The sequence below is a fragment of the Camelus bactrianus genome, chromosome 34, assembly GCF_048773025.1.
Source record: "Camelus bactrianus isolate YW-2024 breed Bactrian camel chromosome 34, ASM4877302v1, whole genome shotgun sequence".
Taxonomy (NCBI): Eukaryota; Metazoa; Chordata; class Mammalia; order Artiodactyla; family Camelidae; genus Camelus; species Camelus bactrianus.
The window spans coordinates 17799236-17943414 of record NC_133572.1 but is presented as its reverse complement, the minus strand read 5'-3'; the positions used below and the strand labels follow the sequence as shown (position 1 = coordinate 17943414).

The following is a 144179-nucleotide window of genomic DNA, read 5'->3' as shown; positions in this document are numbered from 1 at the left end:
TGACATCTCACCACAAGTGATTTTATTCTTTGGTCTTTGTTCTCAATGAACAAATATTTACTGAGCACCTTGCTAAGTTATATGCTTAGCTGGGTGGCACATGCCCTGCCAGGTATAGGAGACCCTAAGACGCTGGCTGCCATCACGGAGAAACATTCAAGCTGGTTTCAGAATCCAAAGTAAATGTCACCATGTTGGTCTGTATGATCACTAGGTAGGTCTGTCAGAAGAGAAAGGATACCACAGAATACGGAGGACTGGGGAGCGAGGGGTGTAGAGAGCAATGTAAGGGGTGCTGAAACAAACATCCCTTGCAGGTTAATTCTGCCTCAGGCCAGAACTGCCACTGACCACAGCAGCCCAGCAAGCAGGTGATTCACCTGGGAGGGTCAAATCTCAACACACAGGTTTCTCTTTATTGAGAGATGTGCTGCTCATGTCTCGCTGACCTGCGATCTTTTTCCTACCTTCCACTCCCCTTCACTCCCTGCACCTCCAAGTATACACACTTCTAGAAGTTGGGGGCAGTGGGTAGAATTCAGGTAAGATAGGCCCTGGGAGAAAGAAGCAAGCGTTCAGGTGGTCTCAAAGCACCCAGGGACAGAGCCGATTGGTAGGAAAGTCTTGTATGGCTCCAAAGATTCAATTTCTTTTAGGATTTCCTGAGCTACCCCAGGATCAAACAAGGTACCCTGGACCTACTCTCTTCTCATGTACTTCCTGGAAGTACAGAGGAAATATATTTCATTGCAACAAAAAAGGGAAAGAAGAAGAAAGGCTGCATGGGATGGGGGTAGGAGGGGATGCAGAGTAAGTCAGATGACAGTTGATCAGATCCTCTCAACCTCAGCTCAACACAATGGCCACCTGTGTTCTATGCATACACAGGGAAGGCTGCTGTCTGAGACGGCTCCCAAGTCTTTGTAACTAGAGCTCCGACCTGGACTCTTAACATAGTGTGAAAATAAATAAAAGAACAGCCTAGTCTGTAGAAATTTAATACTGCATTGTATTCAAAGATAATATAATGAAAAAGAATATGAAAAAGGATACATGTATGTATCCGTATGACTGAAACGTTACACTGTACACCAGAAACCGACACATTGTAACTGACTCTACTTCAACTAAAAAAAAAGATAATATTTAAAAAAAAAAACCCACAATCCTTGTTGTGGGTTCACTTCTTCTCTTTTTAATAATATGGACTTAAATAGAGAAAGTGCTGCAAAATATGAAATGGGGGTAGTCAGAGAATCCTGTAAATATATTTTAAGCTGTGTTTCTAAAACAAGTTCTTGGTTTATGGGTTTATGTCACCAACCTTCAGCTTGCTGACTTACAGATCACCTTTCAGCAAACCCCAGAACAAGCTTCAAACTTGGCTCTGCTTTCCCAAGGGAAGGGGCCCCAACTGCAGGTGCTCACGGGTGGGGGGTGACAAGGGGTGCGAGTGAAAACTCATTAGGGGAGCTGACAGGGGGTGCAGATTGATGTAGAAGTAGATTCCCCAATGAGACTTTTGAAAACCCAAATTACGGCTTCAAAGAAGGCTGATAAATGTATTCATTCATCTCCTTTGGCCTGCCAGACATAGGAGACTTTATGGTCCACATGTCAGAGAGATTATGAACCCTGGCTTCTGTCTCTCCCATGGAATCAGTCAATATCTTCATTGTGATACCTTCTTTGTAGATTGCATCTACATCATCTCTTCCTCCATCTATGTAGGACCAAGAGAGTGACAGTCTTGTCCATGAGACAGTGACTGTCTTCCACTCGAAGTCAGGATTGAGAAAACTGCAGAAAGGGTCAGTGATTTGTACACTCTCCACGTCCCCCCATCTCCCCCAGGGGAAATACACATCTCCCACCTCCTGAAGAGGACCCACAATGAGTTTCCCCATGGCCTTCATCCTCTCCCAGTTTGAAATATCCTCCCTTCCCTCTGCTCAAGTCTGTTCTCTTCCCCCTGCTCATAGCCTCACCCAGCCACCCAGCCCGAAGTCAATGCTTCCTCCTCTGAACCTTCATTCAGGACCACCCCATCCCTACTTCACATCCACTGTAGAGTGCTGAGTATTGACAGAGATGGGTTATTTTAAATGGATTTCTGGGCCTCCGAATCTTCAGTTTGTAAATGACTCACCTACGGAGCATAGTACAGATGGAGACTTCTACAGATTTGGTATGGTGGAATCTAGGAATGCACATTTTTAATCAGTTTCCCTGGTGATTCTGGTATAGTTTGCCTAAGAATCAAGAATCATATTTTCAGAGACACTATCCTAGACACACACACACACACAAACACACAAACACACACACACACACACCCCCCAGGAAAACTGCCTTTGGAATTTTCTCACACCATTAGTAAACAAATAAGAATAAAACATATTTATAACATTCACTTAAAAAGAAGGGAAAAGAAAATCCAATACGGAGTCCAATTTTTTTTAAAACATTTCCCTGTTTCCTAATCACTGGTGTAATAAACAGCTCTAACAAAGAAGGCTTTGGGGTCTTCATCTACTTACCTCAGTCAAGTCAAGCTCTATTCACTCAACCTTGTCATTCTCTAATCTAACCCAGAACAATAAATATTAAAAGGAAATCTTTTGCCTCTAGAAGGATAAACCAGAAGCTTCTCACTGTCTAAAGGAAAGAAAGCTTTTCCCCATGCCCTAAGGATAGAAACAAAATTGGAAGAATAATATTCTGATTACAGACTCTTTTCCCACGCTTCAAAAATCATTATAGAATTATAAGAAAGATCGGGGAATTTAGTAAAAGACCACTTCCATCTTGATGGACCTACAAGATGCCAGAATAGAAAGGCTTGGTCCTCTGATTAAAACGTGAGCCAATCTAGCCTAAAACAAAAGTTATGAGACCCGCTGGGAGAGAGGCTCACTTTGCCCTCCGTGTGACTCCAGGTGGAGGGAAACCCCTGGACACCACTCCTGACAGCTTTCTGCTGCTCACTCACCCTGCTCCTTTGGAAAAGACCTTGAGCACTTCTGTTGGGTCTGCCAGCTCCCAGGGGGTCAGTTCCGCTCTCCGTGTGCCAGGGACTGAGTGGGGCAGGTCCTCTTATTCGGCAGCCTGCCAGGCTCCCAGCTGCCCCACAGGGCCTGGGACCAGGCAGCGGGGGCTTCGGTCAGGAGTGGTGTGGGGGCCAGCCCACTCGGCCACGCTCTGAGGCCACTTCTCCCATCGGCTTATCACTATTACGGCCACATTGTTTTTTTTTTTTCTCTCTCTCTCTCTCTGCTGTGTCAGATTTCTCAACCAGGGAAGGAAATAAAGGAGTGAGAAAGAAAAGACAGCTAAGAGAAGTCATTCCCTTATTGCATTTACTACAAATAATAATTACTAAGCATTTCCTGAAGCCCCAGGCTGAGTGGCATTTTCTCTGTCTGCAGCCTTATCTTACCTGGTAAGTAAGAGAAATGTCCTGGTTACCTGTCTACTCCCCTGACCAGACTGTAGGTCCTAAAGGACATGAGCTGGGTGTATTATTCATAGTTGCACCCCCAGACATTTGATACAGTCAAGACCGGCTTCCTGGGCCTGAGATCTGTGCTGTCACACAGGGCCCCGAGTTTGGTTTAAGGCTCTGTGGCACCATCTTGACATTTTTATATTTTTAAACTAAGGGCCCCACATTTTTACTTTGCAACAGGCCCTACCAATTATGTATACTGTCCTGGTTGTAGTAGGCATTCAATGTTCTTGTTAAAATTAAAGACAAAAACAGGGGGAGGGTGTAGCACAGTGGTAGAGTGTGTGCTTAGCATGCACGAGGTCCTGGGTTCAATCCCCAATACCTTCATTAAAAAAATTAGTAGATAAATAAACAGACCTAATGACCTTCCCCCTTCAAAAAATAAATAAAATTAAGATAAAAGACAAAAAATAGCCACTTGCTGTTTATGCGACTTTGGCAAAGTTCTTTCACCTCCCTAAGCCTCAGTCTCTTCATCTGTAAAATGGAAATAATAATTATAACAACAACAATCGTTATAATGAATACTAAATTCATTACTCCAGGTTACGGGCTTGCTACCAATAATAAATGGTACCATAATAAAACTCAATAAATATTCACTTCCTACGCCTTCCTCCTTTCTCCTAACTCCACTTACGCCTGCGACGACCACTGCTAATATGACTGCTGCTACAACTACCACAAAAATCAGCTGGATCCCAAGGAGAGGATGTTGACACGGGCACAGAGCGAACATCTTCAGGAACGTTCTCTGCTGGCACAAGTTCTAGCTCCCAAGCTTTCCTCTGCTCACTTTTAAGAAACCTCTGCAAGAATTGAAATTACTATTTCACCTTTGAAGAAACAGGAGACGGCCAGAAGCACCTGCAGTTCCCACCACACTGCAGTGATCGCCCGCCGAGATCTCCTCGAAGATTTCTGACCGGGGAAGTAAGGAGAGCGCCTGTCTATTGTTCTGCATTCCTCAGCCCCATCGCACAAGTGAAACATTGCATTCTCTCATCCTCTATCTCATCTCCGGAAAAAGGGAAAACAGTGTTTAACAAGGCCCTGGTGGTCGGGGTGGGGGCGGGGAGAACTGGCTTCCTTGGGGAGGTGGTGGAAAGAAGAAAGCCAGCCCTGGAGGCAAGGCCCAGCCCCATTATCCAGGGACGGAGCTTTTCTTGGTATTTCAATCTCTCTTTTTCTAGCTCTTTAAGAGTTGTCAATATATTTAACCCCCAGATGAGTCACGTGATTTGAAGTAGGTTCTCGCAGAAGGGTCTCAATCTGTCACTTGCCAGCTAATTCCCTTGTACGTTTCTGAGCTTGTTGGAAAGTTTGGAATCTATTTCTTCTTGACTGGCTGGGTCAGGTACACTTCCAGGATGAGTCGAATCAAGGGTTTTTTTGGAAGCGGTGGGCTCAAGATCTTTTCTCTGGAACCAGTGAACTCTCAGTTATTTCTCTCTTTTAGTTTTGGAAAAGGAGAGGATTTCCAAAGAATATGAAGTTAAGTCTCTTGGGGACTAACGTTTAAGTAACTTTAGAGTTTGTGTGTGACCTCATCAAATCTTGGTTCTTAAATATATTCTATCCTGAATCTAGACTTAGTTTACCTGCATTCCTCCTCAGCCCCATACCTCCAACCACCTACGATGATTACACAGGGCATGGATTTTACACAGACAGGCAGGCGCTCACCCACACCCTCTGAATTCAGGCCCATTGAGCTCTGGTTCCTTCCCTATGAGAAATCTATGACCGAATCCTCATCTTCATACAGCTTAGGTTTCCTCCCCTTCTCTCTCCAATAATTACTAAAATCAGGTACCAAGAGTAACAGGGCACACTGCAGCCCTATAGAAGGATAACACGGTTCATGGCCAGCACGAATCTGGAGCAGCAGTGACAATTATTAATTTCACCAAGCCTGTATTTCTCAGCATCCTCTATATTTTCATTTCTCCCCTTTCCTGACTACATGCAGAGACATCTGTCTTTCCATTTTCAGATGCTCTGAATCTCCTAACACTTAGTTAATTATACTTAATTATAATGCACAAGTGAAAACATTTAGAGGTTTTTTATGTGTGTGACTTTAAGGCCTTCTTGCATAAAAACATTTAAGGGTGAGAGGAGACTACATTCTAAATACTGTTAAAAATACACAGCCAGTTACTAGGAGTCCAGAATGTCCTTTGATCCGGTCATGGATCTCAGTCCACGAAATCAGCTCTGTGAGAGACGTAGCTTCCTGTATTTCTCGTAACGGAACTTCATTTTAATTATGTCTTCATATTTTGGTAAGAGAAACTGAAGCCCGGTCAGTTCAAGCTTGTCAGTCTCTCCACGGAGAGAGTCTAATTTCCAGGGAGTCGTATGTGGTACCCAAGCCTGAGGAGGTGTCGTTTTATCAGAGTCACCACCTGTGCATGCTGACATCTGTCCAGCTGTCCTGTTTCTCTCCGATCTGTGATTCCATGTCCACATAGGTCACTGCTCAGTTGTCCTCCCTGCCTATCCCCAAGGCTCCTCCGGGTCTGTGTGTTTCATCTGCCTGCCCGTCTGTATCTGTTTGTATTTGTTTGTCTGTTGATGTCTCTCTCTGCTAATATTCATGCTTCTCTCCTTCTGGGGCACAGGATCCTTCTGCCTCTCCTACAAAACAATGAGCTACAGGAAACCCAACAGGGCTGTTAACCAGCTGGCATTGTGGCTGAGCTACACTTGCGTGCGTGGTGCTAATTACAAAACCCCCAGGGCCCGTGGGAATTCTGTGAGTCCATCTCAAGGCCACCAGCCTGGACACACTACAGAGCAGCCTTTCTACGTGCCATCTCCCGTCTTCCATCTCTTCTTGGAAAAAGGAACCCAGACCTCCACTGCTCCCATGGCCCCAAACCAACTTGAGTTTCAGTTGTCCTCTTCCTCTAAACCTGAGAGAGAGAGAAAGAGAGCAAGGTGTGAGCCTTTCCTTCTCAAGAACACTCACTGTCTGTTTTCTTTCTCCTGCTCCTTCAGCTTTCCCCCACTGCTTGGCGTGGGGACCCTGCTCACCTTGGACTTGTGGGAGGTGTGGGAAGCCTCCTTTTCACATCATAAACTTTCTCTCAAATCTATTTCATTTCCTCTGCATGAAGCTATCCGTTCCCCACAGTGACCTAGACTTTTGAAACTCCAAAGCCAGGATAAAAAGTTCACCCTGGCTTTCTGGGTCTTCACACTGCCTTGAAGCTATTGTTACAGAGCACACAGCAACTTCCAGAATGGAAGCAGTAGAAATCTCTAGAACGCCACTGTCCAATATGGCAGCTGCAAGCCACATGAGGCTTCTGAGCACTTGGGATGTGCCTAGTCCAGACTGAGATGTGGAAAAAACACATCCTGGATTTCAAAGACTTTTTCAAAAATGTAAACTATCTCATTAATCATTTTTATGTTATACCATGTTAAAATGATAATATTTTGCACCTACTTGGTTAAATACAAACACTATTAAAATTAATTTTACCTGTTTCTTTTTCTAATGTGGCTACAGGAAAATTTTAAATTATATATGTGGCTTGCATCTGTGGCTTACATTCTATTTATATTGGACATCACTGCCTTAGCAGAATAAGTAACAGGAACCAAAAATAAATAAGTCAATATTTTAACACTATTATCACACGTCTGCAGCATATCCTGCCCAAATTTGCTGTTCAGCAAACACTCTGCAATTCACCAATTATTGAATGTGTGTTATGCACCACATCCACACAAGGAACTGGGAGAATAAAGATAAATAATATATCATCTTTTCCATCAAGAAGTTCACGGTGTGGTAGGACAGACACGTACCTACCTACCAAAAATGCCACATGGCAAGTTCAGAGCAGGGGCGTTGCTTCTACTTTGAGGGCAAAATGGACAGATCTCAGTTGCTGTCGGGGATGTGTAGACCCTGACAGGGTAAGAGCATTCTGGGTAAGGAGAACCACACGGGTGAGTCAGTGGGGTCAGGAGACAGTGAAAAGCTTCGTATGGCTGAGGACAAGCTGGGTCAAGAGAGAAGAGTCTAGAAACTTTGACAGGGACCAGATTATGAAACACCTCTAGTGCCTACACGACGTGATTGGACTTTATTTTCTAAGGGAACAGGAATCCATCAAAGATTTTAGGCAGAAAAATAACATGGTTAGACTGGAAGTTTGGAAAAGAGGACTCTGACAGAAAAGTGGAGAATAAACTGAAAAGTGAGGGACAGGAGGCTGGCAAGTGGGAGTAGGGGGGTGCAGGGGCCAATACAGCTAGAGGAGAAAAGAGAGCCTGGAACTGATATTTAATGATCTTGACTTGCATCTTTGCCTTCGTTGGTGGATCATTTTATCAGTTTGTAGATGAATCTGGGAGAATACACCAAGTCTTTGGGAAAAAAAAATAGAGTCCTCTCTGAATACGGTGATTTGTTGGCTGGGTAGGTATATATTCATTCTCTGGAGTACTAACAGCCATAGAATAAATCTGTCTGAAATAATGTTTAGAAATCGGCAAAAAAAAAAAAAGATTTTGATTCTTCCAATGTGAGACTCCCCTTAGCATTCCTGAAGCTAAATAATCTTCCGTCAGCCCTATATCTTATCACCCTGCCACTGTGAACAGCATGATGGTTTCTAAATGTACAATTTAAATAATGGAGAGATCATGTGTTAGCTGGCTCAGAGTCTAGATTTTTTTTTCCCCCAGTAAATATTTCTGAAAAACTTATAGCATGAGTCAAGAGATTCTTGAGGTTAACCCTTGGATCCAGGTAAGTCTGAGAATTACAGCTGATGTGCTCAAACCTGTATTTAAAGGTGCATTTCCACCTAATTGCCTGCGTTTAACTGAGCAGAGGAGTGGAAGGCTTTGGACTCCTGGCTCTTTCTTAGTCTCACAAAACAAAGAAAATAATTGAGAACAAAACTGAGAAGATGATATTAGCAAACAAGAAGTGACCAGAAGAGTTCAAGTTTTTAAATTGGTGCGACCCAAATCCAAAAAGCTGGTCCTAGATTTCCAGGCCGATGTGCAATCATACCCATGCTTACCTCACCGCTCCTTTGCAAACGGAGATACAGGCTATTCTGAAAGCGAATAAATACCTGGACATATTTTTGGAAGTAGCACATAAATCAAGAACAAACTTGCTCAAGCTGACCTAGACATAAGAACTTGTGCAATTACGTGATGTGACAAGAGCCTGAGAAATGCCTAATTTTTACACAGCCCCATAAAGAATCTCACTCGGAGCAGGGTAACTGTAGTCATTCGAAAATGGGCAGGTTTGTCCACAACATCACAGGCCTCTGTGTGAATCAGAAAAGAACAGCCTGGGATCAGCAAACCCAACATCTTTTCAAACAGACATCTTGGCTGATTTAACTCTGAGCAAACAGTTTTGCTTTCCTCTTTATTTTAAAGGGAAGCTAATTTCTTAATCAAAAGAAATTTACTTAATCATTCCCACTTATTCCAAATATCAGTATTTGATATATTTTAAGTAGCCAAAAAGATTTTAGAGATTTTTTTTTTTAGTAAATATTGGTATCTTTAATACTTTGTTCAAATTCTGGGAAAAGTTAGGGAAGTCCCACATTGGACCACTGACAAAACAGATCCTGAATGCAAGGCAATAAAGAACCTTCCTTTCTTTTCTTCTTCAGCCATATTTGATACAACCACAGATTGTCTTACTATATTCAAACAACATAGAATTGATGTGCATAAAACAAAACCGTAAATGTCAACCAAAATTCTAGTTCTTGATGGTACACATTTGGAAATCATTTCATACTTTTGTTGTGGAATCTCCCACCCCTCTTGCAGGCATAGGATTTGCATATCTTCAGAATTAAAACCACTTCAAGCTTTGTAATCTGTAGATCATTGTTTTGCTAGGACATACCATGCTGGTTTCATCAACTCGATCAAATCTCTGCCTTCAGGCAGACATCTGCAGTTGTTGGCCTCCAGGTGTTTGAGAGTCCCTGTACTTCAAGACACTCCCCTTAAAGAAAAAACAAAAAACAAAAAACAGAAGAACCTCCAGGAAGTCTGCAGGTGCAAGTGTGTTTTAGGGGAAATTAATGACGGATTGCCCTTTTATGTTGTCTATTCAAATATGTCTGCACTGGTGTAGACCTGACCTTAAGTACACAGAACATGAACTCAGAGCCTTTTCTTGGTACTTGAAATGGAGTTCCCCTCTCTCTTGGCCAAAACATGTATCTTTAAGAGTTCTCACTGAAATATTGAGGAAATGAGTTTTCTGGGGGGAAAAAAAACATTTAAAGAAACTCAATAAAGGACCATTTATATTAGAGGGAATAAATTCACAGATAACATCCCCCCCCCCAACCCCATCGCTTTGCACACTATCTATGACTGAGTCAAGTTTGCAGGGCTGTTCTGGTCCAGAAGAAGAAGACAATGAGAAATAGATGGTTTATGCCCGAGACCCCAGGTGCCCAAAGCCACTAATTGCCACATGCTTCTTTGCAAGTTTTTAGTTCTTTATCTTTTTGGTTATTTCCTTCCTTCTTTGCTGGTTCAAGGACCTAACTTACGGGTAGACACTCTTAGCCTTTATTCATAGTACTCCCAACATCCTCACTCCCAACGCTTACTAGATTCATCCTCCAGACATGGACAATGTGGAACCACCAGCATTATATCAAAGGAAAAGGGCACTTGGTTATCAAAAGATTTAAGTAGCTTAAAGGATACATGGATCATGTTTCATTTAAGTAATTTCTTGTCTCAGGGTTTCTGTGTTGTAGCCACTAAGTGTGCATAATTCCAGAGCCACTTTCTCTCCAGAAGTTTCCACAAATAATTATCCAACAAAAAGATTCAGAAGGCCTGTCTCTTGAGATAGGAGATACTACTACAATCCATTGGACAGTGGTATGAATCTGGATTCATCATTTCCCTGAAAGATAATGACCTTCCCTTCCTCTTAGACTGAAGAATGAGTAATGGATGAAAAATGGCCCTGCTGGCAGCTAGCTGGTGAGGAGACTAGAAATCAAAACATAAATCAGCACCTGCAAAACTGGGCAACTCACAAAACAGATAACACGACGTGAAGACAGACTAAGCTCGAACTCTCAACTCCAGCCCTTTCAGACCGAATTGCTCTAACAGTAATTCCGCATAGCCTCATGTGTTCTGAAGATAAGGTCACTGAGTGTTCTGGTAACTCGTCTAGTACACAAATCCTTGAGCTATCTCTGCCAAGACCTTCCTAGGACTCACTCTAGCTCCCCAAACCCTCACTTGGTTTCCCCTTTTGAGGTTCCTCACTCTTCCCCTGATGTGTGTCCCTTCCTGCAGTAACTAACGAAGCCCAACTTTGACTGAGTTACGTTCCTTTAGTCAGCGAACTGTAACCTAAGTACCCGTGCAAGGGAGTGCGGTATATTATTGCGGTTAAGAACATGGACTTTAGAACCAATTGCCTGGCTTTGAATCCCACTCTACTACTCACTAGCTGAGTGACCTTGTGGGCAAGTTACTTAACTTCTCTGTTAACCCAGTTTCCTCATCTGTTAACTGAGGATACTAACTGGATCTACTACATAAGTTTTTCATGAAGACTAAATGAGTTAATATATAGAAAACGCTTATAAATAATGCCCGAAACATGTAAGTTGTTGTTGTTACCACCAGGGGTAAATCAAGAATTTGGTAATCATCAGGAAGTGCAAATCAAAACCATAATGAGCTACCTTACACCTGTTAGAATGGCTGTAATCAAAGAGGCAAGAAATAGCCAATGCTAGCAAGGATGTGGGGAAAGAGGACCCTCGTGCACTGCTGGTAGCATTGTAAACTGAAGCAGCCACTGTGGAAAACAGTATGGAGGTGCCTCAAAAAATTAAAAAGAGAACTATTGTATGATCCAGGAGTTTCACTTCTGGGTGTTTACCTGAAGGAAACAAAAGCCCTAACTTAAAAAGATATATGCACCCCCACATTCACTGCAGCATTATTTACAATAGCCAAGACCCAGAAGCAACCTAAGTGTCCATCAATAGATGAATGTATAAAGATAGATGAATGGATAGACAAAATATAATACAGATATGGATGGATGGATAGATAACGGAATACTATTCAGCCATAAAAAGAAGGAACTCTTGCCATTTGCAACAACACGGATGAAATTAGAGGACATTATGCTAAGTGAAATAAGTCAGGCAGAGAAAGACTTACTTGTGGAATCTAAAAAAAAAAGCAAACAAAAAAGTGAACTCATAGATACAGACAACAGACTCGTGGTTGACAGAGGCAGTGGGGGGGGGGTGAGCAAATGAGTGAAGGTGGTCAAAAGGTACAAACTTCCAGTTATACAATAAATAAGTCCTGGGGATGTAATGTACAGCATGGGGACTATAGTTAATAATACTGTATTATATAGTTGAAAGCTGCTAAGAGAGTAGATTCTAAACGTTCTCATCACAAGAAAAAAAAATTGTGACTATGTGAGGTGATAGAGATGTTAATTAGACTAACTGTAGTGATCATTTCTTAATATGTACAAATATCAAGTCATTATGTTGCATACCTGAAACTAATATAATGTTATATGTCAATTACATCTCAATTTAAAAAAAAAAAAAAAAGACTTTGGAAGTGAAAATCAGTCGCTTGGTAAAAATTCTCTAGGCGAAGAAAAAGATAATCCTAGAACAGCATGTATTGAATGGAGCCGGGAGAGGGAGGGAGTGTCCGTTTCGCGCACCACCTTGGCCTGAACAGTGTTCCCACAAAAGGCACGGGTGCAGGTGCTGTTCCTTGGCCACTTGAAAGCCATCCCCCTTCCCCTCCTCGCTGGCCACCTCCCTCCCACTATGGTCTGGAAAGCTGTTCTGCTCACACCCCAGACTTCCTTGCAGCGAGGGTAGAAAGCCAAGTTCTGGCCAAAGGAAAACACGACGTCTTCTGAGGGAGCTCCTGGGAGAGATTTTTCTAGATAAAAAGATGAGCCCTTCACTCTTCATTTTACCTTGAACACGAACATGATGCCTGAAGCTGTGTGCGCTTTATGCAAACAAAGTTACAAGCCTGCGGAAGAAAGTAAGCATATGAAGATGGCGGGAGAGAAAGGCAGAAACATCTGAATCCTTGACGGCACTGCAGAGCTGCTGAATCAATGCCAGGAAACATCTAACTTCAGATTTCCTGTTATGAAAGAGGAAAAAAAGCACCCATTGTTTAATCTACTGTTGATCAGAATTTTTTTGTCGTTGCTTGCCCCAAAAGCATTTCTATCAGATACAGCATGCTATTCACAAGCCTTATGTATATGCATGTGAAGAATTAACATCAGTCCTTGCTTCATGTCCCGTCAGTTCTAATAATGGGTCCCTCCCCTCACACTCCAGTGCTGCACAAAACTCAGTACTTTTCAGAATCACCTGGAGATCCTCTAAGACCTAAAAATGACTGGAACTGATACCCAGAAGTATTGCTTCAGTAGATCAGAGGTGTGGTCTGATGAGGTCCTCAGGGTTTGGGAGCCACATCAAATCTACCCTAGCTCATAAGCCAAGAGAGATAGATCCTATTTTTATGATATAGTGCCTTTCTAAAAGAAGTTAAAAATTCTAATAGCCATGGCTATTATCCAAGGAAATTCAGTCAGTCAGTAAAGGACACACTCTTGAGGACTTTGTTTCTCAACCTAGGGTCTTTGGAATCCATCCTCAAACTGCTGAAACAGATATTCTAAGGTTGGGACCCAGGAACTGGTATTGTAAACAAACACACAACAGATGATTTTACAGATTACCATTCATTTTTTCGACAGTATTTATTGACCAATCATCATTTATCAGACATTGTTCCAGGCACTAGGCGAGCTGTGAACAAGGTAGATCAGGCCTTCGCCCTTGTGTGGACTCCACGGTGGTGGGGGCGGATCGGGGCGATAGACAAATTTAAAAGGAAAGGGATCACTCAACAAGAATTTCAGATAGTCGGTTCCTGCAAAGGAAACAAAGCAAAGTGATGTAATAGAGAATGTATGTTTGGGGTGGGATGGAGGAAGGTAGTCAGGGAAGTTGCTGCTAAAGAGACAATACTGAAGCTTAATCCTGAAAAGAACAGAGAGGGCCAACCTTGCAATCAAGTGCGAGAAGAGCCTTCCAGGAAACCGCTGCGCAAAGGTCTTGAGTAGGCATGAGCTACTATATGAGAGGAACAGAAAGAAGGCAGGTTTAGAGGGAGAGGTAAGAAAAGAGGTCAAATCAGAGATGCAGGGTTTGTTGGCCAGTGTAAGAAGTTTGGAAGAAATGCTATTTTATGGGAAGCTGGAGAAAGTATTCTTTGGAACAGAGTTTTCGCTATACCATCAATTCGTTAATATGGAATTAGGTTTGGTCGTGTATAATCACGCAGGAGATTGTGCCAGTGAAGAATGGGCCAATTCAACAATTAAATGTCTTTTTCTCTAAGCTCTTGCTACTCAGATTGTGGTCCATGGACCAGCAGTTTCTGCATCAGCTCGGAGTTTATTGGAAACGCAGAATTTAAGACCTTACTCCAGACTTCCTGAATCAGAATCACATTTTAATAAAATCCTCAGGTGGTTCATGTGCACATTGAAGCTTGAAAAGGACTGCTGTAACCCAGCCGTCATCAACTGGGGCTGCAAACTGGACTCACCTTGGAGGTTTAAAAACTCTGATGCCTGGGTCCCAATATCAGAGGTCTGATTTGCTCGGGGGCATGGGGTGCAGGGGAACACATCAGGATGTTTTTAAGTTCAGTGAGCATTAAGGCATGATTGTTAACTATCAAAGTTCAAAAAATCACCTGGGAAGCTCCTTGCACAAATGTGGATTCTTGGGCTCTCCAAAGATTCTGGTTCAGAAAGCCTGGATTGGGTTTCAGGAATCTGCATTGGTCAGAATCATTGGAGTCAGGTGTAGGTGGCCCACAGACCACACTTTGAGAAACAATGCATTAGGAAACTGTTGATGGAAAAAGAAAGAAACACTATGAAACGAGGATGGCAATTAATTTGCTTGCTGATTGATGTGTATCTCTGGGTGATCCTATTTAGTAACTGTACATCCTCTGAGAGCATAATAAAACAGTGTAAATTTCTGATGACTATCTTCAAGATCAGAGATATCCTCCCATCAGAAATGATGCTGGCCGTGAAGATTCTACAAAAACATTCTGCAATCTAAGAAGGGCCAAGGTCATGCACAAGCCTGTACCAAGGAAACCCGACACGTAGGGAGAAATTTCTTTCCAGGCTAGAGAAGGAATTCTGCTTTTAAACCACACACTGTCTAATGACTGACAACTGAATCAAGAAGGCTCTTACAGTTTTGAAGACCCTAAAAAGCAAGACAGTACCAACAGAGTGGCCATTGCAATTGTAACAGCCTCTCTCCCCTTGGTTGGACAGCTCTTCCTAATTCTCTGAGGTCTCACCTTTTCCAAGAAGACGTTACATAGCACCCCACCTCCAGGGTCTTCCTGAACTTCAGCTGGGCTCTGAGACTGCTCATTACTTGATTCATTACCATATCCTTCCTTGCTAATTTTCTTGCATGTGAGCACTTCATTTTCCCAACTAGATCATTAAACTGTTTAAAGACAAGGATGATGTCCACCTAATACTTTTATTTCCCACCGTGCCTAGAACATTGCTGAATACACAATAGAAGCTTAGCAAATAGTTGTTTGGTTGAATAATGGCAATTAACACTTTATAGTGTCTTCCTGGATGATTTCATTGGTCATGATGAGTGATCCTTCAAACGGCAAAGGCACAGTTATTACTGGGAGAGTCTAAAATATATAAGCCATCCATCGGTATTAAACATTATTAGCACAGCAGTAAGAATAGCAATGGAGTCGTTTTACTGAACTGTATAGTTTTTAAAGAGTCCATGGGAATTCTGTCATTGGATCCCCATGACAACATTACAATTGGAAAGAATTTTGGCTTTTTTTTTTTCTTCTTTTTTTTTTTTCATTATTGTGGTAAGAACACTTAACATGAGATCCATTTTCTGCACAGCAAAGGAAACCATAAGTAAAACAAAACGACAACCTATGGAATGGGAGAAAATTTTTGCAAAAGATGAAAGTAACAAAGGCTTGATCTCCAGAATATATAAGCAGCTCATATGACTTAATAAGAAAAAAACAAACAACCCAATCCAAAAATGGGCAGAAGACCTAAACAAGCAATTCTCCAAGGAAGAAATACAAATGATCAATAGGCACATGAAAAAATGCTCAGTATCACTAATTATCAGAGAAATGCAAATCAAAACTACAATGAGGTATCACCTCACACCAGCCAGAATGGCCATCATTCAAAAGTCCACAAATGACAAATGCTGGAGAGGCTGTGGAGAAAAGGGAACCCACCTTCATGACAAATTTTTAAGTGCATAATACAGTATTATTAACTATAGACACCAAGTTGTACAACAGATCTCCAGAATGTATTCATCTTGCATAAATGAAATTATGTACCTTTGAATAGCAACTTCCCATGACCCTTACCACTGACCCCTGGCAATTACCATTCTACTTTCTGTTTCTATAAGTTTGACTATTTCAGATGCCTTGTATGGATGGAATCATGCAGTATTTGTTCTTCTGTGACCTGCTTGTTTCATGTAACACAATGTCTTCTAGCTTCATCCATGTTGTTGCGTATGGCAGGATTTCCTTCTTTTTTAAGGCTGAATAATATTCCATTTTATGTATATACCACATTTTCTTTTATCCACTCATCTGTAGATAGAAATTTAGGTTGTTTACATATGTTGGCTATTGTGAATAGTGCTACAATGAACAATGGAAGTGAAGATATTTCTTTAAGATACTGATTTCTATTATTCTGGATATTTATCAAAATATAGATTTTAGTATTGTGGGATTGCTGGATTATATGCTAATTCTATTTCTATTTTTTAAAGGAAACTCTATACTGTTTTGCATACTGTCTGCACTCCACTTTACATTCTCATCAACAGTATACGAAAGTTTCAATTTCTCCACATCCTCGCCAACACTTTGTTAGCTTTTGTTTTTTTTGATAATAACTATCCTGACAGGTGCGAGGTGATATCTACTTGTGGTTTTGATTTGCATTTCCCTGATGATTAGTGATGTTTAACATCTAATCATATATCTGTTGGCCATTTGTATGTGTTCTTTGAAAAAATATCTTCTCAAGTTCTTTGCCCATTTTTATTTATTTACTTATGTACTAACTTTTTTATTTATTTATTTATTTAGACACTGTGTTTTGGAGATTCCTGTATAATTTGGATATTAACCCTTTGTCAGACACTGGGTTTGCTAATATTTTCTTCCTTTCTAGAGAGCACCTTTTTACTCTATTGATTGTCTCCTTGCTGTGCAGAAGTTTTTAGTTTGATGTAGTCTTGTCTGTTTTTGCTTTTGTAGCCTGTACTTTTGGTGTTATATCCAAATATTCACTACCAAGACTTGTGTCTTGAAGCTTTTCCCTTATGTTTTCACCTAGGAGTTTCATAGTTTCAGGCCTTATGTTTAAATCTTTAGTTCATTTGAGTTGATTTGGGGGTATGGTGTAAGATGAGGGTCCAATTTCACTTTTTGCATGTGGATGTCCAGTTTTCTCAGTAACACTTGTTGAAGAAATTATCCTTCCCCTATTGTGTATTCTTATCACCCTTGTCAAAGGTCAGTTGGCTGTATTTGCTTGGGTTTATTTCTGGGATCTCTGTTCTGCTCCATTGGTCTATATTTCTGTCTTAATGCCAATACCACACTATTTTAATTACTGTAGTTTTGTAATATATTTTGAAATCAGGAAGTGTGATGCCTCCAGCTTTGTTCTTATTTCTCAAGATTACTTTGGCTATTAAGCATCTTTTGTGGTTCCATATGAACTTTAGGGTTGTTTTTCTGTGGAAAAAAAAAGTCATTGGGATTTTGATAAGGGATTGCAGTGACTCTGTAGATCACTTTGGGTGGTATGAACATTTTAACAATATGAAGTCTCTCAATCTATGAACACACAAAATCTTTCTACTTATTGGTGTCTTCTTTATCAGTGTTTTGTAGTTTTCAGTATACAAGTCTTTCACCTCGTTGGTTAAGTTTGTTTATTCCTAAGTATTTTATTCTCCTTGATCCAATGGGATTGTTTTCTTAGTTTCCTTTTCAGATAGTTTGCTGTAAGTATATAGTAATTATTTTTGCATGTTTATTTCATACCCTGCCACTTTCCTGAAATCATTTATTAGTTCTAACAGTTTTGTTTGCAAAGTTTTTAGGGATTTCTACCTGTAAGATCATATAATCTTCAAGCAAAGATTATTTTACTTCTTCTTTTCCAGTTTGGATGAGTTTTATCTCTTCTTCTTGCCTACTTCCTCTAGCTAGGTCTTCCACCACTATGCTGAAAAGAAGTGGTGAGTGTGGGTATCCTTGTCTTGTTCCTGATCTTAGAGGAAAAGCTTTCAACTTCACACCATTGAGTATGATGTTAGCTGTGGCTTTTTCATATATGCCTTGTGTTATGTCGAGGTAAATTCCTTCTATATATAGCTTGTTGATGGTTTTTATCATAAAATGGTGTTGAATTGAGAGTTTCCTCTCTGCTTAATTTGGAGTTGATGAAATTGAGACTCCAAGAGCTTTTCATCAGGATGCCACTGGCCTGTATGGTACCCATGTATGAATTAGAAAAAGACGACCCTTCCTCTGCAAAGAAGCAGCAGGAATGGCGCTCTTTTGAGTGGCGTGCCCACTCCACCTCAACTAGGGGACCTTGTACAGAGCATAACTTCTAAAACTGTAGCAGAGGCTTTACTTACAAGAACTCTCCCATTGCCTTGACACATCAAAATGAAGCCAGTCTTAGTGCTCCTTCCACTACCTACACTGGCTGGGTCAGGGTGTACTTATTTGAGTGTTTAAGGAGAAGGTCAGAGAGCAAAATTTCCCACCTATAACTAGAGCTAATCAGCCATAAGCAAAGTGAATAGGGGGACAATTTGTAGAGCATGGATTTTGCCACTAGAAGACTATAAGGGAAGATATACCAGCTAGTCGCTCTATCTTGAGAGAAAGTGAGTGTGATGGACTGCAAAAAGTGGCCACAGCACTTTGTAGCTCCTCCATCAGGAGGTGAAATCTATTTCCCCATCCCTAGAATTTGGGCTGTCCTTGGGACTTACCATGATTGACAGAACGTGGAGGAAGCTAGGCCATGAGCGTTTTGCATGTGGGCCTCTGTGGGCCCAGCAGCTTTCAGACTGTTGGATGGTGAGGGATATGCAGCCTAGTCATCCCCATCCTCATCTTCCTCACTAGTCGTGAGACAAACACCAGATACATGAGTGAGGCCATCTTCCCTCACACATGGTCCTCAGCCAAGTCACCAGGTGACCGCAGACATGAGTGAGCCGAGCTACTCACAGATCAGCAGAAGCACCCAAACGACTTGTGGCTCCTGAGCAACAATAAGTGATTATTTTTTTAAGCCACTAGATTTTAGGTGCTTTGTCTCTAGCAAAAGCTGATTGATTTAACGAGTGACCCCGGAAACAAAAGAACCAGGCTGATCATGAAGCTAAGATGCCATCTGCAAATAGCAACAGCCATTGCAGGTAGCAGCAAAACTAAAGAACAGAAGGACCCTGCATGGCATAGAGGTAGCTAATGACACCAGTTTTCTACGTCACAATCTCAGAGTTGGTAGTTGCCAATAGCGGTGTTTTTTAAAAAAAAAAAAAAAGAAGAAGAAAATGCACATAATAAATTTTATGCATAGTGGCTTGTTTTTGAAAGTACCAACAGAAAAATCACAAATAGGTATTGGGCATCAACCACTTGATTTACTGATAACAAAAACCTGTGATTCACTACCTCCCCCAGCGCATCCTTCACAGAGAGCTAAGCTGGTAATGAGAATGCATGAGGCAACTCTTCTTGAAATGACTGGATTCAGCTCTTTCAAGTTTGGATCTAACCCTTTACCTGTATCTATCTCCCATTAAAATGGAACTTCACTTACAGTTTTTATAGCCTGAAATAAGAATTATGCTTTGAATGCCAAGAGAAGAAAAAAAAAAAACAAAGAGAAAAGGACGAAAATGTTATGTCAACACTCGTTCAATATTGAAGACTGGCATGCTGGTTCATGTGCCTTTCAATCTTTCTTCCAAACCTGAAACCATTTCAAATTCTCTTGCTCAAGGGAGGAAGAGGGCTAGGGGAATGCACAAAGGAGAGAACCCATATCCGCACCAAATCCCACAATGACTGTTTTAGAAAATAATCACATAATCTGAGCATTCCATAAAGAAAGTTGCCCGGGAGCTGGGGTAGGTAATTAAGTATTATGCTTTTTAGTACCTTAGAAAATCTACTTGCAAAGAAGAATTAAGTTTGAATGCAGATCACGTCTAAATTCCCAGAAGTACCCTTGAACCAGTCCTGTCCTTCTGGGAGTATGCTGGAGCCCATGGATTATTTAAGACTGAACCACAACATCTTCCACTTCCCCACGCTAATAGTTCCATCTGGCCCCTGAAATACACAGTAACTCCTAAGCCCGGAAACCCAAGACCTTCCACTATCTAGCTCCCATGTACCTTTCTTACAATCTCCATACCTTTCCCTTTTACCCAGACATAGGCAATGCTTCCCTACCTCCATACTAATTTTTCTGCTAAAATGATCTTCCCCACCCATCCCTACTTATTACAAAACAGCACCTAACCTTTGAAGTCCATCTCAAGAGCCTTTTCGTTATTGAAGCACAACTACTTTTTTACAACTTGGGACATATTCTCGTGTCCTGAGTCTCATCTTCCCACCTCAGAAATTAGAAATCATATCCCCAGATTCCTTTATGGGCAGGAAGAGGTCATGTGACTGGGTCTAGCCAATCGGGAGTACCCACTTGATGCATTGATTCAAAAAAGAGCAACATGAGAAGAGACTGTGCTCCGAGTAAGGAACCGTCTACAAACGTAGCAGAAGAAACATCTGGTTCTTCAGTGACAGTGCGATCTGACCATCCAGTAACCGTTTTCATTGAATCTGCCGTTATCAACTAAATTCATTACTATTTCACACACCTCTAAAACAATGTTTAATACTGTCAATACAGCTAGGATACAATGTGTTCTTATAACTTAGAATTTTTATTTTATATTTATTGGAAAATGTGTTAGAGATATAGGCATATAGAGACATGGGGTTTCTATGTTAAAAAAAATAAATAAATGCTATTTCCCTCCTCAAAAATAAACAGAATAAAATAAAAAATAAAAAGTCACTGCCATAAAAAAAAAAAGAGAGAGAGACATGGGGTTTCTTGAAAAATACATTGGTTAAGTTATTGACTTTCGGAGTCTGACTTTTCTGAGGGACTTTCAGACTCAGAGGCAACCACGTCCACGTTTTGGCACACAATAGCATCCTTTGTGCCATCAGGACTGTTCGTGATGCAGCATTTCTTAAAACAGTGCTCTGCTATTGTCTTTAGGAATTGCTTCTAAGCTACCAGAGCCAATTCTGAGTGTTGATGCCTGTGAACAGGCAATGACAAGCTACATCATGACTGCCACTTGGCCAACAGCAATTGCGAAACGCAGTCCAATTTCAGAGAGGTAAACTTGCTAGGGAAAAAAAAAACTGTCTTAAAAAAATAAAATATGTTCTATCTCTACCAGTGAGTCCAGGTTTGTGTGTCACTCTCTATTGCTATAACGCATTATAATCCATCCAATGAAAAACCGGTTAGTAGAGACAAAGAGCCCAAAAAGAAAAGCAAAAAAAATTTTAAGTAATTCTATTTTTTTCTTCTCATATGGCTCTGGATTTTGTATCATACTTTCAAAAGCCTTTCTCACTTCAAGATAATGAAGAATATTGTCTTATAATATATTTATTGCTTCTTTTAATATATTTAAGTCTTTATCTGGAGTTTATTTAGGTATGCAGTATGAAATTGGGATAAAACTTTCTTTCTTTCCTGATGATTAAGTGTCATGCCAATACCGCTTCCTGAATATGTCATCTTTCCCCTATAAATTTGGAATCATCTTTTATCAAATAATACATTTATACATATGTGTCTATACGTGTGTGTGTGTATATGTGTGTGTGTGTGTGTGTGTGTGTGTGTGTGTATATATATATATTCCCTAATATATCACACTAAGGAAGGCACTTTAAAACTTAGATTCCCATGGCTGCCATGCTTCTCAGTCTCCCAGACCACCCAATGCCAACTTCTCTTTCAGGGAAACTTCACTACTTCCACAGGATAAAATCTGATATTTGGTTGTTTTCTGAGTTCTCCATCTCCAAGCTGTGTCCTGGACTTCAATTAGATCAACACTGACATTCACTCCTGCTCAATCTCATGGTGTGAAAGATGGGCTTTGGCTGTGGGCAAGGGCGAAGGTGGTTCTCCCAGACCGCAGAACACCGTGAGAGCTCTGGTTCCCTCAGACAGTAACTGTATCTGTTAGAAATTTCCCGGCTGCACATCACAGAAAACTCAACTCCAGTTGACTTGCTATTTTGACATTTATCATCTCTCTGGCACAAATTCCATAGATAGGTCAATCTCGAGGTGTCACAGAAGTGATATGGACTCTGCTTCTCCAAGCCCCTCCTGGGTCTGCCTTCCTCTATAGGGTAGAGGAATAAGAACCAAAGGGCACAAATCAGTATATTCAGCAAGTGTACTGTGCTACAAGAAAAGGGGGGAAAAATCCAAACTTTTTAACTAGGAAGATTAAATAAGGAAACTGGATGGTAGACTGCATGCAAGATGGCGGACACAGATCCAGGCACCATATCCAGATGCAACAGTGTCAACAGAAGGTAGAGATGACTCTCCCTGTTTCTCTTGGAAACAAAGAAACTCTTCCTAGAATTTCCCAATGCTCCTCGACTCAGGACTTTATTGAACAGAACTGGACCACATGCTTACCCCTAACCAATCATACGCAAAGGGGAAGGGCCACTGTGACTGGATTAGACCCACCAGGACACAGCCCTGCAGCTAGGGTCACGGCTGGGGCCTGCCCACTCCAAAGTATGTGGTCACAGAGAGTGGTACATGCCTGAACAGAATCAGGACCCTATCAAAAAGGAGGAAGGATGTGTGAGAAAAAAAATTTAGATAATCAACTATATCTACTAAATAAGTAATCTCTCTGTAATATTAATTTTTCTTACAAATGGTACACAGTAATCGTCACTGATGCATAAACACTCACAGTGACAGGACTCTGTCCTCCTCTTTGGGAATAAGCATTATTGGGCTGAAGTACTTTGGGGTCTTTTCTGCTCCATTGGAAGCCTCCTGCCATTGAAAGGAGGTAGAGGGTTTGTGTGTCCTTTCCTATTGGAGAAATGACACTGCCTACAACTGAATTGTTTTTATTTAAGTTATTCCTCTGACAGAGAAGGAGTAGGAATGGAGGGCTTCATTATTTCATGTCGGCCTAATCCCCACACAGACAAGTCTGCAAACCCCTCGGGGGACTAGATGGTGTCTTTTTCATATTTACATGTCCTATGGAGCTAGGAACTCAACTCAATAAATGAATGATGAATTGAATTGTCAATCTCATTCATTCTTTCCAGGCTTAACATAAACCTTTAGGACAGCCGGAGTCAAGGCTCCAAGCCAGGTGTGGTCCATACCCAACCTGTGTGCATTTAGCAAAGATCTTTTGGCTTTAGGGCACTTTCCTCTCTGTGATTCCAACCATAAATATCACCCAGAAGCAGGGACTTTCAGGCTGAAATTCTAATGCTCCTGATGGTCAAGGTATAGTCTTAAGTGGGGAAACAAAAAAAAAGAAATTGCAGTTCCTAAATCAAATAAGCACTATCTGGAAAAATTCAGACTTCGCTCAGACCTTACCAATCCTTTTCCTTTCAGCTTTGCCCATCAGCTGGGTCCTCAGTCCTAAGAATTAGTGGGTTGAAAATCTCCTAGGAAGGGATATCAGAACTTCACCATGTTCAGCCTGATGTACATTACACACAAATAATCAATTTAAATGAAATTCTCTATATGATTTGAGATTTTTCTTTTTTTTCCCCTTACTATCCAGTTTCCTTATTTAATCTTCCTACTTAAAAAGCTTGGGTTTTACCCCCCTTTTCTTGTAGCACAGTACATTTGCTGAATATACTGATTTGTGCCCTTTGGTTCTTATTCCTTGACTTTCAATTCTTATCTCTCTATTCTGACCCCAACCTCGAAGTCTGTTGTTATGTCTGAGAAGTCCTTAGATGCCATGGTTACCCAAAGGGTCAAACTGACTCTCCCCCAAAACTGAAAGTTGCTGACTCATGGGGTGCCACAGGGACTGTAACAGCCACAGCTGAAACAGCTACCCAGACAAAGATGCTTAGATAATAAAAGCTCTTGAAAGAGATCAACCCCTGTTACGAATCAATTAGCTACCCCTTATTTAAAAGATATCCAGTATGGTGTTCATGCTGGGAATCGGAGAGAGTGGTATTTCCTGAATACCGATTTATACAGTGCTAATATTTATCAGGTAAAGAAAGGAAAATATTGAGAGAGTAAAAAGCCAAACAATAATTCTCAATCTTAAAGTCATTTTCATTGTCTGATTGTCCCAGTGTGTTATCAAAACCTCATCTGAACGCCTAAGGAAGGAATAATTCAGATTAAGATCTATGTATGTCTATATAGAATAATGGTCACATGTAATAGATGCATTTAATTAAATAGCTCAGTCAAGATTTACAGCTTATAAAGTAACTTTACCTGTATTATTTCATTTGATCATCATGACAGCCCTATGAAACACTTGGTGATGCTAGCCACGTTTCATAGGTGAATACACTTTAACTCTGAGAGGTTCTGTGCCTTTTTTTTAAAGTTTACAAAGTGAGCTGGTAAAAGGAAGAGCCAGGACTGAATTCTAGATCTTTGATTCACTTTTTCCACTGCCCACATTGCCAATATACATTCATGACAAAATATAGATGAATATATTCTTCATTAACTAAACAAATGTAGCAAAACTTGGAAGCCAACAGATTGCAGTTCTGGAGCTAACTTCCTTTACATGGAGCCCGTGGCTCTGCCTTCCTGTCTGTTTCTCTTTGGTTCAGTGTAAGATACCAGTGATGTGTCTTTGAGGAGCATTTGGGAGAACTTAATGAATGAGCAGTATTCCCAAGGAGACTTGGAACGTTCAATGTGCTGAAGGCTGGCTGAGTGACACCAAGCAATTTCCTCCCATTGAAACCGTTATAGCCCTCAGCTTCCCCCCTGATGTTCACTGCTGATACGCCACTGAGGCTTTAATTATTTGAGCTTCATCCTTTAAATCAAGAATATGATACATGATTAAACATAGGGTTGTCTGACGTCTCTTTTTAAAAAAGTGATGCTTGAGGTCAGTCTGCTCTATTATCTCCAGTTTATAATATGAAAGTAGTTTCCACTACCCTTGGATCTCTGCCCAAAATGCTGCCAACTTTTATTCTTTCAACATCTTCTGTTGGCGCTTGAGATCAGCCCCATTCAAACACTGTTCCTGCCAAGAACTCTAGGCCAAGATCTATGATGGCTGAGCAAGACAGCACCTATGATTTTCAAGTCCTATCCAATGATGTGTTTCTAACAGGCAATGTTGTTTGCATTTTACGTTTTAACCTATTCGGCTATGCAATAGCCTTTCTTGACAGGGTTGAAAAAGAACTCAATCATAAGGTTTCATGCATTCACAGATGTCTGAAACGCCCGTGAAAGGTAATACATAGGATTCTAAGAGATAGGATTTGTAGATCAGATTTATTTTAGGTTTTGAATATAATTCTTCATTCTACTGAATTAACACAGCAAACTTATCAAGCTCAAAATTCCATGGTGAAGCGGACGGCTATGGCTCAGAGCTATTGTAAGGAAAATGTAACACTTAAACCACAGAAACAACAGGTCACTTGAGGGGAAAGTGTGGTTTTTAAAAATGACTGAAAGACGCGTTCATAGGCATTATGCTACAGTTGGATGTGGCGATCAGAGCAAGGCGTGGGGAACTGACTCAGGTAGGATTCTATTCTGCCCAGCTCATCTGCCATGACAATCCGATATATTTAATTACCGTAGGAAAAAAAGACAAATTCAACATCCTTAAGGCTTTGGTTGATTAATGATTCAGCTCTGATGGAACCACCTAAAAGACAACAGGCAGCCTTTCTCATTAGCAGGAATTCCTCCTGAGCTGTGGTGAAATAGCATTCTTCACTTTGCCTGCATGATCGGATAAGAGAGACTATTCTAAATGTGTTATAGTTTGGGAGGTAAAATAAATGCACACAGGAATGAAAATAGGACCTGTCTTTGATTTTAAAATAATTCATTTCTGGGCAAGTCTAACTTATTATTACATAGGATATTTTAAAAGATGATTGGGTCTAAACTGACATTATTTTCATTTATTATTAATCCTTTAGTTTATTGATATAATATATATGTGACACTCATGAAGAAAATTGCCAACTCAGGGAAGAAATCTGTTTTATCAAAGAAATGTGCATATACATATATGTACCAGGATGCATATTTAAAGGAAAAGTATTTGCATCTTTCCATCTTCATTTATTCTTTCATTCATTGAAATATTTATTGACTTCCTACCATGTGAAAGCACTGCTCTGGGTTCTGGAGATACAACAAAAACAAAGATCTGGTCTTCACAGAGTTTGCATTTATTCCAGTAGAAGGAGACAGACAATAAACAATGTGAGTAAAATATTTCCTATGTCAAAATTCAAAGATTTATAATAAAAATGTCAGTCAAATATTTAGTAAACAAGAGATTCACAGTTCTGAAGAGACTGCGGACTCCATGTCATCAAGGTAACTCCAGCACCTGGCATGGTGCCTGACCTAGTAGGCATTCAAGAAATATTTGTTGAATGACTGAATGAACAAATGAACAGGCTTCATATTCTCTGAAAATAGCTCTGACACTGTATCTCAGCCTTGTACTAGATTTTCTTTTTTTACCTGCTGACTTCCAAAAATGATTTGAAGTAACTTACAACAGAAAGGAAACGAATGTAGCCCAAGCAATAAAGAAAGAAATGTAGTCATGGTGTACGGCTTTTTTAAAAAATACAGGGCTTGGACATAACTTAATAACTTAATATAACTTAAATGAAAGTATATTTGATAGCAATTTCCAAAAAAATACATACATATTTGTCACATGACTTTTTTAAAAATATATACTATGTTTCTTAACAAAAACTGAGATGGGCATGTCCAAATGTGATACTGAAAGAAAAGGGAAAGGAATTGTCCTGATAAGTCACCTCTATAGGCACTAAAGCAATAATCCAATGTCTGTGGCTTTCTTTAGAGTTCCAAGCATAGAACTTAGCGTAACATAGAATCTCAATAAATGTTGACGTAAGACCACCAGATAAGGCTGATTCTTAAACTGTTTCTCTAGTGCATCATAAGATCATGAAATCATCAGTAGGGAAAAAAAAGATGCTCTTCTTTTCATTTTGGTCTGAAGCGTTAGAGCATCCAATGGCTTGCTTTCCAGTGAAGATGCTCAGCATGTCAGAAGCCCTGGATGGAAGGATAATTCTTCTCAAACTCTTCAATTACGTGCACAGCTCTCAGGAATCCACATGGGCGGTTGAGAGAAGACAGTAGTTGCTTGACCAGGCACATCAGCCACATCAACCCTAACAGATCAGTGGATACGAGATACGGCAGCCAGATCCTGCGTCATACGAGAGACGCAATGTGGAGTCAGATAAAACCGAATTCAAGTCTCAGTTCTAGTGATTATTTACCCTAGTTGGGAAAGGTAATGCAGCAATCTATTGTGAATGAAATAGTGCTATTTGAAGTCATCACATTCTTAGGTACAGGAGCTCAGTAATATTTGTAATCACCATTACTGAACGTGGACAGCATCTGGGATTTTGAGGGGACTCGACTTCTGGGATATCGACAGGAAAGAAATTTAGGAAAATGCAGGAAATGACAAAGTGGAAAGAACAGGCATCATGAGACTTTGGAGTATGAACTAGATAAAATCTTTAGATAAAATGCTAGTCTCCAAAGGGGGCCAGGTTGCTTACACAGAGGAGCACCAGTAGGAGGTTTTAGATGGTGAAAAGTAGATGTTAGACAGGACGACTTACAAACGAGAGTCAGACTGGCCTATTCAAGTTTTGATCAGCAGGAACTAAGGGTCTTATGACATCCTGTCCCTCCCTCCCTATGTGTGTGGAAGGAGTTCAAGAAATTGTTTTCAACCAGTATCCAGCACAGTTTATCAATTTCTTTGAAAAACATCTGAAAATTAACACAGTAAGAAAGAAAAATACTTCTCATGTCTTATGGGCAATGAGTAGGCGTGGGGGTTCTTACTGATTAAAAAAATATAATAAGCCCTTCTTCTAATTTCTACTTTCTTCCATTCTCCCCCTCCCTTCTTTTCCTTCCGTCTTCACTTCCTCCTGCTTCCTTCCATTTTCTTTTTTCTTTCCTATCTGATTCTACAAGGGTCTAAGACAGAGTAATTCCCTCATTGTTATTTGCCACTGGATTCTGGACAAGTCAGGTGCTAAGAGATGCCGTTCGGCTTTCAGGTTGCTTGAATTAGACCTGATGTGTTTTTCATTCTCCCTTCCCACATTTCCTAAAGTAAAAAAAAAAAAAAAAAAAAAAAAAAGTGCAGCCTTCAGATGAAAAATACATGGGTCATCAAGACAAGTTCTCCCATTGGAGAACAGGAAGCTAAACCTGTGATGACTGTGAATGGACTCTCAGAACCCAATGCAACTCACAGAAATAGAAACCAGATGTAAGCAATCATGAATCCAGGGCACTACACTGCCTCCAGTTTATTTTTAGCAGAAATGTTATTAAAGTCTTTTCAGTACCGTAATTAATTTTCAAGGATTGCCATTACCCTTATAGTGTAAAGTAGAACAAGAAAATTTTTGCATATAAGGTTTAGTGGAAAATACTGATTTTTTTAAAGTAGTTTGCTGTGTGTTTGGGGTGGGGGGGCGTGTTTCATGATTTTTAGTTTTCTCAGTTTGACCTAGGAGTAATAACTCTCTAACCAGAATGTAATTCATCTTTAGATAATAATGTCTGTTTATACATTTAGGATGTATCAACCTCCTCAAGGCTGGGAAGTATCATAGCCTAATATAATATTTGGCTTTCAAGTTTTGGGTGTGCAACAGGAGGACCAACAGTCTTGTTAGCTAAAATCAACCCAAAGTATTAGAGTTTGGACATGAACTTGGCCCGCCCACGCCAGAGGGAATACAAGTACCTTCTTTCAGTCTCCAAATGAAATCATTAATTATGTCAGCAGCTCCAGCGATAGACTTGGAGACACTTTGCCCTACTTAGAAACAAGCTACCTTCTCAACTGTTTAGAAGTCTGGGGAAGATCTTAAAGATTTGTACTCACTGTACTTACACAGCCCTTTCCCTGCAAATCCTCAGGCGCTCCTTGATCCGGAGTCTCTCTGGTTTCACCACACCGGGGCTGGAATGAGATGAGGGAAATATGTGGTTGTGATGCCCAGATCGTGTATTATAGACCTAAAAGTACATCCTGGTGCACCTCGACAATGAAACTTTTTTTAAAACGAAGAGTTTTGGGAACGATATTAACCACACTTGGGTAGCTGCTCCATTTAAGGCTATCCTGGGTCTTTTAAAGAGTAATTGTAACTGCTAGAGACATGTACATTTTTGCCTTTTAAAAACAGCTTTACAAAGAATGTGACCTGTGTTTATTGGACAAAAAAAAAAATTACCCTTTTCCAAAAAAAGCAGCTTCCTCTTTTTTAACTACTAGAAGTAACTTGGCAGGTCTATGTACAATTAACAGCTTAGCAGGATGAGAAGGAAAAGTGAAAACTGCAACTAAATCCTGCGAAGGTCATTTTAAATTTTCTTAGCATAGGTCCTCCCACATAATAATTGTCCTCAATATACTGTGATGTATCAAGAGTCTACGTTTTCCCCCTCACTTACCAGTCTCTGGGAAGTGAAGCACAAATGAAATGAAGAGGGAAGTATCTTCAGGACTGCATGTAACACCATATACCAAGCATTAGGGAAAGACTTTTGAGACTGAATGGCACACAGGATGTTCCCCAAACCCACTGTGATTTGTAAAAGAACATGCTTTACATGAAGTTCCCAGCAGTAGGGAAATGAGTTTTACAGATGAACTTTGGGAAGCAGATCTAAAATAATTAAAAATATGCTTTCATTTCTCAAAAGGGCTGGTAGAAAGAATTGCAATTCAATTTGATTCCACAGATATCTTAAGAAGACCTCTCCTGGGCTCACAGCAGTGCTGGGCACATTGAGAAGGTAAGCAAAACAGAAACAAGAGATCAATGGATTTTTTTTTTTTTTTTGGTCTTTTTTTTTAGCTCATTGACAGTTGTGCTAATTGAATGCTCTCCTCTTGAAAGCAGAAAAAAAAAAGAAGTCTGGCAGTTTTAAGAGATCTGCTGGTGGGAAGGATTAATAATACCGTCTCTAATAAATGGATAAAAGAATGAGATCTTTAAAATCTAACAAGTTGTTGGAGAAAACTAATTTAAAAAAAAAAAATGAAGGAAACCAAAGGAATTTGGATGAACTTTAAAGGGGAAACTCCCAACTGGTATCAACATGGGACAGAGGAAAATGCTAAGCTACCAACAAGGGGTGTGGGTGGTGGTGAGGAAGGTGGCTTCCTAAGTTATATGAGCAGATAAAGGATAAAAGAAAGAAATCTATTTATATCATTTTTTTCTCCTTGCTATGAAAGGAGAGTAAAGAGATACGTACAGAAAGACTAGCTACCAAAGAATTCATAGGACAAAACTAAATTCTAAATTGCAAAATAATAATAATAAAATATTATCATGCCTCTTTATTTCATACTTTTCAAGGAACTAGGTACACATTCAAGCCTTACTTCATTAATTTTATAAATAAAGAAAAGGAAAGTCAAATGTTTATATCAATTTTATTGACTTGGGAAAATATTTAGAAGAATATATAGAAATTTTATTCCCCCCCCAACTAATTATCTTTATTTCATAAATGCAGAAACTGGGAGAGAGAAAAACTATGAAAAATTATCGAATCATAATACTTTCTATTTTACATCAGGCAGTCTCGAAGTTGTAAATACGCACACACATTCTTTGTTTTATTAAGTACCACATCATGATTAGAAAGAAAGGTAAAAGCAGCAAGCAATAATGTGTCTTTTTCAGAAAAATAAAATGTTCTGTTACAGTCTGGATGTTAATATCCCCATAAATAAAGGAACAAAACTCAAGCAAAAGTTATGAATGTTTACAGTTTTTGTAATTTTTCATGATATTTAAGGAAATTTGTTATTCAGATGAAGATGGGATCTCTAATAGAGGTAAGTAGAGGGGAAAGTGCCAAGAGAAATGAAAAGACAGAAAGGTAAAATGTGGTAAGACATTCTCTGCCTTAAACATGTATAAGAGCTTAATTAAGTTCATAAGCATTTCTTCCTAAGAACGTGTCTCAGGAACCAGGCAGAACTGTACTTCACAGAGAATAGACCTGCAACATTGCAATATTACATGGCAATTTCTCTGTTTCGCCCCTCGCTGAGAGTGGCAGTCAGACAGCTGCTCAGGGCTCTGATAAATAATGAAGAACTCGCTTCTCTCAACAATAATATTCCACAAAGGACGCCAACCACCCCTCTGGTAGGAACTGTCCGAAATCCCTGAGGCTCCTGACAATCTCCCAGCAGCATTTTCCCGACTCAGTAGAAGCAGATGCATCACCATAGCGATACCACACGGTACAAAAGCGACGGTCAGTTCGTAGAAGCTTTTAACAAACAAGGGAAGCAGAACAAGATCGGCGGCTTGCTTCTCGCTTTTTTCAGACTAGGACCTGACAGTGGACAAGGGAGGTAGGCTACTGGCTGGACCGGCGCTTCTTAAAGCGCGAGGCATGTCGCCTGAGGGCGAAAGACACCGTCAAGAAGGAGCTAAAAGGAAATCCACAATTTGGACTCGAGAGTTTTTTTCCGTCTATCTCTGGAATTCTGCCCCTGCGAGAGCGCGTCCCGGACTTGTGCAAATGAACACGTCCAGCCCGTGCCCGGCGCACACCGGCTGGGTGGCCGGCAAGCTCCGGCCCGAGGTGTGGCGGCCCCCGGCGCGGGGGTCTGCGCGTCGCCCAGACGGCCCGCAACGCACGTCAAGGACTCTTAACCACCATGGACAGCTCACTGGCTTCCCCAGCCAGCGCCGCGCTGCTCGCGAACTCGGCAGGAGCCACCGGCTAGGTTGATTTTTACGCGCTGGAGCGATGCCATGTGTTCCACGGTCTACACCCCCCGCGATCGCCAACTGCAACTACTGAGCAGCTATATATAGATAGAGCGGGCTTCAAGAATTAATAACCGTCTCCTCGCCCTCACATCAGGACTTCAAGGTGCCACTGGATTCTTAAGAATCCGACGGAGAGACTTGGCAGAGAGAACTTCGCTCCACGTCCCTTCATTTCCTCCCCGGGGCCCGCGCCGCCTCTCACCCCGCCTTGGCTTTCCCGATCGTGTTAAATGAAATAAAACAGACGGGCTCCCGGACTCTGGCCGTGCCGAACCCGACGGGTGCGCGGGAGGCGGCCCAGGGACAGCGAGTCCCAGGGCTCCGGGAGGAGCACGCCCCTGGGGACCGGACCTGGACCCGGACAGGGCCGGGGGTGGGGTACAGCCGCCCCACCCTCTTCTCCCCACCCCCACTGGGAAATTATCGTCACTGTCTGCCAGGGGCTGATGTCAAGTTTGAGTCATAGATTGCCCAGGAGGGAGAAGGGAGGGGAGAACCCCTCTCGGAGGAAATTTGCTAGGGCCCTCGGACCCTGTCCTAGGGTCACGTTGTTCCCGAAGCTTCCTTTCCCCTGCAGCCAGAAGCAGGGCCCTCCTGGGAGGAGGGAGCGGGCTGGGCCGGCGTCTCTGTACCGGGTGCGAAGCCACGCAGCAAACCCAGCGGGATGGGGCGGAGCGCGAAGGCCTCAATTCTACCGCTGTGGACAGGATTCTGTGCCGAAACCGGAGTCCAGATGCTCAGGGAGAGACGCCCGAGAACCCGGGGAACGTAGCTAGACCCGCCCCCGGGGGCTCCCAGGCCTCAGAACTTTCCATCAAGTCTAAGGTCCCCGGGAGCCAAGCCCGCATCTTCCACGGGTATCATATCCGCAAGGGCATCCTAGTCTGCAGTGGGAGGTGGAGGTGGGGGTAGGGGACGGTGGTGAGGCTGATAAAGATCGTCCTGTCATCCTCACGCCTCTTCCAAGACCGGGACTCCTGCCATAAGGAGACACACGCCCCCACTTCCTGCGCCCAGCGTGTGACTACCGGGCAGGGAGACCCCAGAGAGGGAGAACATGGCCTTTATGTTGGCTTTCCTGAGGCCTTAGTTCTGACAGGAATCCCAGTAAGGGCCAGCAGGGCCCGAAGACACAAGCCCAAGCAAAATACACACAAGGCACCGTCTAAGTGTGGGTGGTCCAGAGGCCTTTCAGCCTGAGAGGGTGTGCATCCTAGCCCGGTGCTGCCTTGAGGAGAGACTGAGAGCTGGTCCGTATTGCAGAGGTGGGGGATGGTGTGAGGGATGTAAGCTGCTTCTGAGGTCCCAGCGACTCCCGGGGACAGCACCTTTCAGACGACAGGGCTCAATTTTTAAGAAAGGACGACTCTGCTCACAGGAGAGCTGGATCCTGGCCAGGAAGGCTGTGTGGCACTCCTGAGATCAGTTTCAGGTGGAAAGGTTGTCATCTGAGCCAGGTGGGACTTGGAACTCTCCCTGTGGTCTCACACAAGTCCAGAGCTGCCTGCTTCAGGGAGCCAAGAACTCAGCCCAGCCAAGGGCATCAGGTAGGCATCAGTCCAGGAGATCAGGACTCTGCACCACAGGACCATTCTCTGCCTCTCTCTCTCCCTCTCTCTCTCTCTCTCTCTCTCTCACACACACACACACACACACACACACACACACATACAGAAGGCACTGTCCCTGGCCAGAAGACTCCTCCTCAAACATGTTTTGACAGTCATGGGTTTGGGAGGTGCACAAGTACTTGACCTTGGAGAATTTGTCCCAGAGAACCCTGTTTCTTAAAGACCTTCTCATCTCACATTGGCTTGGGACCCCCAGGGAAACTGCCCCACTGCTGGGCTCTCTGGTCCTGATTGTGGAAGGCTGAACATTGCCTAGAAAGTAGGGAGAGGCCAGGAGGGTGTGAGACCCACTTTTCTAGTAAAAGAATCCCTTCAGCTTGATGTGTGTCTGGGCACTGCTCCCTGAGGCAGTGCCTCCAGTCCTCAGCAGCCAGTCCTGTTCCTGGACAGCCCCAGTTTTGAGTCCTGGTTTCATCTAAGTACAAAGAGAGTTAATAATAATAATGATGATAATGATAATAATAACAACACCTTTTCCTGCCCCTATTTGGGATTTAAAGGCATCATGTCCCCTTTTTTGCTACTTGAGGTCAGCTCTCAAGTCCCAGTTCAGGCAATGGTTCCAAGTGACTTGAACCATGTTCTCATGTAATCAAATGATAACTTTACTTGAACTAATTATGCAAACTTCTCTACATAAACAAAAGTTTTGGAGAAGAGAAGGGATGAGTTTGTTGTTTGGTTTCATGGGATTTTAGAGCCACAGATTGGCAAATGTTAAATCTAGATGCTTGTTGGTAATAAGATAAGGGAATTTCTGGGCCCAGGCGCACTGTTTAAAGAGCTATAGGTACTTTTCTTCATTTGTATGTTTATTTGTTGGCTTGTTGTTTGAGTTGAAGAGGGGAAAAGAGAGAACAATGAGAGAGTTAAACATAAATGCTAGGGGTTTTTCTTTTTCTTTTTCTTTTTCTTAAGTGGCAAAAGGAGATATCCCTGGAGATAGGTATCAGCTGGTTATGCAAACATTTAAGAGTAAAAGTACACTTAAAAATTTAGAACATCTCTTACTAAAATTGGGAAAAAATGCTGCCATTGGGGTTGGGAAGATGGAAATGTGGGGCTTGCTCATGGGCTAGGCATCCATGTAGGTGTGGACCTCACAATGCTAAACTGTCATCACATGGAAAGACTTCAGATTAAAGGAAGGCGTTCAGTCTTCCTATTTGCTAAGGTGCCTTTATGTGATAGCAAGGCCTAAGCAAACATTCAGGCTCTGTTGGCACTTTTTCTATTCTTAAGCTTTAAAAAAAAAAAAAAACCCTCCTAGTGTGGAGTCATCTCATTTGTAGTCATGTGTTCTCAGCATCATCACGGAGGTTGCTCAGTTAATTGGGAGCTAACATATGATGTCAGAAAACAGCCTTTTCAGAAAGGTATATATTGAGGGTATATTTGAGGAGAATTTCTACTGAAAGTAACAAGCAGGGCAGCTTAAAAGAGGTACCTGCTTTCTAATAATTGCCTTGGGTGGAAACAGAAAGGCTCCTTACAGGAAATTTTTAATTCATTTAAGACTTAATTTTACTTTTTTTTGAAGAGCAACAACCAAAAAAATTATTTCTGGAAGAGGCTGCTGAGAAGATCTCCCTCCTTTGGCCAGAAGAGCAGAGAAGATTATAAATCAAGGAAAAGGTGAAGTAATAAATTAGGAGGAAAGCTTAGGTATTCCAAGTATATAAAGACTATTTATTTTTCCTGTGTCTATATTTTCTCTTTTTGTGGAGGAGAGGAAATTCTAAAAATATCTGATAGATGTTTTGCCATTAACACCAGAAAAGTGTGTGGGGGAAAAAGAACGGGTGGGGGGGTATAGAAAGGGGTTGATTTTGTTTAATTAGTAGAAAAAGCAACATAAATCAAAGCAGTCTATTGAGGCCAGTCTTTAATTTGTTCTGAGAGTATAATGAATTTATTTACAGTGTAAGTGATTTAATATTTTCAATCTGATTTTTGTTTCAACCTTTTATTGGGGGAGGGTTGACTTTTTAAAGCCTGGGTAGCTTGAAACTTGGCTAAGTACCTTCGGGTTTTTTATTGTGGAAGCAAATATTATCATTTTAATGTTAAACAACTTGCAAGTATTAAATGGCCCGTTTGTGATTTACTTTTTTTACAGATTTCCCCTGCAGATCTAACGATTGCATTAAGGCTTCTGTGTCTTTTTGGAAAGAATTTATTATAAACCAGAAAGTGTTAGCGGTTCAAAGATTAACATTTCTGAGTGCTGATACTTTGTCTTTTCATGCCATGCAAACAGGTCTAACATTTAGAAATCCTTAAACGTTCAAGGGAAGTTGTGGAAATTCCCAGATTTTTTTTAAGTAGGAGGAAGCCAAGTTTTTTTTTTTTAAATAAGTGTGAAGTTTAAAGTAATCAAATGGGAAAGATAGGAGTTTCTGAGAAGAGCTGACACCCTTCCAGACTAAGCAGCAAAACGTTAGTTGAAGCTAGTTAGCTAGCAGTTAACGACGGGGAAAGGGAGCCGAGATGAGCGAGGGTCGGTGAGAGGGCGCTATTTCACCCAACCTTGGTATGAAATCTGCGGAACATCAGCCAGAAAGCCAGGCTTGATAAAGGTCAGGCTCCCTTAATCATCTCACATCTCGTAATCACACTAGCCTTCTACAGAGTATTGAAACCTTGCAGGCGGATTGTCTGTCTAGAAGACAAACATGGCTTGAATGCTTCCCAACCACCCGCGTTCATTTCAGAAAGATAGAGGAGCCCGCTGGGCGGGCGTTCACATCCGCTGCAAGCCCTCCCTAGACGACACTGCCCAGTAATTCGGAGCAGCCTTTCTTCCCCGCCCAACAGTTTGGGAAGAACCCCTGCTTTCCCTTCGCTTCTCCGAAGCAGAGAGATAGATCCGCGGTATATGCAGGCTGAAGCGACACGGCTAGAGTCATCCCAGAATATGTAACAGGGGAATTGGGGGCCGGGTGGGGCGGGCGACAGAGAAGGTTGTCGGGGGAAAGGGTGGGTTAGACTCCTGTCGGTGGGCAAAAGGGCCGCGTGCGCTCCCCAGGAGTGTGGCTCCCCCTTCGCAATTCACAAGGGGGTCTCCATCCTGTGCGCGGGTTTTCTTGGACGAGTTCCAGATGTCCTCAGCTGTTCTGAGACAGCAAGAAATGCCATCTCGACCTAAAGTCTGAAACCGTTTTTACTCTTCTAAACTAAGGGTTCCCCCCTCCCCCAGCCGACGCTCCCCGCTCATCCTGTCCCAGGAAGGGGCTAGGGAGGAGGGTTGCCATCACGCTCCCCGAGCTCCCAAGAGGGCTTAGGGCTCCTAAAAGGCACTGGCAAGTGGCCCACGACCTCCCCGCCGAAGATGCCGGGCGCCCGGCTCTCCGCCCCGGCTCCTCGGCCTCTTCCTTGCTAACCGCCCCCGGCGGCCTGGGCGCCCGCGCGTCCCGAGGGACTGGGCTGCAGCGGCGCGCCGGGGGTCGTGGCTCCCGGGCCGGTCCGCACGCCCTCTGGGACTCGGCTCGCAGATCCGCCGCGCGGTCCGGGACCGGAGGGGCCCGGCGGGAACTCGCGGATCCGCCCACGCCCCCGGCCGGGGGATAGCTCGGCGGGGCCGCAGCTCTGGGGTGGGGCTCGGCGGAGCTCCGGGCAGCGCCGGGGGCGGCGGAGCTGGGGGGGGGTGGGGATGGGGGGGTGGCTCCCCGCCGCTCGCCGGACGTTCCCAGCTCGGGGCTCCCCTCCGCTGGCTGCGGCCGCGCGGGGCCCGCTCGGGCCGCCCGTCGCCGCCCCCGCCCCCCGCGCGCCCGCGCCCTCACTCGCCCCGCGCGCGTTCCTAGGGCGCCACCTCTTTGCGACTCGCTCACTTCTCCGGCAGGTTTGCCTGCGAGCGTGTGAACATTCCTCTGCTCGACTTTCCACTCGCCTCCAACCTGCGCCGCCCGGCCGGCATGCCTCCCCGGCCGTGAAGCGGGGCCGCCGCCGCCCCTCCGCGCCGCTCTTAACCCGCCCTCGCTGCCACCTGGCCCTCCTGATCGACGACACACGCACTTGAAACTTGTTCTCAGGGTGTGTGGAATCAGCTTTCCGGAAGCAACCAGCCCACCAGAGGAGGCAGACAGACAGCTTAGGTATATATATGTGGGTCTCGCTGCAAGTGGCTCGGAAACAAGAGGGCCCAGTCCGCAAAGAGGCTGACTTCAGAGGGAGAAACTTTCTACTTTTTTAGGAGGAGGTTAGCCCTGCTCCCCGAACCCAGGAGAACTGCCGGCCAGATTGATCATATATTGCTATGCGAGACGTGTAAACACGCTGCTCATCACTGGTGCCTGTATAAAGCCATTTCATTTAGGTTATTATTTCAGAGGAAGCACCTCTGATTCTTTTTTTTTTTTCTTCTCTTCTCCTTTTCGGTCCCTTTTTGCCTGTGGGTTGGAAAAAAAAGCACAGTCGGAGTAGTTGGTTCCTAAATAAGTAAGTGCTCAGCGGCTGCAGACAAAGTTTTTTCTTCTTCTTCTTTGCAACTTGGGAGATGCCCTTGAAGCTGAAGGGGCTATTTGAGAGCCGGCTGGAGGGGGAGGCAGGGGAGTGCGGGGAGATGGAGATGCAGCACTGACGCTTTGGGCCCCTTTCCTTTCCGTCGCAGGTCCCCAGAGCTAGAGGATACGATGCTGTGGAGGCTGGTTCAGCAGTGGAGCGTCGCGGTGTTCCTATTGAGCTACTCGGTGCCCTCCTGCGGGCGCTCGGTGGAGGAGCTCGGCCGCCGACTGTAAGTACCCGGTCCTCCCCCAGGGCGCGGGGTGAGGGATCGGGAGGCCAGTGGGAGAGGGCACCAGGCTGGGGCGCTGCCGAGGGCTCGCCGCGGTCACTGATGCGCCTCGCCCGGGTTAGCGAGCGGAGAGATCCGCTACCTGCCCGGGGCTGAGTCCGGGTCCTCGATCCCGGCGGGAGAACTGGTTGAACGTCAAGGGAAGACAGGCACATTATATGTGTTTCCAAGCGAGGGAGCATTTTCCAGAATCTCTTCTAGGCAAAGATCCTCTGCCTCTAGGGAAAGAAAAAGGTACTTTCAGGACCTGGGAAGATTTTGAAACCGTGAGGATTCCAAGGGGCTTAGATCTAACGCACAGGGAGCTGAGGGATCCCGGCGTCAGACGCCTGGGTGCACTTGCATACGTGCATACTGAATGTGGGTGGCAGATTCTGTGTGAAAAGCAAAAACTTTGCGTCTAATTTTATTATGAATGACATAACTTTAAGCATATAAAACGGACCACATTACATAATGTAGGCATATTATATAATGAAGTAGTAACAACGTTGCCATGGCACCGCTCCAACGTTGGTATTGATACAGTTCAAGAACGTCTGATTCCAAAGTGAGTATTGGGTGTGGAAACTTTTTTCCGCTTGGAATGATTGCTAACAGTTCTTGAATCTGGAGTCAAATATTTGCATTGTAGACTGAATACTTGTATCTTGGCATTTCCATTTTGGTGATACTTTAAGGAAAATTTTGACTTTAAAAATAATCATACATCAGAGCACGTCGGAGAAATAACACCATGCTGTAAGACTGAAAAGTTGTAAGAGTGGTGGTGTAACACTGCCTTAAGAATCTGTTGGACCTAGCAGTTTATGCATGTGTGTAATCCCGTCCTTGGGTCATCTTGAAGCTGCAGTCCCTGTGTTCAGGATGGGAAAATCATAAAGTTTGGGTACTGAGAGGAGTTTGCCTCTGGAGAAGGAAGCAAGGAGAACTTTTACACTAACAGTAAAAACAGCAGTATCTAATATTTACAATCAAGTTCCTGGTGTTTCCCTGTAAATTTCTGAGGGTGTACAAAGAGGCAATTTCTTATATGGGCCTTTGGTCTATTATTATTAAAGCAGAAAATCCTTAAGTGAAATTACTTTAGACATGTCTGAACCTTGGCACCAACGTGAAAATCTATTATGAATCTCCTAAGGCAAATTGTGTAGAACATTGTACTGAAGATAAAGGTGCTCTGTACTCTTCAAATCAACATTTTGCTGATGTATTTCTGGAGATTGTCTTCAGATTTTTCCGTTCATTTTGAGACTTGTATTTAATTCAATTATGTAAAATCTATATGTAAATATAGATGAAGTCTAAATTTTTTAAAGCACACCTTAATACTGCATTTATGTGGCCAAGAAATACTGTCTTGGAACAGCGCCAATTTTTTTTCTTCGGAGTTACTTAGAAATATCTGTTTTCTCTTTTGAGAAACTGTAAATGGACCATGATTAAATCTACAGTTATGACATTAGAATAGTGCTAAGTTAGTCCTAAAGGCTATTTTTAACTCTTTCTTTGTGGCACCTTGCAAAATACACATCAGAAACCATTTAGCGGCCAGAGACTCTGTTATAGTTTTGTTTGTGGGTGAAATATAATATTGCAGTTAAACACTCACACTCAGCAGATGGTTATAAAACTACCACAAAACATTCTTATAGCTAATGGCTAATAGATCATTACATTACAGCCATGGTTTTTCAGAGAGGCTGAAATCATCAGTAGATAAAGATGTTTCATCAAATTATTACAGCCAACTGGAGTTTAAAATAGCAAGTCATTATTTTTGCATTATCGCCAAATAACAGTAAATGTTATGTGCTAGACAGAATATTCGTCTACTATTACAATAAATCAACCTAGTTTCTTGAAAGAAATTTTAACATATAATCAAATCATATGACTCTCCAATTACTTTTCACACCAAATATGAGGGAAACTGCTTTAGATGTTTTTTCTGACTAGGGGCTAACTTTTAAGGGAGAGGAAACTGTTACAACAAGAACACTTCCCAGGCTACGCAAAGGAGACAATACAGGTTGTAAATCTCCTGACCTGCGAATCCAAAAGACTTTAACAAATGAGGCTAGAGCTTGAGTAAAAGTTGGAAGCCTACGGACGTTCTTGTCCAGATGAACATGGCTGTTGGCAGGTGGCAATCTTTGTGCTTTAAGTTAAAGAAAGAACCCCAGCAGATTCGGAAACCTAAACCATCACTGACTGATTTGCTTGGGAGCCAGACTGGGTCTATTCCACTTAATGAAAAGCATAACTTTTAGCTGAGTCATTTGGGTTGGAAAGGACTTCTGGTGAGTCATCTTAACTCTAACACCCTAACCCTGACTCTTCCATGTACCACAGAACTTTTCTTAAACCCAGACTCCTTCCTTGGGAGGCTAGCATCAGCGCGAGTGCGGGCTGCCTCTTCCTGTGCCGAAAAAGGAATTCCCATCACTCCGGCTATTCCCTGTGTTCCTTGAGAGCTCCTTAGAAATTTAATCTTCTTCCCTGAAAACTCCCTTGAGAGTGATTTCTTTTTTAAGGCAAAAGAGCTGTATTTTGACCGAATTTAGAGTTATCTGTGTTAAGCATCTCCTCCATATTTTTGCATTTTTTTTTACAATAATCCAAGGAGACCATGAACATAGTGTACTTGTTTTTTCATGTTGGGTCTGTCATAAATGCCATGTGGACCATTGTGCTATGTAACGTTTGCAGGCATATAAAGTCATGGACTATCATTGAGGCCATATTTGCAACTTAAATACTTCAGAATTATCTAACTGAAAGGCTCCCTAATTAGAATTTATTGCCCACCGCCTGTGTATCTCTCATTTGTACATGCTAGTCATTTATCCTTATCTCAGCTAATGTCTTATTTTGAAAATAGATAGAACACTCTGTGCACCTTCTTGCTTGTTGACAATAAAGATACTATCATATTCCTGATCCTCTAATGCAGTTGCTCAATCAGAAATTCATTCTTCACAATATTTTACATGCAGAAGTCTTCAAAGTAGTAAGTAAATTATGTAATGGCATTTCAGATTTAGCATTTAAGAAAACTTATGTTTTGGGGGGAAGGGTACAGCTCAAGTGGTAGAGCACATGCTTAGCATGCACGAGGTCCTGGGTTCAATCCCCAGTACCTCCTGTAAAAATAAATAAACTTAATTACCTACCCCCATCAAAAAAAAAAATACAAAAAGAAAACTTATGTTTCCAAATATATTAATAATTACCCCCTAAAGGCATCACCTCACGAGAGATGTACTGCCCTAAACTGGACACAGTGTGCCGGAGTGTAGGCTTTTTAATAAAACAGAAGGATGGAATGATCACTCCATTTCCCATGAGAACTACCCCGGGAAATTGCCGTGCTTGAGTTAGGAAGGCTCTGTGACTCACAGTTGACAGGCTCGCCAAGATGACAGGCACATACGCCAGTCAGAGGGGACATGAGCAATGGTGGCTTGATTGGAACAGACCAGCTATTAAAAGTTTTGGCTTTGAGTTAAGCTAGAATGGGCTGTATTATACATCTGTAGAGCAACACAGATGCATGGGTATCTGCCAGGGATTGAGAAAATAGAAAAAGCTCCAAATCATACAAAGGATCACTGCTTAAGAACTTCTTTTTTAATGTGACATATTTTGCTAGGAGATTATTAAACTGCACTACTTATGAAATATGCACGTATACCCATCCTGTTCTTTTAAAATGTTATTAGCTGGTATAATATATTGTAGCAAAGCCTCAAATTTGTACCTTATTAGAAGTTCCCAGGATACTAACTATGGCCACAAATTAAGTGAATACTAATCTTGTCACATGTGGCACCTTCAAAAAGGAAGAGAGACTCCTTCATGCCTCATTTAAACCAGGCTCCTGTTAAATTCCTTTCCATTAAGTCATGTCTTTCTTGAACCAGCTACATGGCTTAAAGTCAATGCACACACTGAGATGCTGAAAGGAAGCTGGTAGTCAGGCCATAAGGTTCAGAGAAAGAATGCTGGTGTTTTCGTGTCTTACCCTTTTTTGACTCACAATATAACTAGACCATCTCTCATTCCCCCGGTGCTAATCCGATCTCTGCAAATCCTGGTTCTTGATTTTGGTGATCAAAGTGTACTTCCTGGGGCAATAAGATTGGTCTTCAAGGAAACCAGGCAGTTGCTGTCCATTCGCCCATTGCCATGGTTCGCACCGCAGGCTCTTTACTCCCTGCCCTTCCCTTCTTGTTTTCTCAACATACAATTCAGCTTCAGCAAGAGAAAAGGTCGAGGAAGTTGAAAAACAATCTTGGTTTTTAGAATCAGAAGCCTTTGTTTTTGGAGCCCTGGTTTTGCCTGTTTCCATCTTGTACGTAAGTCTGAGGGCTTTAACCTCTCTGAACCTCACTTCCGCCATCTTTGAAATGTATTATTGTCACATTTCTCGGGGGAGTTAAAGAAGTTGTATTAATGAAGGTAAGAAGAGGCCAGATAAACCCATCACGGTGTCAGGGAAGTGAGACTTCGTGACATGTAGCTCTGGGAAGTACCTTCAGATTCTTTTGAAAGTGAGCCACTTGGAGGGTTATTTCGGGGGTAGAAATTGGATTTAGGTGAAGCATAGTTGAAGCAGGCATAATATGACTAATGAATGTATGTAATCCTTAAATGTGGTTAATAAGGACACACAGAATAATAAAAGCATACACGAATGGACATTTAAGCAAGAGTCAGGGTGTCATCTAAAAGGATTGGCAGAGAATTCGTTTATTCTTTTTCACTACATTTTCATTAGAGTGTTGTTGTTTAAATAGAAAAATCAGTTCATATTTGTTCCTAGAGGTATTTTTAAGCCAAAGAGTAAGCAGAAAAGTGAATTTCTCAATTCAGAACCAGGGATAATAAATACCTTCTGAAATTTTAAATTTAAAAAGAAAGATGCACAGATAAAATAGAACGATCTCACTTAATTTAAACACCCAAAGAAAGCCGTTTTAAAGAGACCACCCACCACTTTATAGAAAAATATTCATGCTCTGACAGTTAGCCTTCAAATACAGGTTCTCGGTAGCCCATAGTCTAATATCAATCATGTTCAAGTTCAGTCTGTTTGTCAGGTGGTTTCCTAGACAGGAATCACTGTTCACTTCATCCTTCAGTCTTTGTTTGCTTTTACTCAGGCTTGCTGTTCTTTGAGATTCAGTATTATTATTACTGAGGGTGGGGGGGTGGGGGGGCACAGTACGTCTGCGTGCACACGGGCTCCTGCACAGGTGTGCTTGGGGCGAGTCCTCAGGTGAAATCAGCCACCTTTTTATTTCCAGACTAAGACTTCTGGATTTATTTCCCCAGCACAACTCTGAAAAACACAAAAAGAAGCCCAGGGGTTCCTGTCCGTTTCTTTGAATAACTGAATCATAATATTTTAAATCGAGAACAGAGCATAGAAATCACTGAATCTGATCCTTTCCTTTTAAACAGATGAGGTCCTTGAGGCCCAAGAATGTCCTTGTTCTCACCAAGGTGACAGACCCAGAGAGAGGCAGAACTGGGACTCAAGGCTGGAGCCTCCGAAAGGCCGGCTCTTCCCTTCCCGCTCTCCCCTTCCCTGCTCAGCCAGCCTGCTGCCCCTTCCCCTTGTGCCCCATACCGGCCCAACTAGACAACTAAAGGGCTTTCCTCAAGTCTTTGTGGTCTCTACCAGCTACTAAAATGTCATTGTTTCCTTCTTCTGCTCTTTTTCCCTTAAAGCAAAAGAGCGGTGTCTGAACACCAGCTCCTCCATGACAAGGGGAAATCCATCCAAGATTTACGGCGACGATTCTTCCTTCACCACCTGATCGCAGAAATCCACACAGCTGAAATCAGAGCTACCTCTGAGGTTTCCCCCAACTCCAAGCCTGCTCCCAACACGAAGAACCACCCCGTCCGATTTGGGTCTGACGATGAGGGCAGATACCTAACTCAGGAAACCAACAAGGTGGAGACGTACAAAGAGCAGCCACTGAAGACACCCGGCAAGAAAAAGAAAGGCAAGCCTGGAAAACGCAAGGAGCAGGAGAAGAAGAAGCGGAGAACTCGCTCGGCCTGGCTGACCTCGGGCGTGGCTGGGAGCAGGCTGGAGGGGGACCACGTGTCTGACATCTCCGGGACATCGCTGGAGCTCGATTCACGGTAACCGGCTTCCAGGGCCCGTAGGTGAGGACACCCTCTTTCGTGTCCTCAGATGGGATGTGTAGCCTCCATTCTGCCCTGGTTGGGACAAACCCAGCATTTCTTCTCTTTCTGTCTCTCTATCAGTCACTCCATCATTTACAAGCTTACAAAGCCAAGATGGCTCAGAATATTGCCTGCCTTAAAGCAGGGTGCTCCTAACTCCTTAACACACAGGGGTTAATCACCCGCTTCCTTCTCCACCATTACACCCCAACACCGATCCTTTAATACCTACTAAATCATTTTAAATTTCACTCAAGCTTTAGGAGCTAGTGACCACTTCATCATTTGTTAGAGAAGTATATTTATTCCCCAACTCTCACACCATGTCAAACTTTAGTTTTTCTTTTCTTTTTCTTTTTTTTTTTCATCTCAAGAGAGAACACAGAAGACTTTGCTACAATCTACAAACACTACAGAAAAATATCTTTACCAAAAACAATTCTGAGCCATTCAGATTTTTTATTTAATTAAGTTTATTGAATTCAATTTTACATTTATTTTCATTTAAATAAATTAAAATGGTTAAGCACATGCTTTCCATTTATTTAATTAAATTGAACTCTGGTTTCTACCAGTTCAAGAAAGAAAATCATGATTTCTAAAAAATGTTAAGTATAGATTTGGGAAGGATATAAGTTTTTCTCACGTATCTATCTGTCCACTGGCAAGTTGAAATACTTTTTCTAGGGTATTGTAGGGGGAACAATAAAACCACATCCATGTGGCTTGTTTATCCTTACCTCACGGATGCTCACATTCACGGACTTTGGGGCTATATACCTCAAGTTCAAGTCCTGGGACTAAACTTATTAAAATTCACAATCTTGAGCAAGTTACTTGGTCTTTCTAAGACTGACTTTCCTTTCCTGTGAAATGAAGATATTGCTTATACCAACCTCATTGGGTTGAGTGAAGATTAAATGATATTACACAGGTTAAATGCCTGTCATAGCGAAGACACTCAGTAAATTGCAACTTATTATCATTTTGGTGCTTTTAGATCCCATTCTGGTTGTACCATCCATCCATCCATCCATCCATCTCTCAGTTTAGGTATGTGTGTTTCTGTGAGGCAAAAAAAGAGGCAAACATCAATCTCACTTTGTAACACAGAAAACCAAGACCTCCCACAGTTAAAGGAACTGAGCAGACCCGGGACCTGGGGTAGGCAGTCCTCAGCACTGGGTTTCTTTGGCTTCTTGACACTCAGGCCCGCCCTATGTCAGTGCCGCTCTGCGCACGTGCATTTCCACTGGTAGGATCTGTTTTGTTTCTTACTTTTCAGTGCAGCACTTCTGTGGGGGTTTGAGAGAAAGAGGAAAACAACACAAGGATGCATAACACGCAGCTAATGAGCTCATTATCAATCCTTCCTCTGACTGGTAGAGAGAGGATTACAGCGTGGTGTTTCAAAGGGGATTTTGATCCCATTTATCATCACCACATCTCTCTTTGAATTTAGTTGACAAAACCCGTCAGGAGATAGCATATAAACTGACAATTATACTGGCTAGGTGGTACAGCTTCAGTATTCAGTGAGCACTAGAGAAATCTTTAGCACAGTGAATGGCTCATTGTCTGAATACCTAAAGGATCTATAAGGGGTAACAAGCCCTGTAAATCTTGGCTGAATGCACATATTCAGCATATTTTAAAATACAATCCTAATTGTACATAGTTATAACTAATGCAAGGGCTTTGCTTCATTACCAAAGCCTGCTTTTATCAACTTTATATATGTAGTATATATATTATGTGTAAGTTATAAAAACAGAAGTAGAAATATGTTTTAATGAATTCTATTCATTTAAAATTTGCAGTGCTCTTCAGTATCAGGAGAAATGAAAGCCAGCACTCATCAATTCTTACCCCAGAGCCATCTCTAAGTTAAAGTAGATTGAGCGAAACTGAGGCAGCGCCCTCATCAGATCCAGACCTAGGACTGAGAGAAGCGGCGAATTCTGCTTCTGTTTGCTCATCCCTGGTTCTAAGGGACGTTCATGGAAAGCGCTGTTTGGCAGCCAGATGCTGGCATTTCCCCAGTACAGCCCAACCAGAGGTGCAGGGAGGAGTGGGGAAATTCAGGAGTGTATTGATGAGAATACATGGAGCATGCCAATTTCGTAAGCCAAATAGGACCTTTTCAGAATAACTCTTCTGAAGTTGTATACACAACCAGCCTCTTATTAATGTCCTCCGTTTGGTCTCTGTGCATCATGATCCGACAACCTGAGAGGTCTGATGATGTGGCAAGCATGAACTTTATGGTAATACAGGTAGTATTTCTTAAAAGACACTGTTGTCCTGATACTAACTGGCTCCTCTCACATGAACCCTTCAGGGGGAAATACGTGGCTTTACATTTTTTTTTTGGAAATTAACATTTTGGAATTTTTGGTGTTGCAAATGGGATGTCCAGATACAGGAGGACTCACTTAATTGAGACGATGTATTTTTGCCTTGGTAAACACTGACTTAGAAATAATATAACAGCTTTTCAGTACTCAAAAGAGCCCAGACTCTGAAGCATTGTCATACTCACATGGATGATAAACATATGCATTTGTTTTGGGTCATGGTGTATGTTTTACCTGGCTGTTCCATACATGCCTCTGTTAAAGGGAAACCAGGGGGAAGAGTAACAAGCAAACTGGCTGGGCAGGGCGACATATAATTAGAAGACCTCTTCCTGGGTCCTTTAATTTATTTCCTTTGCCTCTCCTACTGAGGAAATAACTGTTCAAAAGACTCTGCATCCCCTCCTTGCTTGTGTCTTTCATAGACTCGATTCATTAAATACCATTTCATACAAAAACATCTTAAAATCGGTACTGAGTTTGACATTTACCTCTTGGGCTGTATTCAAAACATCCATCCATAGCCACTCATCGTTTAAAATTTTAATCTTAAACTTTTTTTTTCCTTCGCAACTAGGAACTATTTTATAATCCAAACCATAACTATTGGTCAGTTCCTTAAGACATGAAAACACCCTGAATGCCCAGCTTGCTTTTCATTCTTCAAGCTGCCTATAAAATCCCTGAATGGTCGAGGGTTTGCTTTTTGGTAGGTCTCACGGCCATGTAAAACTTTGCCCCTAACTCTGGCTGTTAATGCAATGACACAGCCAATCAGACTCCTTTCCGTAGCTGTTTCCTGGACACCGGTGTGTATTCCCTGAAAGAGGCCACACAGAGGGACGAGAACAGGAGGAAGAAAACATCTCCACCCTTAAATCCTGTCATTACAGTGCCTAGAAGACAAGGTGTCAATCCCCAGCGGTAAATTCTGGATAATAAACACGGTGATGTGAAATGTTGCTATTTTGTACTTTTTAATTAATTGATTCTTATTCTTCAATTTAAAATAGGCTTTCCCAATTTCGAATGCAAGATCCATTCAAAATTGTATCTTAGTTTTGGCTTCAAAAGCTAAAATCCAATAATAGCTTCATTCATTCCTGTTTAAGGGTGGCTAAAGAAGGGCAGATGTCCTCCAATCATCAACCAAACATACTTTGTTTAGTTACACATCTTCCCAACATTTACTCCAAGTCACACACTCTACCTTCACAACAACCCATTGTCTTAGTGAGACATTGGCCAAACAAGAACCTGAAAAAAGCAACCTCTGCATCACCTGCGTAGGGCATGACTGGGGATAAACTTCTAAGCAAAGTGCCTTTAATGATGGATTGCACAGCCTTATTTCTGAATTCTCAGATTTGTGTGTCCCTTCTCATCCCAAACTTGCCAATTAGCAGCTTTGGAAAGTTCTCCAAGGGTCTCATTTTTCTGACATAGAATAATCAGAAATGCAGGCCCTTTTTTTTTTTTCTGCACTACATTGACTGTTTGATGGATTAAAGACTCTGCCTTTAGCCAAACTCTAGAGAGACAGGTGGATCCCACCGGCACCTCCTGCAGGAGATACTTACAAGAAGTGCCCTGAATCTCTTTCCACTGTGACTCTATGTTCCTTAACTTATAATCCTTTATTTTACGTCTCTTCCTTTGTAAGGAGAATTAACCTGTTTTCTCCTCTTCTTTCCCTTCTTTCTTTTGCAGGAGGCATTGAAATTTACAGCAGAGACCTTCAGAGGACGTATTGCAGGATTCTGTAATAGTGAACATATGGAAAGTATTAGAAATATTTATTGTCTGTAAATACTGTAAATGCATTGGAATAAAACTGTCTCCCCCATTGCTCTATGAAACTGCACATTGGTCATTGTGAATATTTTTTTTTTTTGCCAAGGCTAATCCAATTATTATTATCACATTTACCATAATTTATTTTGTCAACTGATGTATTTATTTTGTAAATGTATCTTGGTGCTGCTGAATTTCTATATTTTTTGTAACATAATGCACTTTAGATATACATATCAAGTATGTTGATAAATGACACAATAAAGTGTCTCTATTTTGTGGTTGATTTTAATGAATGCCTAAATATAATTACCCAAACTGATTTTCCTCTGTGCATGTAAAAATAGCAGTATTTTAAATTTGTAAAGAATGTCTAATAAAATATAATCTAAATTACATCATGATTCAGAAGGTGAATTATATACATATATACATATATCCTTTAAGATTTCTAGTAGAAGGAATATGATGTAATTTTTTAACTGTATTCGAATATGGTCTTAAGTTTAATATGTTTATATTGGTACAAATTCCAAAATGTTCATATTAGCTTTCAGTTTCAAAACCACTTAAAATATATTTTGTCCGAACTTTAAGTTCAGTTCGGTAGAATGGCTGAAATATCTAGACACCGTTTTATAAAGTACATCCAACTTGAAGCGAAGAGTGGAGAGGGCAGAAAAAAAGCAGAGAGAAATCAGGCGGAGAAATTTAAAGAAACTTATTCTAGAGAGTCGGCCAGAGCTTGAAAAATCGGGAGAGAGGCAGATCAGGAATTTTAAGGCCAGGGGTGATTTGAAGCAATGTAAAGTTTCATTTGAGAGGGTCTGCCCTTACATACTAGGCAGAAAAGAGCTACTGGAGCATTCTTCCTGTTAACATTTCCTGCCAGAGAAGGGAGAGAGACTCGGGCTTGGGACATGCGCAGCGACTCAAAACACCTTCACTGGTGAAGACCGCTTTCCCGTGGCATCCGGGTTGCAGGTTAGTTGCAGACGGCATGGGTGTGATGCCACGTGCAACCCTCTCCCCATTTTATGTATCATCCTAGTTTCTTGCTTCTATGCTAAGATGAAAACACAAACGTCTCCCTTCTCCAGAATCTTCTTCTTTGCAGCTTAGAACTCACCAGTAAAAACCCAACACAACAAAACAAAAAGCCTATGAATCAAGCAAGCACATATTTAGGAAGTACTTTGTTTGTGCTCAGTATAGTGTTAGGTATCTGTTAGATATTTGGGGCAGGCACAGGAAGCCAAATGCTGAATCCAAGACTCTCTCGTTACGGCAGGTAAATTATGCACACATCTACATGAAACAACTGAACGCTGTACGCAAGAAACTGAAATGATCCAAGATTCTAAGAAAATTTTAAAAGGGGTGGAAACACATAAGGAGAGACTAGGCTGAGTGCTTGTGAGGAGAATGATGTTTCTGGGAAGGCGGATCTAAGGCTGAACTTCTTCATATTTTCACTTGAGTCCCTTAGCCTTCAAAACAGGGCCCATCCTGCTATTTTGGGTAAGAATTTTGAACCTGTGTTCTTAAGCAAATACGAGAATTTGTGCTTAGCTTCACTTATGAATTTGTTGGATATGGTTTGTATGTCTAAGGAATATTCAGAAGTTAAGGCCAATACACTAAAACCCGTATAAAGCAACCAGCTTGGAGAGCCTTAAAACCAGATCTAACCACATTTTGCAAAACTCCATTCAAAACTCTAAATCTTAAGATTGCACCAAATCGTTATGCGTTGTTCACATGAAAAGTGTTTTTAAAACACTAGCTTGGTAAATACTTGGACACTGGAGCAAGGAAGCATCAGATTCAAGTCATCTTTAAGCTTTCATTCACAACTAGCCCATTCCTGAAAAGAAAAGGGGGAAGTGATACCAATTTTGACCAAAACATTATTAATGCAATTATTGCCTTTAGTCAAATCCTTGGTCTTCAAGCTGGGACAAAGAGTAAAATCATAGGATAAGGGATGGAATAGGAAGATGAAGGAAGCAAAAAAAAAAAATCTTTGGAAAAAAATGTCATTTTTTATGACATTGTTATTTCTATGAAAATAACTGAAATATACAATTTAAGATAATAAGTGGATGTAAATCAACTCTTAGCCAATTACAGTCTAAGTGACTATGGCTCATCCTTGACTTAAGTAATGTTTATAAAGCAGTAACAATTTAAATAAAGGCAGGATGGACTAAGTATTCTGGAATTAAGAAAATAAAACCTAATCTCTCTATTGCTTTCCTGAAGTTTTAACCAGACGGCAATCTGGTATTTAATTAGGTTCCTAATGCATGTTTTTGGCCACTGTGGCGTCCAGCCACAAAAGACAAGGAGTGGTACTTACATGTGAAAACCCTGTTCTTTTCCTCTGTATTGTCTTAGCCATCATTGCAAAACAGTGATGAACACTAAGTGGTGAACCCAAATCAGTGTCGACATTACTGGTCCTGGAAATATCTAAAATCAATATTGGCATCTCCCTTCCTCGTGACAAAAATTAGTCGGGAATGCAGGCAGCCTCAGTCTGAGAAATATGGAGAAACTGAAGCTTTTCTTAGAAGAAAGCATGGTCCCCCACCTGGCTGGTTAAGAAGTTTGTTTTAATTTTCCATTACGTAACCTTCATACCTGTTGAGCGAGGCAGCTATTTAACTTTCTGTATCTACCCTACAAGGACAAAGGAATGTTTTAAAATTCAAAAAGTTCTTTAATATACTCTATATAATGGACCCAACAAGAAGAACAAAGTCAAGTGTTACTTTAGTTTTATCTTATCGTCAGTTCATTAAATACATCCTGAAATGTGATTTAATAGAGGCCCCAAACTGCTTAAAGAACACAAGTCAATGCCTTTTGTAAGAGATTCTGAGATGCTTAAACCATCACAGGGCATTAACGTTAGGATCATCTAGAGTTTAATTCTAGAGTATCTTACAGCTTAACTGTTATTTTTCCCTTTGGCCACAAAAATCCATGGAAAAACCGAACAAGCTGTGGACAGAAACAGTATGTTGAATTTCAGAGGGTTCCTCATCTGCAAACGGCGGGCACTTTTATTGAGAGTTCTAAGTGTTCCCAGGAAGTGTTCTCCATACAGCCATCATTAAACAAAGGGTAAAAGACATCCCAAGCACGAATGTTTGCCACGTCCCTTTATTTAATAACCCAGAAGGTGTTAAGAGTAAGGCTACTCTCAAAGATTCTATTACACAGTTAGCAAAACATGGACATATGGTAAGCTGCTCCTAAGACTCAATTGAACATTTCAGGGGGGATAGTAAACACTGGTAGCTATGAAGATTCCAAAGGCTAAAGGTATTACTTCAATGAATTATATTACAATGTGTTCTGGGTTAACTCCCTAAGGGAAATACCACTCCTTCCAAGTTGTCAGTGTTACTTCCCTAATTATTTTATGAACTTCTTCAGGACAGGAACCTCGTCTTATTCAATATACACCATCCAACACTCAACAACAGCATTAGTACATAGCAGGTGCTCAATAAATATTCACTGAACAGAATTTAAAAGGTCTTTCGGTTTCTAGATGAATGGACTGAAAAGCAGAGTTCAGCGAAAAGTCTGCCGGAGGTGGGAGATGGATCAGAGTTGTATTTCAGACTCCCACGTCACGCCATTCTTTAATTTGGATAACAAGGAGCTCAAAGAATAATTAACTGCTCCAAGGTATCAACTGTTCACCAGAGTGCCTTTTGTTTTTCATCTTCTGGTTTAATAGGAACTTTTCCAGCCCTAAAAGTACAAGAAGCAAGCATTTGTGTTGAGTATACAGCAACCTCCCAGAGGAAGGGAGGAGAATTTAAAATACCAGGTTTTCTTCCTATGAATACACTGCACAGAAGTTACCTACAGGGCTCAGCCGTGCAAGAAAGAGGCACACCGCTATTTTGTCAGAAGATTAATGTACACAGTTCCCAGCCAGAGCCACCCAGCATCAGGATGAGAACATTCACATCTCTGTGCAAGCTCCGGATACACTCGTATTTACCCACGCAAAGCACAAGGGATATGTTTTCAAACCGCATTTTAATTAAACTTCAAAACATCCCCCAGAGAATTTCCTTACATTTTCCTCCCAATGGGAAGACATTTACAAATTACAAAATGGGTCACCCCTGAAAAAATGGATTGTTTTAATGGTGACTCCTACTCCTGGCCAAGTCTACATTGCTTTGGGGTCTGAAAAGCAAATCATTTGGGTTGTCATTGAAGAACTGTTGGGAAGTGGCTCCAGGGAGCCACTCCATGGACTACAAAATAAAAGCAGAAACAATAACAAGCTACGCCATGTTGGATTTGGTAATTCCATGTACTCATTACTCTTTCTTTCCCCCATCATGAGTTTCAGTAGACCCCTTGAGTCAATGCAGAATACAAACAATACAGGGCAGCATTGTTTCATAACTGTCTGTAGGTGAAAATTTTTGAAAGCAGACATGTTTTCTTAAGATTTTTTCTCTTCAGACGGCACAGTGAGAGATTCTTCCTTGCCCTCTTCCTCAAGAATCAGAAATTGTATTCCATTGCAATATTTCATGACATTGTAACAACTAGTATGCCATAAAGCATAAGTTTGTTACCGTATAGCCTAATACAATCGGGCTAATATTTGTTTTCTATGAGTCATGATGTACCGGTTGCAGTAACCTAATTTACACTCTCATTTAACTTTTCCAAGCATCTCGTGAGCGAGGTGTCAGTTGCCTCATTTCACAGGTGATGCAGTTTGGCCGTAGACAGATTAGACAACTTGCCCGGGAGCACGCAGCTGGTCACGGGGCAGAGAAGGGGGACTCAAAGCCGGTGGCGTCTGACTGACTCCTGCATCTGGAATCCCTGTGCCATTGCTACAGCGTTGCAGTAAAGCTCCATTCAGAATAGACCTCTCTGAGACAAAACTATTTGGGTCTTGCTTTCGGTAAGTTCAGTGAACTCATAGGTCTGTTCTGCTCCATTCTCTTCCCTCTGTGAGGGCGTCATTTACCAGCTGCCCTTGTCCATAGCATCTTCTAAGGCTGACTACAGCCTTATATTCCACGAAGCTCATAAAGTGTGCTCTCTCTCTCTCTCTCTCTCTCACACACACACACACACACACACAGAAACACACACACACACCACACACACACACAGCCAAGAAGCCCAGGTGTTTGCACAGCCCCATGAATGAGCAGCTGTTGCTTTAAAAGGAGGGCGGCAGAGCAGGCGAGGGAGCGCTGGCTGGCAGGCGGGTGTGTAAACGTATACAGAGAGCCACTTTCTGTAAGAAGCCTAAAACATATTTAAAACGGGACCACCTCAGAGATGAAATCTTCCCCCTCCTGTTACCTCTCAACCTGCTCCAAAACTGCAATATTCCGTTTTTCCAAGTCTCCCCCGCTCCCCCCTCCCCCTCGCGCTGCCCCTCCCTGGGGTTTGCTGGTCTCTCTGTGAGCACTTGGCACGCCGCGGAGCAGCTGCGTTCAGCAGGCAGAAGCGGCCTCTGCATTTCATTCCTTCCCCTGCAAACAGACGCGCGTGCCCAGTCTGCGCGCGCGTCCAGCCCCTGCCCACACCGGGGCACGAGGAGCGAGCCAGCATCCTTTCTTTCCGACGGGTTTTCCTCTCTGGGTTGGCTGTGGGCTACTTGATGTACTTTTTTTTTTTTTTGCATTGACTGAAAAAGAGGAAAGAAAAGCTTTCCACTGAGATCCCCTTGGTTGAGGGCAGAAGAATGCCGTTGGTCACGGGAGGGCGCTGTGGAGGGGCCGAGCCCGGCCTGATTTGGGTTTCAGCTTCTGTCTGTTGGAAGTCACCCTGGGGGGGTGAAGGTGACAGTCACAGGCCAGCTCCTGGAGGCGCCGACTTGACTTGGGTTTGCGAGCCCCGGCCGCTTGAAACCTCCAAGAGTCTGAATTTCCCTACCTTTTGAAGTCAGTTACAGCCTTCTGCTTCTGCAGCTCTCGACCGAATCGCGAAGCATCCTGCCCAGCCCAGAGCTGCCTTTCTATTTTACAATAGGTGAATCTTCTAAAGAGATGCAACTCAAATACATATTTTATTACCCAGAGGAGCACACAGGTCTTAGGGAAATGGCTGCACATACTTTTATTAATTCACTGATTAGGGGTAAAAAACCGAATCTTTAGCTTTTACTGTGCTAGACTATTAAACCATGTTTCTCCAATTGGCTATAGCATTTGTTATCGATCTCCGATCTCCGTGTCCTGCATTTTCCAAGAATCACATAGAGTCATACGCCTGAGCAGTGACTGATGGCTGCAGCATGACGCTAAAGGCAGATTCAACTCTATCCTTCCCCGTGGATAACTGGTTGTCCTGATAACCACCTGCTCTTACGGTATCACAATCAAGAGGCAATTACCTGGAAAAAGAAATATCAAAACAGACTAGAGGAAACTGATTTGGTTGTTGAGCTCACAGTTCATATACTTCTTGGTCTTTCCGGATGCCATGTTGAACCTACAGTTGCTTATTTTAGCTCTTCTGATTCCAAATATGATCTAGCCACTCATTTCCTATTGAGTTTATGTTTTTCTTTGAGGGTTGGCCCAGCAGCAGTCTACTGCCTAGTAAATACATATCTTGTTAGTTGGGAGTGACTGGGTCCCCTGGAAACACCTTATTCATTGGAGTTGGAATTGCATCTTCTTGTATTCAACACAGACCATAGCTGAATACAAATCCCAGACAGTGTCAGTCACTTTTTACTGTAGTTGTAACGGCAACAATAATGCTAACCTCTCATGATTGTGTACTCAACCACTTCGTAATAGTGTCTTCGCAGAACCAAGTCAACCTTCGGTAATCCATAATAAAAATTCAAACTTTGAGTGTCTAAGGACATGCAATGTATTCTGTGGTAGTAAAATTGCAGGGCTTTTCTCATAGCTGAGAAGTTCCAGAGAGGTTCCACAGAAACGTAGGGTGCTTTCCTGTTGTTCCAGAGAAGTCCACATGGCAGGCGCCCTCTTCAACATGGATTCCACACACTTAATAAACATTTCTCATGAGTCAGGCCCAGAGGACACAAAGATGACTGAGGCATAGTCCCTATTTCAATAAACCAATAGATTACTTACTGCAATTGAAGGCTTTGGTAAGCTTTCTGCTGGTACCACCTGGAATTAGGAGGAGAAATATTTCTGCTTCAAATACTGCGTCCCTTGTTTCGTGAACACATGTTGTTTGTCTTCCCAGTGAAGGGAAAATATTTGTGCTTCCACTTGAAAACTATGCAACTAGATTCTAGAGGAAACTCTTCTGGGTTATCAGATTCTGATTCTGTGGGAGTTATTTCATAATTCTGTGAATTGTGGGTAACTGGTTAGAACAAAACAATTCTTGTCTATAATTTTGGCCTGTCGAGGTTCAATTAACTTCTTCTCAACTCCCCTCCCCTTGGGGAAAAAAATAGTTTTGCTTCCATTTGCACATTCACTTCAATCTTTTTTGAATGTGTTGTAACATCTGTCTTGTCCCCTCATTGATTAGTATGGGGAACAAATCTTTAACGCACGTTCATTTATATATCTATATACTTTTGATTTTTAAAAATCATCTTGTAATACCAGTGTCTTCCACTTGAGAGGTCCACTCTTTCTCCATTCCATGTGTTTTGGGGGACAAGAGGGTTAATGCAAAATTCTAGTCCATGGAATGGGTAGATGACCCAAACTTGGTCGAACAGAGAACTGCATTATCCCTGATTGGTTTAGGGATGGGCACACAATCAAAAACAGCCAATCAGAGTTTAGAGTTCTCCCCGGGCTCTTCTGCTGAGCATGATGGGAACGATGTTCTTGCTTCCCTGGCATTCTTGGGTTGTAAGAAAAACATCTGCGTTTTTCTCATGTTCGTCGTCTTCCCCAGATGCGTAAAGGAAGCTGCCCAGTACAGGAAGGAAAGAAGGCAACTCAGAAAGAAAATCAGAGACAAGAGATGAAAAAAGATAATCCTGACACCACGGTTTGTGATTTGGATCCACCTGTTCCTAGAGTTCTTAGTCACATGGCAAGGAGTAGTGGGGGCGGATGGGAGGGGAGGAGGAACAACCTCCTTCTTCTTAAATCAGTCTGGTTAGGTTCTGTCCCTTAGGTCTAAAGCATTCTGAAAAACAAGCCTGACTTCTGACTTTTCCTGATTTTTCCTTTTTTTTCCAACAACAATCTCTCTACTGCAGAGAATGTCTGTGAGAAGTTAAGCTGCAACAGCAGATCATTTGAAGACCACAGAGATAAAGGAGTAACACACTGCTCACTTTTATGAGGACAGGCTTAAAGCAGCAGGCAGCCTCTTCTGGGGTTTCTCGTTACCACACACTTTCCAAGGCAGCAGTAACTTCTTCTGTTACCCCTGAGTTCACAGTTCTTTTTTTTATCATCCCAAGCAGACTACTACATCTTCAAGCACTGTCCACCCCTCTCCCCAGCCCAACAATACGGGCTACCTGTAGTTGAGTTCTCCAGAGAAATAGAACCAACAGGAGAGGGAGAGAGACATTGACTCGCTATAAGGAATAGGCTTGTGTCATCGCGGAGGTAAGTCCAAGATCTGCAGTCAGCAATCTAGGGACCCAAGACAGCTGATGGTGTAGATCCAGTCTGTGATCAAAGGCCTAAGAACCAGGAGAGCCAAGGGCGTCAGTTCCAGTACGAGTCCAAAAGCAAGAAAAGATTGATACCCCAGGTTGAAGGCAGTGAGGCAGAATTCTTTCTTGTCAGCCTTTTATTCTATTCAGGCCTCCAGCAGGTTGGATAAGGCCCCCCAAAGGGAGGATAGTCTGCTTTGCCCAGCCTACTGATTCAAATGTTAATCTCATCTGGAAACATCCTCACAGACACACTCAGAAATAATGTTGAACCACACATGGGCACCCAATAGCCCAGTCAAGTTGACACATAAAATTAACTGCCACAGTGGCCTTTGTCTTCTCCTATAGCACCCTACAAAACAGAATCAAGACCAAGAAAAATGAGGCAACAAAGGGTGACTCCACAAATCAATAAATATTTAAAACAGTTACATAAAGGAGAAGCCATGTGCTATGTGATGAAACAGTAGGGAAGGGAAAACTCTTGGGGTAGCCAGCAATTAGCTTCTCTTCTGTTGCCTGTGAACAGTTTCCCTATAGCATCAGATTCACAGTTCCTAGTTTAGCAGAAGGAAAGCCCCAAAGATAAGCAGCCTCAGCCTCCAGAGAGGGCAATGTAGCAATCCATCATTGTCCCGGGGCTGTCTCACTCACCCCACTGCGAGATGCTTATCAAAGTAGTCCTTCAACCACAATCATAGTCCCCCAAGTTTCAGAAACACAATTTGCTCCATCCTGTACACCGGCAGTGATGTTTTAACACCCTGCACAACTACCCACCCCTTCGGTCTTGCTCTGGCACTCTGTATCTTTCCTACAGACGTTCTTTTCACACTGTATTTTAAGTGCCCAGCTACTTCTCTGTATCCTAGTAGACTGTAAATTCCATGATGACTGTATCTTTTGCTCCATCACCAACATAGAGCATAGCTTGGCCAATATTAGGTGTTCAGTAAGAGTTTGTTGAACAGGTAAGAATATGTTACCTCTAGATTTTAAGCTCCCTAAAGGCAAGAATCTTATCTACCTCACCTCTTTTATTGTAGGTTCATCAAAGCAGTGCCTGAAACACAAATATATGTGTGTATTACATTATTATGTATTATTATTATTATTATTAATTACTATTACTACTACTACTTCTCTTGATTTTTCCCACAGGAAGGCTCTGACAAACCACCCTCCTGATTATGGGCACTTAACCTAAATACTTGGGTACTGTAACCTGAATTGCCCCCAGTAGCATAAACATTTGTCTACTCATCATTCAACAAAAATGGTTTACTTGCTTTCAAATACACCATATTATAAATATTTACAGTTACATAAATTATGCTCATAGGGCTATAGTTTCTAAAGTCATTTCTTTTCTCTTTTTGTTTCCCGTGTTCATTGTTTTGACCATATCCTCTGGGAGCCTTACGTTGAAATCCTATTACACTTTAAGTCAAACACAAATTCCCTCATATTTCTTTCAAAGGCTTCTCCCAGCATGACCCATCCTCTAGCTGTTTTCATCCCCTGCTCTAACCTAGTCTTCACCTTCCAGACCAACTAAATTTATTGTCATGTGGTTCCTTCCACTGTTTCTTCCTCTCCTGGCTGTGAGCCTCTCTTCCATTTTTTCCATATCTATGGAACAACAACCAAACCACAAGTTTCTCCTCTTTAAATCACAGCTCAAGGACCAACTGCTCCAAGGAGTTTTTTTCCCACCCATCTTCCAATCCATCAGATCATCGCTGACCCTGACTCCTACCACAACCTAACCTTGAAATGACTGAATTTATAAGTATGGTGTGGCTGTAGTCCAACTTCTGGATTGCGTCAATACTCGTGGCTTGATCTCAGTATTAATCAACGTTAAATTTGGAAAGAACCAAAAGAAATATTCAATAGTCATTAAATCACCATTATAAAATTTTGCCTTTCATAGTGAAGACAATTAGGTATATTTCATCTGATTTTAACGACTCTCTTCCCTGCCTTGCTCCACAAGGGTTTTGAGATTTCAACAACACATGGCAAACAATGACAATTAAAAATAAATATCAAGACCAGGGGAAATGTGGATAGAACAAAACACCAAGATTTCAGAGAAAACTGGAACATAAGTAACCAGGTCATAGAGTCCTCCATGGTTATTAAAGCCGAACTGCCCATTAAGCTCTGATCTTGGCGCTCAGATTATTCATCATTAAGCCCTATTTTTTTACTTAATATTTAAAATGAATCCACCCTTTCAATGATGTGAAAATGATCAGGTTACTAGTACTTTTTGGAGTCGAGGTTGCAGTATAACTTAGTGTTTTCAAAAATGTTTTGTGTGAAGCAAAGTTCCAAAGACGTGGCATAAAAAGGGGGGTCTGTGTTCAGTTAGGGAAGCTTTGAGTAGCCCTGCAGAAAATAACCCTATTTTAGTTTGTAAAAACCCAGGACTCCCCAAATGAATTCGAACCCGAGCCCCCAACTTCCTCCCCACATAACATTCCACGGAAGTAGCTTGCAAGTGGCCCACTTGGGAAAAGCCGGTGTAGCCCGGCAACAAGGAAAGCAGAACCAAAACACCTTAAGATGCTTCAGTTGCATTTGTAATGTTTTAGTCCACAAGTGGGTGTACAGGTATTCATGATTTAATTCTATATACTTTTTGACATGCTTGATTTATTTCCTAATTACAAAAACAAAAGCAAACATTAAAAATATCATCTCCCTCCTGGAAGTTTAGCTTCCCCCAAAGCAGGGAGCAGAGAGAAATGGGTGCTGACTTCAGCCGTGGGGTAACCTCCACGGCATGTCTCGACTGTTATTTGGAACAACAATCATTGTAACAGTAACCGTAACAGCAGCAAACCTTCAACTCCTATCAATTCATTTCGCCTTTACAGCAGCCCTCTGCCTCAGTACTGTCCCTGTTCACATCTTACATATGAGGCTCAGTAACTCGCTGCAGGGAAGGGGCAGAGCTGGGATGCCAGTCCCAGCATCCTGACTCCAGAATCTATATCCTTTACAGGGCCCTGTATTCCACAAACCCCTATGTGACACAGGGAGGTCAAGGAAGACCTCCTCAATATGGAGACTTTTGAGCAAAAGCTTGAAGGGGGCAAAGGAAAGAGGAATGAGGGTGTCTGGAAGAACAGCATTGCGGGCAGAAGGAACATCAAGCCATTGCCCACGAGACAGGCTAAAGAACTCTATAATACACTCAAAGCCCTTCCCATCGCCCTGGACTCCATTTAACCTTCATTTATCCATTTCTTTAGTCCCCCCATGCTTTTTACTCTCTCACCTCTGGAATTCCTCTCTACAACTACTCCTCTCTAACTCCTCAAGTCCCTACTTTTATCAGTTTAACTTCTTTGGGCCTTGCTTTATGCCCCGTCTTCTGTTATTTCTTTGACTGCCTCATACTTGGACTGTTTCCCATATATCCCAGACCTCTGCTTTTCTTCCTCCCAATAGCTAGCATTTAATAGGTGCTCCCCCTGGGCCGGGATTATGCTAAGAACTCTGCTGGCGTCATATCACATAAATCCCATAACCATCCAAATGCAATAGGTTTTGTTAGTGCCTCCGTTTGTATGGATGAGGAACCTGAGGCTCAGAAAGACCAAGCGACCCAGCCAAGGTTACACAGCAAGACCTGGGTCCAGATGATGCCCAAACCCTTGCTCTAAGCGTTCCGCTCTTTTGCTGATCAAGCACTTATCACGCTGTTCTGTTACTGAAAGTTCGCATAGCTGTCACCCACCAAGCTTTCTGAGGCGAGGACTACGTCATGTCCCTTAGTGTGTGGCATGGTTTCTGCTACACAAGCTAAATAAACACATGTCCACTAGATGAGTGAGACATAGCAGTTGTCTCCGTAAGCAGGCATCCTTGGCTGCTGGAGCCCCGAGGCTGGGACAGAACCCTTGGACGAGACTTAATTTGATGTTTAACAGAGGCACCATCCAGGTACCCATTTTTCCTTCAGCCAAACCGCAGCATGTGTATTTCAGATTCTGCCTTTCTGCCCACTCCACCTCCCCTGCCTGGGTACCTTGACTCCGAACGCCCCTTCCCTGTTTTGCAGGCTCCAGTGGAGACATCTTCTTCTTTTGTCTATCAAGCTTACTCTGAACAGCCTGACCCTTGGTCACAGTCTTAGTTCATGACAGTCCATGACAATCTCTCCAACAATCCAGAACTTCGCCAACAAACTGCCTTGCCGAACATTCCATAGGTGACTTCCTCGCTCTCCTTCTGACTCTGAGCTCTTCTCTGCACCCCTCTGATTTTTGTACTTAATGTACCAGACGTATTTGTATTTCTGGTCCATCACATCATAAAAGATTCTTCAGTTGTTCTGCTTCCCCAAAAATTAATGCTTTAAGAAAACTTCAGTGGCATTTAGGAGACATTTGTTAAAATAAATTTTAAGTGTTAACTAAAAAATGCTTCATTCAAGTGTTATTAAAACTTTACTTAACAACCATGAATGTACAAAAAGAAGTAGTTTTAAATATTTTGGTGTGGGAATAAATCTATGTAATATTTGAATTACTCTTCTCTCCTTTAAAACTTTATAACATATCTTACTCTGAGTCAAGTACATTTTCTTGTGTCTATTCTGAACATTTTGTGTAGGATCAATATTTAAGGAAAAACAGACTCTGATATCCATATGTGATCATTTCTTCAACATAACAACTCCTAAATAAATAAACAACTCCCAAAAAGCAACTCCTAAATAAAATAAAACGTATCAATCATTCAACACACACGCAAGTTTTTTAAAACTCACACCACGGATCTGATAGGAGATACTTGAGTAATGATGTTTTGATAATTACAGATCTATTTCATTAGCATTAGATTATCTTCATTCGTAATAATGTTAGCTAAGATTGTCTGAGCATTTCTGAGGAACCAGGCACTGTAAGTGCCTTGCATGCATTATTTTGTTTGATCCTTCAAAGCCCCTGTGAGTTGGTAGGGTTTTTATCCCATTTTTCAGAAGAGGACCTTTAGAGTCATTGGTCCAAGGAACACGTACCTAGAAAGGTCATGGTCAGAATTAGAAGCAGGCAATGAGTCCAAAGCCTTTCTCTGTTTTTCATAAAAATACGGATTCATCCGTAAGTTGAGATATCATTTGAGAATTTAAAAATCAGAGTAGATCGTGAATTGTCTTTACAATTGATAAACTGGAAAAAGAAAGGAGAAAACTCAAACGCATAAGGTAAGATTTTGAAATATCCTACATTGATTTGATGTCTATTTTTTTTTCTGAAAAAAATTAACACTTCCCATTAATTACAAAATAGTTTAAAGTTATGGGATAAAATCCTTATTTTATACTGTGTCTATTTTAAAATGTTTAATTAACAAGCACCACAGATTTTCTTATATTAAAACATTATGGGCATTTTTGAGTCTCAAAATATACCACCTTTGGCCCCTGAGGATTATCTGATCATCTACTTTAGGAAGTTGCTTATTGCAAAATAACAAATTGGCAAAGAAAATAGTCAAATTTGCCAACTTAAAAAATTTAGCTATGGTGTCTATGTCTAAAGATCATCACTCTTTTATAAAACCTCTAGATTTTTTCATCATTATTAAATATTGACATTTAAAAAACCCAAACCAACAGAATTTCTTACTGTGAATTATACCATGTTAATGTAAAATGTCCAGAGTTTCAAAAAAAAATTTTTTTTCCAATTTAAACCACATAAAAGAGAGCTGGAAGAGATTTGAAGAGGTCACAAGGTTCATTCTCCAACCACTTGCAATCAAGACTAGCATCGAGAGGACATATTTTAAGGTTATTTACTAGAATAATTTCAACCATATTGCTAGATTTTGCTTTGATTATTTGACGTGAAGCAAAACGTTATTGGCATCATCTTCAATTCTGTTGACATCCTGGGAGTTACCACTAGGTGGCGGCACAGGAGACACTCAGCCTTTGAACGGAACTTTAATTGGCATCACAGGCGGGTAGGACAGGCTAGAGGAAGGTATGGAAGGGGATTAGACAGGCCACTCCTTCTGTTGATTTCAAAATCGTGGGGCTTTTCTGGCCACCCCCTTTATGAGTTCGGGAAGACAAGAACAAGAATTTTCTTTTCATGGTGGAAAAACAGTCACCCATTAGCTTATTCCCTTTGTTTTTTCCGTCGTGTGCTTGTTTTTGCACGGTTGGAGTGACCAGTTTTCTATTCACCGAATCCATTTTCCACACTGCAGTCAGATCGATATTTTCAAAATTTAAACAGAATAGTTCTGTATGCCTGCTTTAAATTTTTCAGTGGTTCAGTGGCTTCTTTTTCCTCCTTCCAAATGGCCCTGGATGGTCCATCTGGCCTTTACCTCTCAAAGTCTTCTCCGCTCAGCCTGCAGCACCAGCACAGAGACGAGCACTCAATCCATTTTTATTATTCTCAAAAAAAATTTTTTAATTGTTGTAAAAAAAAAAACCCGCATCGCATATAATTTACCATCATCACTAATTTTAAGTGCACAGTTCAGCAGAGTGTATTCACATGGTTGTGCAACGGATCTCCAAGACTCTGTCGTCTTGCAGAACTGAAACTCGTTATCCATTAAACATCTCCCCATTTCTCCCTTCTCCCAGCCCCTGGTGACCCCCATTTTCCTGTCTGTCTCTAGGAATTGGGCTATTTATGGTTAATAAGATAGGTTCAGAGATTGTATTTGTTGCCCCAAATCACACAGCTCTTGCGACAGAATAATTTGATGTTCATCACTCCAAAACCAGGAGTGATATTTTCATGACACTACATTGTGTTTGAGAATATCCCCCTTTCACCTTTTCTTCACACCATCTTTCAGAATTACAATGTTTGCTAATTTAATAGAGGGAGAAAGGGTAATTATTATTTTTAAGTACACATCTTTGATTACATGCATGGATGAATACTTCTCCACATTTTAATTACACTACCCACTCCTTACTATTTCTCCCCTCCAAACTGAACAGACATTTCCTTTCTCTGCAGACCACAGCACAAACCTTTTTACAACAAAAGTTATTCCACAACTTTTATCCTGCCTTGTGTTGTATGACTTACTCTTTTGTGAGTTATCTGTTTGTATCCTCAGCCCTGCTTTTTTATTTTTATATTTTATCAAACTATTTAATTTTTCTGAAATAAAGATATTAACCTTTGTCAGTCATACCTTTGCAATACGTTCTTGGCCAATCTATTTTCCTTTTTATTAGTGTTTTAAAACTTATATAGTTCTTACTTTTTACGTATTTATTTTTAATGTGGCCATTCATGTTGAGCTTTTAATTTGTGGTTTCTTCTATGGTTTCTAGCATAGAAATTTATTTTAGCTCCATATATAAATCTCTGATAAATATTTATTTCTACCTTCTTGTTTTGTTTTTTTCTGTGATTCAATTTTAATATTTAAATTTTTAATCCCACTGAAATTTACTTTGAAACACTAGGGTACATGTAAATTTACTACTTTTTCAAAACAGTAGATAATCTTAATACCATTTATTGAATCATCTTTCCTTTCCTTTCAGTTTTGTAATGACTCAACTCTATATTAAAATCACTTATATGAACTAGTTAATTTTAATAACAAATTTATTGGGACATAATTCACACTAAAGTGTACAATTCAGGGCTTTTTTGTGTATTCACAGAGTTGTGCAACCATCACCAACTAATTCTAGAACATTTTCAACACCTTGAAAAGAAACCACCCACCTGTCAGCAGAAAGTCCCATCCTCCCCTCCCTCAGCCTCTGGTAGAACTACTCTGCTTTCTGTTTCTATGTATTTTCCTATTCTGGACATTTCATGTCAATAGGATTAGACGAAACATGGCCTTTTATGGTGAATTTCTTTCACTAGTTGTCAATGTTCATTCATGTTGTTGCATGTACCAATATTACATTCTATTTTATGGCCAAATAATATTCTAATGTACGGATATACTACACTTTGTTTATCCATTTATTAATTGATGAATATTTGGTTTATTTCCACTTTGAGGCTATTTTGAATAATGCAGCTGTGAGCATTTGTGTGCAAGTTTTTGTGTGGACATATATATGAATATATAATCTTTTTTTCTTGCATATATACCTAGGAGTGGAATGTCTGGGTCATATGGTAACTCTACGTTTACTCTTCAAGGAACTGCCAAACTGTTTACCAAAGCAGTGGCATCACTTTGCACTCCCAGCAGCAGTGTGTAAGAGTTCCAGTTTCTCCACATCTTCATCAACACTTGTTATTGTCTGTCTTTTTTATAATAGCCATGCAAGTGTGTGCGAAGTGCCATTCAGTGTGGTTTGGATTTGTATTTCTGTAATGATTAATGATGGAGAACATCTTTTCATGTGCTTGTTGGCCACTTGTACATCTTCCTTGGAGAAATGTCTATGCAAATCCTCTACTTATTTTTAATTGGGTTATTTGTTTTTTTGTATTTGAGTCAGATCTTTCTCCTAGTGCCAAAAAGATGACCTGCACACAGCCTAGATCAACACTTTGTAGTAGAAATAAAATGTGAGCCACAAACAGAAAATTTTTAATTTTCTGGTAGCCATATTTTAAAACAGAAAGAAAAACAGCTGATTTTAATGTATATTATTTAACCCAATATGTCACAAATAATATCATTTCAGCACATAATCATTGTAAAAATTACTGGGGAGATAGTTACCATTATTTTTTCGTAATAAATCTTTGACATCTAATGTGCATGCTACACTTTCAGACTATCTCAAAGTAAACTAGCCATGTGTCCAGTGCTCCGTGGCCACATGGTGCTTGTGGCTGCCGTCCTGGATAGCCAGGTCTAGACCCAAGGAACCTCTCCAAGCCAGAGAGCCACCAGTAGATGGGGAGGCATGGGGAGGAAAGGAGGAAAGATGAAAACTTGTGAGCAGAAGAAAAATGGAGGGAGAGGAGGAGAAAGGAATGAGAAAATAAGAAAAAGATGAGAAAGGGAGTGAACATTTTTCTGAACCCTTGCAGTGCACCTGCCGTTGGATATAATGTGAAGTGCTCAGAAGCGACTTGGCAACAAACTTTAGCATCGTCTGTGTTCTTAAGTGAGAACATTACCTGTGAAGTGAACTCTTGCGGACCCGTGATGACTCAGTAAGTTAGAAAAGTACTTTAACACTCAGTTATGGAAAGAAGTTATTCTGGTTCACAGGCTCAGAGTGTGGAGGCCCAAATGCCTCTGAAAGGGTGACATTCGAGAGAAACTGTTTCTCAGGTTTCTCTTTCTCCTTCCAAAAACCAAGACGCAACACCGGACATCCCCTGAGAGGTGGATCCAGGCTAATGAAATTGCAGTGCAATGCATGAAAAAGGGAGACAATGGAGATTAGAATCTACCTGTGATTCTGGGGAGTAACGAGATTGTTGTGCCCACCCTGAATCCGTAGATGAGGAGCAGACGACAGTCGGGCATATATCGCTACACAGGACATTCATACAAACTACCCATTTCCAGCGTTGTTTAATGGCACGCTCCTTCCCCTATCTGAGGGGAAGGGGCGGGGACAGGCCAGGTTCCTGCTTTCAGTCTGGATGGGGGAATCTGGCTGATCTTGGGGGAGGGCAGAACGGACCTTCAGCTGCAAGGCACAGAGAAAGTGGTACCTGAAATGTTTTCTCCAAATGGAGCAGGTCCAGAAAGCAAGAGAAAATCCGAAGCATTCAACACGAAGCTGGAGAGAAACACACAAATCAAAAACAAAAGTTGACGGAAACAATACACAGATAAGAAGGAGCAGACTCGGACGGTGGAGGCTGGAGGCCGTTGTGTGTGTGTGGAGAGACCTCTGGCTGAGCCTAGAAGGGGAAAGAGCTCGTAAAGGATGTACCACCATGTCTCCACTCCAGTTTAATGGATGCCATGTGAATTACGGGCAAAAATATTAAGTATTAGTATTTTATAAATAGGTTTTATATATTCGCAAATAACTTAATAATACTCCCAGTGCATCTGCCAGACCTATACTTTAAATGCCCCACACAGATGAGTTGCAGTGAATGGAGCAGACCAAAATTTTCCATCCTAATTTAATTCAGGCCTGGCATCTGGGCGGGGTCTATATGTAGGATTAGCGCATTGTAAATCCATGTTGTTTTCGCTTGTTCCCTCAACTGGAGCCCTGCTCTTTACCCGCCATCCAGCTTTGAAATGTGGAGGCCCGTCCCTTTCTTAGACCACCCCAATCCCAACGGAACAGGCGGAAGCACTCCAGCCCAATGGAACTACTGCTTTAAAAAAAAAAAAAAAAAAAAACACTCAAGACATGATTCCTAATTACTATAGAGAGTTTTCTTTGGGGCAATTTATTCCTTTTTTTTTCAGTTATTTATATTTGTTCTTTTTACTTCTGTAAACCTTTCTAGAAGCATCTCTCACCTCTCGGTGTTCAATTTCATTTAATCAGGTTTGAAATTTGTTTCATGTAAGGTTTCCGATATTTACTGCCTGTCTTCTTGAGGAGCAGCAAGGAGGCTGGAGCACGCTGGTGGCCGCAGACCACCAATGGCCTGTAATTGTCTGACAGCGCTGTTCTCGGCGAGGGCGAAGCCTTTAGAAACCCACCTTCTAGTAAAATGCAAGTTCCCTGCCATGCTTGAAATCTGCTCTGAGGCTGCGCAAGAAATGCTACCACTGAAACTCACACAAGACTTGGTGCAGACTGGGGAAGACTGGGTCAGCTCCTAAGCCATCGTGAAATCCACATGGGTTTCCAAACATGGAAGAGTGAGAAAAAAGGTTTTGTGTTCTGTGTGTTCCTAGAGTTTACCTTTCTTTTCGTTCCTTTTTTTTTTTTTTTTTTTTTTGGTGGTTGTTTTCAATAAATGTTACAATTTGGTTTCTTTAACCACCTGGTGGGAGAGAAAAACCGGAGGTGGGGAGTAGGGTGGAGGGAAAGAAAGGAAGAGAGGAGACCCACGAAGCCTGGAAAGAGGAGAAAGAGAAAATCTAAGGCAAGGCAGGACGGTGAGGGATTGAGAACATGGAATGAAGTTGTGATTTCAAAACCAGGCTTTCGTGCTCTCCAGCTGGGTGACTTGGACGAGCTGCTCAGTTCCTTAGGCTTGTTCCCTCAATCATAAAGTGGGAATAATACTTAAGTCTAGCTCATGGGATTGTTGGGTGATTAATTAAAATAACGTCTGTAAAGCAACTAACAAATGTCTGGCACATTGTGATCACTAAATGGTACAAATTATTGTCAATTAGTAGCAGTGATGCAGATGGAATTAAACAGAATGAAATAAAATCAGTACTGTACTTCATTCTGTTCATTCCATCCCTACCGTTTTACGTGTTGGTTTTCTCGCTTTGGTGTCCAGGGAGAGATGTGGTAGTGGAAACTGGATGGGTAGGAAAGTACTTTCAAAGAACGAACTTACAAGGTCATGCAAAAAGTACCACAGAGCCACACCACAACTTCCAGGAACAGAACATAGAAAAAAATAATAGTAATTATAAGAACATATCTCTTGGCAATCACCTCTCTAAGATCTTGAACCAAGCCTTTCATTCTCCTCTTCATAAAATAAAAGTAATAATAATTTACAGACCTGTTTTCCATTTGCCAAATCTCCGTCCCCGGCACTGCTATCTCTTCCATCCTCAAGCTTATCGCTCTTAACAACTGGGATCGGTCAGGGTTCAGGGTGACTATCCTGGAGGTAGATGAACTTCCATTCCCCTTGACCTTGGCTACCTCCACCTTGTGGTAAACGATCTGAACAAATCTGGAATGGGAAAGGGTGGGAGGCAAGAAGACTAAAAAAGAATCTTGATCGTGCTCCAGAAAGCCTGCTATTTCCAGCAAGAGCCAATTTGAGTGCAATTCACTCAGACAGCCCTAACAACGGTGGCAGTGGTTTTCTTGGCCTTCGAGGACGGTGTAGTAGCTCACTCCGTGAGCCTGAGAGCAGTGAGCCCACCAGGGTGTGAACATTCTGTCCAGACTGAAGCGGTTAACATCTCTTGCTTGGGTTACTTACCAAAGTTTCTGCTCTTTTTTTTTTTTTTAAGGTGTTCTTTTTTCTGGCAACACCAGTTATGTGTTGGAAAACCTAAATGCATAGCGATAAACTGGATGCAGCCAACTGTCAGGGAAGAGGCCCACCCATCATCCATAAATGTGCTCAATTAAATTTTTAATTCACACACCTCACACAATCATATACAGTATGCGGCCCACAAGAGGTTGCTCTGATGAACTTTGACCACATGCGAGAGTAACGCAGTATCATGATAAAGTAAATGTGTTTCTGTATATTGCAATATATTACAGAATGGCATGTGTGTGTGTATTTCATACATACTGAAATATATTTAGAATATACCGAGTTTGTCCATTTCTTCACAGTAGGTACTCAACGAATTCTTGTTGAATAAAAGCATGAATGTGTAATAAATTATTTCATTGGCTGCTCCAGGCAACCCTGTGAGTGAGGAATCAAGAGGAATGTCACTGTCAGCATGTTGTAGCGGCTTGGCCAAGGTCACCCAGCTAGAGAGCCGCAGAGTCAGACTGAAGCCGGGACTCAATGGCCTCCCATCCCACCCTTTACAGTGAGTAGATCTAACCTCTTCGTGAGAAAACAGAAATCACTTGTTTCCTTCTTTACCAAGTAACGTCTCTGGGCTAAATTCATTCCACCACCTAAAGCTAATTTTCTAGGTTCAGGGTTCTCTGGCGTCGGGGGAGCCGAGAGATTACTATCCAGTTCCTCGGGCAGTTTTCATTCTTCTCCGCCTCTCCAGAGCCCTCTGGACACCCCACTGCTTTTCTTTTCCCCCTAACATGCTCTTCCTCACTTTCCTTGTTTCTGTTTCTCTGTCTTCCCCTCTCAAGCAACTACTGAACAAGAGAGAGTAAACACTCTCGCTTGGTGGGAAAGAACTACTAGGAATCCTTTCTGCTACTCCAAGCCCTTGAGATACCTTCCTAAGCAGCCACGGTGAAAAGAATTAAAAAGTAAAAGCTCCATTTACAGGAAAGGAGGGGAAGCTTAGCTGACACACCAGTCACTACAAACACACACACGTGCCCACACGCACGCATGCACACACAACCCTTAATCCTTAAAAAACCTTGATCTTGGAGAGAGATGTTTGGATTCAGAGTGAATCATTAGCCTCTCATTTCTTTCTTCTTTCCACCAAACATAAGGAACACTGGATAATGAGTCCAGTCAGTGGCTTTTTTATTAACCACTGGATATTTAAAAAAAAAAAAAAAAAAAAAAAGCCAAGCCCATGAGGTGTATCCATCCACCCACCCACCCAGGAGATAAAGAGACGATGGGCAAGAATTGAGGATTTTCTTGAAAACATTTTCTTATTTTAGGGGAATAAAATCAAGTCTCTGAAAATTATGGTGTCCGCGGGTATGAATGCCCACTTAGAATTTAGCATGTTCAGTTCCTTGCTTCCAGGCCCTCCTGGCCAAATTTATTGCCCATGGCTGAAGAAAGGATTTTTTTTTCCCCCATGAAACTTGTTTTGGCTTGAAGTAAAGTTCAAATAATATTTACCAAGATTATTAAAAAACTCTAAAACTTTTTTCTTCTTCAGCATTCAGGGATGGAATGTCAGAAAGTGTTGACATTAATTTTTAAATTAATATTTTTGGAAGAATGTTCTTTAATAAAAGATCAAATGATTACCACAATGCTGGAAATGGGCTGCCGATCGGTAACAATGCTTGTCAACAGCAAAGCTCAGAACTTCACGTTAGCGCTCCCAAGGGTTTGCACACAATGGAAATACAAATTGTTTTCTTAGAATTTTTTGACTTTTCCTCCTTGCTCATCTTCAGCTTTCAGGCTAACCTCAAAAACATTTTTGCTGCTAGCCGGAGAAAGAGCGTTTCTTAACTGGACCATATGGTCCTCATACATGCTCCATCGCCACGTGCAAAAGAATTCTGTAACTGCCCCCTGAGCCATCGGAAAAGACTCCTCAATAACGGATTGTCTTGTATTCGCCCATCTTCCTTTGTTTCAGCACGTAGCTAAGGCAGATGGCAAGAAAACAGAGAATGATCGATGCAAAGTTAAAGATTTTTAATTATTTATTTTGTAGAATGAGGGGGATAACAGATGGTAGGTTTTTTTTTTTTTAATATTCTTTACTCTGAAATAAAAAGCTGGTACTTTAAAAAGATAGAGAATGAGCTTTCTTCAAACTGACCTGGTTTACAGCCGACGCTCTGCCACTCAGCTGCGTGACCTGAAGAACCTAATTCGTCTCGACCTCATTTTCTCACTTGGAAAAGTAATACAATAAGAATATCTTTCTTTCTGAGTGATTGTATCACACCCCCAGTCCTCATTTTTTAACTTTATTTTTCTCCATAAAAGTTATCATTGTGTAAAGTATTCTACATTACTTACTTAACTTGGGTAATCATCTTTTCACGCCCCCTTCCATTAGAATATAAGACCCAGGTGACAGTGACTTTACCCACTGCTGTATCCCAGCCAGCACATAACAGGTACTCAGTAACTATTTATTGAATGTTGAATAAATGAAAATAAAACCCCTAGCACAGTGTTGGGGTGTAAGTCCCTCCCTTCCTCCAAGCGTACCAGTGAACCCACTCCTGCCATGGTCAAGATGCAAGGAATTTAATTTGATGGAGACTTTCCCAGAGTAATGTGCTTATTTAATTCCATCCTTCTCACCCCGCTGCTCTCTGTCACGGCACACCTGGTGGAGAACACTCCTTTCTCTCCCTGCTTTCCTCAGCAGGCACGTCTCCCCCATCTACAGACACAGCCAAGGAGATTCTCAATCAGGACTGAACCGTCCTGGAAATGGAGCGAGCGAAACCGGAAGCTCGTCAAGCTGAGAGGCTGCATCTGACCTGAGTTTCCCTCTCTTTACTTTTCACATATTTTGATTTTTTTTTTTCTAAAAAAGCAATATTCTCAGTTTCTCAACATGAGGGTTTTCTTCGCCTTTCTTAGAGCTCGGTCTTCTGTTCAGGTCTGGAGACCATCTGATACATTGGCCTGGACTTCACAACCAGGGACACTGATTCTCCAAATGACCAGGCATCAGGAATGTGCACAGAGCTGAATCTCCCAGGAAGGGGACCAGCCAGCTCCCGCTTTTCCTGGAGTACAGCTGGGGTGACTGAGGATGGAAGCAAAGCTAAGGGAACCATCAGAGGAGGTTATGAGTCTCAAGATAGTCAAAAGTTTTAAAAGCAATGTCAGAATCTGTTCTCTATTTCTGAAATCAGTCATTAAAAAAATTCTAAAGACCCAAGCTTTATTTCATGGTAAACAAAACCTGAACCCTAACTTCCCTTCCTTCTTTCAAGGGAAAGACCATAAGCTTTGGGGGTGGCCAGGTCTGGGCTGGAATCCTGACTCTCTACCTATAGGCATCTGTACAACTTTGAGAAAATTGCCATTTCCTCATGTAAAATGAGATAGTAACATCTAACTCTTACGGTTATAATAATAATTCAACCAGTTAATGCTTGTGATGTATCTGGTACAGTGCTTGGTACGCAGTAAGCATTCCGTAAATGTTCACCTGCTTCCCCTTTTCTTACTTCCCTGGCCAAGCTCTCTGATTAACTACGTGAATCTGAGTAATTTATTAAATTTCCCTAAGTCTCAGGTCCCTCAGTTCTAAGATGTGCGTAATTCTTATCTCCTAGGTGACAGTAAGTGAGAAAACATTATTGTTCCAGCTTCAGGGTCTCGCGTTTCATAAGCGCTCAATACGTAGAAGCTACTCTTACTATTAACTTCCCTTTCTTAAGCACCTGATTCGTATCACAGCCACAGGACTTGTCCTCTGGCACTTTAAATACATGACCTTGTTAATTTAACCATTAAAGCAACTCTCACTATGAGGCAGGCGTTCTTATTTTTATATCAAGGTAAAGAAACTAAGACACTAAAAGTTAAGAAACGTGGTTAGATTTACACAGATTGTAAGCATACTTGAACTCATGTCTTCTTGACTTCAAAGTCTGTGTTCCCCCCATAATTACATTATAATGACTCCCAAATTACTATTCTTATTGTTATTTCATCATCATCATCATCATCATCATCATCATCATTATTATATATCTTTATTATCATCTATTCTTTCTGTCTGTCCTTTGCTAAATCAGACCTACTCTGTACAATGCATGTGTCCCCAGGGTACAACTGTGTCACCTTAGTAGACTGTGCCCAGATGGCTTGCCAGGCCCAGAACACCAAGCCCAAGTGCATTTGGGTCTGGAGAACAGGGTGCAGGCTACTTTGTAACTGTTTGCTTCTTGGGTTTGCATCTTCCTTATAAATGCCCTTTCTTACTTTGGAATATGTCACAGCAAAAGAACATGCAGAAGCCAGAGAGCCATCTTCGACATGCCTGAAAAATGGTTAGAAAATCAGACACCAGCAAGAACCTTTAGCAGAACAGAGTAACATAAAGTTATAGCAAACTTCATTCAGAGGGCAGAGTGCCAGCCAAATGGAGAACGGTGTGCAATGAGAGAACGCAGAGACCCAGGGCTGGCCAGGGGAGTCGGGGCACTGCTAGTAGGGAGCAGCACGGCCTGGCATGCAGTAAGCACTCAGTAAACATTAATCTGATAAATGGAGGAAAGAAACCATGTTCGGGACATCAATTGGCAACCGTGAATTCTTAAAATCACAAATATGGAACCTGGGCCCTTTGTGTGATGGTCAGACCCTGGGCATATCCTGTCCTGAACTCCCCTCATCTGGGGAGTGACCAACCTTTCCCTGAGTCCTGTGGCCCCTCCAGCCCTGACCCCATTGTTGAAGGGACCTCAGAGGACGTGCATCCTCATTTTGGGCCTCCTGGTCAGTCTGTCCCAGAGTTTTTAGGTTCGAAGTGGGGGTTCCAATGACCAGGCTAACATGAGAGATGCCAGAGGAGGGGCCAGTGCAGGGTCACCTCCAGTAGGGATGGGACGCTTGAGGCTAATGACTGTCCCCCAAACTCTTAACAGGTTGTCATAGTGCATGTAACTGTCATCCTTCAGTGCTGCATAAGATCTAGAAAGAGGGGATGGGAAAGATCGCCTTCTCAGAGAGGCTGAGTGCCAGCACCTTCCCTTGGCTGCAGCTCCATCCTGGCTATCGAACCACGCTGGCCTCTTCACCCTGCTCCCACCTGCAGGCCTGAGCACACTCTTCCAGATGCTGCATTTCGCCTTGGCAAGAGGCATAGACGAGTCTTCCTGGCAGAAACTGTTGTCTTGGTTTCAAGACATCCCTGATGCTGCTTCCTGCTGTCTTGTTCCTGACTCTCCCTCCCCACACCATTCAGCCTTCACCTCATGAACCCGGAGTTTCCTGGCTTCTGCCTGACTCCTGGCTCCCAGATCTCTCATGCTTGCCAGATTCCGGGCACTGCCAGATTCAGCCAACTGCCTCGTCTGGCCCTGGGCCTTCCTCCCAGGCTTCCCCTGGCTCTTCTGGTCCTGATTCTCAATCTCTGGCCCACCGCCACTCGGTCCTTTATAGCTCTGGCTTAATACCTGCTTGCCCAGCGGCTGAGATCTTGCATCTGCCCCACAGTGATGTTTTCCTAAGAAACCTGGTGCAAACAGACCTAGTACCATGACTGTCCTTATCATCCCCAGGTTAGGATTCAGCTAGAGGTGATGCTGAGAGCTTTCTTTGTGATAAACAAGGGACCCAGGAGGAATATTCGGGGAGGCAGATCCCCAGACTTTGAGCTCTTTGTAGGGAAGGTCTCCCATCAGCCCTCCCTCTTAAAGGAACTTCCATTTTAGAACAGCCAGGCATAAAAATGTAAGGCTACATTCATTAGCATCCTCTTTCAGGCCACCTGATTTTCTCACCACCACTCTCGGCAACACCCACCAATAATTTTAACACTTTAAATATTTCTCCCACTCTCTTGCTATATATTAATTCTTTTATTCATTTCCTATATATTCTTTATGTTTTAAAACACACAATTTATCGCATAAAATCATTTGTGTAAAAGAACATTTCATTGATCCACAACGGAAATGGTTGTTGAACTAACATTTGATTGAGCTTCGGGAATACTGATGTCAAGAGACAGGCACTTCCAGGGAGGGACCCCTCACAGGGTGAAAAGTGCATGATGTCTCCATTTTTGCCCAATGAGGCACACCTTAGCTAGGGCAGTGTTTCCTGAACTTTTAATGTCCTGGCACACCTAGAAAGTGGCCATACTACTACAAAGGACATTGGGGTAAGTGGAGAAGGCAACTTGTAGTGGGAAAAAATTGCTCGGACCTTTGGCTGCCCCAGACCCTGGCCAGCTGCCTCAGGGGTGAGGGCGACCATCTCTCAGCATATCTGTAACTCGCCAGTTTACATCAGAGGGTGGGGTCACATTGGTAACCTCTGACTTCCAATAAGGATCATTCGCTCACTCATTCAAATACTCTCGCGCTCCTATAAAAATTTTGAGTGATTGTACCAGCCCCTAACTTGGGCTACACCAGTGAACCAGAGAGAGATCCCTGTCCCACGAGCTTTGATTACGTTGGGAGGAAACATAAGAAACTTGTATTAAACATAATAAATGAATAGAGTCTATAGCTGTGAGAAGGGATAAGTGCTTTGAAATTAAGGAAGCAGGCGAGGGGGCTGGGAGTGGGAAGGACAGGGCAGTTGCTGAGTGAAATAGGAGGCTCCGGGGACGTCTCAGGAGAGAGTGAGCCAAGACTGACGAGCATGAGGATATACGCCAAGGGGACGCCAAGTGGGGCAAGAGAATTACAGGCAGTGGGAACAGCCAGAGCAAAGGCCCTGAGGTGGGAGAGTGTCTGGAGATTTGTAGAAATGGCTAGGAGGCTAGCCTGGCTGGAGACGAGAAAGTGAGGGAAGAGACAAGATCCAGACCAAGGAAGAAATGAAAGATCTCCGCTTTTATTATTTTTTTTAATGTATTTATATGTGTGTTGCAAATATTCTCCTTCAGCTTATAGTTTATCTTCTCGATTTGTTTTTGTGTCTTTTTTTTAAACAGAAATTTTCAGTTTAATATAGTCAAATGTATCAACTTTTCAATTTTGGTGTGCAATCTTTGGTGTCCCTTTTAAAGAAAGTCTTCTGAACAGAATTTTGTATTTTATTTAAAAGCTTTACACTTTTGATTTTGTCTGTTTAGATCTTAGTAAGCGTGGAACTGAGATATTAACATGGTAATAAGCAAAGGTCTTATTTTTTTTTCCACAAAGATAATCAATAGTTTCAGCTTCCCTTATTCATTAGCCCATATCTTCCTCCACTGATTTATTTAAGCTTTTTGGGGGGCATGGGAGTGTGATTAGGTTTATTATTTATGTTTTTATTTATTTTTTAACGGAGGTGCTGGGGACTGAACCCAGGACCTCGTGCATGCTAAGCACACACTCTCCCGCTGCGCTATACCCTCCCCTGCTTTGATTTTCAATGCTATCCTGTCACTTGTCTCTGCTTTTAAATGAAAGGTATTCTTGGTCTTACCGAGCAGGTCACCAAGCGGCAGAATATTGTCTGCCCTTGCCCTGCTGTCTTACCAATTATGACACTGAAAGAGACTATGGAATAAGTGATTTTTAAAAAATAATAAAGGAGCAAGAAAAAAAGCAGCAACACACAAAGGGCTTAAAAACTAGGACCCTCCAACCTAACCAAATTCACGTGTTGAAGATGCTTGCCGATGGGACAGCGCCTGACTCAGACACCAGGAGGAGGTGGCTAGTCCCCTGGCCAACTCTGCAGATTGGTCTGTCTGCTAATGTCCTACCCAACCCTGGGAGTCGAAGGGCCAAGTCCGCTACAGAACGCAGTCTTCTTGACAAGACGGGACAGCAGCTGGTGGACAGTTACGTTACACAGAGAGGTAAACAGAAGAGAAGGCTGAAATAAGCAGACACACTGAGAGAAAATCCCAGCCAGTAAACCTTTATTTCCAAGTTTCAGCTCCTTTTGCCTGAGCTTCTTATTCTTAAACAGAATGACGTACATCCCTAGGATTACGACTGAGAGTCAACAGGTTAATTTCTTGAAAGGTGAAAATGAACTTACACTCTCCGTATTCTCCTATGGCTCCCCGCCTCCTATCCCGGGTGTCCTGTTCCGAGAGACCGAGGGCAAATCCCCAGTTCAGTGCTCAGCCCCCAAAGCTCACAGCCCCCTCATCCCGCACAAGAGAGCCAGGGAGCTATAAAGGGCCCAGATTTCTCTCCCCGCAAGTGAAACCCAAATGGCTCTGAGCAGAGGCGTGATTACAAGAACGCATCGTCCATTCATTTCTGCCCCAGGCCCAGCGCTTGCCTGCCGGCGGGTCTGGGAAGAAAGCCTGATGCTTACAGCATTTCTATTTTCCATGCTGTGGTGAATTTGGAACCTTCCCCCAGCTCAAGACAGAATAAATTTACTCCAGCACAAATCTCTTGATCATTTCTCCTTCAAATGTGGGAAAACAGGACTGAGAATGTGGAAAGTGCAGAGCACATCATAAATCCAGGGACACAGGAACTCAGAAAGCTGCGGGAGGCACATAAAGGAAGCACTGTGCTTTAATATTATTTTCTGTTTAAAATCGACATGTGTGGTTTCGGACAAAGGCCTTTTAGTGTGGAGGAGAGAAGTTTCAGTGTTTCTCTTTTTGAGAAGCAGAGGAGTGTCGGGGAGAGACAGTGAAGAGATGTGCTCTGGGGTATAATCTGAAGGTAACTAAAAATAAAACGACTGTACTTTCGAATAACTGCCCCAAGGAAGTAAAATCATAGAGCCGTCTTCCCAGGAGGTGAGCGTGTGTCTCCGCGGGCCAGTGATTCCTGTCCCCGTGTGTTACGTCTGCGTGGGAACAGGTGTTTATTGATGAAATCCCCAAGTTGGGCTCCTGGGGGAGGGATTATCAACTATCATTTAAAATGTCCCTGTTCCCGATGCCCTTCTGTTCCACACAGCAAAGATGATCAGAGCTGCCCATTTTCTTGAAGTATTTTGTTCTAAACATTTGTTTTGTTATACAGAGATTCTGAGGTAGATCACATGATGGATAGGAACACAGAGTAACCCAGACTGCCTAGGCTTGAATCCTTACTCTGCTGCACATGGTACCAGCTGTGTAGTCTCGGGCGAGTTACTTAACTTCTCTGGGCCTCAGTTTCCTCCTCCATAAAATGGGGTTGATAATAACACCCACCTCTTTGGGTTATTGAGGGAATTAATTAATATACGGAAAGTACTTAGCGATATACTGACTCACGGGGTTCTGTCATGTTTACTACTCTTAATGAACAAATCCTCTTCACAGCCTGACCTTGAACCCTGACCCTAGTGTCTTGGCTTTCCATCTTTTAAAGGTGGGAGAGGGAGGTGCTGCTCTGAACTGACAGAAAATGATTTTTAAAAACGATTGAATCCACTTGTCCTCCCTTGAATCTACTTCTTCCTCAAGTGGCCACTTGTCAGTTTTGTCCACTTAGCATCCTCCTGTTCAGAGCACAGCACCGCGATGTGGCTTCGGAGAGCTCTGGCTGCGTCTGGATCACCTCCTGGCCAGGCTTCTTTCTATCAGGGACCTAAACTCCCCTTTTCCCCCACTCCCTCACCTCTCCCCCGGGGAAGGGTGGACCTGTGACCCAAGCTTGGCCCATCATCCTCTCTTTCCCTGGCATTTGTGTCTTGAGCATAGGGCACCAGAGAGCGGGGGAGTGGCTGACCGCATGCCACCAGGCTGCACCACCTCAGGGCGCCTGTGATTTTGTTCCTGCCACCCGGACCCCCAGAGCTGGCCCTATCCTTGTCCCTTTTGTGACTCTTTGGTTTAGCTTTTCCTGGAGCTACTCCAGATCCTTCCAATAAATTCCTCTCCCCCTGTGTTAGCCAGAATGTCTCTTTTTGGTCCCAACCGAACATCCTTACTGATGCATCTCAAGGACCTGCGCGCACACAATTCTACCGCAAGAGCACCACTTGGCTGTGGTTGTTGTCGACTCGGGCGCTCTAAGGAGCTGGAAAGCAAGTTACAAGGAAGGAAATACTCCTGGTCCTTTTCATCAGGCACCGAGTTTTAAAAGCTGACATCTACGGGGATGCCATGAAGGTCAAAGAGAGTCATGTCGAGAGGAGGGCTACCCTGCCCTCTAGCAGTGACCGAGTTGCAAACAAAGAATGAGGTGCACATTGTAGGTCAAAGAGAGAGGATACAATGAAGGCAGGTACTTGGCAAGAAGAGTTGGGGGAAATGGTAATAACCAGCCATTGGAAGGAAGAGAAGGGACGGTAGGAAGGATGGGTAAGGAACAGGAGGGTGAAGTGCGAAAATGGGGGCAAGGGAGCAACTATTAAACTACCAGTCTCACTGGTGGAGGGGGGGTGCAGCCTGGTTATTTGTGCCTCAGAGCTTCCCTGAGTCCAGCAGCGCCTTTCCTGCCAGGTAGCTGTGGTCGGAGGGAGGGTGAGGAAAGCATTTTTGACAGTGAGGAGGGGTGTGGACTAACGGAGCAGGAGAGGGGCCCGAGATGAGCCCTCTGACTTCGCGCTTTGGCTTTGGGCGTCCTCGAAGGTGAGAGAAGCCCGGTGAGACAGAGAAGCACGTGATGAGAGAAATCGGGTGAAGGAAGGACCATGAAAAAGAGGAAAGTGGCAGAAAGCAGGGCAAAGAACTGAAGTTCAAAAAAAAAAAAAAAAAAAGAAAAGGATCAGAATCAGCAAGAACCAGACATGGCCTGCTAACTCAGAGCCGCCCGGCCCGTGTCCAGGTGAGGGGCCCCTTTGATAATTTGGCACCTCTGGTATCCGGGCCACGAAGAGAACAAACCTCCCCATGAATGAGTGACCCAGGTATTTTGTAATACAGGCAGGGATGTATTAGCCATGCTCAGTTCAGGGGAGATTTCAAGGGCATTAGCATTAATATTCTGCTTTTACCCTACTTAGCACTGTCTAAAACCTTAATGTTTCCAAAAACCCAGGAGACCTTTGGATTTTTCTCTCAACTTATCTTGGCGTGACATCTGAGACAGGGACCCAAAGTGAAAGGTAGAAGAAAAGTAGCCCTGAAAAGAGCAAGAAATACAGCAAGATTAATTAGAGGATGCAGGGCCCGCATCCCATTTTGCTAGGAGTCCGGTCCAAATGGAGAGGGCCAAATGAGGCCCCAGGGAGACCAAAGCTGCCAGGGAACAGATGCGCTTTTATCCTTCTAGTGTGAAGACAGGTCCCCCACATGGGATGGTGTGAAGCATGGGCAATGGGGTGTATTTCCCAATTATTAAAGATGCACGTGGTACCCACAAACGTACCTTATCATGCCATTGAAAGAGTTATGTGGATTTTAAGCTTGATGTAAGCTTTTTTCTCCCAAAATGGTTTTTAGTGTCACACACACACACGCACACACACACAGAGTCTTTCTGCTGAATCACAAGCTAGAAGAGAGCTCCAGGTAACATTATATACAGCTAGTGTGACCCACTTTTCCTCTTAACAAGGAGTGCAGGAACTAAAACAGAAATGACAAAGAGCACAGCCAGGAAGGGTGCTATAGGAAAGAATTCTCACTTAAGAAAAATAACATTTGCTCTGTTATTTTTAACCTGGCTTTATTTATCATGTATTCTTCAACTAGATGTACAAATACCTCATTACCAAGAGCAAAAATTGTCTTTTTGTTCATGGCACACATACGAGCCATTTTTCCCTTTGAAGGGGAGAAATAATTGCCATGCATTGAAAGGAAAAAAAAATACACGGCTACATTCTATGACATGAAAGACAAGCAGAGGACTTCAGTTCCCCAGATCGCCCTCAGTCAGATTTCACGTGAGGCGTCTTAGAAGGATGCACGTCTGTTCCACTCTTCAGATGCCCACAATGCTCTTTCCCTGTAGTCTGAAATTTAATAATTTTTTATTTCTGAGGGCACTTGTCCTTCATTCAAACCTAAATTCACCCTTCTCCCATGATTTTTCTTATTATCTTCTCTGTGAAATTAAAACGTAATGTAGATCTCCATCTAATTATTAATATTTTATATGGAAAGGAAGAATGGTATTAAGAGGAACATTAATCACGCTCACAGAAATGTCACCTGTTATGCCCCAGTAACGGACATTTTTGTTTTATAAGTGACTTTTAAATTTTAGTATCTTTTTTTCTACATTTTAAATTATGGAAAGAGTCAAAGTATACAAAAATGAAGAGAATAGCACAGTGATGCCCATGTACCCCCTTCAATGATTGTCAACTCATGTTTCATTTGTCCTCCCACAATATACTCCCCTCACCCCTCAACAGTATTTTGGGGTAAATCCCAACTGTGATATCATTTCATGAATAAATATTTCAGTCTCTACATCTAAAAAATAAGAACTCAGGGTTTTTTTAATTATAATAAAATTATCACACCCAAAGAAGATGGAAAGTCATTTTCTAATTTCGTCAAATCTCCAGCCGGCATCTGTAGTGGACACTGTACGATGCTGCCCTGCTCTCCCTTCAGGACCGGACACCTTCTTCCTCCAGCTGCTGGCAGTGCTACCAGCTGACAGCCCTCAATGTTTCACCCTTTTTCCTCAAAGTCACGCACCTGTCCCTGGAGCTGCCCACATCCAGTGACTGGTCAATGCAGGGTTAAAGGCGCACATGCCTCGCCCCAACTTGGTACCGCCCTGAGGCGCCATCTCGGCTACAGGGCTCCCTGCGGGCTTGGCAGCATCCTTGATGTCTCTACATCTGAGCCCAGCTCTCCTCTGTCCAGCCCTACTGCTGTTCCTCCCGCCACAGGCCCTGATCCCAGGAGCAGCCCCCAACAAGTTCCCTGCGGCTAGACTTTGTCTCAGTCTACTTTCCAGAGAACACACCTGCAGCAGCATTCAAGTATCTGTTTGTTTTATAATATCATAAAGGACACAAATGAACCATCAGATGAAGAAGTGGAGAGGGGAAGAGGGAGGGCTGCCGGGTTTCCCTGCCCAACTCTGGGCCTGCCATCCTCCCAACCTGGAAGCTCCCTTAGCCTCATTCTTTCTCAGTTTTTATCTAAGTTTCATTACTTGGTCATGATTGATTAAATCTTTAGCTGTTGGTAAATGAACTTGATATTCAGCCACCTTCCCCTCCCTGGAGCTCAGAAGTGGGGCTAAAAGTTCAGACTCTCAAATCACACGCTTGGTTCCTCTGGTAACCAGCCCCCTTCCTAATTCTATTTAAGGCTCATCAGGAGTCACCTCATCCTAATTATAAGAATTTCTAATTTATAGAATTTTGTATTTTTTTACTGCTGCAGCACCCCACTTAGAATGAATCAGAGAGGAAGGGAAAATAGAAGGATGTTGGTATTTACGGAACAGTTGTCACATACCAGCCACACTCCCGGTATATTTAACCCTCACTGTAACTCTCAGATGTTTATATTATAATTATAACCCCCATTTTATAAATGAAGAAAGGGAGGCACAGAGAGGATTGTCCAAGCTTACTTGCCCAGCTAATTAGAGACAGAACTGATATTGGAACCCAAATCTTTCTCACTCCAAAGACATGGCCTGTCAATGAATATATGTATGTTCGTGTATAACTGAAAAATTGTGCTGTACACTGGAATTTGACACAACTTTGGAAAATGACTATAATTCAATTAAAAAAATGCTTAAAAAAAAAAAAAAAAAGACATGGCCTGTCAAATACAATTTCTCTCCAATATCCCTGACCTGGATTTCTCCGCTCAAGTCTAAAGAATATGCTTTAACATTTACTTTCTCTCCTCCTCCATTCCAAGTGTCCTATGAGATAGAGCATTTCATCTCTAGTTCCGTGCTCGTACTTTACAGTCTCACATATTTCAAGTTTTTCTGTTTATAAATAAGAAACAGAGATGTAATACACAAAAAGATTTGAAAAGCCCTGCTGGCAAGTATCAGGACCACCATACACTTTAGCAGAAGATTTCTGACTCAGGCTGGGAAAGAAATCAGGATGTAAGATCAATTCTATTTTTAATTTCAACATTTGGAGTCAGTATTCGGCAAGATTTTCTAATTTTCAGGTTACTAATAGCATCATGATGATAATATCATCAGTGTCATTTTAATGTAAAAGAAAAAATAAACCAAGATTGCTCCCTGGAGGAGTTCTGGGCGGAAACAGGAAGGAGCGGGTGGGCAGCGGACACGGGTAGCCCTGTGTATGAATTAGGTTTGACCTACATTAGAGGAAAACTGCCCCCAAAATTTCCGGACCTATCAATTCTATGTGTTTGTCTTTAGAGGAGCTCGTTAACGGGCCTTTTAAGATATATATCTGGCCCAGAACTGAGCAAGAGGACCGGACTTAAACATCCCCCTGTGTATGGTAATAGGGACTCGAAGTTTTCAGGCGGCACCTCTCAGAGACTGGATGAGGACCCGGGACCTCAGAGCAGATGAGGGGGTTGGGGAAATGATCTTGGTGGAGGAAGGGTACCTGACCAAACCGGAGGCAGCAAGGCCTAAGGAAACATCAACCCACAAACGCTCTGCTGTGGTCCCTGTCCACGCATCCGTGTTCCCCAGTTTTCAGCAGCTTTGCTGTTCTGTGCTTTGGAGAACGAGAGGGACGAGGCTGCAGGTAACACTGTATGGATGGAGAGAGACGTTCCAGAGGCAAAGCCACAGACAGGGGTTGAGCGTTCACACGGAGCAGGGATTGGGGGCCACTCGTTCCCTCAGAGCAGGCATCACGTACCCCATTCTCCAGCGCCCCACCCCGGGCACCCTCAGGAACCTCACGAAAGGCACCAATCTTCCCACACAACAGTTCACGCAGATGTTACAGGAAAGTTGCTCCAGCAAAGTCAGAGGCTGAAAACATTAAGACTATAATAAAAGTGGGAGGCTGTGAAAAATACTGTATCATGGTTTATTTTTTAATTGAGGACTAAAGCTATAATTATCTTTAAGATTATAATGCCTACGATGAAAAACATTTGTTACTTTTTAAAAAAGAGAGACCAGTATTCATTTTCACGACTAGGAGTTACAGCTGGATGCCTCCAGAATACCACTGTGAAAAGCTAGAAACTGATCAATCAGGAAAGACAGGGTCTGAGCACCATGCAAGTTTCTGGGGTGAGGTGGCAGAAGAAGTGATACATATAGGATGCAATTCAGGGCAGTACATTATCTATATTTTACAGAATTTATTTTTATAGTGTTGACTACCATCATTATTAGCCTTGTCTCCTCCAAGGCCTGTGCTGTTTCTTTTCTGGTATTCATCCTTCCTCTTTTCTCCATTGCCAACTTCTCCCTTTTCTAAATAAGATACAATGACATTTTAGAAAGAAGCTGGTTTTGGAAACATTGTTTTTCCTGACTTGGGACTCAGTTAGCCTGGGGTTCAGACCTTGGGTTCACCACCTCCACATTGAATGACTTCTGGACAACTTTTTCCTCCTACTGAGAAAAGGGAACAGATGTGCCCAACTTCATGCGGCTGTTGTGAAACTTAGGAACAGGCTTCTGGCACAATGCTTGTTATATAAAATTGTGACAATATGTCTTTACCTTCAGTAAACCGTGGCGGTGGTAACAGCAGTTTTGTTATTTCCTTTTCTTTCATTCACTCCTCCAAAAACCCTTCCCTTTATACTTAGCTTCCCTGCAAGAACCACCCACCTCTCCTCCTGTTTTCACCAAGGCCCCAAACTGCAAGTATATTAATGCCCTCTCTCTCTCCAACTCTCAGATCCTAAGCAAGATCCCAAAGCATCTGGCTTGGGCTGTTGGAACCCAGATCCATGTTCCTCCTGCCACCTTCTTGGTGAATGTTGCTGCCCCACCCCTCTGAGCCCAAAGGTCCCCAACTCCTCCTGTAACACAGCCAAAACAGATGACCAATTTCAGAACTGCCCCTTCATCCCAATATTGAACAGGGAAAATATTTTTTTTAATGGAGATACTGGGGATTGAACCCAGGACCTCATGCATGGTAAGCATGCACTCTACCACTGAGCTATACCCTCCCCCGCTGGAAAAAAAATTTTTAAATTATTTCCAAATAAATTTTGAAGCTTGCCCACAGAATTCTCTATGGGCAACATTCATTCATGTGCCTTGGGCTGAATCATATTGTCAGTGAATTTAAGGCCATGTAGATCTCCTAAACCACATAGGTAGAGAGCTAAATAGCCATCTTACAACATGGAAGAAAGGCCTACTGTACGATTGAGTACCTAGGGCAGGTCAGTCAAATTATTAGAGGCTCTAATTATCACCCCCACAGCTGTTAAATTCTTTACCTGCAGCAGCGTAGAGCTCCAGGGGTGAGAAATTCTTTCCTGCCTTAGAAAATGCCCAGGGGAAAAAAAACCCAAAGGATTACCTTCTAATACGAACCTAAGAGATCAAATCTACACTGTACATGAAGACAAGACAGGCAGAGGGATGGGCACCAGCTAATACAGCAAATAACTAATGGTACGGTCAAAAGTCTAGTGCCGATTTCATTTAGAAATTACTTCCTGCTGTGAGACGGGTTCACACACTTGAGGGCTGTAGCTGTGAAGAGCAGCAAACAGTGAAAAGAAGAAAAAAAAAAAAAAGAGTAAAAAGAAATCAAGGACAGCCAGACCCTACAGTATTTTTCACTCATTCATGCTTAATTGAGCTGTAAAGAGGGGAAGCTAAGTTATCAATCAGACACATGGAGAAACATGATGAATGGAAGTGAGGAGACGGAACAGGAGGAAGTAAGATCCTGCAGAAGGGTTTCTGATTCAGAGAGAGAGACGTCTCCTTTGATGATTAGCATTACCTTTTAGGGAAGAAAGATTAAGGTGGACTCCGTAGAAAAGGAGCTTTCCCCACCTTTTCTGTGAATGACCCACCTTATCAAGCACTCCCCCCTCTCCTACCAAATTCATTGTTTGAAATTTCCATTAGCATCCATCTCATAGGAAGTATCAGCAACTTAACTAAGTCAAGAGACTGTAAGAATATGAAGATGAACATATGTATATATATGTATGGCTGAGACATTACGCTGTACACAAGAAACTGACACACTGTAACTGACCATTCTTCAATTAAAAAAAAAAAAAAAGAAAGACAGAAATTATAGAGTGTCGACAGCTCCCCCAGCTACCCAGAGAGCATCCATTCTCAACGAACATCACCTGTAGCCCCTTCAGAGGTGAAATCAGTTTTTAGTGGCAAGGGTCTGGCTTCTTTATCCTTTTGTTTTCTGTGCCCACTTTTTATGCCTGCACTAGACATTTAAAAGATGACTGATGTGTGAATCACCAAACTTGAAGGCAACTATTCGAAAGGTGTTGAAAGCCAAGTCTCTGAGCTCAAATCCCTAGACTTCTGAAATGTCATGGAAGGATTTCTCAAGAAACTTCAGCCTAGAGCTAAAGCATTAAAGGGGAAGGAGAAGAGGGGAAGGAGAAAGGAGAAGAGAATGGGGGAAAACCTGGACACACATTCATAAGGGTAAAAATTAGAGGGACATGGGGTTACATGATTCCAAGTGTGTATTAAGTAGTGAATGATTTTTAAACTCTGCAAAGGCTCCAGTAAGAGCCAAAGCCCCACCAACATTTGACAAATGACCTTTACTTTCTTTCCTACTGTGTTTGTATTTCCACGGGGAGTTCATTTTTTCTATCCTATGAGCATCTACAATATCTGGGTAGAAACCACAGAATAATATTGCAAAAGATTAAATATGAAATTGACACCCTAGAGGACTCTCTGTTGAGGAAGGTGACAATATCATACACTGTGGCAGCAGACTGTCCTTGGAGTCTACCTACCAGCACAATAGACGCAAAGGGACATCCCCACACCATTTGCCAAAGTCATCTGAGTCTGGGGAACACAAGTCAGGTCGTGCCAGTTTAACATCTGGATTTATAGTTAGGGTTATAGTTAGGTCATTTCTTCTAACTTTGCTGATTTTAGCAGGGGGAGGGGTCATTATATCTATTGATTTGCCACGTAATTAAATTCATCATAATGATCTAAGGTGTCCTCCATAATCATGTTCCAGGGCTTCAAATACATAAATGATGATAATTAACAGAAGCAACTGCATGTTCTTACTTCCATCTCTCAAAACTGAATGGAATGTAACAGAGTTCGTAATGCCAGATACAAGGTGCGACAGAGGCTTGTCTGGTGGCCCTTCTCTGTTAGGGACACTGACGGAAAAGCTGCAGCACACAGACCGGGGCACACGAGAGAGCTGGGACAGTTCACAGCGTGGACCTGGAAGCCACAGGGCTCGCGTCTGCCTTGTGCTCACTGTATGGACTTGGGGAAATTGCCAAATCTTTTCAAAGTTCAGTTTCTTTATTGACCAAAGTTAAGGAATGACATTTACCTTGTTTGGGTTTGGGAAATCATCAAATCATACATCTGAAAGTCGTGTGTCACCTGGGACGTGGTCTATGCTCGGTATTAGTCGTTATTACTGCTCAGTACTCATCATGGTCGTCATCGTCATCATCAGACTGTATCCAGGCTTCTGGCAAGAAACAGAGGGGCAATTTAAAAAGGGTCCACTAAAAAGACTTCTTACAAAGGCAGTAGGCCAGGTGTAGGGAAATCGTGAGGGGATAGTGCAGTGTCTCAGGGGTTGGAATGGCTACCCTTTTACACCTAAGCCTTAATGAAGCCTCAAGGAACCCCCAGAAGGAAGGCTGTGGGGAGGGACTGTCTCACGGGAGCTGCAGTTGCCCCCAGGGGCGGAGCTGGGGAATAAACACCCGGCCCCACTCTCCTCCTGCCCTCCAGCCCCCTGCCAGTGCATTTCATTGGCCAACACAAGGGATGATCAGAGGATGAAAAAGCCCTTCCACAGAGTCTATGTGATTCAGCCTCCCGGGGCTCAGTCCAGGACAGAGAAGGGTGGCAGAGCAAATTGAAGGTATGAGCACAAATTCAGTGTCTGTGAGGCTACAGTGTTACATGACCAAGTCATTTCCTGAGTGTCTAAGACAGGATCTAGCACTAGGCAGCTGCTCAAGAAATATTTTTAAATGGTTAAATAAATCACCCTGTGATATACATACCCTACCTTTTCCAGAATACATATGGCAGGCAAATCATTTGTCATTTATCCCATAGTTTCAAGTTAAGTTTAAGCTTGAGTCTGAAAATAAGGTCCATTCCAGAGGGTACCATAGGTCTGGAAGTAGGATAAGTGGAATTAGGAACCAAAGTATTGGGGTCCAGGGCTGTGCAGAGAGGTGGATGATGACTCCTCCAAACCACACACACACACACACACACACACACACACACACACGCACGCTTGGCTGACAGTGTGAACAATGCCTGGGTTGTGTTTTCAGCCTCTCAAGCCATAACATGCGTGAATGAAGAGTCATCATGGTTGCGACATCTGAGCAAGCGACGGAAAATGCAAGCCCACTCAGCTCACATTTTCCTCTGCTAGAACAAGAAGAGGGGAATTTGCTGCTGACTTCGGAGTCAGTGTTGACAGATGATTTCACATGAAAAACAACACCCTTGTAACGCCATAGCTCGCGCTGGGGGTGATGGAGAGAAAACCTCACTCAGGAAGATAAGCAAGCAGGGCTCAGTGGGCTGCTCCGCACAGCCGGGGACCAGTCAGAAGCAGAGCCCTACACGAATGCTTACTTTGCAAAGTGTTTGAATCCTACGTGTACATGAATCCAAGATTTAAAATGTTTTAAAGTTGTTATGGAGAGTAAAACTTTGGGAAGCGGGAGGAGGTGGAGACGAATATGAACACAACAACTGATCTTCTAAGTGGACCACACTTCCTGGTAACATTTGTCACCCAGACCCTTGCAACTCAGGGGTGGAAAACTGTCCCTGTCACTCTAACCACTTCCTCACATCACCAGAACCATTCCCAAAGTCTTAAACTACAGTAAGAACTCTTTCTAAACTTTAGGGGGAGAAAAATTGGAAAAAAATACATAATTTTAGATCTTATTATAAATCAACTACCACAGTGTTCATCAATGTAATCTCTGCAAGCAAACAACTATTACAGGAGAAATCGTATCTTTGAATATCCCCAATCTCCATGCTTTAAAGATAAAATATAATACGACACATGCAAAAGAATGACACTGGATCATTAACTTACACCATACACAAAAATTAACTCAAAATGGATTAAAAGTTGGAACATAAGACCTGAAACCATAAAATTCATAGACGGAAACACAGGCAGCACCCTCTTTGACAAAGGTCTGGATGATTTGGGGGATTTGACACCAAAAGCCAAGACAACAAAAGCAAAAATACACAGGGGGCTCCATCAAAATAAAAAGCTTCTTCATGGCAAAGGAAATAATAAACAAAATGAAAAGACAATCTACCAAATGGAAAAAAATATTTTCAAGTCATATATCTGATAAGAGGTTAATATCCAAAATATATAAAGAACTCATACAACTTAATAGCAAAAACAAGCAAATAAATCAATTAAATATGGGCAGAATTGGGTTATGAATAGGTTTTTTTTTTCCCAAGGAAGAACAGATGGCCAACAGGCACCTGAAAAGTTTCTCAGCATCACTAACCATCAGGCAAATGCAAATCAAAACCACGATAGGATATCACCTCCCACCTGCTACAATGACTATTATCACAAAGACAAGAAATAACATATGTTGGTGAGGATGTGGGGAAAAAGCAAACCCTGTGCACTGTAGGTGGGAATGCAAATTGCTGCAGCCACTGTGGAAAACAGAATGGAGGCTCCTCAGAAAATTAAAAATAGACTTACTGTATGATCCAGCAAACCCACTTCTGGATATTTATCCATAGGAAATGAAAACACTAACTCAAGATGTTAGATGCATGTATGTTTATTGTAGCATTATTGACAATAGCTAAAACATGGAAGCAACCTAAGTGTCCACCAATGGAAGAATGGATAAAGAATATGTGAGCTACACACACACACACACACACACACACACACACACACACACACACACACACACAGAGGAATATTATTCAGTCATAAAAAAGACAGAAATCTTGACATTTGTGACAACATGGATGGACCTTGAGGGCATAATGCTAAGTGAAATAAGTCAGACAGAGAAAAACAAAACAAACACTGCATGATCTCACTTATATGTGGAATCTAAAAAAAGAAAAAAAATAAAATATAAACCAAGCAAACAAACAGACAAAAACTGAACTCATAGATTCAGAGAACAGATTGCCAGACCAGTGAGTGGTGGTCTAGGGGTGGGGGTTAAGGGAGTGGGAAAAATGCACAAAGGGGGTCAAAATGTAAAAATGTCTGGTTATAAAATAAATTAGCCCTGGGGATGAAATGTGCAGCATGGTGACTATAGTTAGTAATACTGTATTGTATATTTGGAAGTTGCTAAGAGAGAAAAATCTTTAAAGTTCTCATCACAAGAAAAAACAAATCTGTAACTGGGTGTGGTGACATATGCTTGCTAGAATTATTGTGGTGATCGTTTCGCAATATAGGCAAATATTAAATCATTATGTTGTACATCTGAAACTGATATAATGTTATATGTCACTTTTATCTCAATTTTAAAAGATTAAAAATAACCAACATTAAGAGGTACAAACTACCATGTATAAAATAAATAAGTTACAAAGATATATTGTACAGCACAGGGGAAACAGCCAATATATTATAATAGCTTTAAATGGAGTATAATCTACAAAAATATTGAATCACTATGTCATATACCTGAAACTAATATCATATTGCCTATCAATTGTGCTTCAACTAAAAAAGGAAGTAAAAAGATTGTCAATATTGTGATTACAGCGCAAAACTTATCTGATGTGGATTTTAAAGGCTCTCTCTTGCTGTAGTCATTTTTAACCAGGTCCAACACTACCGCCCAGACCTCACGTGACTGCACGCTCTGAGAGGAGAGGGGCAAAACGAACCCTTTCACTACCTGAAACATTTCAGTATTTCAATTTCCCATTACTGGTCATATTCACATTCGTCTAAACTGCTTCCTCAGAAAATTCCTAAAGGAAAAAAATAAAGATTTTGCACTAATATTTCAGTAAAGCACAAGAATTTATTTTTTAAGTACACTTTCAATTTTAGAACAGCTTTAGATTCACAGAAAAGTTGCAGACAGCACAAAGGGTCCCCTTAGATCCTGTGCCCAGTTTCTCTGTTGTTAAGCTCTTTGAAACAATAAATTTATCATAACTAATGAACACATATTGATATATTATTACTAACTAAGGCGGTGCTTTATTTGGATTTTAATACATTTTTTAAAAGACTTACTGTGTTACAACTCTGGGGGAAAAATATTTCACACTAATATATATGGATTTTGACCTCAACTGTTCATTTTATCTGACGCACTTCACTGCTAACTCAGGCGATCTCAGAGACGGTGGACCAGGGGACAGAACACCTGTCCGGAGAAATGTGTTCGTGGAGAAATGTGTTCGTGAAGAAATGTTTTAGCCTTAACTTTGTTCTGCCTTAGAAAAATCATTCAGACTTTCTTTGAGCCTGAATTCTAGTTCTTACAAAATGAAGAAATTGAACTGGCTGACCTCTTAAAGCCCTTCGGCCTGAAAATCTGTTTCTGGGACACCTGAAAACATTGTAATGTTTCCTTGGCAAAGATTCAGAATTTAGGGCTGGAGGTTGTAACTCTGGCTTTGTCACCAATTTTTAAACTAGTTTTTTTAATTTCTCAATTTCTAAATTTGCCCCAAGGCTAATAGTACCAACAGGCATATTAAGAAGCATCAGGTACATAAAGGTCTTCACTTACAAAATGTAGCTAAAATTTATAAAAATTTACAAAGTCAGGAAATCAGCTGATAGCACAGAACACCAGAAACTCTAATTCAGTGTTGACTTGAATGTTGTCCCAGTCTCTTAGGGTCCTCTCCTGAAGGTTTTTCCTGCCACTTCATTTCTTGTCATAACTAACTCAGAAAGACCTAATTTTCTTTTTCTTTAAAATAGAAAAGTAGACTGTAAATTCTGGTAAACAGTCTAGTTAAAATTATTCAGCAGTGATGAAACAGCGTTAAAATATCACACCAGAATTTTACTTACAATATAAAAGCCAGCTTTTTAATGCCTGAATATGACATACAAAATATTGTCCAAACAAATATTGTCTTACTGATTCAAGAGTGAAGAACTATTATAAAGATAAGGCACATTCAGCAATTACAAGATTTTTTTCAAAAAGCGACCAGGTTACATTCCCAAACTAGAAAACTCAAAGGCAAAAAGAGGAGAAATAACATGTTCACTTATTTGAAGAAAAGATATATTCTGTTGTGGTAAAAACAATCAAATGAGCGTATTTATGGAAATAAGGGTTACAGAGGAAGAACATAATTTCACAGTCCAAGAAAAAGGAGTTTATGATAGTTGAAAGGAAAATCCCCAGCTCTTTCAAGGCCTTAAGAGGAATTACACATTTGCAATGTTCTAAGTGGCATTCACCGGCTCTGGAAATGAAAACACTTTTTCTTTAAGTGAGGTCTTGAAGCAGGCCCCTCCTCAAAAAACAGCAACAACAAAAATAGAGAGAGAGAGAGAGAGAGCTGATCCTTGAACAACACAGACAACACAAGTTTGAACTGCACAAGTCCTCTTATATACGGATTTTTTTCAATATATTCCTAAATACTACACAATCTGTGGTTGACTGAATCCGCAGGGCGAAGGTTGGCGCCCCAACTCCTGTTGTTCAAAGGTTAATTGTATATGTATATATGTAACCTTTGCTTGTGAAAACACTCAAACATATTCCTAATTTCATAGCACAGCCAAATCAGGGTGTACGACTTACTGTAGCCCCAACCGCAAAGGCAAATTCAATAAACAACACACAAATAACATTTTTAAGAGTCCAGGAATAACTACATGAAATGTTGAGAATGGGAGGGTTGAATTTTTAGTGGATTCATAGATATTTATTGTATTTTTCATGAATTAAAAACCAACATAAAATAATACTAAATCCTAACAAAATAATATTCATAAAAAAGGAAATTTTAGACAGTATCATTTACAAATATTATTACAAATCCTAAATAAAGTGCTATATTCTACATTCAAGAAAGCTTTATCTTAGGACTATAAAGATGGATGATTGTTGAGTAATCCACATAATTCAATAGAGAAAAAATTACTTCAATAATATGCCACAAAAGCATTTGATAAAGTTTGACATTCATCACTAATAAAAAGTTTTTTTTACATAATAACTCCCAACAAAACTGATTTATATACATATATAACATGTCTCAGAGGTTTAATTTTAAGATTGCAGAATTAAATTAGCATACTTATTTCGCTCCTTCCCGAAAGGTTTTTTGTTTTTGTTTTATTTTTTACATAAAACACTAAGATGGTGTCTAAGCCTGTGATCCTTGGAAAACAGAGTCCAAGGCAAAGCTTACTAGCACAGTAATGAGGGAGCTAATCCTTAAGTCACAAGAGAAGGAAGCAGAGAAGGTGGAAATAAATACAAGGTGGGGAGTGGCCAGACTGGTCACAGCTTCACAAGAAAGCACAACCATTTGCATCATCACATAGGACTTATTCAGAGAGGCCTGATGGTATCGTGGTTCTAGGAACAGCTCCTCTTTCCCATCTTATGTCTCTCACTGGGTCCAAGTCAGCCATGTAGAGCATTAATGTTCCCTTCCCCACCCACCCACATTTCTAGGCTATATTGCCCAGCCCTGCTAAAACAGCAGCTGACGAAGCAAGATCCTACACCCTACAGCTTTATGTCTCCTCTGAATTGGGGGGGGGGGGACAAAATCATCTGTGGCTCTGTGGCAGCAGAGACAACAGTGATTGTGCCAAAGCCTGACCTTCATCCCAGAGCAGGCTTGGACAGTTGGCAGTGTTAGGAGACAAAGAGGCGGCAGCAGCCACCAGGGCTCCCCCTTGAGCAAATGGATGAAGCCCAGTGGGTAGGTGGAGACGAACAAATCTGAGGAGTTGCATACATTGGTACAATAGGAAGAATAAAAAAGACCAAAAGTAAGCTAGAATCTGGAAACCAAATAGATTAATGGTATCTCACTTAGCAGACTAAAGATAGCCAAACCCTAAATGGGCAGTGTGGAAAGCTGAAAAAACAAACCACTGGGACAAATTGATACCCTGGGACACCTAGGAGAGATGTAGCCAATGCTTGCCTCCTTTCCAGTATGATTTTCCTGGCCATCCCATCACCATCCTTGCTGTCATCAAGGGAGAAATCTTCTGAGAAACTATTTTATTTACAACACAGAATTCTCTAAAAGCCCAAGAACAAACATCACCCTTTCCTCTTGGAACGGAGCTGAAAGTTAATGATAGGACAGGGGGAGCAGCAAGGAGGACTGAGTGAAAATTCTTTGAAAAGCAATTAAATTCTCAAATCCCATCTTCCACTCCAAGCTGCTGGGTGACTGTCCTATCCCCTTCTTAGAAGAAATCTTGAGACTAAATCACTGAAGAGGGTAAAATAAAAGGTTTCTCAACTGGGGAGTACCATACTAAAAATAGAGAACTAAATTAAGTTAAGCTTATTGAATGCCAAATGCTGACACTGCTGGCCCCTACCCCAGTCCTAACATGGTTTTCAAAAGGCTTTCAGCCAGTCCTCTACCTCCCAAGCAGGAGATTAAAAGATTCCTCCCTGGCAAACCTGACCAGCCCAAGATAACATCCAAGTTCCTCTACAATGGCCTGACTGCCCTAATAGTGAAGTTCAAAGTCAATAAACCCCATCCATATGCTCAGAGGTTCCAGTTTTCTAATCTCTCACTCTTAACCATGAATAGACCAGTAACGATTATGAATATCTGACTTCTAACGTTGAATATAAAAACGAAGAGAAGAGAAAAATAACAACTTGGAAAATGGAGACTAAGTGTTTTTTTTTTTTCAATCTTCAAAAACTCTAATAAATAAACCTGATTACCTATCAGGGAGGGTACAGCTTAGTGGTAGAGCGTGTGCTTAGCATGCATAAGATCCTGGGTTCAATCCCCAGTGCCTCCATTAAAATAAAAAATAATAAAAATTTTTAAAAAATCTATCATTATTACCCCCAGAGAGATAAATGCTTTTGCATCCATAATGAATGAACAGGGTAATCTTTTTAAAAAAAGAAAATTCAGAAGGAAAAGAAATAGAGAAATTAGAGGAGAGAAAAATAGCAATAAAATAATTAAAGAAAATTTCCCAGATGAGAAGTACATGAGTTTACAAATTAAATGAATTAAATGTCTAACAGAGTGGGCAAAATAGATCCACACTAAGGTACGTAATGGTAACATTTCCAAACACTGAGGACAAAAATTTTTTAAAGAAGCCAAAAAGAAAAAAAAAAAAAAAAAAAGACCACCTAGAAGGAATAAGGAATTAAAATTGCTTTGAATTCTTAACAACAACACTGATACCATACAGCAGAAATTTAGAATAAACCTTCCAAAATTCTGAAGAAAAATAATTTTAGCCCCTACTTCTATACCCAGCCGAACTATCAACCTAATGGCAGCACGGAATGAAGAATATTCTCAGATGCAAAAATTCAAAGCATTTAATTTCTCATAAACTTTTTCAGAAAGGTCTTTGAAATTGTGTTCTATTAAAATTAGCAAAGAATAGAAATAACATGGGGGACAGATAACAGAAGAACCCACACTGGAAAGGCAAGGGAAAGCTCTAGAATGATGGTTGTGTACCAAGGACAGCAAACAACCAGGGCACATGAGAGGAGGCTGGAAAATACATAGCAAGGGAAGGGCACACATGTGGAGCTACTGTTACTGCCTGACTGAAAAAAACAAAAATAAAAAGAAAGTCGACAGCACCCACAATGACAACTACATGACTGAGACCAATGATAAAAAATAAAGAAATATGCCCTAAAAAAAGGATTACATGGAAATCTCGTCTTTTTCTTTTAACTGACATCTTGGTAAATGCCTTAGCCTCTCTATACACTGTAATTTAGAAGAAAGGACAGATCTGCTTCAATAAGAATTCTACTATATTTATATACATATTTATAAATGTCTGGTATCTCCCTGAGACAATAAGAAAACAGCTGTCTGTCTCTAACAATGGCTGCCTCTAAAAGGAGAACGAGATGGAGGAAGAAAAGAAGTATGAAAAAGAGTTACTTTTCACTATTTACCCTTTTGTTTTTCTGCACCTTGGGCATGTGTTAACTTTTCAAACAATGTTATAAGAAAAGTCCTTTACATATGTGTGTATACTTCAAACCAAGAGCCAGCATCATTCTTAAATAAGCATTTAGTATCAAGTGAAAAAAAAGTCTATCATCATTATTATTTAACATTTTTTACTAAGTATTAACCATTAAGAGGGAAGGGGGGAAGGGTGTAGCTCAGTGATGGAGTGTATGCTTAGCATGCACGAGGTCCTAGGTTCAATCCCCAGTAACTCCATTTAATAAATAAATAAACAAACAAACCTCATTACCTTCCCCCTCAAAAAAAGTAAAATAAAAAATAACATAAAAGATAAGAGGAATAAATTATCATTATTTGCAGTTGACATGACTCTAAATTCAAAAAAACCAAAAGAGGAACTTGAAATTTATGAGATAATTTAGTAAGAGAAATGTGCTAATTATAAAATTAATAAATTCTTAACTTTATTAATAAATGTGTTTATTTATCTACTTATTTTATATAATTCATTAACATATTCTTCTTTAAAAAGCGTTAAAACAAAACAAGAACATACCAGATAAAAATGTTTTCCGCCCTATTCCATTGACCCTCCCATAATCTTATAACCTAGATTCTAGTATAACCCCCATTTTATAGCTAAGGATTTAAGTATAAATAATAAAACAATGAAAACATTAGACAAAAACATGACTGAATTGGTTTTCATCCTTTGAGTAGAATCAGCACATCACAAATTTCAGAAGCCATAAAGAAAAAGAGTGATAAATTTTACTGCCTAAAAATTAAAATTTCCCATGTAAAATACTATAAACATAATCAAAGTATAAATAAAAAACTAGGGAAAATATTTGTGACATTTATGACAAAGGATTAATAATTGTATCCTTTCTATAAAACAGCCTTTCTGAGTCAAAAAACAGACAGTAAACAATCTAATAGAAAAACAGGCAAATAAGTTGGCCAGATAGTTCACTGAAGAAGAAACAAAAGGATCAACAAACACGCAACAAAAAATGTCCAACCGCAGTCACAACTACAGGATACAAATTAAATTAATGACTTGCTGCTTTTTATCCAACAGGTGGGCAAAGATGGAACATCTGATGATATCCAATGTTGGCAATAGTTTGGCAAAACCGACATTCTCTGTACACTACTGGTTAGATACAAATTGGTACAATGTTTTGGAGGGTGGTTTGGCAATATAAATAAAAACATTACTCACAGGCATTCTATGACCCAGCAATCCTACTTCTAGGAATTTACCTGAAGGCAACTATTGCACAAAGGTTTAAAAATATACGTGCAGAGATGTCCATAGAGAAACTGGAAGAACAAAAACCCAAAATGGCATGAATGTTACTGGTTAAATACAGCGTGCTACACCCATAGAATAAAATATTTTATACTTTTTAGGATTTTAAGTAGATCTGTATATTGACAACTATGCAAAGATGTCCAAGTTGTATATTAACTGAATAAAACAAGTTACAGAACAATGTATGTGTAGTGCTGTCCATTGTGAGTGAATACATATGTAGCTATATAAATAACTATACAAACATACATTTATATATACTTCTATGTGCACAAAAAATTTCTGGAAGAGCACACCAAAAATATTAAGAATGACTAATACTGAAATACGGAATTAGGAATCAAACGGGGGAAAGCAAGAGATTTATTTTTCGTTTCTCACCCCTCTGTGCCTCTTGACTTTTCTACTGCTTATCTTTTGTGCACCTGATGTTAAACCTATGGAGAAAAGAGGAGGATTTTACATTTTTTGCAGAATCTAACTTTGCAGCAAAAGAACAACTGTATGTCCCTTGTATTCAAAATCATCATCATTTTCAGATACGTCTCAGCTTGAAGATAAATAATACTAAAAATTCCATTGAATAGGTTAACTTATTTAAGGGTGTAGTTTGCCACTAAATCATCTTGACATTCATTGAGATGCAAAAATTCCACAGGAACCATTTTAGGCTAATTTTTGAGAGAAGTAATGATAATGCCTGTAGTCACTATTTTTTTCACAAACATTTAATTTTCATTTCTTAACCGTCTGGTACTCTGGGGTCAATGAAGCACTTGTCCAAATGTAGATACACAGAGACTTTGTGATTTAAAAACAAAAACAACAAAAGCATTCTTGGCCTCCAATACCAGTGCACCTTGCAGAGGTTGAATGTTTCCAAACCTGGGCAAAAAATACAAGTCTGTAGAAAATCAAAACTCTGATATTTATAGCTAACTATAACTCTGTCACCTACATACCTGATTGTGAGCTGGCCTTGAGATGAGTTAAGGCAGTGGGACCCAAGGCCATGATCAGAACATGTATGTAGTATGCTACATGCATGTGTCAATTACATAAGATTTAGAACAAAGAAAATAGAAGTATACATGTGCTAGAGATATTCTGTAAGCCTAATGAACAAAGAAACTCAGATTGTGCATGTGCTGGCAGAGAACAGATAAACAGCAGGACAGGTGCAGCATAGGCGTGCACCTCCCTGTGGCAATAAAGTGTTGTTAACCCCATGGTGTCTCCGGCTGAAGTCTGTCCGGCAGTATGGCAACTCCTCGTGCATTTTTTCATTTGGGCTGCTCACCTCCTAGAACCCCACATCAGCCTCCCTCGGCTGACAGTGATATGTAAGCATATGTTGTATTTGTATCCATCATGAAGAATGTCTCCTTTTCGGCACTCCACAAATTCAATCTCTAATTTTTCATTGTCCATCCCCAGTCAGGAGTCTCTCTGAGATTATTTATTTTCTGGAGGATTAAAGGACATTCTAAACTCCATCCCTGAGCCATGTCCAATCACTAGACATTATCTTACCTAGACAGTATGGTCCCAGTTACTTCCAGAGCAAGGTAGATGCAGAGATGCACCACAAGACACTCCTTCAAGGAAGGTCTTGTTACCCAGTTGCTGGGAGTACTTATTAGTGGAGACTGCCTCCAGCTGTCAACTGTTGGAAGGAGTGCCTCGGCTCCAGACCAGCTCAATATCACATTCTTTCAGGAGTATCCCACAACCAGTGACTGACTGAAGCAGGGAGATACAAGTCCTGGGCATCCTTGACCAAACATTCCAACTCTAGCGCTCCCCGCAGGGTGTGACCGAGGCTGATCGGCCTGCATCACAGTTGGATTTGTCCCTCTGCCCAATCCTCCTTCCATCCCCTCCTGCCCACAGATGTTGATCTTGAGAACACACCCAATAAATAGTCCCAACATGATACGCCATCTTTAGAGCCAGCTTCCTTGAGAACTCACACTGTTTCAGCAGGAATCAACTCGGCGTCATCCCCTTAGTTTTCATCAATCTGCAGCATATGAAAGGGTCAAGAACGCTCATCAACTTCTGGAAGTCACAGATGAACCCATGGCAGTTTTCTCAAGGCAAGGCAAGACAGAGGCAAGGCAGAGGACAAGCTCCGGCCAGAGCGTTCCTCTAAAGAGACCTCGTGCACATCACGGTTCAGGCAAATGGTCCGCATAAGGGGCCAAGAATAGAAAGATACGTAATAAGTGATACACCATAGTGATGACAAATACGGAGCAGAAATCCATGGGGGATGTCAGCCCAAAGGCACTAGGGTCCACCAGGAGTTAGCAATCTGGAGCTGCGCTGCAGGCTCAGAGTGAAAAAGAGCAAAGACAAGGCAGAGCCCAGTCTTAGGATACATCTGGACTTGGGAGAGTAGCTAAGGTACCAAAACAGGAACTCAGAAAGAAGGGGCAAGGCAGAAAGCCAGTTATAATGCTGAGATGGGGTTCAGACAGACCAATTCAGGTACTGAGTGAGGCCACCACACAGAAGCTGGGGCCTCAGAAGCTCCTTGCTCAGCACCAGGCACCACATCTTTGGTTGGAAACACAGAAGCATGATTCAACACCTGTCCGGCAGAGATGTTGTTAGGAGTAAAGTTCAGTGCCTGGACCATGGCAAACACTGAAAAAACACTGGTAGTTATCAGAGTGTGGTTTCAGATTATCCAGGTGTTCTCATTCTAAAACCCTTATTGCTCTATGAAGAGGGGCCCCTTTCTCAGTATCAATAAAAAAAAAAACAAGCCTACAATTGAGCTCAATAGACCTGGCCCTCAGGACGGGCACAGGTGGAGGCAGCAGTTGAAAGGCAGGTGCTCACGATTTCTCTCTTGATACATAAGAGAGACTATTAGCTCTTATTTGGTATTGAGATACCATTGCCTTGTTACGTTTCCCTCTTTACTCAGTTGCCGGGAAACTTAAAACCAAGCCTAATATGCAAGAGACTGTCCCTTCTTCCCACCTAACTTCTTATTCTTCCTCTACCACCTTTTTAAGTATAGTCCACTTACAATGTTGTGTTAGTTTCTGGTGTACAGCACTGTGATTTAGTTATACATATATGTATATTTCTTTTCCTATTCTTTTTCATTATAAGCTCTCATAGTTCCCTGTGCTACACAGTAGGACCTTGTTTATCTATCTTATATATAGTAGTTAGTATCTGCAAATCCTAAACTCCCAGTTTATCCCTTCCCACCCCTTTAAGCTCTGGTAACCATAAGGTTGTTTCCTATGTCTGTAGTCTGTTTCTGTTTTGTAAATAAGCTAGTTTGTCTTTTGTTTTAGATTCCACTTAAAAGTGATTTCATATAGTATTTTTCTTTCTTTTTCTGGCTTACTTCACTTAGTATGACAATCTCCACATCCATTCATGTTGCTTCATATGGCATTATTTCATTCTTTTTTATGACTGAGTAATATTCATATGTGTGTGTGTGTGTGTGTGTGTGTGTGTGTGTGTGTGTGTGTGTGTATACACACATCTCCACAAGTACTTTATTCAATCATTTGTCGAACATTTAGGTTGTTTCCATGTCTTGGCCATTTTTTACTACCATTTTAATTGCTTGACTTTTATTCCTTTATCATTCTTTTAATTGTGACTTATGTCAAATCCTTTTGAAAAATAGAAATAGGAAGATAAATGAGTAAATCCAAATAAAATTTTACTTGTAGAGAAAAGTGTATCTCTTTCATGGAGAAATCTCCCATTTTAGGACATCGTTGTTAAAGATTTTTATAACATGTTTTCCATAACTATAGTCATAAGCTAGCTTTTAAAATTCATTCTTCATTCATTTATTCATGTATGCATTCAAAAAATATTATTGACCTATCAAAATTCCAATGATTTTTTGGAAGAAATGTAAAAGTCCACTCTAAAATTCATATGGAATCTCAAGGGGACCCCAAATAGCCAAAACAATTTTGAAAAAGAACAAAGTTAGAGGTCTCACAGTTCCTGATTTTAAAACTTACTGCAAAAATATAGTAATCAAAACAGTATGGTACTGGCCTGCAACTAAATCTATAGACCAATGGAATAGAATAGAGAGCTCAAAAATTAACCCTCATATATACAGTCAAGTGATTTTTGACAAGGGTACAGAGACTGTTCAATGGGGAAATACAGTCTTTTCAACAAATTGTACTGGGAAAACTGGATTTCCACATGGAAGAGAGAGGGAACCAAGACAGAGTGTCTTGTGCACATTTTGTTTTACAGAACTAGCTGTGACCTGAATATATTCAATAATTCATTAAAAAAAAAACTTACTGACCAACTACTTTCAGTTAGACACTCTTGCATGGAAACTACATTTACTGTGAGAAAAATAACCAAGAGCCAGATCTACCCTGTCGACCAGAGGGTTCACTCCTTGTGCAGCTCTGGAAACAAAATACATTCCAGAATCTAAGGCAAAGCCATTTCTTAGGGGACCTCCTGGAGGTAAAAGCAAGCTCCAAATAATTCTTTTGGCAACACTAGCCCCCTAGATTGTTAAGATTCAATGTATAAAACTGAATGCCCTTTAACTTACAAATTTTTCTTCCCCTAGGAACAGTCAACTTATTTACTTTAAAGTTCACCTTTTCCACAACAAACCAGTCAGCATTATAAACCAGTGTATCTTAAGCATGAATGTGCATCCGAGGCATCTAGGATTCTTAACAATTTGCTGATTCAGCGGGGTGGGGCTGGACCTGTTCTGCTGTCCTAACGAGATCCCAGGTGAGGACGATGCTGCCGGTCCCTGGACCACACTTTGAGCAGCAAAGCATGCCAGTGATGCACAGCCCTCCCATCCCAGCAATCACAGCTCTGCACACGTCTGCTCTTTGGTGCTGGTTTAAAATTGATTATACTTTGGAGGTAAAGGGGTATAGCTCAGTGGTAGAGTGCATGCTTAGCACGCATGAGGCCCTGGGCTCAATCCCCAGCATCTCCCCTGCCAAATAAATAAACCCAGTTGCCTCCTCCCGTCACCAAAAAAAGGAAAAATCTTCGTGATGCTTTGCCCAACACTAAGAACAAAATTTTACAGCTTTTGTCAAAGTAAAAATGTTTCCAGACAAAGAAGAAGAAAAAAAAAACCTTTTAAGTTTGGATGAAACTCTATTGCTAATTATAGGCTTTCATAAAGCAAGCCTTAAGGGTAGGATTCGTTTTTAAGTTCATCAACTGCTTTCACTCAAGGAAAATTAAGGGTTGCCCACAGTTGACAGGTATTTAATTACACCGTAACAGAAAGAGGGCTTGATTACAGTCCATTGTAATTAAATCTTTGCATATTCTTCAGCTTGCGAAAGGTCACATGAGGAAGATGAATTTTTAAGGGTTTTTTCTTTTTTTTTAATTTAATTAAGAAAATGGATCAAATTGTTGGAAACAAGCATATCAGCCCCATACAAAGATCAGTGGATAGGTATAAAAGGGGACTGCTTTTAACTCTCATAATTTATTACAGTGAAACACTGCATAGTTTGCCTTTTTTTGTTTGCCCTGACTTATGAAATGAGCAAACATTATTAAATCTTAACAGATTGATCTACTCTTGTCAAAACCCACATTATGCAGCACAAGGCCTTCCCAGAAAGAGATGACTCTTTCCTGGAAAGTTATTAACAGTTTTAAGAAAATGGTATGCACTCCAAGACCACATCAATACTTCTAGGATTCAAAGACTGCCTGTAATCCATACAGTTGTAGCCATTTTCTGAAGATAACTTTTTAAATCTTTGCATCAAGTGTTGCAGGGAGTGAAAACACATTCACAATTTTGCTCCCACAAGCTACACAAAGATCATTAACTATTGTGTTTAGTTTTTCCATATTGAGGGGCAAACCAGAAATTCAGAGGCTAATTCTCTATCATTATGTTGTACCTTTTCTTCCATTATTTCATAATATTTTGGTCAAGCTGTCATCAGAAGCGCCTTCCAATCCGACATAGGTTTAAATTCAGGCCTGGAGATGTAGCTGAGATCAAGGTATCAAGATTCCGCAAGTGGCATTAATCCAGTCTCGCTTTTTCCCCTGAAACAAATCAAGTTCCAGAAAAGCCCACAAGATAATGTAGCAAATTCCTGTGTGACCACAGATCCCCTCACTAACTCTTCTTGTTAATTCTTGAAAACTCTGGATGGCCAGCCAGCCCAGATAGCACCCTGTGCTCCCCTGGCTGGCAAAAGATGACATAATTGTGTTAGTCTCTCAGTTCTTTCTGCGATTTTAATTGAAATGGTACTTTTGTTGAAAGCTGCCATTGCTTTTTGACTAGCCACGCAAATAATTATGTTGTCCAGGATATGAGAGGAAACAGGCCAACCCAAAAGGAAACCAGGCAGAGGCTCGGAGGAATCTGACCAGGATTCTGAACACAGTAACCTCTCCCTCTTTCCTCGCTGCCTTTCTCTCAGGTTTCTGTGAGAATCTGTCTTCCCAGGTTTATGAGAACCACAGAAAAAACACTCCAGGCAGCGGAAGTGACACAGTGAAAATAGAATGGAGCAAATTATCTTCGGTGGCCCGCAGAGCAAAAGGACCATGGTGTGTGACCCTGACGGGCCCATGAGGAGACCAAAATTTTCCCATGCACATCCCCTTAGGGCTCCCTCTTCTTCCACTGGCTCTGACATGCCAGGAGCCATGCCACAGCATCACAGTGTAACCGAGCAGGACCCTATGGGGCCTCCCCAGGGCAGACCTGTCTCCCTCATCCTCTGCTTTCGCTCCTCTCTGAAGTCCCCAGATAACAGTATCTGGTGCAGATTTCCTGGGTTGTTCTACAGATGCTAAAACCACCACCAAATGGAAGAAATTAACTACTTAATGACCCTGAGCATGTAGCCCCCAATGTATTGGTGCCTAAGGACTGATAACTTTAACCCCTGTGACATCACCCGTTACCTCTCCATCAGCCAGTCAGAATTGCACACGAGCTGATCACATATCCCAGGACTCCCCCTCCCTCACCTGGCCTTTAAAAATGCTTTGCTGAGACCCATCGCCGGCGAGTTCGGGTGTCTTGAGCACCAGCTGCCCTGAACTCCTTGCCTGGCGCCCCGCAATAAACGCTGCACTTTCCTCCTTCACAACCCGGGTCAGTAGATTGGCTTTACTGCATGCGGGCAAGTGGACCCAAGTTTGGTTCGGTACCAACGGCATCACCAAAGGGCAGGCTTCTGATGTACTTAGGGACACCCTAAGGGACACTTTCTTCCTGAAGGAAACTCAGCCGCTGACAGACTCTTCCCTAGGAGGCATGTAGCAGAGCAGCAGCCTCGCCCAGGGCCTCGGGGTGCAACTTGACTGGCAGCTCCCACCTTTCACACACACGGCCACTGGTCATTTCTCAAAAACCGTTGTTGTTTTAATGACTTCCGAATGAAAACTGGAAAGGACAGCCCCAAGCTCCATCTCCCCAACTTTCCAAACACCCTTGCTTCTTCACTTACGGCCTTTCTCTCTGTCGGTAGAGAAATTTCAGAAATATGTTCCACCTCTCTCTTAAAAGTCCATGTTTTCCAGATGACAACCAGGCTCTAGCTGTACACACCCTCTCTCTTCCAAGGACCTAATAAAAGTTATGATTCAACAGAGGATCTCCTCGTCTACCACTTAAAATTCCTCAGCTACATTAATTGTACTAATAAAAGCAATTGAGAGTTTTCTTATTTGCAAGGATCAGCCTAAAAGACAGAGACCACCCTCCCTAGTGGAAGAGAGGGATTTTTCCATTTAAAGGTTGTTTTCTTGAATAGTTTAACTAGGCATTAAACTCAGACCGTCCAGAGCCTTGGGCCTCTCAAGACTCCCTCCTTCCCTCCTGGCACAGGAAACTCGGACCTCGGCTCTCTCCCAAGCCTGTCAACACTGCTCCCAACAACCGCCAGAGAAACCATATGGTCTCTCCACACCCTCCCAATGGGGCCAAGCGTATTATCTCCCCAACCCACCCACAGCTAATGTATTTGCAATTCAATTATTGGGTAGAACAATTGAGTTCCACACTCTAATGTCAGGTGTGCCCAGGAAATGTCTTCTAATTCTAGTAGTGTTGTCAAAATAATCTACATACTCAGGTAAATAATAATTTATACACGTAGGTGTTACGCAGAGTTTTAAGGCTTTTGTGTTTCCTTATTGGCATTTTCACCTTCAAGGAGAAGGACAATTTGGAAGTATTTCTGGACGCTGCTATTTCAACACAGTATGGGAAGGTAACTTTCTAAGTGAAAGAGAAAAAATGTTACCTGGGCCAAATGTTGCCAGAGTTTTAAAAATCATAATAATTTTCATATTAAAAAAAAAGAGTTCTGTATAATTTTTTAACCTTAAACACAACATTGCAGCTCAGATTCAGAAAGTAGTTTTCACAGGCACCAAACTCCATCTGAAAAATGGCCATGGACTATCCATCTACCCATCTAGTCACTTTTATTTTTATTAGAATGCATACTTAGTTGTGGTCCCTAATTTTGAAAAGAAGTATGTATCCCCAGTACTAAAAAGACAAAATTGGAGGTTCAAAATTACTTTTATGAGAGAATAATCACATGAAAGTCCAGATGTCTGACCAGACCACTGCTCTGGGATTTGACCTGAACTAGTATTTCCACCCCCTACTTCTCACCATCCATCCCACTCAACACCTCATAGACTGAGAAATCCTGTAAAAAAACGCCGTGGCCAAGGGACTTTTCTAAGATGCCGAGAGACCACAGACTGTATCTGGTTGGCCCGTCTCCTCCCCATACTCGCCTGGCTTCATTATGAAAAGATGCCAGAAATAGCATTCCTACAGGATTTCCAGTACGGAAGCCACAAGAACGCTCTTTCTCATGGTATGGCAATCGTGCAACAATATGGCGTCATCTGGAAAATTACAGTCTTGGAGACAAATATTTTTTCCCCTCTCCAATGATTTAAAATAGACAGGGTGTCGCCCAAAAATTATGCTTTCCTTTCTCCAAGATGGAGGACTCTTCTTGGAAGGCTTCCCCTGGGGGCAGCAACCCTTGCTGCTGGAACCCCTGAAAGACAAACTCGCACACGAAACTCCTTGGACAGCCCTCCAAAGATTTTGGAAACTACTCAAAGCATGTCTGATGAAAAGGAAGGTATTTTAGGGTATACTACCAAGTAAAAATTTCGTTCTTTGATTTGCCATGAAAGCAGCTCGCAGTTAAAGTGAATGTTCCATAGAACTGAAATTTGCATATTATGAAAAGTATCAACATTATTACGGCGGTTATTGTTTTGGGTTACATTTATTTTGGATACACTCTGCACAGAAAAGAAGATTAGTACTCCAAGAACTAGTCATCAATTTAGGAGACTTTGTATAGAGGGCCTTTTTAAGGACTCAGAACAGAAGAAAAAGTTCTCAGAAATATAAGTAGTGAGTTCCTTAAAGGTGTGTCTGCCAGATTCATAGCTGTATTCCGGTATCTAGCCAGGTTGGACTCATGATAGAAACTCAGTACACATTTGGGGAAAGAAGAAAGAGGAGACAGTGGAGCAGATGGAAGGGCAAAGGAAGAATAAAGGGTGCCAGGTGGTGCTCAACATCCTGGTAAGTGAAGCTTCTTTATTAATTAGAAAAGACTCTCAGTCACTTGCCTTCACTTGAAGAAACCCTGGCATTCTCCTTTCTGAAATGGGGGCTGTTTTTCACTGTGATGGCAAATAAGGCTGCAGACCCTTGGTTAACCCACCATCGGTTCAGGCCATTTCTACTTCTTCTTGCAGGACAGAAGCCCACAATTATTTGCAGTTGCGTAAAGACTACATACATATGCCTCCTCCTGGCTCTCAGGTTCCAGATTCCTCTCTAATCTTGACTGTGTTTTTCTGGGTTAGACAAAACTGCCAAAAAAAAAAAGGAATAAGGAACACCAAGCAGGGGTTTTCTGTTTTGTTTTTCGGAAAGAGAGCTTCTTATTTCTAAACGAATGAGGGTTTCATGAGAAGGGTCTTATCTCTAATGTTTAGCCTCTTTGTTACCAATTGCTTCCTGTATTTCTTGGAACTCTCTAATCTCTAACCCCAGATGTTGAGGATTTTTGGAGCTCCCACAAACAGAAACACAGAAGCCAAGCTGATTGGAACAAGTGCAACACCAGCATTACCCACAAGCAGAGACAAGTGATCACATAGATAAACCACTGGAGCCCAGTGCCTCTGAAATGTGGCCGCCCCCCACCTCCCCGCACGCGCACACCATCCACAAAAGCCACTGGGCTTCAGAGGGCTCCCTGTGTGGAAACCGCCTCCTTGTCTTCAGAGTCAATTCCCCCATTGGCAGTTTCCCCCAATCCCCGCCATCTGAAATCTCAGGGGGGTGATTCCATGGACAGCTCCGGAAAGGCACCACCTCCAACTTTCACCTTGACCTCAACCCTTGAGGGGAAAAAGGAAGTTGTTTAATAACTGAGAACCAAGACACTCAAGTAACCTAAAACATATTTGCTGGCAAAAATCTGCCTTCTACAAAGCGGCCGAAGGATGATAACAGGGTGTGGAGAGATGGAATCAGCAGTTAAGTGGATATCCGCCTGTCACTTAACCTTCATTACATAGCATTAGACACCAGCGTCTGGCCAGCTTGGCACTCAGTCTTCCCACATCACCCCACTGGCAAGATGCCTCCCCAGGTCCACAGCCTCCAGCCACAACACTTTGGCCTGAGGTTACAAACTGTAAAGGGGGTGGACAGTACTTGGATGAGATCAGGGGTCAATTTGGACTGGATTCAGGCCCCGGGTCAACAAGATTTTGCCCAACGAATCCATCCACTCCCCTCTCCTCTTATTTCTTTCCCTTTCTGGTCTTTGTATTTTGAGCAGCCGCCCCCACCTCAGATCCAGATGCACTTCTGTTTTTCCTAAATTCTTCTCACCCTTACCGGACCCCAAAGTCTTCCTTCCTCTGTCTTTCCAATGTTTCCTCTTTTGCTGCACTTATATTTCTTGAAAACCAACATGAATTGGCTGCAAGCAAAATAAACAGATGCAACTAAGAGAATCATAAATCACCAAGTTGGAGAGCGAGATTCTTCCCAGTACAGGAAACCGTCTCTCGGTTGGTTTCAGAGAAGGAGATAGAGGAACAGAGCTTTGGTTCCCCTTAAATGTCCTGTTCCCCTAACGAGACCTCTGGGATCAAATAGGAAGTACGCTAGACAGATTGGATATTCAGACAAGCTCATATAGAGTGAATTAAAGCCCTCTTCCCTGGATGCACCTTACGTCATAAATATGGAAAACAAATACAAGCCTTATCTTTTCTGAAACTCCGTGTGTTTGGCTCCGTAACAGTCACACGCCAGAGCTCACTAAAGCCATCTTTCAGCCAAAGTGCATTGTGAATCTAACTTGCCTCACCGAGCTGGAGCCACCTGCGCCACACCCCCACCACACACACACATACACAAGCATGGGCACACACAGACGAACACACGGACACACCGTCCCAGTTCCACAGCACCAACCACAGAAAGTGGCGCTCGCATCCACCCAGCTGTGCAAGCCACACCCAATCAGTCATCCCCTTCTGCTGAGTGTACCTGCCAAACAGTTCTCATTTCTCTAGCCCCCCCATGCTGTCATCGTCTTTGGGTCATCCAGGGGTGGTCAAACTCTTTCTACCAAGGGCCAGATAGTAAACATTTGAGACTTTGTGAGCCAGACTGTCTGCCACAGCTACTCAATTCCACTGTTGTTGTGCAAACGAAGCCACAGAAATACACAAGCAGATGGGCGGGTGGGGCCCACAGGCTGGAGCTGGCTGACGGCTGGTGTGGGCTACGAGCATCTCTCCTCCAAATTACCACAGCAGCCCTTCTAACTGGTCTCCTGTGTCCTGTTTGGCTCTTCTCTAACTCATTCTCTACCCTGCAGTCAAAGATCTTTCAAAAACATAAATATGAATGAGTCACTCTACTGTTGAAAAACTCTGCAATAGCTTCCTAGCTCCTTTCAGATAAAAGTGAACATCTTTGACCACCACCCAGTTAGCACTTGAGGATGAGGCCCCTTGACCTCTCCACACTCTGTGCTCCAGTCCTTCTGAACATCTGTCCACACATACATCTAGCTGCTCTGGCCTCTGGGCCCTCAAACAGGCTGTTTCCTCTCTGAGTGGAACAATTCTGTCCCCTGAAGCCCATCCTCCATGTCCTGTGTCCTTTAGATCACCACTCAAAAGCCATCCCCTCATGGACGTTCTCTGCCCACCACCCTAGACCACTCAGGGACTCCAGCTAAGTGCTCTCCCAGTACCTCGACCTTGCATCGTGCTTTGCCACTAGGCCTTGTTTAATTGTCTGTCGGCTGCTAGACTGTAAGTTCTGGGACCATGTCTGTCTTCGATGCTCCCATGTGCTCAGTATCTAGGGTAGTACCTGGATGGATGGATATGATGCGTGCAAAAGAATGTTATGTCGAATGAGTGAATAAACGAATGAATGAGAATCCAAAGCAGGATCGTAGAATGTTCCAAATTGTTCTGTAATACTATATGTACTTGATTACCCATAAGGACTGTAAAAGTACACTGTTCAACAGGCATCAAAAAAAATGAATAAATGCTCCTCAATAAAGGTGAATAATTTAGTTGTTAAACATATTGGAGTTCATTATATAATCCAATTAATTGGTTAAATATTCATAAAATTATTATTAAGCACTTTAATGTGTATAGAGGTACAACTGTACGAACCTTACTTCCTATACATCACATTCCTGCTGACCACTGTCCCATACGTCAGCAATGAGACACGGAGACACTACCACCTCACTAGAATCATGATGTTAACGATTTTTGACTCCTTCCCATTCACACAGGCAAAATAATGTCACTCTGAGTCTTTTTAACAGCCTCAAGTGTAAGGGGTGCAAATTTTCCAGGGTACTGGAAACCACGCGTGTAAGTAAAATTTGATAAGAAAGGAAAGGAGATCTCTTACTGAATGGCTCTCGGCACTCCAGAGCTGAGTAATTCTTAACTTGGTTTGCTCAGCAAGGATTCTTATCAGCAGTTCTAGGGAGAACTAGGCCAATTGCCTTTTTAAACAGACTCTCAGTGACTCCAGTATGAAGCCCCAGTTAAACACTAGTTGAGTGGCGACCTCTTGAGGGCAGCAGCCGTGTCCAGGCCATTGCTTGATCCCACCTTGGCCCAGAGCCTGACACGCAGCAGGTGCTCTGGGCAGATTCGCTGATCTAAATTGTAACAACTGTTATCTGGGATGGCGGTGATTAGTGGAAACTTTCACATTTATACACCTTTGCATTATTTTTTGAAATGAGCTTGTATGTTTCTTTTCTAACCAGAAAAAAAATAAGTAGATCATCATTCAAACTTATTTAAATATATATGGAAATAGACTAGGGTAAAATATGTATTTTTGAGGCAGAGAATTAGATTCAAAAAAGTACTGGTGAATAGGATAATTTGAAATTAATAAGCTGTTATGTAGAAGAATAAAACACTATGAAATATAAAAATTTCTCATAACAGCAACCATGAAACAACGCATTCCTGGACCCTGCTTTCAAGGCATCATCAGTCTCGTTAAGTTAGATCAAGTGGCATTTAGGTCTACACCTGGTGTAGCCAGTATCTTGAGTAGAGTTCCTACTTAGTTATTTAGAAGAAAAGCTTTATATAAAAAAAAAAAAAACAGAACAAAACAAAATAAAATAAAAATGGAAGTCTTTCCGCTCTAGGACAATGATTGAATAGTTTACCTTCCAGCTGTTAATACTGCCACTCCTTCCAGATAACCCAGGATTACACCTTCCACCCGTCCACACTGGTGGGAGAATAGAAATCACTTCTTCTGGAAGCTTGATTGTACGCCTCCAAAATCACTTGCGTGCTCTGAGATGTTCTTTTTATTTTATTTTATTTGTTTTCATTTTTTAACTTTGGGGGTGTAATTAGGTTTATTTATTTTTATTTATTAATGGAGGTACTGGGGATTGAACCCAGGACCTTGTGCATGCTAAGCATGCGCTCTACCACTGAGCTATACCCTCCCCCACGAGACGTTCTTATTCCAATGAGATGAGCCACCTTCCAAACGTATTCTTTTATTTTCCTTGTTCTTTCGATCCTGCCCACTGGTTTCACTTTCCCATAATTCTTAGTTAATTGATTTTCCAATCTGTTTTTCCTAGAAACAAATTTAAGAAGCGTTCACACCAAGTTAGGGTATTTAATAGCTCTCTCCCGGGCCACACCCCAAACCACATACACACACACACACACACAAAAAAAACCATAAAAAGCTGCTGCCATTACCTTCTCACCAGTCAAGCTATTTCTCAACTTTGCCACTTATTCTCTGCTTTGGACTTTCATCCCAGCCTCATCTCGCTGGTTTTCATCTCATTATTAGTGTGTGCATAGATTTTCCCCTGACTTTCCAGGCCCTTCAAACGGACAACTCATTTGGAAAGTCAGCCTTGGCTTTGTCTCCTGTCTAAGATGCTGCAACTTGGATTAACCCCTTTGACTCCCTACATACAACCTATGGTCAAGAAGTATTCCTGGCTCAGCCAGAATCTTCCGTAGGGACCCATCCTGGACCACAGAGACCTTGATTCCCTCTTGTCTAGGAGGAGCGATGAGATCGTTTGGAAAAATTAATCACCTAAAATGTTACTAAATTATTGCACCTGGGTTCAAATTTATCCTCATAAACCATGTTTTGTCACTGAATCACTGCTGTCACTACACTCAGGATTTTAATTTGATGAAAGGGTACTTACAATTAAAAAAAAATTTTAAGTGAACACAGAACAAGAAAGAGAATTTGATGCTCCCACAAACCCATCTTGCTCCAGGTCTACTTTGGAGATTAGACTTTGATCAGGGTTAGGCCTGTGTGTCTGATCTTTTAAGAAACATCAAATGGCCTTGGGAAACAACACAGAGATTGAGGGTTTTTTTCACCCACTGGGAGGACCCATTCATCATTCAGATCATTTTGTGATCCAACATGTAAGTCAGTTAGTACTTGCTGAGTGTCTGTGTTGTGTGAGTTATAGTCCCAGTTGGCTCTGTTTTCACCTCTGATGGACACAGTATATTAAGCCGATTCCTCGGGGATGTAATCTATGGGCTACGGAGAGGACAGGAGAGGCACAAAGACAGAGCTTCAATGTGCCCTTGAAAAATGACGGCAAGTGAGAAGGCCCTGGAGGGTAGGAACCCAACCCCTCATGAGATGTCTTGGTCTAAACCGCCTTTGCTGGTTGCTCTGCCACAACCCTTTCCATCCGTCTGAGCTGGAGGTGGTCTTGGATTCTGCCCTCCAAGAAGCCGTAGGGCAAATAAAACAGAATGGTTACCAGCACTTGAATGTTCAACACATAACCCCTCTTTAAGAAGTAGAAGTTCAAAATCCGGGACCTTCCAGCTGGGCTGTGTACAGCTGTTGTACCCTGAGTCCGTGCCATCCCTTTGAAACAAAAAACAAAGCAGCGGTAATAAAAATAAAATTTGTGCTTTAAAAAAAAAAAAGAAATGTTGGTCCCTTCCCACTCATGTTTATGTATAAACCAAGCACCAGCAAAACAAACTGGTGGTTCAACTGGCATTTTAGTTATGAGCCATTGCATTAACCAAACAAGCTATGGGACACCCACAGGCATCTCTTATTTTTATGATGTCCAGGTAGGTGTCCAGGTACCCTACTGCTCCCGGAGAGGCCTGCAATCTTCACAGACATCGATCTTAACAACTGCCCAGAGACATTGATCTTAACAACAACCATAAGAAGGTTTAGAAACTTTAGAAGGAGCAACCCTTTCTAAGCTCAGACATCAAAACCGTCGGGACGAGAAATAAAAACTCTAAAGCCTGACTTCATGGCTGGGTTGGTGCTATTTCAAGTGACTGCTTCCCGCTCTGGTCACTCACCCCTGTTCCTTGTCACCTCCCCAAAGACCCCTCTTCTTGCTCACAGGAGATACGTACGGGTCGATGCCTTTAGAAAACCCCATTCTTTCTGAAGCTGCACCGGCCTTTGCCAACTACTGAAGGAGGGGATTTCCTAATGGACTTAGGAAAATGCAGCTCAAGCTGATGAAACCATCTTCTACTTATTATTAGGCCCAGGGTGTTGGAGACAAAGTATGACAACCTACACTGTCCGCAGCTGGCTTTTGAAAAAAAAACAGCTTCTTGAAATTAAATACAGTGTCTGCAGGGGCCTGACCAGAGGCATTCTGGGAAGGCACCTGTACCCAGGCCGATACCAGGGACGACGAAAGGCGGAGTCCCCCAGGGGTGGTGAATCTGTGGTTTTGACTGGCGTAACCAGTCCCATTTGGGTTAAGAAGTCAATGGAAAAATGATCCTTCCTCAGTTACTTTTATTTTGTTTTTGTTAAAATTTCTTTTGGAAAAATTAAACATCTGGACCTCTTTATGGAAAGAGTTGTTATGGTCACTGGGGGGAAAAAATTATATATATATATATTTTTTTTTTTTTTTTCATGGAGTTTGAATCGATTTGGTCAGGGAAGGCCTGGAGGTATATAGAAAGCCCCAACACAGGGGGGCTGCTTCTCCAGCCTTCATTTACACACTTGGGGGGAAGGTATAGCTCAGTGGTAGAGTGCAGTGCTTAGCATGCACAAGGTCCTGGGTTCAATCCCAGGTCCCTCCATTAAAAAAAAAAAAAGAAGAAGAAGAAACACTTGGAAAGTAGACTTTCTGCTGAGTGCATTCTGGGGCACTGGACTAACAAAGCGTTCGGGCCACAGTCACGAGAGGCAGCAGCGTTTGACAGTTGTCTCTAGCAGGAAGGCCAGCCTATACCCAGCAAAGGGGGAGCTCTCCTCCCCTCGGCAGGGAAATTCCTCTGGGGTTTGAAGTTGGATGTTTGTATTGCTAAGTTGCTGGTGTAATATTTCCTCTTCCTGGAGCTGATGTTTCATATTTGAGGGGGGAGAGGAAAACAATGCATTTGTGCTGTTTTTCAATCAACGTCTTTCCTCGGTGGAGCACGTCTTTTAAGGGAGACACTTTGGGGAAGAATGCTCTACCCTCTCACCCTCATTATTTTTTGAAAATAAGTTGTGGAAGGAAGTGGTTTTTCATGCTCTGCTTTCTTCCTGAGCATGGGGCTTAGGGAAAAGGAGACGCTTTTAAAACCCTCCAAATTGGTATTTTCTTGAACTTGGGCCGATGTTCTGGATTCTGATCAGAGCTGAAGTTCCCACCCCTCTTCTGCAGGCTGCTTCTGGAGCCCATTTTGAGAGCAGAAGTCTTCATCCTTCAACCCCGAGACAGAGAGAAGGTAAAATCCAGTGAGACAGGAAAAGCATTCACACCTGTGCCTTCTCCGCCCTCTGCCTCAGTGAGTGCCCTGCACACAGCAAACACTCAATAACACTTAACCCATCTTGATAATGTTGAATCTTCTAATCCAAGAGCACAAGATAGCTTCCCATTTCTTTGTATCATCTTCAGTTTCCTTCATTAATGTTTTATAGTTCTCAGAGTAAAGGTCACCTCCTCGGTTTAGTTTATTTCTAGGTATTTTGTTGTTTTTGATGTAATGGAAATGTTCGTGCCAGTTATAAAATCTGGTTTTTGAAGTGGAAAACAGAAAGTGAATGAAGGGCTGCAAACGGCAAAATACCGTTCTTTCTTCTTACGGGTGAGTTGTATTCCATCACGTATATATGCAGCATCTTCATTATCTATTCAACTATTGATGCGCACTTAGGATGCTTCCATATCTTGGCAATTATAAATAATGTTGCTGTTAGTAGCAGGGTGTATGTATCTTTTTGAATTAATTCTTATTTTGTGGTTGGCTTTATTCCTTTGATAACTATGCAAGTTAAAAAAGCTGAAGCTCTTAACATTCTTAAAAACAATGAACAGTACATATTCATAAATTTTTTAAAATATGGGCAGTATATTGTGTATATGTATTTACATGCAATACATTGTATATGTGCAGTCAAATTGTAACAGTGCTACCTAATATAAATGAAAAATGAAAAAAAAACTTAACCGAAAGCTCACTCTGGGTAATCAAATGCACCTTCCACATGGAATCTCATCATTGTTTGTTTCCTTTTTTTAAAAAGAGTCTCTGAAACAGAAATGACTAGAGCTCCATGAACCCATGCTTTTCCCTCTTAAAAGTTGCCCAGCAATCAGTTTGAGATCATGCAGATTGCTAAATGGACTAATACTGTGCTTGACCAAAAGTTCTTACTTGCCTATGATCCTGCTACTCAATTGCTTTAGCTTTTCAGTTTGTAAATGTGTCCTATTAAAATGCAAACGTCTTGGGGGAAAATAACACCGTATTAATAATAGTCATAATCACCCCTGTCAGCCAAGACCGCTTGAAAGGCGACTAAGAGCAAGTCACCATGGCCAGAAATGAGGTGCAGCGAAAACAGAAATGGGGCAGCAGGAAGAGGCCCAGGTGCCAGCAAGGAAGGGAGCAGAGAGAGAGCCCCTTGAAGGGGACCTAGAACGATTTCTCAAGCCCAGTTTCATAGAATTTACATTTCACGTGATTTACAGCTGGGCTAGAAGGCAGTCCTCCTCCCGCCCACAGGGGATCCACAAGGAACACTTTGAACTCTTGGAAGGAAAGGATTTAGTAAATACAAAATATGACTATCATTGCACCTGTTTCCTAGAATAGATAAGGGACTTTCTCTCCAGGTGTCTATTATCCCTTTGTGTCTTCAGGGTTGAGGAGGTTCATGTATACTTCCATGTCTGTTTCGGGAGAGGAGAGATAGGCAGAACTGAGGGACGACGGCGGAGGATAAGGCAGAAAATATGGGCAGCAGGTGAGAAAGAAGAAAAGCAGCTTACACATTTCAAATGGCTCATGCTCGGGAGACCAGGAAGAACGGAAAGCCTGTCTGACTCTGGATTCCCCCAGAAGCAGATCCTGAGACAGGGACTCGAATGCAAGTAGTTTATTTGGGAGGTGATCCCAAGAAGTAGCCGTGGGGACTGGGAAGAAGCCAGGGACGGGCCCAAAGTCAATAGTTCGTGTATAATCAGGCAGTTTACTAGTGTGGGCAGCGGAGGGTCAGCCCCGCTGGGTAACTCTGGGACATGGGCTGGAATATGCCTCCAAGTCATTCCATGGGAGGTGTGAGGAATCTGGGATGGTTCTGTTCCAGTGCTCATCCTTCAGGGCTGAGGGCTGCTCTCAGAGGCATGAACTCCCTGCTGCTTCTGACCTGCCCTGCCGTGGGCTGGGAGGCAGAGTCAGGGATGCTGGCAGGTGGTGTGAGCTGGAATAGTGAGTGCTGGGGAGATGGGGTGGGGGCAGGGGATGGCCAGGCATCCTGAGGCAACTAGGGTTGCCACGAAAGTCATGATGAGACCCTGTGGGTATGTACAAAGTCGTAACTAAGAAGTCGTTCTCATCAATTCAGGATCTTCAAATTCATTGAAAAGTTCCGACTTTTCTGTGCTCCTCGAGAACCTCCTCTACTTACCTGGCTTCAGCTAGCACTCCTACAATGGCTCCCACGCCTGCTCCTGCAGGCTGTACTTCGCTGCTAAATCCTCGCCCCAGGTTTCTTGCTGCTTAAGGGGCATCTCCACCTGGGGAAGAGGATCTCAAATTCAGTATGCCTTAAATTCTCTTCTCCCCAAGACCCATCTTTCTTTCCTGTCCTTCTAACTCAGTCCAAGGCACCACTATCCCTCTGTTCAATCAAGTTACAAACTTTGAAGTCATCTTCAATCTTCACTCTCTTGTTTTCTACCCAGTCACCAACCCCTGGACAGCCTTTCAAGTATCTTTGAATCCATCCTACTCTCTTCAGCTCCTCCACGACTGTGATTTTTCTGTATTGTCATCAGCTGTCACCTGAATTATTACAACATCCTCCTAACTGCTCCCCCCACCCCTGCCTTCGTTTTCTCCCTCCCTTCGGTCTAGCAGGAAGACAATTTTAAAACCCTCCTCTGATTACACTTATCTCTCTTTAAAATCTTCCAGTAAGCTTTCTTTGCCTTCAGGACAAAGTCCAAACTTTTTAATAATCCCACAAAGCTCCTGACAATCTGATTCTAATCTATCTCTCCAGCTCTGTCTTCTTTCTTCATGGTCCTCCAAGGCAAGGTTCTTAAATACACGCAACATAAACCAACTCTAGATGATTTAAGAAGCAAACTAATTGACTCAGAGAATATTGAGGCACTCGCTGAATCTCTGGATAGGCCAGAGAACCCAGATTAGAAGGCAGGCAGAAACAAAGGGAGCTTTTTTGTTTTTTTGCTGTTTTGTTTTGTTTTTTCTATTGTACAAATCAAACAGAATCCTTGTGGGCAGCCTGTCAGTCTCAGGCCTGGGGACCACAGGATCGTTAGCCATCCTGGGGAACGTTCTGGGGACCCTGTCCACAGTGGTAAGTACTTTTACTTGGCCTCTGCCATCCTGAGCTCCTCTCATTTCTCAATGAAACCCAGGAGCTCATTTTTTTTAATTTATTTTTATTTTTTGATTTACAATGTATTAGTTTCTGGTGTACAGCATAATGATTCGGTAATACATTTTTTTTCATATTATTTTTCATTAAAGATTACTACAAGCCATTGAATATAGCTCTCTGTGCTAGACAGTAGGACCTTGTTGTTTATCTATTGTGTACATAGTAGCTTGTATTTATTTATTTTTTAATGGAGATACTAGGGATTTAACCCAGGACCTCGTGCATGCTAAGCGTGTGCTCTACCACTGAGCTATACCCTGCCCCCACCCCAGGGAGCTCATTTTAAATGCAGAAGCTCCCATCAGCATTCCTGGCCTACAGAAAACATTCACTAAAGCACCTTTCAGAGTAAATACAATGATGTATTTACTAAGATCTTGGCAAAGAAAGCACCTTCTATGCTGTCTTATAAGAGATCAGTTGTGTATGATAAACCCACTCCAGCTTTCCCTATCTTCCTAAATCTTAAGATTCATTCCACTATATTATTCCAAGGAATTTATGATATCTCCATTTTATCCAAAATAGGATATTGTCTAGTTCAAGTTTAAGTCACCCAAGTGAATAATTAATAAAAATTTACCCAGCTGTTCAAGATGGCCAGTTGAATTTTAACTCTCTGAGAGTTGCACCATCTCAAAAACTTTAAGCTGACTTAAAATTATACTTTTCTCTCCTTAGTTTAGCACCTTGAGAATCCATGCCCACACATATTCTACAGATTTTTGCAGAGATAATTTTTTAATCTTATTTTATTGGTGTGCAACATTCTTCTCCCAAGTGTGAGTTTATATCTGGCCGGGCTGGGATCTAACTTTGCTTCTGGGTCTAAGGAAAATGAGTGGCTGGTGAGGGGAACACAAGGACAAATGCTTTCTCCCCGCACGTCAATCCCTGACATGGAACAGTTATATGATCTCAAAGGGAGCAGCCTTATCCAAAAATGGAGAAGGAACGTCTTCGGGTGCTGTATTTTCTATTGTCACTGTAACACGCAAAACGTTAGTGGCTTAAACTAACACAGATGTATTACCTTATAGTTCTGGAGGATAGAAGACTGACGCAGGTCTCACTGAACTAAAACCAAGGGGTCGGCAGGGCTGCACTCTCTTCTGGTGGCTCTAGGGGAAAATTCATTTCCTTGTATTTTTCAGCTCTTAGAGGCTGCCTGCATCCCTTAGTTTGTGGTCCCCTTCCTGCATCTCCAACATCAGCAATGTTGCATCTCCCTTTGACCTTGCTTCCACGGCCACATCCCCCTCTGGCCACAGCTGGGAAAGGCTCTTCACTTTTAAAGTTTCCTGTGATTTGATTGGGCCTTCCTGGGTAGTCCAGGATAATCTCCCCATCTCGAGGTCCTTAACCTTAATCACACCTGCCAAATCTTTTTTGGCTCTGTACGTACGTAACGCATTCATACGTTCCAGAGATTAGGATATGGACCGCTTTGGAATTATTCTATCTATCACAACAAGCAAACAGAACTTGCTTGAGGCCTGAGTATTTAACGCACCCTGAATTTTCCTTTCTGTTCTCTGGATCCCATCCTTTCCCAACGTACATCTTTATTATTCAATAAAAGATATGGTAAAGTTGCACATCCAATTGATGTTGTAATTGGCAAGGCTCAAATTAAAGTCCATTTAGTCTGCAGCTGAAAGAGATGAGAAATTATTTTAGCACAATCATAGAAATCCCCTGAATTTTAGGCCTGAATTATTTGAGTACAATCATAGAAATTCCCTGAAACTCCCTGAATTAAAGCCAATAATTTAAGGTCTTGAACCTCACATTGTCTTTCTTGAGGCTGTTCAGAGATACTAGAAGTAGTGCTCTAACCCTATGGCTGTGGAATTTCTCACACCCTTCATCCTGGTCTACGACAGTGGCCTTCAGTGCTTGTTACAGACTACATAAACCATGACTTCGTTATTTCTTCATTGTATTTCATGAGCTACAGTTTGCCATCTCTTAAACATTGCTATGTTTTCACTGCAATTAGTCCAACAAGACCCAAATTCCCCTGCACTAATTTCCCTGACCCGTTGTGGCCACTCGTTGACGATTAGCCAGGGTGCTTCATTGTAAGCAACAGAAAGCAACTCTGATTTAAGTCAAAAATAAAATGTATTAAGGGATAAGAAGTTGCTCCCAGAATTGCTGGAGGGTCTTGAGAACCAACTCAGTTAACCTAACAGGAACCAAGAAAGCCAAGGCGGCCAGAGTCAGCCAAGGTGACCTGACAGGACCGGTCTGATCATGGAGACAGTGGTCCAGCAGCCACCACCAGCCCAGGCCACAGGATGCTGCCACTGACATTCTTACCATTATAATTCTGCCCAGAATGAACCCCTTCCTTCCTCGTTTTCTGCTTCACTAGATCAAGATCCCAAGTCCGGAGGAGAGGCATCTGATTGGCCAAAACTAGGTGACATTCCTGTGTCCTGGTTTCCTGGAAGACTTGACAGGCAAGGAGCTGGCCTCTTTTGATCAGCGTAGTGAATTATTCGGACCTCTTGGAGTTCCCATCATATTGTGCTTTAATAGCATAGATGTTTGTCCTCCCCACTAGACTGACACTGAAGGACAGGTACCATGGCCTAACTTGGTGTCCCCAGAGGCTACCACACTACCTGCCATACAGCAGGCTCTCAATAAATAAAAGATTAAAAAGGTACATTTATTCCAGGGTTTTCTTATGACCTTAAAAAAAAAATCCAAACTGAACTTATCAGGGAAATGAGGAAGGATGGAGAGTGTGAATGATAATAGGGAGAAGTAAGTCTGTTGGATGGAGGTGAGGAGAAGGGAACGGGTGGGATACACGTGAGTGTGTGGGGGTGATAGGTGGGTGTGCTGCAGAGCTGGACAGAGGCAGAGGTGAATAGAAAAAGAGAAAGTAAGAAACTAAAATGAGCAAATTGAGCAGTAGACTCACCCACATGTATTAGCGCAGCTCTAAAAGCCCAAGTGACCTGGAAAAAAATTACCCCAAACCTAAAAGAAATGAGTACGTAGGTAATTAATAACAAGCCGTAGCACTGAAATACTTAGAGGGGCTACTAATCCCCAATATCCTCAAATTATTTTCCCTAAAACAATAGTTTCATCATGTAACTCCTGATTTAGAAACTTTCAAGGGCTCACCAGTGTCAGAGATTAAAATCCATATTCCTAAATGCAGTATTCAAGGCCCTACCGAATCAGTCTTCCAAAACGAAGTCAACTCTCTTCTCGAGAAATGCCTTCCTTGTTCCCACCTCTGTGATTTTTCTTAAGCTGTTTCCTTTCCCCATTCTGAAAAGAGCTTCCTTGCTTCTTCAACTATACAAATCTAATCAGATTCCAATTAAGACTTCTCTCTCCTTAAAAGGAACCCTTCTGCACTGTTGGTGGGAATGCCATTTGGTGCAGCCATTATGGAAAACAGTATGAAGATTCCTCAAACAACTAAAAACAGACTTACCATATGACCCAGCAATCCCACATCTAGGCATATTTCCAAAAGGAACTCTAATTTGAAAAGATACACACAGTCCAATGTTCATAGCAGCACTATATACAATAGGCAAGACATGGGAACAACCTAAATGTCCATCAACAGATGACTAGATAAAGAAGTTGTGGTATATTTATACAATGGAATACTGCTCAGCCATAAAAAGGAATAAAATAATGCCATTTGCAGCAACATGGATGGACCTGGAGATTGTCATTCTAAGTGAAGTAAGCCAGAAAGAGAAAGAAAAATACCATATGATATCACTTATATGTGGAATCTAAAAGAAAAAAGAGGACACTAATGAACCCATCTACAAAACAGAAACAGACAGACATAGTAAATAAACTTATGGTTACCAGGGGAAAGGGGATGGGAAGGAATAAATTGGGAGTTTGAGATTTGCAAATACTAACTACTCTATATAAAATAAAGAAACAAATGTCTTCTGTATAGCACAGGGAACTACATTCACTATCTTGTAGTAACCTGTAATGAAAAAGACTATGAAAATGAATATATGAATGTAGATGTGTGACTGAAACATTATGCTGTACTCCAGAAATTGACACAACATTGTAAAATGACTATACTTCAATTAAAAAAAAAAAGACTTTTCTCTCCTTCCCCAACTCTTCTAACCCTCTATCATTTTAGAACTCAGGCAGTGATAATAGTACCACCCATTCAACCCTAAATCACATAAACCCTCCCCCAGCTCTGTAAAATTATTCAGCTTTGGGGTTATTCATGTTACCACCACATTAGGATGAGAAAATCAAATTGCTAGACCATGACTTCTTCATACTCTCATGTTTTGACAATGTTAAAAAAATTAGCTTAAATAAACAACAGTATTAATACAATTACTTTCATATACATGAAAAGGAGAGGAAAAAATTATCCACATGAGAAGATGATTTAAACTTATGTGCACACCTTTAGTAGGTACAGATCTCACAGTTTAGGGGATGATGGATTCTTCCAACCTGGGCTAAAATCCCAACTTTCCCGGAAGAACTTTCCCAGAAACCCCAGCAAACCTCTCTTCACATTACCTTTGTATTCGGACTTAAGGATGGGGTCAGTTAGAAGTGAGAGGTTAAGTGAAAAAAAAAAAAATTTAGGTCCTATTTGAAAAGAGAAAGAGAGGAATGGATGCTGGGTGAGACTAAGAATTCTGCAAACCCTCCCCACCCCAGCAGCATGACCTGATTCTTTTGAACACTCAAGTCTGAGTTCCCATGGAATAGATTACACATCCGAAAGACAGCCGTTCTTTCCATTCATAAGTAGCCTATGTCTTAAAACATGTTCTCGACATTTCATGAAATGCTCCCTAATTTTAAAAAATCAGAATTTCAAATAAAACATCCACTCTTCTTTTTAATTGAATTATAATGGACACGCAGTGTTTAGGTTCAGGTATACAACATGGTGATTTAATTATTTCTATACATTACAAAATGATCACCAAGATAAGAACAGGTAGCATCTGTCAGCAGTGAAGTTATCACAACATTATTGACTATTTTCCTGTGCTTTATACTACATCCACATGACTCCATTCTTCATTTTTAACCAACAAGCCTTGCAGTAATAAATAATAGCTCAGAACGGCCACTGCCCAGCCCTGGCATGCTCCTTTCTTTGATGTAATACTCCAGGGTTTGTTGGCATAATGCTTTACAAGTTTATATTATCAAATCTGATTCTGTAAAAAAAAAGTTTACTGATAAAGAAATTGATGCTGTGCTGTTGGGAGATTTGCCTAGCATCCTGTGGGTCCAAAGCAGAGTCCAGATCTTCCAATAGAAGATGAGGCAGTGTGGAAAGAAATGGGGTTTGGAGTCCTCTTGACCTGGGTTCAAATCCCAGGGTTGGACTTAAACTAGGTAATCTGCAGAAGTGACTTACCGCAAGAGCCTTGGTTTTCTCTGTGAAAGGAGGTCACTGTCCTGCGCACAGTGATGGAATGAGGATGGGAGAGAGTGTGTGAAAACTGCCTGGTGCTCGGTGGGCCCTGATTAAAAGACACGTTGTGTTTTTGTTTTTTTTTTTTCCCCAGCCTTGTCTCTCTTCCCAAAGTGCAGCCCAGGACAGAGGATCCTGGAGGGTGGTCACCTGGAGAGGCCTTCAGAATAGGGCGAGACATCTCTTCGCCTGGTCAAAAAGCAAGACCGTACCAGCCTCTCCTCCGACAGTAACGAAATCGGAGGGAACTCTAGGTTTTGGCTTCCTAGGATGGTTTACTAGGGCCGTAGAAGGACTTCAAGATGATTCTCATAAAAGCTGTTTTCCTTGTGATTAAGTTGTGTTTGCCTGTTAACTATGTGGTAAACAAACCCTCAGCTCCCACCTCACGGATCGAGGGCAGCCGCGTGTTAATTGGGACTCGGAGGGTAGCGGCTTGGCAAGGCTGCCGGGGCCAGGAAGCCAAGAAGCCCAATTTGGTTATCAGTTCTGTTGACACGAGCTGAGCCATGTGTGGTTGTGTGGCGGGTCCCGCAGGTCTAGCAGGGGTTTTCCCGGCTATGAAAGGCCTGTTTGAAACGCTTGGCCTGGAGTCAAACAAGGGCTTCAGATCAGGGTTCCCACTGCCGTCAGCCCATCGGGGAAGGGCGGACCGAACGTGTCTGGTCTCATACTTGGTTCAGGACTGAGCAGAGAGGGAAAAGCAGGCAATGACACGGGCTGCACCTGGGGCTTAATCGGCTCCTCTGAACACCCACCACAAACCCACACCAGACAGAAGAAGATCCCTTTTCCTGTGAGAGCCATGGGCAGCTGAAATCTTTCCCTCTGTGTCACTTATCAAGGCTGAACTCAGACACACTCAATCCCTGAAAAAAGGCTGCCAGGGAATCAAAGGGGTGGGAGAGGTTTGCTGGGAAATTCCCCTCAGACAGTGGATGCACCACTGGAGAAGACAGTGGGGAAGAAATTCGCAGTGTAACGTGCTACCCTCCCCCAGGGCCAATCACTGTCAAAGACAATTTATTCTAAGCATTTTGTAATTATTTCAGCCAATGGTGTGTGTGTGTGTGTGTGTGTGTGTGTTACAGAAAGAGGGGAGTGAGTGAGTGTGTGTGTTTAATCACTTGCAGTTAAGTCTGTGTTCACAAGAGCTTTTGAGTTCAGCAGAGTCCAACCGCCAAACCCACACCCAAACACTTTGTAGATAACAGAAGACCCATTGCCGCTTATGCCTGTCTGACTGTACACAGACAAGCTTTGTGGCAGTGCGGGGAGGACCCAGGAGAGCGACCACGGACGTGAGGGCTCTGCAGTGAGAGTCACAGCAAGTCATTCCACTGCATCTGAAGAAACGTTTTGAGAAACTTCCCCGAAAAACCATTCATTCTGCTCCTCAGTCAATGAACGTAATTAGGTGCCTCGTGGGTCCCGCTATTGAGTGAAGTGCTGTGAAACAGGATGAGCATTTATTAGTAAGATTTCTGGTCATTCTTATACTCCACGTTAAATGCTCACAAGACTGGAAGCAATTATGCCAGGATGTTAACTGTGGTTAATTCTGAGTGGTGGGGGTAGAAGTGGGTGGTATTTTCTCCTTGTATTTTTCTACAGTTGAGACATTTCTACAAATGAATAATTTAAATACTTACTGGACGAATGAATGAATGAATGAATGAACCTGGTAGGTCTACCTGAAAACAGGCCTAGCTTCCTGATTTCAAACTGCTTCTGTTCCTAAAGAGACAGGACGGAGGGCAGTGTTCCCAAGCAGCTGTTTCTCTGGGATTTTTGTGTTTGTTTCTTTGTTTTGTTTTGCCTTCTACTTTCTTTTCTTTCTTAGGGTACTTGGAGAATGAAAACCAAGAGGCAGTGTACACAGTGGGACAGCAGAGTTGGGGGAAAAGGTTGAAAAGTTGTGGACCAAAACGAAAGCCAGATGATAATCATTTAGTTTTAACAAGCGGCTTCCTCTGAGGAACATGGAAAGTTGCTGCCGGCTGCCATACTCGGGTGAGAAGGAGCACACCACAGAAGATGACAACCATCCAACGGAAGCTCCCTGAGGGCAGGGACCATTCGGCCCTGGATTTCCTGTCCCTCGAGTGTCTGGGCATAGAGCACACTCAAGAAATAAACAAGCTTTAAGTTATAAGTGAATCCATTTCTTTTGAAATCTGAAGAAAAGGGGAAAACAGCTTTCAAATTGTAATACTTAGAAAATGTGGATAGAAAACAGTTCTGGCTGTGAATTCTTTAAAACGTTATCGAGGATATCAACGTGGGATTTCTAACCTCCAGAGATTAATAAGAAAAGAGATTCAAAAATAGGTTAATGACAGTAGCAGTAAGATTCAAAAGTCCTACATACAAGCCAGAGAGACTTCTCTGTTCCCTTCCTTGCTCTTCTGTTGGTTTAAAACTGGTGCTGGGGATTCCTGGCTATTGGCCAAAGACTGGAGCAGCGGCTGGCAAATTACAAATCGCTCCTCCCCTCAGCCCGTACTTGGCAAATGGCTCCACGTTCAATCTGTACCTTAATGAACTTGATATAACTATTTCAACACTTAACAAGCCAGATAGAACCATGTCGGGCTTTACGATCTCTTTCGTCAGTAAAAATGTGGTCAGTTATAAGTAAATGTAAAACTATACAAGGCTGGCTTGTCAGGAATACGATTTAAAGATCTGAAAGAAGGGCACATCGTTTCCCGGACCACGGGCCACACAAAGACATTCAGCAGTGTCCCTCTTACTTAAAAGGTCTTGCCTGAGTGGTTCAAGTTTTGAGGGCCTTAGTCAATGGACAATGAGACCTGCTGCTATGTCTTTAATAAGTCCCCAGGACCTCACTTTGAAAAGATAACTCAGAGAGAATATTTTGTCAGGCCAACTAGGCCATAAAAAAATTAAGGTGGTTTTAAGCAGTAAAGGTTTTTATTATCCTGCTCACTTCCTGTCATGAAGCATTGCATTAAATTGGACTTTAAAGGGATTAATGACCTGCTTGCTATATTTCACAAGAAATTCATTATTATAAAATTTCTAGACGCATTGATATTAACACTAGGGCTAGTTTAAAAAAAAAATCAGAGGTGCTCAAAAAATATTCATGGAAGTGAATCAGACTTGTTAAACATAAAGGCACAATACTGTTGGGATGAAATTTCATTTGAATTCGTTTTTATCCCAGAGTTGCCAGACTTCATCTATCCTCATAGAATTGTTGGGGCTGCCATGAGGCGACCATCAGAAAAGCACACATACCGTGCTTAGAACTTCTTACAGCTCAGCAGGGTAAGGTACTTTGTTCTAGTTGGTTGAAACCCACAAGCATTACCCCCACTCACCCTTTTAAGCCAATTAGCTGACGAGATTGACGAAACCCCTTTTCAGCGCTATTGTCTTTTTCAAATCCAGCAATTTAAAAAAAAGTCACTTCTCTTGGTGATAATTGTGTGAGACTTAACAATTCACTAAGTCATCTCTCCAACAATCAACCAGTTTTGTGCTTTGCTGAATCCTGTCTACTGCTTCAGGCCACGTTATCTTCAGCAATTTCTGTCTTCTGAAATTCACAAGCAGTGGGAACCACTAACTGAAGTTACTTAAGTGCCTGCCTCATCCCTTCCTTCGATTCAATACTTGTCTCTCACATTCCCTTGCCTGTTCGGCATTCTCTTTGGGAAACTGAGGGTAAGACTGTGGATTGCTTGCACTAAGACAAATGATGTTTTACAGCAATTTGCTAACAGCCAAGTCTTTTGAAAACAACTAACTCGTCAGCATCGCAATTCTCAGGCCCTAACTTTAGCAGCATCTCAAATGTGATATTTCTATCTGTATTGCAACTTCTCCGTGGCTGAAACATGTTCATCTGATGGGTGAAGTTCAGACCTGGTACCCGTATGTTCCTCCTTAAGTTCACTTTGTATTATTACACCTCCCTGCAGGAAGGATATTGACTAGTGCTTCCAGAAGAGGGCAATGTCCCTGAGTTTCACTTTACTAATAAATTTTCCAAACACCAAAAATTCACACCAACTTCAGATTATTTATCCAAAAGCACTCTCAGGCTGAAGTCTGAGCACTGATGACTTTAGGAAAACATTGGATTTGTACAGATTCCCCTTATAAATATTACTGTAATTTTCCTTTTCTCAAGAAATTCGAAACTATTCTATCTGTTTAACATAACTCTTCTCTGGGGCCTAAAGTTTCTGGGAAATGTCTTTGTGCTCTGCCAGGCTCTTGGCGTAATTATGCTGACAGCTCACAAACTTTTGAAACTGCTTTCCCCCTCGAGACTGAAATATTGATGTTATTTTAGATGGGTGCCTGGCTACAAAGATCACCATCTGATCTGCAAAGAAAAGGACTTGGGAAAACACACTGGATTGTCCCTCCTTCTCTCAAATGCTTGAGTTAAGCCGACTCCTGAAACCCCAGGTCATAAATTACTCTGTTGACTACCCTGAACATTTGAGATGTATGACCCTGAGTCCTCACAGGGACCCAGAGTAAAGAACTAAACTTTCTCCCCGCTGAAAACTGCATGATTATGTCAGGGGCTCTTCCTAGAAAGAATTCTCTTTGAACTTGAGTGCAAAATAAATAAATAAATAAATCACCGACTCCCTAGAAAGATTTTTTTAAGTCTGCTCCAAAGAATTCTAGCCCCAAACATCCTATGGAAAGCATTTCAAGAGAGTCGTACTTATTTCAGATGGGTTTTTGGTGGCAAGTGCACTGTGTCTCTCCTAAGCGTACAGCCTGTACCAGCCAGGCACAGGGCAATAAAAGTGACCTGCCAGTGGTACGGGCATCTCCCAAGGAGAATTTTGCCTGAAAGATCTCAAAAAAGCAAAGCCAGCTTCCATTAACCTCTCCAACCCTATAAAATTATCGCCTGGGTGGACATCTATTTATTTATTTGCTTTGTTTTGCCTGCCAACATCCCTTTGCCTTTCTTTTGGCTAAGAATTCTTTAAAAATGGGCATGTGATCCCAGTTTGGACAATCATATTTGCTCTGCTTGGAATCTGACTGAATGAAGTGACGAAAGAACAGGAGCGGTGAGGTGCAATCCTCTCAAAACAGCCCAGTGGACAGACTGCCCATTGGTTCCTGCTAGATGCTCAGAGCTTCCCTAGGCTCTGCCCCTTCTGAGACCTGGCCACCGGCTTGCCCTGGGATTCTGTGAGCTGAAGTTAACCAGACACGGTCTCTGTTGTTTGCTACCCAACGGCCCCAACCAAAACATCTGAATATAAAGGAACTCTATGAATCCTAAAAGCCCACTGGACGAGTATACCACAGACTGTTGGCCAGAAAATTAAAAACAAAGCCTTCTAAAAAAATCTATAAAAGGCATCCAGTTTTCAGTTGGAAGAGCCAAGATGGCTCCAGTCGCTCCAAAAAATCATCTCAAAACCAGGAAAATAGAAAACAAACCGTACTATGTATTTTTCATGGAAATCAAAAAATCTATAGCCCTGAATCAAATGGCAAAGGTGAACAGGAGAACTATAAATCATTTAGGTGCGAGGAGGAGGGCCAAACTCAATGCCTGAAAAGTAGGGGGAGTTGAGGGGAGATATGGTTTTGAAAAGCAAATGCTGGAAAATTCCAGAATTCAAGGCATGTGTTAGAGATGAGGCCAAGACACTAAAAAGAGAAGACATGTCTGAAAGTCTGTATAAGGAACACTTGGGCCCTGGGTCCTGCTCCCACCCTAGGCTGTCAGGTAACGCTGCCTCTCCAAACCCCCTGCCCCTCCATTGCAGACAAGGGGCTTTCTCTCCAGCAATGCTTCCCCTGGAGAAACTGAACCAGGGAGATGCCAGACACAAAGCACAGAGAAAGACCAGGGTGATGCTCTGCACAGTAAATAGATGATGCCTTCAGACCTTTCCCCTCCCCAAAGGTGGGGGTGAGAGGAGCGGAAGTAAGAAAGTACCTGACAGCTTCAACTGTGCAGTGAAATGTGTTGATTCATAAGCTTGTTATGAAGCTATTGGAAGGTGTGGGAAGGTTTCATCATATGTTCTTAGAAAACTAAACAGTTGAAGAAATGAAGTGACTACAATATAGTGACTATATATTAATAAATATTACTAGTCACCATAATTCTATATAATAATATTACCTCCAGGTAGAAGAAAAAGTTGTACAAAAGGACAAATAACCATAGCAAACTACTTGGCTTGGCGGTATTAACATAGTCATAATAATGACAAGACTGAATATTGTATTTGAGCAGAAATTGAGGACAGTACTAGAAGTCAACAAACATATAAAATTCATAAATCAAAAGACTGAACTAAAAGGTTAATGCCAAAAAATACATTTATATAAAGATTCAAAATGATCACTTCTGGGGATCAGGACAGGAGTAGAGATGAAAAATGAGCAGCCACTATTTTCCATAACAAGGCATTCAACATCATTTGCTTTCTAAACTACCTGTTGATACAAATTTAAATGAACTTCTTCAATCCACAGGAATTAGTTGGAAGATTAATAGTGTCATAAAAACTAAGGAATTTTTATGAAATAGCAACTGTAAATTGTTAAATTACACCAATAACTACATAAACCTGACCATTAGTAATAGAGGCATAACCCACATCTCTCAGTTTCCTTGCTTGTAATATGATGATGATAAAAATTCTTTGAAAATGTTGTACTAACAGATAACTTTTTAAACTTTGAATACAAATTGTTTTGGGTAGTGGATTAGGCATGAAATACTTTAGGAGTCCAAAGCCCTTTAAAAAACTAAAACTAGCTTACCGTTATTTGTACTTACTTCACTTAAGGCTGGGCATTTTTTAATTTAAATTTTTTCATATAAAATGTCATAAATATATCACGCGTTCAGATACAACATTTACAAACTAAAATCATCTCCAGTAAAAATGTATTTATATAAATGTAAACATTAAATATAACATTGCCATCTTAAAGTACTTACAAATATTATTAATAAAAATAAATGTTCCAAAAACAAAGTCACTAACATGAAAGAAAAATACGGAGGGAATAGTCAAAGGTTAATAAGGAATATTATTTAATATTTTAAATGTTATCTTTAAAAAAAAGCAATGTGTCAGTTTTAAATAACACACACATTTTCACAAGAAATTTTCCAGCTGTTGACAAAAGCTTTTTCTGACTCTAACAGTCTTAAGGTCAGTGAGGAGATAATTATGAGCTAACTTCAGATATTTTCCTCAGGTTCTTATATCTTTAAATAATGTCATCTTTTTGTTAATAATTTTAAGGAGATCTTTTTAAACTTTTTTTTATTGCAAAAGCTGTCTTTTATTGATAGCATCCTATAGTTTTTGTTTCAAAGAATGTATTTATGACTTATTCCAATTCCTTTATTTTATCACGTTTAAAGTTCAATACTAACCTACGGTACAGCACAGGGAACTATATTCAATTTCTTGTAATAAGCTATAATGCAAAAGAACCTGAAAGTATAGACATTGAATCATTGTGCTGTACACCTGAAACTAACATTGTAAATCAACTACACTTCAATTAAAAAAATAAAACTTTAAAAAAAGATTTTACAAAAAGTTCAATACTATTGTGTTCACATTCCACTGGTTCGAAAAATCTTTGAGCAAAAATAAATATTCTTGTAATAGAAACTTGCAATAGCACAATCCAGTTGCTTATTGTATCTTGCACAGAGCAGATCTGTCTAGACTTGTAGACTGTGCATCAGATTGTCTTTTCATTTCAGTTGAAAAATTGAGTCATTGCTCTTGTTCTTTGAGACAAAATTGATTCAGGTTCCAGGTATTTTAAATAATAACATTACTATCCAAGTAAAATGTGATGATTTGGTAGTTAAAAATAGTACAGTATGCCAGACTACTGGAATACTGAAAACCAATAATCCCATCCCTTGCAGAAAGAGAATTCAAAGTGTTCTATACACTGATTTTCAGTTTATAGAAAAATGTTACACTGTTCATCTTCATCCATAACACAATAATTTTTCAACTGCTAAGTTACATCAGTTTGTATCAGATAGAAATATCCAATTTAATCAGAAATTCTCAGGCTAAATATACATTTTGGAGAAAGAAATATATAGTTATTACCTGATGATAATGACTTAGGGAAAGCAGTAATTCAAAATTCCTGTACCCATAGTGGGAGTGTAGAGGTGCAGTTTTGCCGGCAATCACTCCATATTAATTCACCGGCACATCATTAAAAGCCTTCATCCGAGAGGGTCTGAGATCTACTTCCTGGAAATCGCCAAGTATGTGTTATGGTTACAGAGCAGAAAGAGATTAGCTTAAAAACTAGTGATGGTTTCTAGTCTCTTTTCTTAGTTTCTCTAAATGCTCTGTTCCTCAATTTCCTACATGTGCAATAGCGGGGAGCTTGTCTACCTTTAAGTCATGCTGAAGGTTAAAATACATGAAGCTCTTTGAGTAGGCTGGCAGGAGAACCATCTGAGTGGACAAGTCCCTAGTGGATTTTAGGGGTCGTTGTAGAAGTCTGCTTCCAGACAACCTATGTTAGTTGACTGCCACAAGAATCAAATCCATCATTAGACATTCACTTCGGGAGTTAAGCCCTGCCCTCTGCATTCAACCTCTGAAGCCCCTGGGAAAAAAGGCACTTTCAATCACTGTCATGGGGGTGTGGACTTGTGTTTCAGGTGCTGGCAGGACAAAGACGGAGCACAGAACTGCATTCCACGAGAGAAAAACAATGCAGAGAGCAAGGATAAAGAGACCAAAGACCATCTCTCCTGGCTCCCAGGCTTTTCCCTGGGCCCAACTTTAACTTTCTTAGTTCGAGGCTGCTCTCTGCGTTAATTCTCCATCCTATGTCTTCCGGGTTGCTTTCCAATTACATTTGGAAGAGTCAACTGCCTACTCCTAACTTTGAACTGATGAAACCCTGAAGTTAATGGTTGCTTCACAGATCACAACAGGAAAGACAAACCACTGTGAGTACAGAAAGTGACAACGCTGAGTAGGAGGAGAAAGGGCTACAGAATGAATGAACGCGTAGAGCAAGGAATTAATGGCTCGATGCTACACGCCTGAAGTTTGGGAGGTTAAAAGTACTCCTCCAGGATGTGCCCAAGCTTCCAGTCGGTTTCAGCTTTTAGATATTTAGGCTTTGGCACACAACAGTTGGACTTCTCTTTGAAGAGGTATGGAAAGTGAGAACTATCTCCTTTTAACCCTCTCCAGTTTAAACACCCAATCCAGCCTAATAAGTTATACTACCACACAGAGTTCACATCTGTAGATAATTCTTAAAGACAAAAAGGAGCCTTTTTGAATTGGTCCTGATCTCCATAAGCTCAAAGGGTGGTAAAAAAAAATCATAAATACATTTATTTTTGAAAAGGTAATTCTGCACAACAGACAAACCCGTAAGGAACAACATCTCCATCTGTGGCGTGTTCTATGCGACGTGCATACATCTCTCTGGGGATCGTCCCGGTGGCTGTTCATCACACACACACACACAGTCACATCACTTGAGTGTGAAATGCTCAGATATGTCTCAGTGAGACCAGTCTGGCCTCTGCAGATTTCATTCCATGTCATCATTTCCAATGCTAGAAATAATCACCGGAACATTTTGCTAGAATCTTCCCAAGGGGATACATGAATAAGAGGGGTGGGAGGGAGAAGATGGCAGGGGGAAGTATCAGTAAAGGCCTTCAACCCCAGGGGGGCTGCTCAGGAGGAACTCAGAGGAACTTACAGACCCCCTGGTGATGTGGAGGAATCTTATCTAAAGCTGGTCAAATTCAGAGTCAACGAGTTATCCTTATTTCACTTCTCTGGGAGGAAAAAAAAAGAAACCCAAACGCAGACTACTAGGCAAGGGTTCAGTTTATCTGGTTCAATTCTGTCATCAGCTGCCAGGAGAGTTTCTCTAGACCCTGAGGGGGTGTGGGAACACTGAAGTACACAGATTTTCTTTCAGAATGAAGACATCAGAGTGACAGGAAGACGACCCGGGGCCCCAGAGGTGCAATGTGGCGTGTGTATCCTAAGCTGGGTAAATGACACGTGAGCTTCTTGCCCCCAGACCCAGCAGCACGCAGAACCCAGACACACGAGCCCCACTCAGTGAAGGGAAACCAGATTCCACCCGATCTGATCTTCTCTGGTCCTTTTTCTCTTCTTTCTTTTTCTTTCTTTCTTTCTTCCTTTCCTTCTTTCTTCCTTTCCTTTATTTCTTGTTGTTGTTGTTGTTGTTATTAGCCAGGTTTATTACTTTAAGAATCATCAAAACCAAATGAAAACTAGGTGGTCATGAGCTATTTCAACCCCTCGCTCTGAGTTCTCAAACTGGTGTCTTTTTGACAGCTCGCAGGGCTGTTGCATTTCACCAACATCCCTCCTTCCAGACCCGAGCTCTGAATTTACACACCAGGCAGAAGTGTTTCTTCGCCTGGGGATTCTCAGGATGCCAGGCCCGGCCAAGTGGGAGTAGCTTTCCTCCTAGACCACAGTCTTGTGGCCCACCGTGGAGGCTGAAATAAAGCTGCTGTACTCGGCCTCCCAACCTCACCCAATGCCCACTAATAACATCTGCTTTATGGCCTCCGTGCCTGCAACCTGCTCCCTCCTGGCTCTCTCGCCCTCTCCGAGAGGAGGTACTCTGCTCTGCGGCAGGTCTGGTGGAAAGTTGACAGTCTCCAAGCCAAGAGCGAAAGCAGCCAGCCCTGGATAAATGACTTGAAGTGCTTTCTCGAGGGACCCTTTCCAGGTACAGGAGCCCTTCTTAACCAGATTTGGCCGGTGCTGGCAGACAGCCTCGTTCAGGAGCACATTAAAAATCAAAATACAGACACCGTTTGGAAAGCATAGAAAGCTTGACTCTAACATCTTATGTATTAAAACATTGTTACATAAAAATGACCGCAAAGCTCCAAATTCATACTTTCCTACCTTGTGAGACCAGTTGCCACCAGGAATAAGCCCGGGAAAGTGTGAGGCCGACTGCGGGGCCTCGGGAGGCTGGGGGATGAGGCTGGAGCCTCGTTCCAAGCCTCGGGGGCAGACCAGTGCCCTGGCCCTTGAGGGCAGCCCCGTCTGAAGCGAAGTGGGTGAGCTGGTGCCTTCATCTCCCCACACGACTCAAGGGGCCAGCGCCCAGCCCGAGCCACGGTGGAACCGACGGTCTCTTCCGAGGCCCCGTTTCATCTGCCTCATAAAGCCCCAGACAGATTGGCACTGCTCACAGTTTTTAATGAATCGCCGGCTCCAGGCTGGAGCCAAAGGGGCATTACAGACGCAGAATGAACTTCTTTCATACCCTCGGAGATGGTGATACAGGAGGCCAGGCCTCCGGAATAACTTTCTGCCGTGGAACCCAATACCTGTCAGGTAATTCATTTCGTTTTTTTCCTCATCAAGTCTTAGTGGCATCCAGAATGGATGACTTTCGTCTTTGTTTTGAAGCGGACCTGAAGCAGGGCCCTGAACAGTTGAGATGACCAGCCCGCGCTAACTGGGGCTGGAACGCGAATCTCTTAAGGACCCCCAACCACGCGAGAATGTTTATGGAAAGCTGACGACAGGCCCAGCGCTGCTCGGCTTTACGTGCACTGCCTCACTCAGATCCAGCAACATCCCATGGGAAGCCTACCATTTCCCCCTTTTATAGATGAAGGGCCCCCAAGTACGGAGAACGTGAGGTCTTACAGTTAGTCCCATTCTGTCCCTACTTGGTCAACATAATACCTTTGACGTGGTTCAAAGATGAATGAATAAGGCATGATGTGGATGGTTGGACACTGGGAAGATAAAGTATTTTGAGGTCACTAGACACTTGTTTAAATCCAGATTCTAATACTTCGCCATTTCTTCATTTGTAAAATGGGGCCATCTGTAGACTCAGGGTCTCTGCGCTGGACAGAACAGTCAAGTACAATCCAAACAGGGCCACCTAGAATTGTATGATTTGATGTTCTTGTCAAGACTTCAGCAATTCCAAATTGTTCATAAATTCTGTTTGCCGTTTTTCCTCCAGAGAGAGCGCGGTACTGAGGTGAAGGGAAGACGCACTTCGATTATTCTTAGTTTTGAGTCATAATTCGTCCACGTACTGGCTGTGGGACCTTAAGCAAGTTACAGTCTCCTGAGTTTTTCTATCCCAGTCTGGGATGGGAAATAAATACATTGATCTGGAATTACTGTCCTAAAGGTTTTGTTACTTGGAAGGGGAGTACCATAACTAAAACCTAAAATGTGAGAACAGCTTTGGAACCAAGCAGTGGGTGGAAACTGGAAAAGCTGTAAGGAGTTTGAGAAGAAGGTTAGTGAAAAATTTAAGTGCCGTGAATACACAGGCCATATAATTTTGGACTTTGAGGAAAATGCTAGTGACGTCTAAAAGGAAATTGAAGAAAATCTTATTGGAGACTAGACGAAAGGAGATTCTTGTTATGAAGTGGCAGAAAGTTTAGCAACACGGCCACCTGCCACTGGAGACGAAAGCACAACATGTACGCAATGAACTGAGTGAGCCTCTGCTATTCCCCACCAGAGTATTAAAGTGATACCGGGTTTCTTCCTGACATTTACAGGAGGTAAGCCTGTCATATGAAAGCCTTAAATTGAACTTGCCAGGAAACCATTAAAACCACTAAAAAAAACAATGGTCTTGAACATTCTCAGCCCTTCCCAATGGCAAACAATGATAAATTTTACAAAGGGCTTTCAAACAAAGATCAAATACAGGACACTTTCAGGAAAACATTGTGCCTCCGAGTACTATTCATTTAAATGGAGGCCCCATAAAGATTTTAAGAGCTTGACTCGCAATCAAACAACAGAACTTTTAAGATGTTTAGGGACATTGTCCCTCAGCAGAAGCTTCGGCCCTTTAGGAGGACCTCTCTCGAAGAGATCTATGGGCTTTTATCGAATGGAATAAACCCTGGTAGGATTCTCAGGAGGCCCACAAAATTTTTTAAAGAATTATTTCAGCTTTGACTGAAAATTACAGAGAAGAGGAGAAAATGAAAAGAGGCCATTAGACGTCAAAAATTCTACTGAAAAGACGGTTAAGAAAAATACTCAGTTGCAAACACATGCTCATTTTCATGAAAGAAGGATGACTCAGAGGGCAGAAATAGGAGTGCAGAAGGCAGAGGAAGTGTGATGGGGCATAACCCCTCATCAGGAGTGTGCCTGAATCCTAATCCAGGAACGTCCGCATCTGCCCGGCTGAATTCCGGAACAGTTCAGGGTCCCTGCGTGCCTCCCACTTTCCCCACTTTTGAGCAGAAATACAGACGGTGGTTATTCTGTGCCTTTCTAAACATTGCCTGTTGAGTGCATGGGGCAGAAAACTTGTCTCTTCACCCCCAGGTCTATACAGAGAGAGGAATCATATTTAAGGAACTATGTAAATAGGAAACCACACCTGCCAAGCCTCTTCTGTACCTGGACCCGATTTAGATGACAATATTCTAGACCGCAAGCTGATGCTCTAATGCGATGAGATGGGGGACCTGGAGAGAGAAGTGGATGTGCTTTGCCTGTGGAAGAGAGACGAACCATTCAGCCCTAGAAACTGGACTGTGGTAGCCAGCTTCCAAGATGGCGCCTATCATTCACGCCCTTCTCTACTGTACCAGAATTGGTCTGAGTGATTAATAGAATCTGGCAGACATGGTGTTATTTCACTTCTGAGATTAGGTTATAAAGGACACTGTGGACTCTGACTTGTTCTCTCTCTCTCGCATCCCTCACCCTGGGGAAAGCCAACTGCTATGCTGTGAGCAGCTCTATGGAGAGGCCTGTGCAGTAAAAACAAAAAAAATTTTTTTAAACAGAAAACAAAAACTGAAGCCTCCAGCCAACAGCCATGTGAATGAGCTTGGAGGTGGATTCTCCGGCCCCGTCAAGTTTTCAGACAACTGGAGCCCCAGCCAACATCGTGATGGAAACATCACACTGAGCCAGAATCACCCAGCTCCTGGATTCCTGAAGCTCAGAAAGTGTGTGAATAACAAATGTTTGTTGTTTTAAGCTGCTCAGTTTGGGAGAGACTTGTTATGCAGCTATAGATAACAGATACAGAGAGATAATACAGAAAAGTTTCTTTAAAGTGTCACATTAATGTGGTGAAAAACAACAAATGTCTGTGTGGTAAAAAAGATTTGCTACCTAAAGACATATTTTACTAGAAGACATGGAATATAATAATTAAGATCCATTTGCTACATGTCACTCTATGTGTGTAAAGGACATGAACGTACAGAAATGCTTTCTAGAGTCAAGGTGTCATCTCTGGAGAAAGGAGCACAGATCTATACCTCATTAGTCTTTAGATTGGTTAAAAAAAAATCGTTTGCTTTTACCAATGGGCCAAGAATGTCTTCTGAATAAATGCATTCTCTCTCTCTCTCCCCCGCCCCCATATATATGGTGCCAGAATAGCTCTATAATTGGAAAAAATGCTAGTGTTTATTATTCTGTATGCTCCCCACCTGGGGGTAAGAGGGAGATTGGATTTTAATCCACTCAAAAGGGCTCAAGAAGACAGGCGTGGATGAAAGCAGGGGCCGGGCATTCTAATGACCACAGCACAAACTCTGGATCCCCACCCTTGGGAAAGGATTTTCAAACCCAATGTGACAGACAGTCAGGGTGGAGCCTGGGAGAGGAGAGACAGGGGGCTGGAAGAGCCTGAAAGAGTAAATGCTGTTATAACCAAAGTTTCCATCCTATTGGGGATAACTGAGGCATCTCCCTACCGCCTGACTGGGACAAAACAAGCTGTAACGGCCTGTAACTAAATAAAGCAACAGGAAAGGGAAGACATTCTTGTCAGCAATTCCCAGTTTCAGCGGGATGTTTTGACTACAGAGTGAGTAGCACTCGTCACTGAAAACTGACAAGAACAAATCTTCTACGCATCAAAATACATCTCCTGGGGTTCGTTTCTTTCGGAAACCTCCATCTCCCGCCTCCTCCTGACCCCAGTAGAACCTGGGATCCTGGGCCCAAGTTTTGTTTTTGATCCTCTCCGTGGAGCCATTTAGATGTCTTTCTTTTTTCATTCCTCCCTTTCTCTCTTTTTAATGTGCGTTTAGTGCCAGTGAGAGAAGCCAGATGGAAACTAAAGCTCTCTGTTTATGACTGAACAGGTACACCACAAACAGCAGTGTAAATGTTCCACCCCGCTGCCTCCCACACACCCAGACTGCCCCAAACGCCACCTGGAAGGACCAGTTTCTCGTAGAGGGATGATGGTTCCGTGTCTATGCTTTTCGAGCCTGGTAATATTTGCTTAAGAACAACATTTGAATAGAGGCCCCTCAGAAAACTCACATTTCCATATTTACTGGGGGGTTTTTGTTTATTACCGATGAGGTTAAGAAACCATTCCATATACTTGCTAAGTGAAAATAAGCAGGCTACAGAAGAGCATGGCCAGTCACCATCATCGTAGTAACACTGTTAGCATTTCCTATACATCGGGACCTGTGCTGGGCACGTCAGGTCCGTAGAGGTGAGTGGATGTGACATGCGCTCATAATGCCCATTTTACAGATGAGAGACTGAGGTGCGAAAAGGTGAAGTAACCCATCCAACTGCAGATGACCACCTCTGGGGAGGAGGGTAGACGTGCGATAGAAGGTATCTTGGACTCTTTTATACTGTTAGGAATTATTTACCATTTTTATGATTTGATGCATTTTTAGTGAGAAGAAAATAATTTCTTTCTTTTTTCTTTTTAAAAAGGCATTGGCTTAATCGTGGTGAGTGACCCAGGAACTCCAGAGCCAGTTTATCGGGCTCCCCAGCACACAAGCTCTTCATCACTCTGCTTTGACTCTACTGTTAGGAAAAAAAGAATCTATAGACCTACAGGTGCCTGGTTTTGACCTCTACAGTCATTACCTGTCTGCCCCACGGGGAGCAGCAGGACAGAGTGACCACATTAGCTATCATCCCAAAGAAACACTTTTGAGAGTAAAAGGAAGTGCTAATTGGACGGCATCTGTCCTGGGTGGACTCGTGTGTATGACCTGATTGGGAGCAATGGTTTTCATTATGCTGTGCAGACATCAAATGTTCTGTCTTGAGCAGGGATCGTTTCAATAAGGAGAGAGGCAGTGCAGTGCACCCTTTTTTTTAAACAAAGACGCTTTTAGTTCTGACTCCTGTGGATATACATTTTTTTCATCCAAATCATAAATTAAAACTCGCATAATTAGCCTTGTGAGACCCAGATCCCAGGACCCGGTCAAGTCAAGCCTGGACTCCTGACTTGCAGAAACCAGGAGACAGTAACTGTGTGATCTTTTACGCTGCTAAACTTGTGGCAATATTGCTCACGCAGCATTAGAAAACTGATACATCCTCCCACCAGTGGTGTATTAGAATTTGAGATACTCTCCACGAAACCCCTTGTATTGTCAGTTTGGCCGTGTGGGTGGGTGTGGGTTGTGATTTTAATTTTAATTTTCTAGATGACTAATAATGCTGAGCACTTTTTCATATGCTTATTGGTCATCTGAATATACTCTTTTATGAAGTGCCTTCATAAGTATCAAGTATTTTTCCCATTAAAATAGAAACGAGTTGTCCATCTTTTGATTGCTGAATGTAGGAATTCTTTATTTATACTGGGTATGAGGTTTTGTAGGATACATGGATTAAAAATCTCTTCTCCCAGCCTGGAACTTGCCTTTTCATTCTCTTAATTGTGTCTTTTAATGAAATAAAAGTGTTCTCCATTTTACTTTAAACAAACTCGCATAATTCAAATTATTCACCACCACAGTCAGAGAAGTGCTGACGGCCGTAAATGTGGCAATCATTGTGATTGAAATGCTCATGTTTAATCAAAGTGCTTGGAAACTACTCTGGAATTCATCCCTCCCCAGCAGCAGGGCAGCAACCCTGCGATCATGGCTTCTGCTGTGCAGGTGGCAAACCCAGAGCTCTGGGTCACCTCCCCAGAGGCTACCCTGCAAGTTAGTCAGCTTCTGCTCCACCTAGCACCAACTTCCGCCGCTCCCCTGAGCTGCAAGACAGTTTCCAGCCCTCCGTGGCTATTCATAATTTTCTCCAAAGAAATAAAAGCCAGCTTTGGAAGAACATATGTGTTACCTTGGCCACATCATGCACCAGTACACAAACACCATTTCCATCTAGCCAAGACTATCAGTAAATAATGTAATTTGACTCAAAACGGGGCATGAGCATTTCTCAGTAGGGGCAGCCTCGTCTGGACCAGTTCGGATGACTAAGGAAACTCAGGATGTGGAATCATGAATCAGAAAGCGACCTCCTTTCCTCTGACTCAATGCTGAGCTCATGAGCCCAGGTGGTGCTGGGGGTTCTGCGTTCCTGGAGGGGCTGAACTCCTCGCAAATACACAAAAACCAAGGAAAAACTTACGAGCTTTGCTACTGCTCCTTAAACCAGGCTCTAAGATGGCACTGTACTAACTGCTGTAAACGTATTGTTTAATCTCAACAATGTGTATTCCATATTATTGTCCCATTTTAAAGATGAAGAAACTGAGGCTCAGAGAGCTTGCCAATGCTCCCCAACCAAGCTTATGCCTTACCAGTGCTCTTTCTCGTATATTACCCTGCCTCACAATAAAGAGCAAGAAGCAAGAATTAAAATGGTGTGAAACATTCTGCGAGCCTCTTACGCGTGTTTCACTCTGATCGCTGTCACTGTCACTTAAGTTCTATCAGTAGTAATACAGCTTTTAAATACACATTTCATTTCTTCCATTCTATTCACAAACTTGGGAAAGTACTACTCAATTTTGAGTACATTTATGGTAATTAGAGTATTATCCGTTTTTCCCTCATATACCGAGAGGTCTAACATGTATTAGTAAATTCTTAAGAAGGAAATAAGCAGCGAACTTTGCCGGCAGGTGTATTAGCTCCAACCTCAAAGGCAATGCGTGAGTCGCCCACATTTCTTTGGGTCTGCTGGACCCTCTCCCCCGAAATGACAGCGCATAGCTAACCACACATGGCCCCTGTGGTTACAGAGGCTGGGGTCTGTCTGGCTGACCCCTCAGAAGCAGTTTGAAGCCTCTCAACGTGATTCCAAGCACAACGCTTGCAATTTAGATTTTTACCACTAGGTGGATGGTAGTGCTTTGTACACTTGTTAACAGTTCTGCTGAATAACTCCCCAGGAACTGATAAACATTTAAGTTTATAAAGTCAGTTATGCCAGCTTTAATCAAAGCTTATGAGCTCCACTAAAAAACAAGATTTTATCATTTAAAAGGGACGAGAGAACAATAAAGCCATGTGGTATAAAAAAAAATCTCATTGATAATACCAAACCCTACTTAATTATGTTGTTTTGTAAAAGTAACCTCTTTTCTTAAATAAGCGTAAGAACTAACTAATCTGATTTGGAACAAAGGGAAGCCTTTAAATTGCTAGAATTTGGTGCCTTTCTCACTAAAATTCAATTACTGCTGATTACTGCTGAATCTAACTTTGGTTTTACTTTTTGTATTTTTAAAAAGAAAACTTTAAATTTTTTTTCCATATATGGAGTCTCGGTTGTCAGAGGAGTCAGACTTCATACGTGACTGAGGTTAGAAGCTCCTACAGCCTCTCACGGCACAGCTAATCCGCATTGTGAGAACTCGGGGGAAGAACCTACCTCCCGGCCTCTCCTCGAGCTTCTGTGACTCTCATGTGGTGGAAGACTTAAACGAGGACGTGGGTGGCCTTTGGCTTGTCCCATTCCCTGGTGACCATCCCCCTGACTGCCCTTTACAATCAGGAATGATTTATTTCTCCAAGAAACTCCTTTCCATTCTAATTCCTGGACCTTTGAATCCTAGAATCAGCATAGAACTATAATAATGATAATAATAAATGTAATAGTTAAGGCTTCCACTGTGCTTAAAATAGGCCAGTCACTACATAAGCATTTTATACATATTTTAACTCATTTTAAGGTATGACACATCAAACATTAATTATCTAGAAGACATTCCTAAATAGCTTCATAGCTCCTTTTTAAATGTTTATGCCAAATGCCTATTGAATGATGCCAGTTTTAAACAGTTTATACGTTCATATAAATCTTACACATTGATATACGTAAATATGTGATCACATGTACACACCTCTTCTCCCCTCTTCCTGTCTCTTACTTTCCCAGGTGGTTTGTGGGCTCTGAAAGGTGATCTTCCCTTTTAGCCCAACCTGTCATTCCTCCACGAAAACCTTTCTGCTCGGGAGCCCTGTTCTCTGGCCAGCAGCACCTGCATTTACCACGCGCTTGTTAGCAAAGCAGAACCTCAATCCTTGTCCCAATGCAAATGAAAGCATAACATTAATGGCAGAAAGCAAGATGCATTTCCCTCAAAACTCTGACCCTGTGGACAAAATAGCACATGTTAGCAATTTACCTCTTTTCAGATGTCTACTCGAAATTATCCAAGTGTCTCCCCTTTTCAGATCCATTCGTAATTAAATGGAGCAGGCACCATGGCATTGCTTCTGTGAATGTCCCCCATGTGCACCCCAGGCTTGAATCTGAAAATGTGGACCGTGAGGGTGGGAGCTGCACAGAGTCACTTGGACTCTGTCTCATTGGCAAACTCAGCAAACTGCTTTAATATTTGAGAGAGTTCATTAAAACTGAGGAGCACGAAAGTGCATTCTTTAGATGCCAAGAAGCAATGAGTGGTTCTAGCAACCATAGAACTATGTGTTTGTGAAATTAAGACTCGGAGGAGGGGGTGATCTGCAAGGTTACAGCTGCGCCCACCCCAGCTCCTGCTACCCCACCTCCCGGGCTGCTGCAAGGTTGGGGCTGATCGTTTTAAATCTTAGGAGATGGGAAGGAATCATTGGGAATAAGAGGGTGAGAGAGAAGGGGTGAGGCAAAGGGAAAGTGCAGCTAGTTCCAGCCCCCTGTCCTTAGACTAGGATAGCAGCCTGGGCTGCTCAAATACCTCGTCAAGGGAACATCTCTCTGGAATTCCTGTTAACACTCCATCTAAAAGTTTTAAACGTATATAAGAATGTTAATGACAAGAATTAAATATATATTTTTGACATTCTCAAATCTTGTTAAAGAAAGGGGAAGAAATTAAGTGGATGAGAGACATCCACAACAGATACCTTTGCTTTCCTGACTTTGTGTGTGTGAGTGGTTGGATTTTAAACAATACGCTTGCATTGTTATTTATTATTTTAATTTGTGAAAATAACGTGGCTGTTTTGTT

The 144179-nt window shown here is 41.9% G+C and overlaps 1 protein-coding gene, 1 long non-coding RNA gene and 1 other non-coding gene across 17 annotated transcripts; 1 reads left to right on the top strand and 2 right to left on the bottom strand.

Annotated features, from left to right (window-relative positions):
- The first annotated feature begins 35056 nt into the window (after window positions 1-35056).
- On the top strand, window positions 35057-49124 carry PTHLH (parathyroid hormone like hormone). 5 transcript variants are annotated; one of them, XM_074357382.1, is made up of 4 exons: window positions 35057-35211; window positions 38186-38308; window positions 44108-44530; window positions 48643-49124. In XM_074357382.1, exons 2-4 carry the CDS (start codon window positions 38208-38210, stop codon window positions 48650-48652), a joined length of 534 nt encoding a protein of 177 aa, XP_074213483.1. In that variant the 5' UTR covers window positions 35057-35211; window positions 38186-38207; the 3' UTR covers window positions 48653-49124. The 5 variants fall into 5 exon arrangements, with proteins under 5 accessions (XP_074213483.1, XP_074213480.1, XP_010944899.3 ...); XM_074357379.1 differs by lacking the exon at window positions 35057-35211 and adding an exon at window positions 37540-37670; XM_010946597.3 differs by lacking the exon at window positions 35057-35211 and adding an exon at window positions 37540-37670 and having other exon boundaries at window positions 44108-44554.
- LOC105062320 (uncharacterized) lies at window positions 44561-143549 on the bottom strand. 11 transcript variants are annotated; one of them, XR_012503981.1, is made up of 10 exons: window positions 143358-143549; window positions 121389-121447; window positions 119964-120104; window positions 117449-117557; window positions 87748-87891; window positions 68959-69135; window positions 67012-67079; window positions 48513-48692; window positions 45735-45870; window positions 44561-45640 (listed from the first exon to the last, which is right to left on the bottom strand). It is a non-coding gene; the product is annotated as an uncharacterized LOC105062320 (long non-coding RNA). The 11 variants fall into 11 exon arrangements; XR_012503976.1 differs by lacking the exon at window positions 121389-121447 and adding an exon at window positions 98290-98345; XR_012503974.1 differs by lacking the exon at window positions 121389-121447.
- Window positions 85313-85385, bottom strand: TRNAG-ACC (transfer RNA glycine (anticodon ACC)). Its single transcript has one exon. It is a non-coding gene; the product is annotated as a tRNA-Gly (tRNA).
- Window positions 143550-144179: the final 630 nt, after the last annotated feature.

What these genes read in the sequence shown, in the direction of transcription:
- PTHLH (XM_074357382.1), top strand. Translation starts at nt 38,208, where the DNA reads ATGCTGTGGAGGCTGGTTCAGCAGTGGAGCGTCGCGGTGTTCCTATTG. An exon ending in GAGGAGCTCGGCCGCCGACT is followed by an intron (nt 38,309 to 44,107) that starts GTAAGTACCCGG and finishes TTTCCCTTAAAG; the next exon opens with CAAAAGAGCGGTGTCTGAAC.